General features: G+C 44.9%; 1 protein-coding gene and 6 gene segments (V, D, J or C); 6 read left to right on the top strand and 1 right to left on the bottom strand.

The window, feature by feature from the left end:
• Positions 1-11,159: 11,159 nt before the first annotated feature.
• LOC117058900 lies at positions 11,160-17,816 on the top strand. The segment is given in 5 exon segments: positions 11,160-11,523; positions 12,578-12,913; positions 14,053-14,385; positions 15,171-15,506; positions 17,199-17,816. Coding segments are annotated over 5 exon segments (1,764 nt in total).
• Positions 17,817-33,561: 15,745 nt separating this feature from the next.
• LOC117058898 lies at positions 33,562-39,680 on the top strand. The segment is given in 5 exon segments: positions 33,562-33,571; positions 34,979-35,281; positions 36,415-36,747; positions 37,973-38,236; positions 39,346-39,680. Coding segments are annotated over 5 exon segments (1,245 nt in total).
• An 11,092-nt stretch (positions 39,681-50,772) lies between these two features.
• On the top strand, positions 50,773-62,313 carry LOC117058897. The segment is given in 3 exon segments: positions 50,773-50,887; positions 59,950-60,252; positions 61,970-62,313. Coding segments are annotated over 3 exon segments (762 nt in total).
• A 10,457-nt stretch (positions 62,314-72,770) lies between these two features.
• On the top strand, positions 72,771-91,934 carry LOC117058896. The segment is given in 9 exon segments: positions 72,771-72,803; positions 73,976-74,211; positions 75,069-75,106; positions 82,313-82,615; positions 83,854-84,186; positions 84,532-84,990; positions 85,913-86,242; positions 91,093-91,229; positions 91,857-91,934. Coding segments are annotated over 9 exon segments (1,947 nt in total).
• Positions 91,935-99,825: 7,891 nt separating this feature from the next.
• On the top strand, positions 99,826-103,828 carry LOC117058895. The segment is given in 5 exon segments: positions 99,826-99,874; positions 99,994-100,320; positions 101,394-101,726; positions 102,511-102,828; positions 103,485-103,828. Coding segments are annotated over 5 exon segments (1,365 nt in total).
• A 9,195-nt stretch (positions 103,829-113,023) lies between these two features.
• Positions 113,024-123,555, top strand: LOC117058894. The segment is given in 7 exon segments: positions 113,024-113,032; positions 114,558-114,789; positions 116,247-116,579; positions 117,334-117,657; positions 118,664-118,990; positions 122,220-122,356; positions 123,469-123,555. Coding segments are annotated over 7 exon segments (1,449 nt in total).
• A 15,368-nt stretch (positions 123,556-138,923) lies between these two features.
• On the bottom strand, positions 138,924-142,803 carry LOC117058893 (vomeronasal type-2 receptor 26-like). The gene is made up of 2 exons (XM_033170307.1): positions 142,640-142,803; positions 138,924-139,825 (listed from the first exon to the last, which is right to left on the bottom strand). The coding sequence occupies exons 1-2, from the start codon at positions 142,761-142,763 to the stop codon at positions 138,924-138,926; spliced, it is 1,026 nt and encodes a 341-aa protein (XP_033026198.1). The 5' UTR covers positions 142,764-142,803.
• Between the last annotated feature and the right edge of the window lie 1,376 nt (positions 142,804-144,179).

Below are 144,179 nucleotides of genomic sequence, written 5' to 3'. Positions count from 1 at the left end.
TGGAATGGCACTGGCGGCGGGAGGCCTCATTAGGGAAAGCACGACTCGGTTTAAGAACAGATTTGGTTTAAGAACGGACTTCAGGAACGGATTAAGTTTGTAAACCAAGGTACCACTGTATTTTTTTAAAGTATTTTTTATTAAAGATTTTCTTGATTTACAAAGGTGTGTGCAATGTCTCTCTCGTATTTTTTCCATGTAACATTTTTACAAATCAGTTTTGGTTGTTGAGACATTAGGAAGAGAAGAGGGAAAGGAGGTGGGTGGGATGGGAAGATGGGTGGATTGGGGTGACGATGTTTCTATTTTACTTAATATATGTAGGGTTTGGAGTCAGCGTTGTTTGTGTAGGTAATAATAATAATAATAATAATAATAATAATAATAATAAGGTTCTCTGTTGTTCACTTGTGCTCTTTTGGCGGTGAGAGAGGTCGGGATTGGAGTAGGGTGTGATTGTTCATTTGTGATTGGCTGTGGTGATCTTTGGTTTCCTGTGCGAGTGGGGTGTTTTTTTGCAAAGCGTTAGGGTTACGTATATAAGTCAAAGGACTATTATTCTTAGACAAGCCATATATGTGTATATATCAAGTAAACATGGGACTATTTTTCAGAAATGCAGATTAAACTCTCCCCCTCACTGTGTGGATATTTTATTTCAGCAATTTCATATAGACCCTCTGCAGATCTCACCATCTAACTGTGAGTGAGGTAGATGAGCCCTGCCAGTTCTGATTACCCAATAAAAATATCTCCCCATACTACTGGAATAGAGTTTTATCGCATCACTAAATGGCAGTGGTGAATGGGACAGCAAGTTGTGAAAGAGTGGAGGGCTGTGTGGCTTTATTTTTGTCTGGGCAAACATTAATTACGGCTGTTTTCCAATTCCAGGTGAAATAACAAAGTGAAGGGTCATCTGAAGATGGACAATAAGTTGCCTAAATATAAAGACTGTACATTATTTCAGTTTCTTTCATCAGCAGCATAATCAAGGACTTAATATTTCTCCATTCATTTTTGGGGAAAGGTTGACTGGACAGATGACATTTTTGTCTCGCTTTTTCTCATCATGTATCTGGGAGCAAGTCCTATCCAACTAAATGGGACTCATATATGTCTAGACATGCATGGCCTTTTGCTGCCAGTATTCCATTTGAACTGGACCTTTTGGGCTGGTTGTTTATCCTTCAAACATGTATGCTATCATTTTGCCTTCCTTCAGTGTGTGTGTGTGTGTGTGTGTGTGTGTGTGTGTGTGTGTTTGTGTGTGTGTGTGTGTGTTGTATTCAACTAAGTACTACTTAAAGAAGATCTAATGAAATTTATTAAACTCAATTATCCCTTTTAACTCCAATGGGTCTACTCTGATTTAGGACTAGCATTGCATACCGCTCATCGCTGTGACTCTGTCGTGGTCACATTTCATTTTAGCTATTGTTGCCTACCTAGTCTAAACCCAAAAAGAGGATATTGCAATTTCAACTCTGAATGCAGTAGACAGTGTATTTGTACAACATATATCAAATAGAATGTTTGTATTTACTCTTGTTGTACATTAAGCTTACATTTCTCGTGAACATTTTACATTCCTTCTGGATTGTTACTGTGACTACTTCTCTGTTTTTAAGTGTATCCCAAACTGCATCCAAAGGCAAAAAAGGGTTCAGTTTATTCAAGAAACACCCGTTTTATATTTTAAAAAATCTTCATCTCTTGAAAAGTTATTGTTTATAGAGCTTCCCAAGAACAAATGGGGGGGCACTACCTATCCCCAAGGTGGAGCAGGCAGCAATGCCAACAAAATGCATGGACATGGTTAGCTAGCAGGTGCCAGATACCTTTGTTGTTGTTAGAAAAGGTTAAGAGCGAATGCCATGCTTCTATAAAGTCATCTGAGTCTTGAGGATAGATAGATATCTTTATTCGGCTATAAGCCCACAACAGGAGTAAAATAAATAAAATAAAATAAACTACATTCAGATTACAAAAGCAAACACATTATGAACATCAACACAGCAATTAAAAGACGAATACACCCAGTCTTCTCAATTTTACAGGTAAAATGATGAAAATAATATTACAAGGCCATTTAAGCTGGAATTTTTTTGAATAATATAATATCAATATTCTTGGAGTGTTCCATGGCGTCTTTTATATGAGATAACTGAAATCAAGAATCTAGCAACCTGTGATGTTCTTTGGGGGATCATATCTTGCAACAAGCAAGCCAATTGTGTTTCAGAAGGATTATCAGTAATTTCCAAAATAACTGGTAAGATATATAATGGGCATTTAAATAATATGTGATGGAGCGACTCTATTGATTTGTTGTCGCACGTAACTAGGACTGAAATTTTGCCATTTGAAAACCTATGGCTCATAACATTAGAGTCTTGAGGAACGTTTAATACTTTAACATACTTAGCTAGTTTCTCCATCAGTGCTACCATCCACATGTTCTGTCTCTGTGGAGAGAGTTGAAGATGACCCAGATCTTTCCATTTCTGCACAATATGCTGCCAAGCCACCACAAGGAAGAATGTAATTAGTTCTTTGTGTTGTAGTTCTTTCTCAATGCTCAATAAAGGTGCTCAATAAAGCCAACTGTGGTATGCAATGCACAGTCTGTTGTGTTATGAGATTGATTTCTTTGAAAATATTCATCCCGAATGGTTGAATGTTTGCTACATGGCAACCACTTATCATACACAGTCAGGGACTGATGGAGTGCACCGACTCCATCACAGGGGAGAAGAGGATGGGTCCATGTGGCACAGAATGCCATCTTTGATGGCACCCAAAATCAACTTGCCCAAGAGCAGGACTTCCTCTACATGAGGAGTGACTTTCTAAAAAAAAAAAATCCTCAGAATGGTACAGGAGGTGATGTGCATCGAAGAGTTTGCTCAATTGGAAGTGATTTCTTTGTGTGTGAGCATCTTGATGCCAAAGCAACCTGGGGGAAATCACACCCTCCCAGTTTCATGACATGAAAATTGGAAAGTATTTGGCAGCACTGAAAAGAGATATGGAATTAGTTGATAAAAATAAATTCAAGGCCTCTGGGGGTGAGGCCTAGTCCCGCTTGAGGTATCTGCTTCCAGTGTTTTTAATGCTGTGGAATAGTCACATATCACATATACTTTGCTTATACAACTCATTGCAGCAAGTGATAAATCAGGATTTTATTCATTTCTTATATAAATAATGTTAGAGGGTGGGGTGTGTGAATGTGGAGGGAGGCTGTTTTGCCAGATTTTCCCACCAACCAAATTTTTGAACTTTGAAAACAAGTAAACAAGGCAAGACAAGACAAACGATAACAGGGAAAGAGGAAGTTCTCTCTGAGCCAAACTTTCACGTGGGCACTTGGGGATTCCAATTATAGCCCCTTACCCAGACATCACTCAACCACAACAATGTACTGCATCTGTTTTCAAACCGTCATGTTAGTCCCAAGGACATCACTAGCTACAATTTTCTTTTTGGGTGGCAGTTTCTGTGAACATTAGGGGAAACTCTGAAGGCTTCATACAGCAGAGATGACTTCCCCCAAAGAAACAGACTGTGGTGGCTTGAACCTGGCTGCCTCAACCATTTAATGGCAGCCTTTGATGGGGTAAGTCAAAGGGAACTTTTTTGCAATAGGCTTGAGCACAAATACTAGTGTTTCCATTTGAGTTCTGGTTTGTCGCATTGATTATTGCTTCCTATTTTAAGAGAGACTGGAGAGTAACTGGAGAAACAGCCTTCTGAGCTTGGCACTACTGCAAGAAAAGCAGTTGGAACTTCTCTAGCATCCAGTGCTCAGCTGGGGGTGGAGTATGCAAGATCTGGGTGGCTCCCTGATCCTTTGCAGCTTTGGAAATGTTAGGGGAAGCACCCAGCAACCTTCTAGCTGCTCTGATAGTCACGCTTGGCAGAAACAGCACCAAACCTTTCTAACAGCAGCAGCATCTGTAGGAGAGCAATCAGAGGCTCTCTAAAGCCCAGTGCTAACCTCGGAAAAAGGTGGGCAGTGCTCTCCTTCCCCCTTGGCTGTGGCTTTGGAAATAATGAAGAACATCCTAAAATCCACCTAGCTTCTCTGAATAATACAACCTTGCGATGCACCAAATCTTTTGACCCCATAGCAGCAGGGCTGGGTGGTTTTTTGCTGAGCAGGATGGGAAATTCTCCTGGCATCCCCATAGCTTCTCTGTAACTGGTTTCTGAGCTGGGATAAATGGAAGCTATTTAGACTATTGGAGATAGTACAGAGGTTGAGGGAGAAGCCAGTGTCTTTCTGAAGCTCACTGCTGAGCTCGGGAAGGCTTCAGCCTTTGGGAACAATCATGGGGTAAGCTCCTAGGATCTCCTAGGATCCCAGTGCTCAGCAGAAGGTCATGCAAGCTATTTGGATCTACAGCAGCTATACCCGAGCTATAACAGTCTCTCTGGCTGGTGGTCACCTTGGGAAATGTTGGGCCCACGCTCAGCTGCAAATTTGCAGAGGCTAAGAACTACTGCTGGCATCATACCCTTCTCTTCTCCAAAGCTCTGTGCTCGGCTGGGATGAAAAAGCTTTCAAGCTAAGCACTGGGCTTCAGAGAAGGGCACCATCCAACTCATGTGCTGGTAGGAAGACTGGAGGAGAGCTGGGGTATCCAGCCTCCTTGAAATCAAATACTTAGCTAGGAGAGCTGCATGTCTCCTGGCTTCAGTAAAGGCAGAGATTGCAGAGGGGGCACCTGAACTACATACAGCCTGCAACGGTACTAGCAGGTACGCGAGATCTGAGCTCAGTAGTAACTTTCAGTAATTCTCTAAGGTAGCAACCAGCTTCTTTCCCTCACCACAGTTAATGGAAGCCCAGCCTTCAGCTGGAATATGTGCCGTCCTTTCCATTCAGCCCAGTGAAGAGCGCTAGGTGCTCCTTACCCCTCTCCCCCAAAGCACTGCTTTTGGTTGGGCCTTAAGCTAACTTTGCAAAAGCTGGGAAAGTGCAGAGAGGTTTTCCACACCTCCAATCCCACCATACAGCTGGGATAGTCGCATGCAACTCAGGTTGCTCCAGGTAAAAAAAACAACCTGTTCTTCCTGTATCTTGCCAATGAGACTCAGGAGAGAGTGTCCAGCATTTATTAGTTTGTGCAAACTAACTGATTCAGTGGGATACTTCCCAAAATCTGAACACTGGGTGTTGTCCAGTAAGACTTTTTCTTGGATTTACACACAAAGAATACATACAGAGCCCCCAAACATCTGCAGAGGATAGCTGGCAAAAACCCATTGGATATCACTTTCCCCTCCCTTGGTACGCCCTTTGTTGCTTACTAAAAAATGCTCGCATAGACAAAGTTCTGCATGCCTACTAAAAGGGAGTTGTAGCCTTAATTTAGCTAGCATAGCTGGTTAACTCCCAAATGCTGCCCTTATCCTATATTTTGGTTGTCTCCAGCAACGAAGCAGCAAATTTGGCTGTTTGTGTCTGTCATGAACAAAAGGGAGCTTTTGTGAGCCAAGGGGTTTTAACAGAATCCCAGTGTCTCATTCAAAGGGGCTCTTACAGAGACCCCCAAATCCCCCCCCCAATGCCTCAAGGTGAACTCCACCTGAGATCCCCCAGCTCAGAAACCTATTGCTTTGCACAGAGAGTAATTCAGGGTGTCTGAGGCATACAGGAAGCGGTGTGTTATACTGAGTCAGACCACTTAGTCCATCTAGCTCAGTATTGCCTACACTGACTGGCAGTGGCTTCAGCCCAGGAGTGTATTCCAGTCCTGTCTGGGGATGCTTATCTAGAAGGGAGATGAACGGCATCAGGGAGGCCAAGAGGAGCAACTGGTCATGTCTCAGCCTCTCCAAAGCTTGGCACACTCAGCCAAGAGACACACAAGCCTTCAGCACCAACCCTGAAAAGGTTGTGGGACATCTGAGCTCTGTAACTCACTCAGTAACCCCGGAGATTTAATGCTTAGCTAGGAGGTGAGCAAGCATCACAACCAAGTCCCTTCTTTGGGAAGGTTTCTGCTGGTCCTCTGGGGCCAAAGACAGCAGAGGGAACTTAGTGGCTGCTAAGTGAGCAAGATACTGCTCACCAAAATACTGTAAATCTCAGTAGTACAGCATAAAAAGTTCTAGTTACAGGTAGGTAGCCGTGTTGGTCTGCCATAGTCGAAACAAACAAACAAAAACATCCTTCCAGTAGCACCTTAGAGACCAACCAAGTTTGTTCTTGGTATGAGCTTTCGTGTGCATGCACACTTCTTCAGATACACTGAAACAGACGTCACCAGACCCTTATATATATAGTGAGAGAATTTCAGAAAAAGACTGAATAGAGAAGTTGCTGAATTGCAGCTTATTACCAAACTTAAAACCATGGAGAGACCTAGTCTGAATAGAGACATTGGATTCTTATCTGATTATACATGATATAGCTATTTTTAGCCATCTCACCCCTTGCTTTTTCCTGTAAGACCAATTGCAGTAATTAACGGTCGTCAACAGGTTTACCACACCTATCAGCCATTCCCATTCCCACCACCCTTCTGAGTAATACCCCTCCCCACTCTCTCACTATATATAAGGGTCTGGTGGTTTCTGTTTCAGTGTTTCTGAAGAAGTGTGCATGCACACGAAAGCTCATACCAAGAACAACTTAGTTGGTCTCTAAGGTGCTACTGGAAGGAATTTTTTGTTTGTTTGTTTCAAGCATAATAATAATAATAATAATAATAATAATAATAATAATTTTATTATTTATACCCCCCAGCCACTCTGGGCAGCTTCCAACAAATATTAAAATACATTAAAATGTCACAGATTAAAAACTTCCCTAAACAGGACTGCCTTCAGGTATTTTCTGAAAGTGTTTTGAAATCCCTTCTTACATTGCATGGACAGTTTGGGGAAGAAGAAAGTAGGCCTCTTGGGACACATCTTCAGAACTTTGTTTTAGCAATTCCAATCTGTTTCCTCCGAGGACGTGGACAGGCTGCTTGGACGAGTGAAACCAACCACCTGTCTCCTTGATCCTTGCCCATCCTGGCTTATAAAAGCTAGCCGGGAGGGGCTGGGCGATGGGCTCCGCGGGGTGGTGAATGCTTCCCTCTGTGGAGCTATTTCCCAGACCCGCTGAAAGAGGCGGTCATTAAATCGTTCTTAAAAAAACATCTTTAGACCCGGCCAATATGGCCAACTATCGCCCAGTTTCAAATCTACCATTCTTGGGCAAGGTGATTGAGCGGGTGGTTGCTGAACAACTCCAGGCACGCCTGGAAGAAGCAGACCATTTTGATCCCTTCCAATCGGGATTCAGGCCTCATCATGGGACTGAAACTGCCTTGGTCGCGCTGGTCGATGATCTCCGGCGGGCTAGGGACAAAGGTGAGAGCTGCTTCCTAGTTCTGCTGGATCTCTCAGCGGCCTTTGACACCATCGACCATAACATCCTTCTGGACCGGATAGAGGGGTTGGGAGCTGGGGGCACTGTTATACAGTGGTTCCGCTCTTTCCTCCTGGGCTGTGTTCAGAAAGTGGTGGTGGGGGATGAGTGTTCAGACCCCTGGACTCTCACTTGTGGGGTGCCTCGGGGTTCCGTCCTCTCCCTCATGCTTTTTAATATCTATATGAAGCCGCTGGGAGAGATCATCAGGGGGTTTGGGCTGGGTGTTCATCAGTATGCGGATGATACCCAGCTCTACCTCTCTTTCAACTCAGAACCAGTGAAGGCGGTGAAGGTCCTGTGTGAGTGCCTGGAGGCTGTTGGAGGATGGATGGCGGTTAACAGATTGAGGTTGAATCCAGACAAGTCAGAAGTACTGATTTGGGGGGACAGGAGGTGGGCAGGTGTGGAGGATTCCCTGTTCCTGAATGGGGTAACTGTGCCCCTGAAGGACCAGGTGTGCAGCCTGGGAGTCATTTTGGACTCGCAGCTGTCCATGGAGGCACAGGTTAATTCTGTGTCCAGGGCGGTTGTCCACCAGCTCCATCTAGTACCCTACCTGCCCGCAGACTGTCTCACCAGAGTGGTGCATACTCATTATCTCCTGCTTGGACTACTGCCACACGCTCAGGGCCGGTGCGTCCATTTAGGCGAACTAGGCAATTGCCTAGGGTGCCAAAATGGAGGGGGTGCTGGCCTGGCTTGGGCGGGACGGGCTAGCAGCAGCTTCTCCGCTGTAGCAGAGAGGTGCTGCTTGCCCCCTACACCACCACCCTGGCTCCCGCTAAAGCAGGCTTTGGCGGGGGGCGGGCGGCGGGGCGGGCGAGCAGCAGCTTCTCTGCTACAGTGGAGAAACTGCTGCCTGCCTCTCCACCACCCCCACCTCCCGCTAAAGCAGGCTTTGGGGGGTGGGGGGCGCCAGAAGGTGGTTCGCCTAGGGCGCAAGAAGCCCTAGCACCGGTCCTGAACACGCTCTACGTGGAGATACCTTTGAAGGTGACCCGGAAACTGCAATTAATCCAGAATGCGGCAGCTAGACTGGTGACTGGGAGTGGCCACTAGGAGCACATAACACCGGTCCTGAGAAATCTACATTGGCTCCCAGTACGTTTCCGAGCACAATTGAAAGTGTTGGTGCTGACCTTTAAAGCCCTAAACGGCCTCGGTCCTGTATACCTGAAGGAGCGTCTCCACCCCCCATCGTTCTGCCCGGACACTGAGGCCCAACGCTGAGGGCCTACTGGCGGTTCCCTCACTGCGAGAAGTAAAGCCACAGGGAACCAGGCAGAGGGCCTTCTCGGTAGTGGCCCCTGCCCTGTGGAATGCCCTCCCATCCGAGGTCAAAGAGATTAGCAACTACTTGACATTCAGAAAATACCTGAAGGCAGCCCTGTTTAGGGAAGTTTTTAATCTGTGACATTTTAGTGTATTTTAATATTTGTTGGAAGCCGCCCAGAGTGGCTGGGGGGATCCGGCCAGATGGGCGGGGTATAAATAATAAAATTATTATTATTATTATTATTATTATTATTATTATTATTATTATCCACACAATGTAAAGAAATATTGTCCGTGTATATGTTTTGAAGGAAAATATTTTCTGAGATCTCTGTGACTGTCAAAGCTCAAGGACTTGTATTATTGCTATGCTGCAAGCATGTTTAGCAGTAAATACATGGGGACAGACTCTGAGAAAAGGGAGATTGTATTAGGAGCAGGACTTTTTTTTTCAGCCGGAACTCAGTTCTGGCACCTCTCAGGTGGGTGCCGTTGCCATTCTAAGATAACAAGTTCTGGCACCTCTTTTTCTAGAAAAATAGCACTGATTAGGAGGTGTGTTAGATAAGTTCATTCTGATTTCTCTGGGTGATAGCAGACTCAGATTGGCTGCAGGTTATAAAGTGAGGAGTTAATTTTTGCAGTTGAGCTAGAGGAAAATGAGTTGAAAAGAGAGATGTGAGGAAAAGACCAGAGGAAAGCTGAGGCCTGAATATTAATACTTTTCTGGTGCAGATCAGCAGAAGGGATCAATAGGAAGGGAGTCCAATGCCAATTTTAAATGTGTGTTTTTACAACTGCAGAATAAGTGTAATAGTGCTGGTTCTGTAGGTCAAGCGGGCACATGTGGCGTAAGGGCATCTTGCGAGTTAATAAACCCAAGGATTGTGGGTATAGATGGCTGGGGTGGAGGTTTAGGGGATGTCAGCCACAACATCACTTGAGTTTTTATTCCGTTGAGGCATGTGCAGAGTGCAGTCAGCACACCAGCAAAGTGTGCAATTGAACCCAGGACATTGTTTGCAGAAAAAAATACGCCAGACAGTCCAGTATGGTCAGCCTTCTTTGCCTTGTAATGTTCTTTGGAGTGGATTAACAATGAAGACCAAGAAGCAGTTGAGCAGTTGAGAACTAAAAACAGAAATCAGGTGATACCTCAGGACCCTGAAACATGTCTCTTGTAGTCAAAAAAACAGCATCAGAATAACTCATCTCAGGAATAGCACACATACTTTAATGTTTCTTTCTCTATAAAACAATGGTTCGTTACCTTTCAGATAACCAATCTCAGCTGAAGATTCTACATCGTCCAGAAACACTCTATCCTTTTGTTTTTCTTCTCTCCCACAGTTTCTCCAGTTGCCCCCACCGTTTTCCCACTTATTCCGTCTTCTGAGTGCATTACAAATGATGGAAACATCACCATTGGGTGTTTGGCCAAGGGTTTCCTGCCTGACCCAGTCACTTTTTCCTGGAGCAATGCCAACAGCAGGACCATCGAGATTAAAAAATTTCCTTCAATCAGTTCCAATGGGGCTTTTACCGTAAGCTCCCAGGCGGTTATTTCTGCTCAGGCTTGGAACAATTTCAATCCCTTCTATTGCACAGCTGCTCACTATGCGACAAAAAGGACAGTACGAGTGGTTCGTCAAGGTAAGTGAATTTATTTGTCTTTTTTTTTCTTTCAAAAAGCAACATTACCCAGCAGCCAACAGCAACACAAACCAGGAGATTAGCATTAAATATCTTGCATCCAATTAACTTTCTAGTTCCTAAAGTGCTATACATCATTTTAGCTTCTTGACACAATTGACAATTATGTAAGTCCAGTTCAGAACTAAGACATTCCTGCACTGGATGTTTATTAATTTATTTCAAGGAGAGAAATGGGAGGAGAGGATCTTGCCCTTGATTTGAGATGAGGAATAGTGGTTCTTTCCCCCTTCCCCTTCCCCTTCCCCTTCCCCTTCCCCTTCCCCCATGTCTAGAAAGCATGGGTCCGAGCAATTTCCCTTTCGTCCCACCGCATTCCCAGAGAAAAGCCGCTCTTCACTGCTGAATTGGAGCAAACGTCAATCCAACAAAAACCTGACTCATGTTTCCTCCTATTCAGCAGCAAAGATTGGGTTTTCCTGGGAGAAAGCAGTGGGACAAGCAGAAGTTTGTATGAGCCCTAGCATGGGAAACGAACTCTTTACCTGCTCTGTTTTAACTCTTAAATTTGTTCTGAGGCTGCGCCCTGCCTCTGCAGGCTGAACCAGCCAACTCACATTTGGTTTGCCTCAAATGAAGCCCTGCTCCAGTTGATTTAATGTGAGCAGGCTTCTCTAGAGTGGGCCAGGCACACAATCTGCTAGAAGACAATCTCATGAATTTGGTCTGAAGATCTCTCCACATAGGAATACCTCCAGTTGTATATCTTACCTTTGGGTTGCTGGATTCATCTGCGATGAAACAGTTACTTTGCACTGTTTTCCTTCCTTCTCAAGCACTGAACCCAGCCGCTCCACCTAACATTATCATCAGCGCACCACGCTCAACAGATTTTGTGGGGTCCCCATTAAATGCCACCATCACCTGCAATGCTATTAATCTGTACACTGAGAAAACCACACTCCAGTGGCTGAGGGATGAAACAGTTGTTGAATCTGATGGCCCCACTACCATTTCAACCTCAAAATGCAGTCACAGCCTGAGGAGTGAGCTAACAGTCACCAAGAGCGACTGGGACAATGGCAAGAAGTTTTCCTGCAACGTGTTCAACGAGAAATTCAATGGGATAAGGAACATCAGCAAACCCCTTATTTGTGGCAGTAAGTTGAAAATTAGATCCGGAAACTGGTTTGCCATTCCAACGCAACAGGGGCAGATCTAATTTTGTCCTCAAGAAGAAGCACTCAATATATTTGGTTGCATTCTGGGAATATTTGTTGATAAACACGGCAGAGATTCTAGTTTATTCACTAAAACTCATCTAGGATTTCATCAGAATCTATACATACCTACAGGCTAAACCAGAGGTGGACCTGCTCTAGAATACTGAATTACCTTACTTAAACAGATTCTAGGGCAAGGTCTGAAGACACATACTGCAGCAACAGTATCCTTCAGCATATTCTAGGATAGTGCTGGGGTAGATCCAACCTTGGTTTCAGTGTTACGTGAGATATTATGGTATTCGTTGCCCTCATTCTTTTCTACTGAGCCAATGCTGGCATTATTTTTATAGACAAAAAAGAAACAAAATCTCCATGTATTGTTTTTTTTTTTTTAATATTTCCCCTAATGAAGGCTTTGTGTATTTGGGGTTTTACAAAAGCACAGTGTAGAAACACTAGATCTGGCAGATCAGTGGATCACTAAGGAAACAGACTTGTGCAGCAGCCGACAAGGACTCCCATCTACAAGACCTTCGCCAATCTATATGGTGCGCACAAAGGATGGGGAAATTCTCAATTTTAGTTGGCCATAAAATAGAACTCTTGTGTACATTGGATGTTTGAATCAGATATACAGGTGAAAATTGAAAAATTAGAATATCATGGAAAAGTTTGTTTATGTAAACAATTGTTTTCATTAGCTACTGGAGTTTAATATATGAGATAGATTCATGACATGCAAAGCGAGATATGTCAAGCCTTTATTTGTTATAATTGTGATGATTTTGGCATTCAGCTGGTGAAAAACCCCAAGTCTCATATATTAGTTTCACCTTTTAAGTTGAATTACTGAAAGAAATGAACCTTTCCACGATATTCTAATTTTTCGAGTTTCACCTGTACGTTGGAGATTAAGGGCAAACAGGTTTTGAGGTGCCAGTAGAAGTTGGCTTGCTGTGGAATTGAATGTTATCTTTCTTCTTTTTAGATCTTCCTGTCCCTGTCAAGGTTGAGACCATCCTGCCTTCCTTTGCTGATATTTTCCAAACCAAGACGGCCATTCTGACCTGCAGAATTTCGAACATACCTGATGACCAAGATCTTAAGGAGCTGAATGTCACCTGGACACGAGCAGATGATAGCAAACCCCTAGAGACTATCCTTAAACCGTCGCAAGAACAAGAAAGCAGTGGGCTGCTATTCAAGGATGCTATAGCTACAGTGTGTGCAGATGAGTGGAACAAAGGGGAAACTTTCAAGTGCAAAATTATTCACCCAGCTTTATTTCCCTCAATGGAAGTCAGATCCCTGCGCAAGCCTCAAGGTAGGTGTCGATTTTACATCATCCTACAAAAATGGCTAACAACCCTCAATATAAATAAAATAGGTCTTTGGCTTTCCAGAAGGCTCAGAATAGTTTTGTTCTGCCCTAACAATCATTAAGTATAGATTTTCCCCAACCCTGTTGCCTCCAGCTATTCTGGACTAAAATTTCTATCATCTTTGACTATTGGCCATGCTGACTAGGGCAGATATGCTTCGTAGTCCAAAATATCAGGAGAGTAGCATTTTGGGAATGGCTGATTTGATACCTGAGTCTAAGCCATTGGCACACCTAAAGACGTCTCGATTTCAATTGCTTTAATTCCAGTTAGTACTTCTTTTGCTCATTATATAGTTCCTGTTAATGCACTGGATGTCTAATGAGGTAGACCAAACTGAGTTATAATGGTCTGACTGAGGCCCACCAGTGTGAACTTTAAGAAATTCAAATGTGAGTTTCCAACTTCCAAAGCAAAAATATTTCACCACTTAGCTTCTGTTCACAAATTTCAGGACACACTAATCTGCAGCATAGAAACTGTATTCGTCGCCTTCAGTTTAGGGACAAGCTATGCCCACGAAGGCAAAGGCAACCCACCAGCCATGTATTGTGCGGCATTTCATGTGCCTTTTTCTGACAGGCAACACAAACAGAACAACAATTTAGCCCCTAGTAGGCTCTCAGAAATCCTTGGTCTTGTCCATGTGGCTTAATGGGTCATAAATTATACAAGACTTTCTCTAAGAATAGATGAAGCTCCCATTTTAAGCCCACCTCAGCAATGAAGAGATGACTGTGTCTGTATTTGCTTAGTGGGAATGTGTGAACCATAGTCTCTCTGTCTCTCTTATGCGCTTCCACTCTTTTTATGTACATGCACACACAGAGCAGTGGACCATGTCATCACAGTCTTTAATAAAAATCCAGATTTAGAATGCCAATTCATCTGGTCATGTTTGGTCAATGTCCAGGTCTCCTGCTAGAAGACTTCTGCCATTCATCTTATGTCTTCATCTGACCCTCTCAAACCATACAAATGAGGTCATGGTTAAGAAAGGAAGGAAACAAGATAGTTAGCAATGTACTTTTAAAACCATGCATTTGATATTCTCTTAATCCCCCCTCCTTTAACCTTCCAGATGGCAACCCCTCTGCTCCACATATCTACATGCTTCCTCCTCCTTCGGATCAGCTGGCTTTGCAGGAAACAGCCACCGTCACTTGTTTGGTGAAAAATTTCTCCCCTAGTGACTTCTTTGTCAAATGGCTGCGGAATGATGAGCCCGTGGATGCTTCTGAATACTTCACCAGCCCAGCCACCCAGGAGTCCAAGGCACCCAACCGGTATCACGCTTATAGCATGCTGAACGTCAACGCAGAAGATTGGAATTCTGGAACTCCTTTCACTTGTGTGGTGGGGCATGAGATGTTGCCCCTCCAGACGTCTCAGAAGACCATAGACAAGAATACGGGTAAACCAACCATTGTCAACGTCTCCCTTGTGCTCTCCGACACGGCCAGCACTTGCCAATAACCATTCTTGTCAAGCCTCCCGCACATCTTTCTCAGCTCCCTAATTCTCCCTTCTTGTGTCTCCATTTGTTTAATTATTGGCCTTTTTGTGGAGGAAAAGAGGGGTGATGTACCCGGAATGTTGTAGAATTAACTGGCCACATCTCTTTGAAGTAAAACAATAGTTTGAAATAAAGAAAGTTTATCGAAACTTAAGAAGATAATTCTGTCTTGTGGTTAGAAATGGTGATAAGGGGTCCCGACAGGCTCCATGAGGGAGTGCCGCCGCTGCTGCTGCTGCTGTTGCTGGGCAGAGAGGGCGCCGTTTTAGTTTGGTTGTTTTTTAAAAAAAAATGCTTTAATTTTTTATCTATGTCATTTTAAATTGTGATTGATATTAATGCTGTATTCTTAGTTTTAGATTTTATGATCTATGTGGAAATTGCTCTCCATTTGGTTGTGTACTTTTTGATGTGTTTTATTTATTGTTTATGACTTTTGTTATGTTGGTAATTGTGTCAATCTTGTCATGTTGTAAGCCGCCTTGGGCGTTGTTTTAACTATGGAAAGGCGGCGTACAAAGGATGAGGAAATACTCAATTTTAGTTGGCCATAAAAACAGAACTCTTGTGTACATTGGATGTTTGAATCAGATATATGTTGGGGATTAAGGGCAAACAGGTTTTGAGGTGCTAATAGAAGTCGGCCTGCTGTGGAATTGAATGCTCTTCTTACTTCTTTTTAGATCTTCCTGTCCCTGTCAAGGTTGAGACCATCCCGCCTTCCTTTGCTGATATTTTCCAGACCAAGATGGCCATTCTGACCTGCAGAATTTCGAACATACCTGATGACCAAGATCTTAAGGAGCTGAATGTCGCCTGGACACGAGCAGATGATAGCAAACCCCTAGAGACTATCCTTAAACCGTCGCAAGAACAAGAAAGCAGTGGGCTGCTATTCAAGGATGCCGTAGCTACAGTGTGTGCAGATGAGTGGAACAAAGGGGAAACTTTCAAGTGCAAAATTATTCACCCAGCTTTATTTCCCTCAATGGAAGTCAGATCCCTGCGCAAGCCTCAAGGTAGATGTCTATTTTACTTTATCCTACAAAAATGGCTAACAACCCTCAATTAAAAAAAAAAAAATAGGTCTTTGGCTTTCCAGAAGGCTCAGAATAGTTTTGTTCTGCCCTAACAATCATTAAGTATAGATTTTCCCCAACCGGGTGGCCTCCAGCTATTCTGCACTAAAATTTCTATCATCTTTGACTATTGGTCATGCTGAGCAGGGCAGATATGTTTCGTAGTCCAAAATAGCAAGAAAGTAGCACTTTGGGAGTGGCTGATTTGATACCTGAGTCTAAGCCTTTGGCACACCTAAAGATGTCTCCATTTCAATTGCTTTAATTCCAGTTAGTACTTCTTTTGCTCTTGGGAGGAAAGCAATGACAAACCTAGACAGCATCTTAAAAAGCAGAGACATCACCTTGCCGACAAAGGTCCGTATAGTTAAAGCTATGGTTTTCCCAGTAGTAATGTATGGAAGTGAGAGCTGGACCATAAAGAAAGCTGATCGCCGAAGAATTGATGCTTTTGAATTATGGTGCTGGGGGAGACTCTAGAGAGTCCCATGGACTGCAAAAAGATCAAACTTATCCATGCTTAAAGAAATCAGCCCTGAGTGCTCACTGGAAGGACAGATCCTGACATTGAGGCTCCAGTACTTTGGCCACCTCATGAGAAGAGAAGACTCCCTAGAAAAGACCCTGGTGTTGGGAAAGATGGATGGCACAAGGAGAAGGGGACGACAGAGGATGAGATAGTTGGACAGTGTTCTCAAAGCGACTAGCATGAGTTTGGCCAAACTGCAGGAGGCAGTGAAAGATAGGCGTGCCTGGCGTGCTCTGGTCCATGGTCCATGGGGTCATGAAGAGTCGGACACGACTGAACGACTGAACAACAACAACATTTCTTTTGCTCATTATATAGTTCCTTTTCATGCACTGGATGTCTAATGAGGTAGACCAAACTGAGTTGCAATGGTCTGACTGAGGCCAACCAGTGTGAACCTTAATAAATTCAAATATGGGTTTCCAACTTCCAAAGCAAAAATATTTCACCACTTAGCTTCTGTTCGCGAATTTCAGGACACACTAATCTGCAGCATAGAAACTGTATTCGTGGCCTTCAGTTTAGGGACAAGCTATGCCCACAAAGGCAAAGGCAACCCACCAGCCATGTATTGTGTGGCATTTCATGTGCCTTTTTCTGACAGGCAACACAAACAGAACAACAATTTAGCCCCTAGTAGGCTGTCAGAAATCCTTGGTCTTGTCCATGTGGCTTAATGGGTCATAAATTATACAAGACTTTCTCTAAGAATAGATGAAGCTCCCATTTTAAGCCCACCTCAGCAATGAAGAGATGACTGTGTCTGTATTTGCTTAGTGGGAATGTGTGAACCATAGTCTCTCTGTCTCTCTTATGCGCTTCCACTCTTTTTATGTACATGCACACACAGAGCAGTGGACCATGTCATCACAGTCTTTAATAAAAATCCAGATTTAGAATGCCATTTCATCTGGTCATGTTTGGTCAATGTCCAGGTCTCCTGCTAGAAGACTTCTGCCATTCATCTTATGTCTTAATCTGACTCTCTCAAACCATACAAATGAGGTCATGGTTAAGAAAGGAAGGAAACAAGATAGTTAGCATGTACTTTTAAAAACTATGCATTTGATATTCTCTTCATCCCCCCTCCTTTAACCTTCCAGATGGCAACCCCTCTGCTCCACATATCTACATGCTTCCTCCTCCTTCGGATCAGCTGGCTTTGCAGGAAACAGCCACCGTCACTTGTTTGGTGAAAGATTTCTCCCCTAGTGAGTTCTTTGTCAAATGGCTGCGGAATGATGAGCCCGTGGATGCTTCTGAATACTTCACCAGCACAGCCACCCAGGAGTCCAAGGCACCCAACCGGTATCACGCTTATAGCATGCTGAAGGTCAACGCAGAAGAGTGGAATTCTGGAACTCCTTTCACTTGCGTGGTGGGGCATGAGAGGTTGCCCCTCCAGACGTCTCAGAAGACCATAGACAAGAATACGGGTAAACCAACCACTGTCAACGTCTCCCTCGTGCTCTCCGACACCGCCAGCACTTGCCAATAACCATTCTTCTCAAGCCTCCTGCACATCTTTCTCAGCTTCCTAATTCTGCCAGCATCTGCTTTCCCTTCTTGTGTCTCCATTTGTTTAATTATTGGCCTTTTTGTGGAGGAATAGAGGGGTGATGTACCCTGAATGTTGTAGAATTAACTGGCCACATCTCTTTGAAGTAAAACAATAGTTTGAAATAAAGAAAGTTTATTGAAACGTAAGAAGATAATTCTGTCTTGTGGTTAGAAATGGTGATAAGGGGGTTAATGTTAATCCCCAGTCACACAAACGTGAGATGAGGTCTCTACTCCCCTTTGAACTGGATGGGTGAATTAAGCTTCCACCCACAGCATCTTCTCAAATATGATCTGGAATTTTCAGAGGATGATAGAAGCATTAGACCCTCAATCTTCCACGACTGTGTTTGCAGGGCTTACTGTTTCCAGAAATCACTTTATCCATTAGGTGCATCATGATGGAAGAATCTAGAGCTTCATTAACAAGCAGGGCATATAAACATATAGCACAAAATAAAGGTTATGGTTGCTTTTGATATCATTGACAATGGCTACTACCTACAATGGCCATGTTCCCCAGAGTGGCTGGGGAAACCCAGCCAAATCAGCAGGGTATTATTATTATTATTATTATTCCTCCACCTCCACTATTGGAGGCAATTGGCCTCTGAATACCAATTGCTTGGAACCACCAGAGCCAGTGTGGTGTAGTGGTTAAGAGTGGTAGACTCGTAATCTGGTGAACTGGGTTCGCTTCCCCGCTCCTCCACATGTAGCTGCTGGATGACCTTGGGCTAGTCACACTTCTCTGAAGTCTCTCAGCCCCACTCACCTCACAGAGTGTTTCATAGAATCATAGAGTTGGAAGAGACCACAAGGGCCATCCAGTCCAACCCCCTGCCAAGCAGGAAACACCATCAAAGCATTCTTGACAGATGGCTGTCAAGCCTCTGCTTAAAGACCTCCAAAGAAGAAGACTCCACCACACTCCTTGGCAGCAAATTCTACTGTCGAACAGCTCTTACTGTCAGGAAGTTCTTCCTAATGTTTAGGTGGAATCTTCTTTCTTGTAGTTTGAATCCATTGCCCCGTGTCCGTTTGTTGTGGGGGGGGGAGGGAAAGGAGAATGTTAGCCGCTTTGAGACTCCTTCGGGTAGTGATAAAGCGGGATATCAAATCCAAATCCAAACTCTTCTTCACTGTTGCATTCAAGTCCTGTTCATGGGCTTCCCAAATGTATCCAGTTGACCACTGGGAGAACAGAATGCTAAATGGGCCTTTGGCCTGATCCTGCAGGGGTCTTCTTCTATTATTCTTACTATGTTTAAAACAGAAATATCGACATGAAATAATTTCTTGAAATCATTCAGACACATGCACACAAAACTCCGACCTTCAGAATCCTTCGCCAGGTCAAATCTTCCACTATCCTTACAGAGAGATGTAGTCACTCACAGGAGTACAGAAAATATTAGAGGGACCCAGAGGTGTTGCTGCTCCAGCTCTCTCCCTTAAAATAGAATATATTGTTCCTGCCTTCCCACCATCTGCTCCCCACCCCCACCCCCAAAAAATCCATGGCAGATCTTACAAAGGATTTCCTTTTCCATTGTCACTGTCTCGGGACAGCAAGCGCTGTCCTTTAGGGATAAAAAAGTTTCCAAAAGTTTATTGCAGTTGCCTCTAGTATATCAGGAGCGAGGAAGATAAACAAGGCTGGGGACACATGCCTGTCTGGAGGTATAGGTCACCCATGTGCCATACCTCCTTTCCACTCTTCCAAACAACACTGGGGAAGGCAAGGCTGTGAAAAAACTAGGCAAATTCTTTCATTCACATTCAGCAAAAGTTGTCCTCACTCATAACAGTTTCCCACTTCTTCTTGGTAATGGTAGGCTGTAGAAATCCAAAAAACAATATCAGCAAGCATCTCAGCCACAGCAGAATGTGGAGCCCAGGAGAGCACTTTGATTTCTTCAGTACTGGTTGGTGTTGAGGTGCAGCCCAAAGGAATTTCTTTTGGGAAGATGAGTGCTTTTCATGCTTAGGTTCCTTTCATATATGGAGTCTGGTTAAATTGGATAATGCTCCTGGAGCGGGAACAGCCTTCTCCCCACAGACACCTGCCTCAGGTACCTGGGAGTTGTTTGTTCTGCTGACACCTTTGCTGCACAAAAATCCCCTATTTGCTTCTAATAAACAAAGGTTTAGAATGCCCATGCTTATTACTGGAGATAAAATCTGAAAGGAATCTACAGGGTAAAAGGCTATCATCTGTACACACATACACAAAGGGGGTCACACCAATATGATGGAGCAGGCAGAGTTCCGAATTTATGAACAGAAGACAAAGGTTCAACCTTCTACTCAGTCACATATAGCAGTGTGACTTTGGGCAAGCTCCTTTCTCTCTCATTTTGTCACACATACAGTACTGATGACAGCTGAGATACTCATGTAAAGCCATTTGTAGGTTTCTAAGTGTTACACAGAATGTTAAATGGAATGCTATTTTGGAAAGATTGGCATCCCTGCTCTGTGGCAAATCATTGGTTAGAAAATTCCAAATAATACCAATCTTTGATTCATAACATAAACTCTTATAAATCTGTCTCACGGTTGAAACATCTCCTCCCATATATTTTATCCTTAATGTACTCTCATTACAGGTGGGTAGCCATGTTGGTCTGCCACAGTCAAAACAAAATAAAATAAAAAATTCTTTCCAGTAGCACCTTAGAGACCAACTAAGTTTGTTCTTGGTATGAGCTTTCGTGTGCATGCATTCTTCAGAAACACACTCATTGTTCATTAAAACTGTATTCATACTGTAGGTTCAGTATGACAGGATACGCTTGCAACTTACGGTATAATACAGTTATTGCAAAATTCCTGAGGGCTCTTCGTGGTTAAGAGAGCGTCATGTTGAATAAGGGCTCCTAGACTCCCTTCAGCGAGTAGGCCGTGACATGCAGAACTCCTAAAAGATTTAGGCTCCATCAACATGAGCTCAGCTCTTTGAGTTAATTGCATATTACCGTAGATGTAGGCAAAATTAGCATCATGCTGCCAGCACAACCAAAGGAGGAGACCGTAAACCATTCACAATATTTAATGCCCCTCAGTGCAGCACACTACCATTCCAATCCTTCACTAAATCAGCGCCCCTTGCCTTTTCTTAACACCATCTGTTACCCACCAGCATCAATGTTTGATTGTACCCAGTCCAAAAAAAGAATTCTCTTGTCTCCCTAAGTTCCTCACACTCTTTATGTAACCCAGTTTTGTCCCCTGTGTTGCTTGGCTACACTGAGACCTCCCCATGTTTCTAAACTACAGAAGAATCTGATCTGCATGTATCATCCAAAGCTTACCTAGATGTGATCGTGGATACTGATGATGATGAAGAACTCCAAAACATCTCATCAATCCTTTCCACTTTCATCATCCTTTTCCTCGTGAGCCTTTTCTACGGCGTCACTGTAACTGTCTTCAAGGTAAGATATATGGGGCAGAGGGAGATAGTCTGAAGCAAAATGATCAATAGTAACTCACTTGTAGCAGACAGGATAAGGAAGAAATGAAGGAACGCAAAAGCTACAGTACATGCAGGTACTATGGTCTTCTTGGCGTAAGCCAAGCCAAGATTCTAGAAAAGACAATTATTTTGCAAAGCGTTCAGGTTATACAAATCAAAGGAGTATTTGTCAAAGATGCAGATTAACATTCACAGCTTTCATAAGGCATTTCCCCCTCACTGTATGGGTATACAGTCGTACCTTGGAATTCAAATGCTTTGCGACTCAAACTTTTTGGCTCCCGAATGCCGCAAAACTGGAAGTGAGTGTTCCAGTTTGCAAACGTTCTTTGGAACCCGAATGTCCCGCAGCCAATCAGAAGCCACGCCTTGGTTTCCGAATGTTTTGGAAGTAGAATGGACTTCTGGAATGGATTCCGTTCGACTTCCGAGGTACAGCTGTATTTCAGCAATTTCAAGCAGAACCTGTACAGATCCAGCACTCTAAGAGATGTAGATAACCCTGCTGTCAGTTCCAGTCTTCCAGGAACCCCAAACCATTATTTCCACCCAACAACAAAAAACCTCCCTATGCTGTTCAAAGACAGTTTTATTACATCACTAAATGGCAGTGGTGAATGGGACAGGAGGGTGTGAAACGGTGGAGGGTTGTGTGACATTATTTTCTTCCATGACATTAATTATGGCTGTTTTCCAATTCCAGGTGAAATAACAAAGTGAAGGGTCATCTGAAGAGGGACAACAAGTTGCCTAACATAAATGACTACATTTTTTCAGTTTCTTTCATCACCAACATAATCAAGGATTTATTATTTCTCCATTCACTTTTGGGGAAAGGTTGACTGGACAGATGACATTTTTATCTCGCTTTGTCTCATCATGTATCTGGGAGCAAGTCCTATCAAACTAAATGGGACGAATATATGACTAGACATGCATGGCCTTTTGCTGCCAGTATTCCATTTGAACTGGACTTTTCGGGCTGGTTGTTTATCCTTTAAACATGTATGCTATAATTTTGCCTTCCTTCAGTGTGTGTGTGTGTGTGTGTGTGTGTGTGTGTTGTATTAAAGTAAAGCTTAAAGTAGACCTAATGAAAAAAAATTAACTCAATTATCCCATTTAACTCCAATGGGTCTACTCTGATTTAGGACTAGCATTGCATACCGCTCATCGCTGTGGCTCTGTCGTGGTCATATTTCATTTTAGCTATTGTTGCCTACCTAGTCTAAACCCAAAAAGAGGATATTGCAATTTCAACTCTGAATGCAGTAGACAGAGTATTGTACCACACATATCAAATAGAATGTTTGCCTTTACTCCTGTTGTACATTACGCTTACATTTCTCGTGAACATTTTACATTCCTTCTGAATTGTTACCATGACTTCTCTATTTTTAAGTGTATCCCAAACTGCATCCAGAGGCAAGAAAGGGTTCAGTATATTCAAGAAACACCCTTAAAAAAGTCTTCATCTCTTGAAAAGTTTTTTTCCCAGAGCTTCCCAAAAACAAATAGAAACAAGAACTACTTATCCCCATAGTGGAGCAGGCAGCAATGCCAGCAAAATGCGTTACACAACAACAACAACAACAACAACAACAACAACAACAACAACAACAACAACAACATTTATTAGGTTTGTGAGGTCCATGCCTTTACACAAAACACCATAAAACACCGTTAAAAAGTAAACAATAAAATTATTAAAATAGGTTTAAGATTTTAAAAGCCTGTGCCGCGCTGTCGCAGCAAAGGGGACAAATCCAGACCAAACAAAAAACAAAGAGGCAAAAAATGAAACCCAACACCCCCCCATACAGGAAAATGGATTCAACAGGTTAGGAGAGCGATGGGAGGGCCTTCACTACCTCATTCAGGAACCCCACCCTGGTTTTCATAGCCCTCGCCATGAAAACCGCGACCACGTGGGTAATCCGTGGGTCAGCGTCCACCAGCAGAAACTTTACACCATAGGTGAACATTGGTGTGTGTGTTTTTTGGTTTTGTATTCAACTAATGCGGGTGATGCTGTGGTCTAAACCACAGATCCTAGGGCTTGCCGATCAGAAGGTCGGCGGTTCGAATCCCCGTGACAGGGTGAGCTCCCATTCCTTGGTCCCTGCTCCTGCCAACCTAGCAGTTCAAAAGCACGTCAAGTGCAAGTAGGTACCGCTCCGGCGGGGAAGTAAACAGCGTTTCCGTGCACTGCTCTGGTTTGCCAGAAGCGGTTTAGTCATGCTGGCCACATGACCCGGAAGCTGTCTGTGGACAAACACCGGCTCTCTCAGCCTATAGAGCGAGGTGAGCGCCGCAACCCCAGGGTCATCCACGACTGGACCTAATCGTCAGGGGTACCTTTACCTTTAAGTACTGCTTAGAGTAGACCTATTGAAATCAATTAAGCACAGTTATGTCTTTTAACTTCAATAGGTCTACTCTGATTTAGGAGTAGTTGGGAGCTCCTCAGAGTGCCAAGGATTTGCTCAGGCTCCCAAACACTAGACAGGACACTCAGGAGCGATCGTGTTCACCAGGTGATGGGCTCATATGTTTGTTATTTTTCTCTGTTTGAGAATGCACTTTAACTGTGATACACCCCAAGCATAAGCTGTGCCTCAGTTTTCCATATTGGACATGGGGATATGTCAGCCTCTCTTTAATTCATATAGTGCCTACACAAAATTAAGGAGTGTATTTTTTTTAATTTTTTTGCAAAGGAGGGTTTCCATTACCAACTTGCTTTTCATTTTGGTTTCCCACAGCAAACACATGCCTCATGACATTTTTAGCTGACTCACTGCACATAAGGAAATGAGTTTCTATTGAAAGCCCTACACATCACATCTGCCTGTCTCCATCTGACTTGCCTTGGGTTGAAAGTGGAAACGCATGCCTGGCCACATTTGCTAGCATAAACAGGACACATCTGTTCTGGGGATGACTTATCCAAATGTCAATACCAGCCTTCAGCCATGTTGCTATCAGTGGCAAGCACCATAAGATGAAATGTGTGCTATGGATTTTAGCCTTGATGAAATTAAACTCTTTATTCCTTGCTTGAAAATAAATAAGTAATAAATTAAAGCTCTGTTGAACAAGGTTATCGACTGCTGTGGAGCGTCTTTTTTTAAGAATAAGAATAATAATAAGAACCTTGCTGTCCAAAAAATAGTTAATAGCCACTTCTCACTTAGCAGAATTTCTGGACATTTATGGCACCATCTCAAGACCCAAAACCATACTGTTCAACTTTTTCAGATAAAAAAATGAGACGATCGACTTCCAGGATGTACTCCTGGGCAAGTCATGTGACCCGTGTTGCAATCTCATCCCCCCCCAAAGTGATTTTTGTGGGGTGAGAGCGTGGCAAGAGAGCACGAGAGATCATGGCACCCAAAACGGCCACCACAAACTCACGCAAAAACTAGGCTGTCCCGTTTTTCCCGGGACACCTGGCAGGTATGCAAAACTTTCCTTCCAACCAGACACCTAGGCCTCGAAGGCCAGTACTCAACAATTTGGAACATGAGATTTTGGGAAAGATACATAGTTGCCAATTCATGCCCTACAAACACACCCCCAAGGCACCCAGAGCGTTTTGAGTCGAAAACACTATTTTAAAGGGAAACTGCTGCAGTCTGTTTACTAACCCACCTTGCTGCAGGAACCAGGGCAGGGCAAGCTATTGCAGTGTGAATTAATTTCAAGGTACAGAAGGGGGGGAGCCTGTGACGAGCCTCAGCAAATGGGAGAACAGCATGAATATCTGAAAAGGCTGTGAAGGGGGTCAATACCACAGCTCCCCAGTCCTCTCAGAGGGGTGATTTTTTTTGCAGAATGGAGGAATTGGTTCCAAAAACATGTCTTGCAATATGTTGGAGTGTGGGACAGGGGAGACATTCTGCTGGTTGCCATTTTATGTGTTGTTTGGCTATTCCGTTTCCAAATAATAAATAGATAAATGAAATTCCAAGCTGCTGAGTACATTTTCCCCATAAACTGAGGAGCACGAAGCAAGCAGACACCCACTCACGCAATGGGTCTCCTCTGTCTTCTGCATGGCCCAAAATCTGTTCCATAAGGTTGAGGGACCCTCCAGAGCAGATCTGAGGGGGCATGGAGGGGGCGCTGGGGGAGGAAGAAGCAACAGTGCCAGCTTGAATAAAATATTGGTGGTGCATGCACACCATTAGAACAGCATTGCCCATCAACTTGGGGGGTGTTCCCCAAATATATAATTGGGGGAGCCAAAGCCCCCTAGGCCCCTAGGAGTTGGCTCCTATGGAAAGAAGAGAAACCAGAAAAAGTCCTGTTGTAGAATAGATATATTACCTTCACAATTCAATCAATATGAAGTATTGGGTCGGAAGTAAGAATTTACAACTATCGGAGGGAGCAAAATCTGCTACAAAAAATTGGTTAATATCAATAAATGGGGGGTGAGGCCTAGCACTAAGTGAGGCCTAGCATGGCCCTTGAGCTTGAGTTGGCTTCTTTGACGGCCTTGTCCTTATAACTTGGGTGTAAGTTCCATTCGCAACAAAATCACACTTCACTAAATTCACCAGGTTGGATGGTGCAAGCCTATACATGCATACGCGGAAGAAAACCCCACTGGGGTTTCAATGGGTCTTTGACCTCATCAGTGGTTGAGGTGAACAAGATGAATGACTGTAGGCCTGACTCCCTGCCAAGTCCACATAGGGTTGCAGCCTGAGTTTGTGTGTTCCTCTGGAATCCTTGATATCTTTGCATCACCTAGAGTGCCCCAAAGACCAGGAAAACAAACACCTGTTAAGCTTAACTAACTACCGGCCAAGCCCAGGGAAGCGGCCAAGGTGGCCTGGGAGCTCATGACCAAGACTTCTGCATCTTCTAGCTCTTCAACGTGGTTTTGGGGGGAGTAGGGGCGCTGGTAGCTGGAGGAGGGAAGGAAGGTGCCAGAGGCCTAGTGGGTGCACAGTGGGGAATGGAGCCCAAGGGATGGATCCTGCAAGAGATAAATGTGTATCCATATGCCACTGGTGAATACATTGCTGCTCTGTTTAACTGGCGGGATGAACAGAATTATACCTTGCGCCAATTACGTGATGAAAGATATTTTTTTCCAATTTTTGGGCAGAAGAAAACAGGTTGCGGCGGTTATGTGGTGAAACACGATGACTAATTAGTGTGAACGTGGCTAAATAAAAACAAAACGGTTCGAGTTTTTGCAAGTGAGATTCACCCGAACTGTGTAGTTCATACAGCCTTGTTTTTCTCAGCAATGAAATCTTTGGGTTTTGAAAAGGTGTCAAACTTGTGAGAGGAAAAAGAGGAAGTTATTAGCTCCCTGGACCTCAAGTGTTTGTTTGTTTTCACACCTTTCCTTCACACCTTCATGCCAGTTAGGACGTCACTAACTGGAAATTTTCTTTTTTCTTTTTTAAGGCACTTCATAAGAGAATGGTTAAGGGGAAATTCTGAAGGCCTCATTGCAACAGAAATGAATCCCGAACAGAAACTGACTGTGGGTCATTCGGCAGAGGTCGGGTTGCTTCGATCAACTCCAGCCTTGGGATCGGTGAGGTAATTTTAATCTGTTTAGTATTTAAACGTCTGTATGTTTTAAAGAAGAGTTGTAGATTTATTGTGATTTTACTGATTGAAAACTGCTTTCAGGTTTGTTTGTTTGTTTTTTTACAATAAATAAATAAAATAAAAGAAAGCTTTATTTTAACATTATGGTTCTTGAGAACATAGGATACCCCAAAGGAAAAGGGACTCCTTGGAATGTCCTAGCCTTTCCGGGAAGGAAGTGAAGGATACTATGCCTGAGAAAGTGGAGAAGCATTTTTATCCTTTAGTCAAGGGTCTCCTGTTGATTCTTGGGCTTCCTAGCTGATGCTGAATTGCAAGTCTTCCTTGCTACCATCTTCCAACTGAGCATCTTTATGTAAGGGAGGCTGGGGGGAATAGATGGGGCTTGGAGCAGCTGCATGTGAGGCTTGGAGAAGGCTGCAAGGTAGCCTTGCTGTATCCCACCAGCTTCCCTATAGTCCAGCATTCAGTTGACTCTTGGAGCCGAGAACTTCAAGGATAAAGAGCGAATGGTCAACCTTCCAGAAGCTCCACTTCAGCTCCTGTTATCAGAGCCAAACGGGAACGGCTGAAGCTCAGTGGCAGAACATCTGCTCTGCAAGAGGAAGGTCCCAGCCAGGATCAATACCTGGCATCTCCCGAGAGGGATGGGGGAGAAGCCCGCCTGCAACCTTGGAGAGCCACTGCTGCCAGTTTGTGTAGGCAATACTGGGCTCAATATAAGGCAGCTTCCTATGTTCCGATGCCAGGCCAGAGCAACAGCTGGCAGGGAGCAACATGGGCCTTCGCCAAGCACCCTTTTCAGCCTGAAAGCTTCCCACCACTCAGCCAAGAGAGAGGCTTAAAGAAGGTAAGTGAGAAAAGCCCTTGCTAACTCCTCGCAAGCTTGTTACTCGACTATGTCCCAGAAAGGCTACCTGCCAAGCTGCTTCTTGCCTCCAAGCTACGGATTATGCTAGGAAGCTGGAGGAGGGCAAGGGGCCTACCCGACAGTCTGGCCGAAGCCTCATGCTTTATTGAGAGACTCCAGAGCCCTCAGATGAGTGTTGGGCTTCAAAGAAGTATGGAGGGGAGAAGAAGGCTACCCAAAAGCTTGCTCAAATGCTAGGCTTTTGGCTTCCTGGGAATCGGCTGGGTGGAAGGAGGTAAATGAAAGTCAGGTGCTCAGCTGTGAAATACCTCACCTCACAGTTCGGCAGCAGGTTTTAAAAGTGAGCCAGGAAAGGTTCCTGAAAGCTTACTCCAAGCCTAATGACTCCTGCTCTCTTGAAGGGGTGCAAGGCTTATGGGAAGCTAGTGGTGAGGAAGGGAGCTACCCAAAAGCCTGCTTCAGCCTGATCCTCAGCTGGGAGATGGCAGGGACCCAACTGAGCACTAGGGCTTGCAACAAGCTGGACAGGTGCAAAGGAGTGCTATAAAATCCATGTCAGCTGTAAGATCCCCTTACGCTCAAAGGGTGTAAGGCTTATGGGATGGTGGTGGTGAGGAAGGGAGCTAGGAAAGCATGGGGTCTAGCTGAAAGCCTGGCTGGAGCCTCATGCTCTACTGGGAAACTCCTGACCTCCCTGAGGAGTGTTGAGCTTTTAAGAAGTAGAAGAAGGGCAGAAGAAGGTTACCTAAAAGCTTGCTCAAATGTAATAGTCAGCTAGGATAGGCTTTTGGATAGCTCCCTCCCCAATGAACATTCGGCTTCCAGGGAGTTGGCTGAGGTGACTGAAAGTCTACCCCAGCTAGATGCTCAGCTTAGAAATTTCTGACCCCTCCAGTTCAGTAGCAGGCTTTAAGCTACTGGCAAGTAGGGAGTACCTGAAAACTTGCTCCAAGCCTAGTGATCATTTGGGAGACTCCTGCTCTCTCTAGAAGGAGCGCAAGGCGTTTGAGAAGCTGGTGGGGAAGAAGGGAGCTATCTGAAAGCTTGCCCTAAACCCAGCTAAGCACTAGGCTTAAAACAAACTGGATACAAGGAGTTTCTGTAAAATCCACCTGGTGCTCAGCTGTGAGGTTCCCTGCCTTTATGTAATAGCATCAGGCTTCATGAACTCTGGAAGGGAACAAGGAGGAAAACTGGAGCTCTGCCCCGCCTGATGCTCAGCTGGGAGATCATTCAGTAACTAGCTTAGCGTCAGGATTCAGGGATGCTGACCCTGGAGCAAATAGGAAATCTGAAGCCAGCCCTGAGTGTAAGGTTTTACAGGTGCTGGGGAGCATCTGGAGTGGTGGCGGGGCTGCCTGGAGGCCTGCCCTGATCCTAGTGCTCGATTGGGGGATTCTTGACCACACAGCTGAAGGCTGGGCTATGGGTAAGCTGGTGGGGAGCATCAAGGAGGGGGGCTACCTTCTATTCCTCCTGTGAGCCTGGTTCTCGGCTAGGAGATTCTTGAGCCCCAGCCAGGTGCTAGGAGTCACAAAAGCTGATAGAGAGCAGCTGGGGTGGGGGCTGCAGCATCCAGATCCCTCCCAAAGCCTGATGCTCAGCAAGGAGATTCTTGATCACCTACCTAAGTGTTGGGTTTTACATAAGCTAGGGGGGACAGCTTGGAGGGGGTAGGCTGCCTAGATGCCTACCCACATGCTTGCCACAAGCAGATGCACCGCTGGGAGATACGTGACAACCCACTTGAGTGAAATGCTTCACAAAAGCTAGTGGGGCACCAGCCTGGATGGCTGGCCCAAGGGCCTCATGCTCCACTGGGAGATTCCTGTCTACCCAGCTGATGGTTGGCCATAAGCTTGTGGGAAGCAGCTGAAAAGTGGGGCTACCTGGATTTTTGCTCAAGCTTGAGGCTCACCTGGGGGATAAGCTGGTAGTGAACAGACGAGAGGCTACCTGGATGCTTTCTTTGAGCCTGGGAGATTCTGAACATTAGGATTTACAAAAGCTGTGCGGAAGCTGCCTGGGTGGCTGCTACAAGCCTCATGCTCAGCTGGGGGGGGGGGGGAATTTTGGCCATGCAACTGTGTGTTAGGTTTCATAAAAGCTAGTGGGAAGCAGCCATAAGTTAGGGCATCTTAGATTCCTGCCCCAAGAGATGCCTGCTCAGCCAAGAGATGCAATCAGCAGGCTCCAGGACTGGCTGGGAACAAAGGGACTCCCTGAAAGCTTGCTCTCACTTTATGCCCAGTTGGAGTTCCATCTGTCAGGGAGGAGGGTGGCTGAAAACCTCCCCCAGCCAAATGCTTAGCTGGAAGATTCCTGAAACCACTACCCCCAGATGAGCAGCAGGGTCCAGCCTGGGAGAGAACTACAGGAAATCTTGCCCCAAGCCTAATGCTCAGTTGGGGGACACCCCCCCCCCAACCTCTCAGATGATCAACAGGCTTCAAATAAGCTGCTGTTGGACTCTCTGAAAGCCTGCCCCATGCTCATCTGTGGGGCTTGAGCTTCCCAGATCCACAAGTGGCTTCAGAAAAGCGGCAATGAAGTGAGGAAGCATCTCAAAGCCTGTGCTAAATAAAACCTGTGTTAAACAGTGTCACAACCTTCCTGAGCAACAGCAGGCAGCAGAGAAGCCAACCAGGAGTAGCCAGGGTATGGGGGGAGCTGGCTGAGAGCTGGGAGGTTACAATGATGGGTTCCTCGCCCCTCAGATGTAGGAAGCAGGTAGGTAGCAGGAGGTGCTATCTGAAACTCTGGTTCTAGCCTGGTGCTCAACTGGGAGATTCTTGACTATTCAGATGAGAAACAAGCTTCATGGGGGCTGGGTGAACAAGGAGATTATGGGGGGGGGAATCTCACCCAGGCCTGAAGCTCTGTCTGGAGACCCCCCAATTCCTACCAGAAGGTTAGGCAGCAAGTGTCTTTGAGGGGCCCAAGTTCTACTCCATGCTCAGAAAGTGTTCTTTGGAGCAGAAAGATCTCCAAGCTTTGCTGCACCGCAGTCACTGAAGCCCTGGAATCTCTCTCGAGTGAGCTGCTGTGGATGAGTGGGCTGAGCTGGTTAGGACAGGAGGCTTGTCAAAACTCCTAGTAGCAGGAAAAGTTTCAGGAGACCCACTGAAAGACCACTTTCTGGCTTCTGTACCCAGCCCCAGGAGGGTAGTGTAATCAAGGGGTTTAGCAAAGCAGAAAAATGCGATCTGGTACACCTGAGAAAGGCAGCCCCGAGGGACTGCACACTCCTGGGAGTTGGGAAAGGAGCATAACAGTTTATGCTCCTAGCATGATTCCTAGTGGTTGCAAGCTGAAGTGAGAACAAGCTAGGTTTGATCCTCAGGATAGGGAAGATATGTATTGAACACCAGAACTTTTGAATTCTCTCTAGGAAGGTAAGATTTCCAGGGTTACTGTGTGAGAAGCAGACATAACCAGGACTAGAGCAAGAAGGGCTTGTCCCTAGCTTTGGAAGGGTAGTGAGTTTTAGGACAAAGTCATTTCAGGAAGCTGGAACAGACTGGATAGGTTAGGGAGCTGGGAGCCATAACTCCTAGATTCTGTCTAGGGTTGCTAGCTGGCAGGGGTGGGGTGGGACAACCTCACTGTGCCTTCAAAAGCAGCTTGAAAAGCTATGCCTGCTGAACTTCCACCTGCTTGGGAGATACTAAAGCAGGCTTCCTCAACCTCGGTCCTCCAGATGTTTTGAGACTACAATTCCCATCATACCTGACCACTGGTCCTGCTAGCTAGGGTTCATGGGAGTTGTAGGCCAAAAACATCTGGAGGGCCAAGGTTTAGGAAGCCTGTACTAAAGGCACAGGGAACATGGCAGGAGGAAAGTTCTCCTATGCTGTAGTTTGCTGGATTTTATGTATGGTAGGGTTGCCTTTTTCGATTTCATCATTTTACTGAGTTGTTGCATGGTTGATTTTAATTTTGTCTATGTAATTTACGTACACTGCCTGGAATATGCACTTTTTATTATAAACAACTTATAAGCTAAATAGTTGTACCTCTGCTTTATCGGGTAGAAGAAAGTAGCAGGCCAGTGCATTGTCATTTATGGAGTAGGTGAGGCCCACAAACCACCGTCTTTCAAATTTAGAGCTCAAAAACGGTTGCAACTGACGACACGAACTGACTTGGCTTCATATTGTATCTGGATTTTATCTATTGTGATTTGTGTCTTCCTGATTTAATCATCTTACTGAGTTGTTGCATGGTTGGTTTTAATTTTGTCTATTTTATAACATATGCTACAGGGAGATTATTATTATTTTAAGTTACTCATAAGCTGAATAGTTGAACATCCACTTTATCCAGTAGGAGGAAAGCATCAGGCCAATGTTTTGTCATTTGTGGAGTAGGTTGGGCCCATAAACCACCAGCTGATGATACTCTGTAGACTAGATAATCTTCCACACTTAGAACTCCAAACAAGTTGCAATTGGCTGTACAAACTGATTTGGCTTCACCTTCATATTATTACTGCCAGTTAATGGCGTTCAAATATTTTCCAGTCACAGTTTGCTTGCCTTTCCTTTTTTGACCGCTGCTATTTGATTGTCCCCTTACCCAGTTTCAGTCAAATTTGTACATGAGGGGGCACTAAGAAGGACATCTGCAACCTGCAGCTGGTGCAGAGCGAAGAGGAAGTGAGAGAACTTGCATGACTAAAAGAGGCATGGGATTTTGAGATGTGGGCAATGCCAGCCAAAAACGTCACCCAAGATAGTGAGAAACATGCGCTGACTCAAGACATAAGTCTATCAGTGTTCGAGGAAGCTATGTCTCATTCAAACCATACATTCAAAGCACTCTCGCCCCACTGTTTCATGGCTTCCCCTAAAGAATCCTGAGCTCTGTAGTTTGTTAAGGGTGCTAGGAGCCGTTAGGAGACCCCTCGCAGAGCTACACTTCCCAGCATTCTTGGGGGGAAGCCATGACTTTTAAGGTGATGTAAGAGCACTTTAAGTGGATGGTGTGGGTGTGACTGTGTTCCTAGGCAAGTGCATTCAGGACTGCAGCTATAGATCTTGAGCCAGAATTCAAACCTTGATTGTTTCATCCCACTGGTTTTGGTTAGATGAAAGGGTCTTAAATCTAATGACTTGGTCTCAGATGGGTAGTGAGTCAGCCACCAAAGTGGCTATTACCTTTTCTCCTTCATCTTACTCCAAACCAAGATAACTCAGTAGCTAAAGGCTTTCTCACTGTGGCAGGAAAAGCTCCCCCCCCCTTAACTTTCTGAGGGACACCTGAGTGTGGCCCAAAAGCAGGAAATAAGCTGCCAACCTCAAATGTAAATGTATCTAGTCTAGACACTTGTGATTTGCAATCTGTTGAGCAACCAGAAGCTTTTGTCATGGGGCAGAAGTCCAGCAGCACCCTCTTGGCCTAAGGCTCCACACCTCCTAATGGACACAAATATCTTGTTCTCTTAGAGGTAGTAAACCTAGGTCTCAGAGGTAACACACAGCGGGTGCTCTTTTATAAAAACAAAACAAATCCCCACATTGGGGTTTTTTTTAATGCACTGTTCATTTTCCACTTGTGAGAACACTGGGGAGGTGAGGAACTTCTTGCCAAGGTGCCAAATGTGCCCCCCGTCCGACTTTTAAAACCCTTCCCAGACCTACTGCAGACCTTTCCTTTAGTGTTTTCCCCTGGTCGGAAGAACTTCCTGACAGTGAGAGCTGTTCGGCAGTGGAATTTTCTACCAAGGAGTGTGGTGGAATCTCCTTCTTTGGAGGTCTTTAAGCGGAGGCTTTAAGCGGAGCCATCTGTCAGGAATGCTTTGATGGTGTTTCCTGCTTGGCAGGGGGTTGGACTGGATGGCCCTTGTTGTCTCTTCCAACTCTATGATTCTATGAATATGCCAATGAATTGTGATCATGGCTCTTGCTTATCTGGGTGGGGGAAATAGAGAGGCATGTGTGTGCAGAATTCTGACTTTTCTACAGCTAGGATGTGCCAAGGTAAGAACTGCATGTGTTTCTCTGTTCACCCTTGTTGCCTTTTTGCCTTTGGTCCTGCCTGCCAATGGAATGTGGCCCCTAGAAGCCTGGTTACAATAGATGTGGCCCTTTGCTTTAAATATTCAGCATCCTAGGTTTTTACTGTTCTTAAAGCAGGTTTCTAAATCTCATAGCTGAGAAAATAAGCTTGAAAGTGAACAGATATTTCCTTGCTTCCCCCCCCCTAAAAAATAGCAGTGAGATCAATCATGGAACCTCGTTCATTCCAGGTGAGCTTAGCACTTGTTGACAATGGCAAAAATAAGAATAAACTCGGATGTGCCCAAATGTCTTGAGGTTAATGCGCTACCTCAAATAATGTTTACCAGGCCCCTTATGGGGTTTGAGGCTCTTATTGTTAATGCTGGCTCTAAGAGGAACGGATTTGTCTTGAGGATTAATAAAATCTTAATTGAAATTTAGGCAGGCTCCCTTGCATGGCTGAAAGGAGGCAGATAGGAGGGATGAAGCATACATATCTATGGTGCTCTAGACCAGAAAGTCAGTGTCTCCCTGTATAAGGGAAAACATATAAAGATCAGCCTACAGTACAATTGTCACATATGGAAGATAACATAGCACCAACAGGTTGGCATGCATGTGGTGCTAGAGGCACTTATTACCACTCGCTGTGTTGTGATGAAGGCATAAATGAGACGATGAGATCCTGTGACTCCCGCTCAGCTCATGGAATCATACAGGTGAAACTCGAAAAATTAGAATATCGTGGAAAGGTTTGTTTCTTTCAGTCATTCAACTTAAAAGGTGAAACTAATATACGAGATAGACTCGTGACATGCAAAGCGAGATATGTCAAGCCTTTATTTGTTATAATTGTGATGATTATGGCGTACAGCTGATGAGAACCCCAAATTAACAATCTCAACTTTGGGGTTTTCATCAGCTGTACACCATGTTGTTGTTGTTCAGTCGTTCAGTCGTGTCCGACTCTTCGTGACCCCATGGACCAGAGCACGCCAGGCACGCCTGTCCTTCACTGCCTCTCGCAGTTTGGCCAAACTCATGTTAGTTGCTTCGAGAACACTGTCCAACCATCTCATCCTCTGTCGTCCCCTTCTCCTTGTGCCCTCCATCTTTCCCAACACCATAATCATCACAATTATAACAAACAAAGGCTTGACATATCTCGCTTTGCATGTCATGAGTCTATCTCATATATTAAACTTCAGTAGCTAATGAAAACAATTGCTTACATAAATGGACTTATCCACGATATTCTAATTTTCACCTGTAGAAGAGTAGAATTGGAAGGGACCCCCGAGGAGCATCTATTCTAACCCCCTGCAAAACATCCACATTTGCTGGACAGCATACTCTCAACATGCATTCCTCTCTTTTTTTTTGCAGCAAGAACCACAGCCCCAACGGTCTTCCCATTGCCGCCCTGCAGCCAAGACTCCTCAACTCCCTCCCAGGTCTCCATAGGTTGCCTGATCAAAGGCTACTTTCCTGAACCAGTCACAGTACAGTGGAATTCAGGGGCCATCACACGTGGCATCCGGACCTTCCCTGCACTGTTGGATTCATCCAGGGGCCTCTACACCCTCAGCAGCCAGCTCACCATCCCAACCAGCACCTGGGAATCGGAGAAGTTCCAATGCAATGTTGCCCATGCAGCTTCCAGTTCCAGAATCAGCAAAGACATTGAGCGTGAGTCTGGCTGGGCCTTTGTTATCTGCTTTCTTTTTAACCTACAAATGGATGATCAATCCGGCAAAAGAAAGAAAAGTAAAATACGAGGGTGGGGAGAGACGGGAAATGGATTCAGTATCTTTGGGTAGTATTATTTTCTAGCACCAAGGCATGTTAAGCACAGCAGCAACTCAACGTTGGCTTACAAACGAAATGTGGGAGACAAAGTTCGGAGTTGTCTGCTCAGCACTAAAAGTGATGTTAGGGTTGTGCCATTTCAGATTTCAGTCGTCGGGGGCAATTTAAAAAAATCCAGCGGCATTTAAAAATAATAATTAAACTACACTTTAATGTTAAATTGTTAAATTTGTGGTGATTTATTTTTAAATTTTATTTATTGCTGCTTTATTCTCAGAGCAATGTTACCAGCATGTGTACCACACGCAGTGTGTGCTGCTAATAGTATTCATGACCTGCTCCTTTAAACTGCATGTATTCACTTGCACAACCAGTAGGAGGGAAGTACCTTGATGAGACGGTGAGGCTGTTCAAATCAAAGTGGGTCCCTCAAGGCTTACATTGAGCAGGAGACAGGTCCCAAAATGGAGATCACTAAGATCACATAGAAGTGGTATCAATGCCCCTCACATATGGATCATAGCTGTCAACTTTTCACTTTTTTTAAGGGAAATTCCCTTATTCCGAATAGGATTCCTCTCAAGAAAATTGAAAAGTTGACAGCCATGATATGGATGTGGGGAGAAGATCAATTGGGTTCACATTTAAAGGTGATTCTACATATTTCGCAGCACTTGAACCAAAACATGGCCATCATTTCCAACTTGCACTTCTTTAAATTGTGCAAAGCTGTCCATCAGCCAAGTAACATGCACACACACAAAAATACATATCGTGTGTGTGTATATAATATATAAGAATGTGTTACATTAGGAGAATTGTTTTACAGGAATGTTTATATTAGGCAAAATTTCACTCAGAGGTGTGTATATTAGGAGACGTTTGAATTAAAATGCAGATGATTTTACATGAGGACTGGTTTGCAGATTGGTGTGAAAAAAAACTTGAAAAATAAGCAACTGAGAGAAACCGTAACTGACAGATTCACCCATCCTTGCCTTCCTATAATGTAGGCCAAACTGCAAAATCACCAGTGGCCCCGGAGGTCCGCCTGCTCCATTCTTCCTGCAATCCCAGATCCAGTGATGCCACCATTGAGCTGCTCTGCATTATCTCCAGGTTTTACCCCAAAACGGTGACGGTGGAATGGCTGGTGGGTGGGCAAGCCGGGCAGCTGGCTTCATTCACTGAGGAGCCCAAGAAGGATGCCCAGGGATACACCTTCAGTACCACAAGCACAGTCAATGTTAGCCAAGAAGACTGGCAGGCTGGGAATGTCTACTACTGCCAGGTGTTCCACGAAGCAACACAAACAAAGGTGAAGAGCCAAGCCAAGAAATGTGAAGGTAAGAGCAGCTGACGAAGTTGGCACTTGGGTTTTCCTCTGTTTTGGTGGGCATGGACTCGAATGTGAAGGGGAGGGCTGCTTCCAGATTGCAGCTTCCTCCCACTTCTTTTACAGATATATAGATATGTTGTTGTTCAGTCGTTCAGTTGTGTCCGACTCTTCATGACCCCATGGACCAGAGCACGCCAGGCACGCCTATCTTTCACTGCCTCCCACAGTTTGGCCAAACTCATGCTAGTCGCTTCGAGAACACTGTCCAACCATCTCATCCTCTGTCATCCCCTTCTCCTTGTGCCCTCCATCTTTCCCAACATCAGGGTCTTTTCTAGGGAGTCTTCTCTTCTCATGAGGTGGCCAAAGTACTGGAGCCTCAACTTCAGGATCTGTCCTTCCAATGAGCACTCAGGGCTGATTTCTTTAAGGATGGATAAGTTTGATCTTTTTGCAGTCCATGGGACTCTCAAGAGATACAGCTGCTTTCAATCATGGCCCATTGAATTAAGCCTTGAACACATGACATTAATGGTAGAGTAGTTGTTTTCCATTTCTGCTGGAAGCAGGACTCGGGGAAGACATAGTGCAGTGGACATCAGAGTGCCGCAAATGTCCATGAAAAGTCTTGGCAAATATGCTATCCTCTTCAGGGGAGTAGGGGAGTTTGACTCAGTGGTGTAAACCTTCTCCTGGATAGAACAATGTAGTCTTGATAGCAGAAGCTGATGTTGTAGAGGAGGGTGACAGGGCACTGTTTGTTCCTGCTCATTATTCACAATGGAATATGGAGCTGTTATTAATTTTAGGACAACCAAGGGCAACAAACACCAGCTTCCTTCTTTTAATATTTGTACCAAGTCTGGAGTTTTTGCTCCCTTTTACTCTGCAGCAAGGAATGCCCTTGTTAACAGATTATTATTATTATTATTATTATTATTATTATTATTAATTTATATTTGTACCCCGCCCATCTGACTGGGTTACCCCAGCCACTCTGGGCTGCTTCCAACAAATATAAAAGCATAATAAAGCATCAAACATTAAAAACTTCCCTATACAAGGCTGCCTTCAGGCATATTCCAAAAGTTGTATAGTTATTTATCTCCTTGACATCTGATGGGAAGAAGTGAGAGTCAAATAGAGAACTAACATGAAGTCTGTGCCTCCAGATGCTAACGTCTGCCCTTCCACTGGCATTGATGTGAGAATCATACTCCCAACTCCAAAAGACCTGTACGTAAACAGCGACCCCAAACTCATCTGCATGGTAGAAAACCTGATAGATACAGATGGGCTGAAAATCAGCTGGTCACGGCAAACATCAGGACCTGTGAGCCAAGAACTACTGGAAACTAAAGAAGAGGCTAATGGAAAGTACACCGCTACGAAGGCCCTCTCTGCCACAACGTGGCTACAGGGAGATAAATTCACCTGCAAAGTGGAATATCCAGGCCTGGCTGCTCCCATCATTAGGACCGTTGCCAAGACGGCAGGTAAGGGGGAAACAGGGTTGGTATCCCATCCTGGGGCTGGTGGCTTTGTGTTTCAGCAGGAAAACACAACACAACTTGGCAAATCTGCAGTTTACACTAGAGACACAAGTTACAATTTCAAGCAGTCTGGTTGAGGTCTTGTGCAGGTTTGCACAATCATTCTACCCTTGTCTCTGCTCAAAGGTTTTATGGTGCTAGAAAAACCTGCAATACATTTCTTATCAGAAGGCAACACTGGAACCAAGGAAAGAAAGGCTTGTGTCCACGGCTGGGGCCAAGACCTCTCCCATTACTCTTTCCACTCTCATAAAAACCATTTCATCTCTGGTTATGGATCCTTCAAACCCCTGAATCTGTCTATTGATAATGTTTACCCAGCATTGGTCAAGCTAGATGAAGGATTGAGCCAGTTCTGATGAAGGCAGATCTTTATTTCTTTGCCTTGGTGGCCCACTCCACACAATTAACAAGCCACCAGGGTAACTGCTTCAGGAGCAACTGTGCAGAGCTTGCTCTTTGAAGTTTGCAAGATTTTTGCCTTTCAACCCCAAACCATGCTGCAACTTGAGCATACCAGTACCTTCTCGGGAAAGACTGGGATTCTGTGTGGGCTGGGTGACTTCTGTATATCTGTTGAGAAACTGGGCTGTAGAGATACCTCATATCTCTGCTGTCCCAGTTTTTGCTCTTATTCATTCATCCAGCTCAAAGAAGCCCAACACATGCTATAGATCTTCACATAGATCTGCACACTGATGGTGATTCAGTTGAAGGCACTTCAGCTCGTTGGCAATTGAGTATTTACCCCACTGTGTCTACTGTGCAGACATAAACTGCTCTTAAAGAATCTAGCAGATAATATTTAGAGTCAAGTGACATTAAAAGCCAGGTGGAGCAACTATTGGGAACATACTGCTGTTAGGAAGTGCATATGAACAGGCCAGAGGTGAGACGGGCTCTCTGCAATAACCCTGTCTGGAGTACCTATGTTCAAGAGAACAAAATCACAGGGACTCTCATTGTCAACACTGCATCCACTCATTTGGTCTAAACTTAACTACGGTTGCCTCTCCTTTTCTCTCACATATATTGTCCCTGATCTCAAAAAGGCACGACCCATGCTCCTGAGGTGTACCTTTTCCGGCCCCACCCTGAGGAAGTCCGTACTCGGCCAACTATGCTGACCCTCACCTGCATGATCACTGGGTTCACCCCAGAACCAATTTCTGTCCAGTGGCTGAAGAATCACAACGCTATACCTGAAGATCACCATGTCAACACCCCAGTCATGAAGGACAACAACAACCATTTCATGTACAGCCAACTGAAAATCCCATTAACTGACTGGGACAATGGAAATGCGTACACCTGCATGGTTATCCACGAAGCCCTCCCCATGAAGTTCACCCAGAGGACCGTGGAGAAATCCCAGGGTAAAAAATGAGGACCATCCCTCCTACGGCATTGCAACTTCTTCAGATTCTCCCAGATTTTCCTCTAGCATTGTTAGATAAACCCTGTGTAAATAATTTCCATGCATGCGTGTTTGGCCTATGGCTGAATAAAAAGAGAACCGACTCAGCTATATCCCATGTTGTGGTCATTTGCAGGAGAATTGATGACTAGCGTGGGTTTTGGAAAGTGTGTGTGTGTGTGTATTAATTAAGTGGGTATTCGTGGTATTTGAAAGCAAAATGTATTCGCCATTATCAGAGCTATGCCATGGGGAGTGGGGAGGTTCCAAAGGTCTGATGTCAGTATATGTGTAGTTTTACTGCTCACAACAGGCCCTTGCTATGTGCCAGAAGTGAGATGGATTTGGTCCAAAGACACCCAGTGAGCTTCATCTAGTTAAGTGGTGATTTGAATCTGGGTCACATTCCACCGGGCTCAAGTCCAACACCCCGTCCTCTGCTCCACACTGGCTTCCATCTATACATCTCCATACACAGGAAGCTGCTCTCCTTTTAACGTCTGGTGCTGAAAACATCAAATAAGCTGCTAATACACCACTGAGGAATATTTCTGTACCAGTCTCTGCCTCCTTCAGTCAACTGCCACCAGGCCTCAGTTCCTCAGTGGTTCAAACCAATTGATCATGGCAGAGCTGCAGTGTTCACTGCATTCCAACAACATAATTATAGCTCAGTGCTCTTTATATTTTTGAATCTGCCACGCCCCCCAAAAAATCAAAGCCCAAAGTTCATCAATAAGTTTGCCTTTTTTTGGCACCCATATATATAGAAGAGAGTCCTGCCCATATCAGAGTATTTTGCATTGCCTCTCCTTGCTCTGCCTGTCCCAAATATTGATGTATGGTACATGATGTAAGAAGCTGGCTCATCGGTTTGCCTACTCAGAGTAGCCCCACTGAAATTAATTGATAGGTGCAATTTAGGTTCATTCATTTCAACAGGTCTACGCTGAGTATGGCTAGCATTGGCTGCAAGCTCTGTCGCAGAGCTGGAACCTTGTTCCAATAAGAGGTGCAGCGCTATCTGTATGGAGGTGCAACACAGAGGCCAATGCCATCCTGTGGAAAGTTGGTTCAATGGGGCGCAGCAGCATGAGCAGCACGGACAGAAAGTAGGCAGAAGTCGTCTGGTGCAACATATGTGCACACTCCCCCCTTCGACACATGTAGCTTCCCTTCATATCAACTCACCTGGCCTGGATTACTGTGCATATCAGTGAAAGGGCAGAAGAAACGAGAGAATGCAAAACACCTGCATTGCTTGAAAGCAAAGAATAGTTTCTGAGGGCCAGATATAATGTGATGCCATGGGGGGGGGCATTTTTGTTGGGCAACCCAGAGTTTGCTGGGGCTGCATTTCAGGTCACTGCACAAGGCAGCGGAATGCGTGTGAGCCCATTATGGCCCGTTGCACCCTCTTCCAAGTCAAAACACAGGGAGTGTTTGCACGGCCGCATGTGCCTTGAATGTGCACAAAATGGTTGACGCCTATAAAGGGAGAGGTTTTCTCCCTTACCGCCCCCCATGGTTACAATAGAAGCACAATAGAGAAAGGTTATTTTAATCCAGAACCACATAAAAAATAACCTCCCCTTGCACCAGGATCCTGTCAAAAAAAAAATGGCCTTCAAAGTGACTATTAACTTTTAAAAAGAATCAGAAGAAATTTCATTTGACACCTTTAGCATCACATCAGTAAGACATGGGGGGGGGTTAATAATAAACCTAGTTTGACCCTGAATTTGAGGTGGGTGAGCAAGCTGAGCCAAGTCTGGATAGATGAGTGTGCAAGTCAGATGGAGCCATGAGAAAGAATCCAATTCACAAAATATCCAGGCCATATTAATGGATTGTTCATATATTATTGGGTGGGTTGTGAGAAATAAAAGGCCCAATCAAGACACGTACGTACACAATGCAAAAAGGCAGAGAAAGGGTATGTTTTCCAAAATGATAGTCAGGGATCCCCCTCGGGAACCAGCCCATCAAATACAAAAGAACAAAATCTCTGACGTTTTGCAAAATCAGAGAAGGGAGAAAATGGGACTTTCAAGTACACTTTCCCCCCAGCCACTCCTCTTTTTGGAAACCAAACACAACTTCTCCACTCAATCACTCTTGCCCTAGTTATGCTGCGGCCTCATCCATCACACACCAACTCCCTACCCACACACACCTGCTCCCTGGTTTCTCCTTGTGCCAGTGTTAACAGGTAGCTTGCTTAATGTACTGGTTATGGTTTGTTTTGGTGCTTAGAACTCCAGATTCAAATCCCTCCTCAACCATGAAGCTCACTGCGTGGCCTTTCTAGACATCCCTCAGAAAACAGGTTAATTTAAGACTATGCTAAAACATCCCCAGCTCCTCATTTATTCAGGATTATTCCATCCAGCCATCTTCCGTGACTCACTGAAACTTGTCAAGACTAGGATGTATTTTGTCATGTGGTGAAATGGTTAAGCAACTGTTTTGAACACCTCTGCACATTGCTATTCCTCATTGATATATTACCCGAAAAAATTGAAGGAAAATAGCATTCTGCAAATGAGTTGAAACATTGCACAACAGGTTCATCCTAAACAAACTGATGAGAATTAGATGAAGCGGTGCTTTAGGCAGAGTGCCAGAAAAGGGAGAAGGGGGGAGAGAGAGGGAGGGAGAGAGAGAGGGAGAGAGAGAGTTGTCCCAACAGAGTGAAGTTACTCTGTAGGACAAGGCACAAACATTATGTGGGGTGAACAGAGAGGGTTCCCAAAAAGCCAACACCAAGCCACTATTGCAAAATTTTAAAAGGTAAAGGGACCCCTGACCGTTAGGTCTAGTCGCAGACGACTCGGGGGTTGCAGTGCTAATCTTGCTTTACTGGCCAAGGGAACCAACGTACAGCTTCCGGGTCATGTGGCCAGCATGACTAAGCCGCTTCTGGCGAACCAGAGCAGGGCACAGAAACGCCGTTTACCTTCCTGCCACAGCAGTACCTATTTATCTACTTGCACTTTGATGTGCTTTAGAACTGCTAGGTTGGCAGGAGCAGGGACCAAACAACGGGAGCTCACTCCGTCGCGGGGATTCGAATCACCAACCTTCTGATCGGCAAGCCCTAGGCTCTGTGGTTTAACCCACAGTGCCACCTTCGTCCATATTGCAAAATTTAGATAATATTAATTGTTATATAGGCCATAGGTGATCTTGCAGGTATACAGTTAGTGCATTGTGGATTTTGTAGTCTATGTTAGACTGTATGTAGAAGAAGGAATAATATTAGTAGTAGGAAATCGGCATAATTCTATGTGTACAATTAGATATTAGCGGTGGGTGAAGAGATGGCTGATGTTATGGGATATTTTATGTTGAACACTGGAAATGACGTCTCTCTCTCTCTCCCCCTCACAGAAGTGGCTGTGTCAACAATGGATGATTACAGCGATGAGAAAGAGGATGAAATGGATCGTCTCTGGGTCACCATCTTTGTTTTCTTCATTCTCTTCCTCCTCAGTGTTTCTTACAGTGCCACCATTACCCTGTTCAAAGTGAGTAGAGAGGACGGTCTGTTATATGTCTACATTTGAATCTTACAATGTGGAGTGACAGAGGCAGCATAAATACCGCAGGGATGGGGGGGGGAAGCAAAGGATAAGGCTGAAATATTTGTACTCTTTATTGTAAATTAGTGAATGGTTCTGTGGAGGACTCGGCACATACCTTTACTTATCCTTGATGCTAAATAGTCCATTAGATGTCCCATTAAAATCAGAAGACTGGGATGAAGGAAAATATTTGACTTGTTGGTTTGTAAGAGAAGTTTAGGGATAGGAAGATGCTGGAGATGCAATGAGGTTGAGGGTACGTTCTTTCATATGTGGTGGACCTGTAAAAGGTTAAAAGCGTATTGGGAAATAATCCACAATGAATTGAAAGCCCATGTTTTGTTAGCCCCAAAATGGAAAACGAGCGAGGTCCCAACTATAGAAGAATGGCAACTTAAACTGATGGAATATGCGCAGCTTGCGGACCTAAAATATAGAATAAGAGAACAAGAAGAACATACATTTGAAGAAGATTGGAAAATGTTTATTGAATGTATGGGGGGGACTGTGTACACTTGAAAACGTTGGCAGCATTAAGATAAATTCAACAGTGTAAACAAGTTTTGTTGGATGTAATAATGGAATACTGAATGGTTTAGTTTATGTAAAATATGCAGGGATTTGTGATATGCAAAATGAACCACGGAAAGAGAAGAAGGGAAGTCATTGACATTTTAAGGTTGTTTAAATGAATATTCTAAACTGCAAAACAGAAAATTTAATAAAAATTATATTTTAAAAAGGGATAGGAAGATGCAGAAAGATGGCAAGGAATGGTGTTATTATACAGTGCCAAAAGAAAGTGCTTCTTCACACAGCATAGTTAAGCTATGGAATTTGTTCCTACAAGAGGTAGTGATGACCCCAGACTTGGATGGCTTTAGAAAGGATCACACAAATTCCCGGAGGATAAAGGCTATCAATGGCTACCAACCTCAATGGCTAGGTTCCACCTTCATTGTTCAAAACAGTGTTCCTCTGAGTATCAGTTGCATTCAAATCCTGCCTTTGGGCTTCCCACTACAGCATCTGGTTGGCCACTGTGGGAGCAGGAGGCCAGACTGCATAAACACTCTTTGACCAGATCCAGCAGGGTTCTTTCATGTCCTTACATTTTCTTGTCAGCTGGAGGTTTATAAATAAATAAGTAAATATAGGTAATAAGTACTGGGTAAGTAATAACACATCATAGAGCTTGCAACCTGTGACTGGCAGGAAACAGGGAGGACAAAACCACGAATGACAAATAGAACATGCAGATCTTTCTTCTTCCACACCCACTTCTGTTCTGTGTCTTCCTTTCTCCTCACTCTCGCTCCTTCCCACAGGTAAAATGGCTCTTCTCCACTGTGGTGGTCCTGAAAAAGCAGCCAGAAGGCCCCGACTATAAGAATGTGCACCAATGAGTGGCCTAGAAGCATTTCCCTGGGAGCTCTTGCCCTACACTTTGAGCGGTGCAAAGAAGTCACTGGCTGGAGATAGGACTCCGTTTCCAGCATTAACAACCGAAGCTTCTCTCCGCTGTCTGCTTCTCTTCCCTGGTAGGGGGACAATGAAACCCCATCAAATGAATGACAGAGAAGCAATTTTGTTAGAATTTGGAGCTGGACTCGTCATATGTCATTTGCTGAGACTGCACTCCCAAGACAGGAAGCCTACTGGCCCTATATACATCTGTTTTCCACAGTGACTGTGAAGAGGAGAAACCAGTACTCCCAACCCAAGGTGTGGAGACAGTCACACAGGCCTTGAGAAAGGAGTTTGGCACATCTACTCAGCATAAGTCCTCCTGAGTTCAATGGGACATACATCTAAGTGTGCATATGACTGCAGCCTGGGTATCCACTGGACTCTCCCCATTTCAGAGCTTCAGATCTCCTCTCAACCCCATGTTCTGCCATATGATGTGCCTCCTCATCCAATGTATCCTCATCACTAGCAGGCATCCAGTCTCACCCAGCTATTGTCCTTCTTTAGCCAAATCCACCTAAGCACTCTACATAAATGTCCTATTCTGAATATTGCCCTTCCCTATACTGAATATTCAGATCAATCAGTTCTAAGACCCACCCAACACCAACAATTTGTTCTTCCTCAGCTGGCACTGAGGACTTTTCTGCTCTTTTATATGTTACATGTTTTTGTGGTCACAACCAGTGCTTTTTTCTGGGGGGGCGCAGCGGGACGCATACCCCTAAACATTTTCTTTTGCCCCGACCGATGGATGGACTGACATGCCAGCTGTCTCTGCAGCAGCAGCGCAGACTGGAGCTCCGTCATTCTCCCTGCCGGGCTGCTGCTCCTCCTCTTGCCGGGCTAGAGCCAGCTGGTGAGCACTCGCCCCTCCTCCCTCAAGCCAACCCCACCGCTGCCGCTGCCCTCTCAGCGCCATTGCTATTTTCTAGCTAGTTTCTGCTATTTTTATATATTGCATGTTTTGCGGTCATAACTATATTTACTAGACAATAATAAAAAACATAAATAAATAAAATCATCTTCTGAAGCTTTTTGTTTGTTTTTGCTCATCCTTCACATACTTTCAGGGAGGAGTTTCATCCTCTTTTGAAAATTCCGCCTGTTGTCCTTCATTCCCATAAAAATCAGTGCTGGGGAACCTGCAGACTTGCAGGTGCTGTTGGACTCCAACTCATCAAAGTTGCAGCCAGCATAACAAATAGTCAGCGATGATGGGTCTTGTAGTCCAACAACTTCCGGAGGGCCACAGTTTCCTCACCCTTTACTTACATGCCAAGATCCCGTGACCCCGCAGTTCTCCAGGGAGTAAATTACCAAATAAGACAACAGGATATAGTTTATGGCAGGCATCCCCAACCTGCGGCCCTCCACATGTTTTGGCCTACAACTCCCATGATCCCTAGCTAACAGGACCAGTGGTCAGGGATGATGGGAACTGTAGTCCAAAACCTCTGGAGGGCCAAAGGTTGGGGATGCCTGGTTTATGGTTTCAAATAAGCCACAACTTTTTTGGTTACAGATGTGAACAATTTGGCATAAGCATTTGGTGAAACCAGTTTATTTCACTTCAGCCCATCTGCTGGGAATGCATCTAAGGGTACACCACCTGAGGGGGATATGATCCACATCAAATAGGGGTACCCCCCCCCGAGGGGTCTCGTTGGAGGAGTGCTATGGCTGTAGCCCCCACCTGGGCATTGGACAGAAGCTACTCATCCCACATCAGAACACTCCTTTTTTGCTCCAGAGCTTTCTCTGTGAAAACCTGCTCTTTAAAGCTCATTTGGAGCAAGCAGTACTCCATGGCAACCCAAATGGACTTTTTTTTCCAAATGAGCACTGAAGAGTGGGTTTTGTGGGGAAACCTCTGGAGTGAAAACAAAACAAAAAATAAAAAACTTTGAGCTTTTAAGCGTCTATCTATGCTTGGAAGGAGTGGGGCAAAGGTAACTGTAGATGAACCCCGAGATGTGCCATAGCTGTTCCGCCTTTGCCCGCTGCTTCTGCCACCTCTGCCCAAGGTGGTCATCCAGCAAGGGACCAACCAGATTCCAATGGCTCCTCCTCTGGCAAGAGCCCAGTGCATTCACCTGCTTGTAGTACAAGTGAGGTGAGCAATGCTGCTTTCTATGTCAATCATGGGGGTTTCCCTCTCAGGAATATACTGGATTTACTAAGAGGCAAAGGACTCCTTCATAGTAATCACAGCAGGGGGAGGTCATAAAATCATAGAATTGTAGAGATGAGATGGATCTCAAGGGTCATCTAGTCCAAACCCCACAATGCAGGAATCTCAGCTAAAGCATCCATGACAGATGGCCATCCAACCTCTCCTTGAAAGCCTCCAAGGAAGGAGAGTCCACAACCCCACGAGGGAGACCGTTCCACTGTCAGACAGCTCTTACTAGAAAGAACAGCTCTTCATAGAAAGCCCAGAAGGGAAAGAACGGGCACCATTTAGGAGGCATAAAAGGGGATCTCAAGAATGTTCAGGTTCCTGTGAGGTCCCGTTCCTGCCACCTTCTGCAGCAGATGTTCTCCTGTCATCATGGAGCCAGCTCAGAAATGTGCGGAGAGGGAAGATGGTGCTGCTGAAACTTAGCCTTCAAAGTGAAGATGATGCACTCTGACTCTGGTCTGAGGAAGAAGTGGGGGGTGGTTCAACCTTAACCAAGATTGTTCTTCTGAGGGTTTATTTTAGCCCTTCTAGCAAAAGCACAGAGTGTGTTAATAGCTTACTGTGGATGAAGTTCCACTTCAGGTCTCCAATTTCAAATACGGTTGCATGGAAGAATATGGTTGCTGCAGAGTGCTGCAATTCACTGTTATAACCCCAAATACAGAAGAGGAGTCTGATACTTGTGCAGCTATATCTGTTTGTGAAAGAAAATAAACACTTGTAGTAGTTTCCTGGCAATGCACAAGAACCCTACCTTTACGCACAATAAATCCTTTGTTGATTTCTTAACCTCATTTCATTTGACCTCCAGTCTGCAACCTCTTCCACTCCCACATAGTTCACTCTTTGCATTTTCAGACCCTCCAGGTGTCCCTATTTTCCAGGGACAGTCCTGGATTTACAGAAGCCGTCCCCGTTTCTGATTTGATCCTGGAATGCCCTGCTTTTCCTTAGGATGTCCCTGTTTCCATCTGAGAAATGTTGGAGCGTATGCACTTGGTGTGTCAGATTGTGGTTTTCCGAACAATCACTGTGTTCCCTCTATGTGGAGGTCCCTCCTCCCTCAGAGACCATGGAGGTGCCAGGATTTCAGCATCTAAATGTTTCTCTCTCTCCGGCCCCTCAAGGCTCAGAGGGTCAGAGAAGCATTTCCAAGAAGGCAACAGCCTCTGGAAAGTCACAGACAAATAAGTGTATAATCACCAATTCTCTCAGGAGTTTTTTTCTACGGGGATTTGAGAGGCTCTGACCCCAACCCCACTCCCACATATTTTTCCTTCTAGGGGTAACTTATATATTTCATAAAATTCATATGTGCTTGATAGTAAGAAAAAAATAACTCAAAGCAGGCTTTTACGATGGCAGTTTTAAATAAATAGATGATAGATAGATAGATAGATAGATAGATAGATAGATAGATAGATAGATAGATAGATACCAGTAGATAGATACTGTAGATAGATAGAGTGCTTTTTCTGAAGAAATGTTTAGGGGTACTCTCATTTTGACTCAAGAAAATCACAATTTTATAGTTCAAATCGGGGAAAATAAATACAATAAATGGACAAAAGTACAAAGATTCACAAAATGTTTAGGGGTATGCGTACCCCTAAGAAAAAAGCACTGGATAGATGATATATAGAGAAAGAAAGAAAGAAAGAAAGAAAGAAAGAAAGAAAGAAAGAAAGAAAGAAAGAAAGAAAGAAAGAAAGAAAGAAAGAAAGAAAGAAAGAAAGAAAGAAATTACCTCATGAGGAGTTTTAGGGCTTTCCCTATAGGATGGCTTGGAATTACCCTGCTGCATGAAACTACAGAGTGGGTTTGTCCTTTTTTCTGGTTTTATCAGGCTTCTCCAAGTATAATAATTTCCTCTCTTTTCTCCCGGTTTTCAATTCATAGGTTTAAGGAATCCCCGAAATACTCCCAGTGAAGTTTAGTTTTCTGTGCACAATAAGGCTACAGCTTGCACATGCAACCTCAGATGCCAGTCTGTTGGTTTTGTTTTGTTTTTTTCAATCCCTGGTATCCTGAGAAAGGGCTGAGAGAGTCCCCTACTAGTCAGACCCTGGAGTGCCACTGCCAGTCAGTGTGGGCATTACTGGGCTAAATAAGGCAGCACCATACATTCCCACTGCTGATGCGTGTTTTATGTGTCATTTTGCTATTACGTTTATAAATGGTGATGATGATTTATAAAATACGGCATAATGCCTTGTATATTTTTCTGTCGATTGAAAGGCAGGATGCAAGCAGACACTTGGCCACACAACAGGTCTTCTCCTTCCCACTAAAGCTTTCAATATGCCCCAAAAACTGTTCCTTAAGGTTGAGGGACTCTCCAGAGCAGATTTTAGGGGGCATCTTGGGGCTGGTGGCAGGAGAAGAGGAACCAGAGAGGTCCTGTTGCACAAGTGGTCTTACGTTTCACAAGCAGGCGAACATCACTGAATAGCGACCATAGACCTATTGACCTCACAATTTAATCTATCCCAAGTAAGAATTGGAAACCATCAGCGGGAATGAAGTATGATACAAAAATGGTTACTAAATGAGGGTGAGGCCTAGAATGGCACTCATGCCCGAGTTTGCTGCTTTAACAATGCCATCCTTATAGTTGGAAATAATTCCACTTACAATAACGTCATACCTCACTAAGTTCACCAAAATTGACCATGCAACCCTATACCTGTTTGCTCAGAAGTAATCCTCACTGATTCAATGGGATTTTGAACACACTGGTGAGAGAGAGGAACAAGGCAAGTTACTGGAGGCCTGAGTACCTGCAAAATTGTATTATTATTATTATTATTATTATTATTATTATTATTATACCCCACCCATCTGGCTGGGTTTCCCCAGCCACTCTGGGCAGTTCCCAACAGAATAAAAAAGCGATAAAATAGCAAGCATTAAAAACTTCCCTAAACAGGGCTGCCTTCAGATATCAGATAATTGTTTATTTCCTTAACATCTGATAGGAGGGTGTTCCACAGGGCAGGCGCCACTACCAAGAAGGCTCTGTATGGTGTAGTGGTGTAGCCAGTGTGGTGTAGTGGTTAAGAGCGGTAGACTCATTATCTGGGGAACCGGGTTCACATCTCCACTCCTCCACACGCAGCTGCTGGGTGACCTTGGGCTAGTCACACTTCTTTGAAGTCTCTCAGCCCCACTCACCTCACAGAGTGTTTGCTGTGGGGGAGGAAGGGAAAGGAGAATGTTAGCCGCTTTGAGACTCCTTCGGGTAGTGAAAAGCGGGATATCAAATCCAAAACTCTTCTTCTTCTTCTTCTTCTCTGCCTGGTTCCCTGTAACCTCGCTTCTCGCAGGGAGGGAAACGCCAAAAGCCCCTCAGAGCTGGACCTCAGAGTGCAAGCTGAACGATGGGGGTGGAGACGCTCCTTCAGGTATACTGGGCTGTTTACAGGTATACTGTTTGTTTAATACTTTGGAATCCTGTATATCTTTACCTCACCTTGGTCTTATACATCACCTTGATCACCCCTGGGCAAAAAACAAACTAACCCTGTTAAGTTTAATCAACTAATTAATTAATGTGTGCATAGGTTAAGAAAAAGAAAACAAGTGGTTCGAGTTCTTGCAGGCCAAATTCAGCCCAATTCCGGTACTTCATATAGCCTTGTTTTTCTGAGCAATGGAACTTTTGGGTTTTGAAAAGGTGTTAAACCAGGTGATTAAAAAAGAGGAAGTGATTGGCTCCCAAATATATCCCCTGGACCTCATTTCTGATTATTATTATTTTCACACCTTCACGCCAGCTCTCAGGATGTCAGTGTTCTTTTTAAAGGGACTTCTTAAGAACATGGGGGGGAACTCTGAAGGCCTCATTGCGGCGGAAATGACTCCCCCAACACAAACAGACTTTGGGTCATTCAACAGAGGTCTGGCTGCTTCAATCATCTCCAACCTTGGGATCGGTGAGTTCAAAAATAGGTTTGTTCTTTATGTTAGGGGGCATGGGAATTGTAGTATGGAAGGTTGGGTGGATGCAGGTACATTGACTCTGGACCAATTGAATAAGATGACTTTTATACATATTCTGCGTTAAAAGATACTTACCACTTTCCAGAGGTGGCCTAAAGTATCTGCAATGGCAGCATTTGTTAATAACTTTGTTTGGATCAGCATCAAAGACACCAGAAATATTAGAACAATTGGTTAAATCCTTTGAGACCAAAAAGCTGGTTACTATTTTTTATAGATATTTGGTATCAATAAATCAATTTGATATGCAGACTCTGATAAAAGAATGGAATTAAGAATTAGAGATTCCTATATTACCTAGACAGTAGGAGAGTGTTTTAGCTTCTGTAGCAAAGGTGTCAATGGATTATGAATTAGAAAGTAGAAAGAGCTTGGAGCTGCTGCTCATGAGGCAGGGAGGACTGCCAGGTAGTGTAGGCAATACAGAGCTCAATATAAGGAAGCTTCCTATGTTCCAATGTCAGGCTACAGCAACATGGGCACGTGAACCTTCCCCAAGCGCCACGTTCAGCTCAGAAGCTTCCCACCACTTAGCCAAGAGAGAAGCCTTAAGAAGGTAGGTGAGAAAAGCCCCAGGGCTCCTTGCTAACTTCTCCCAGGCTTGTTACTCAGCTAGATCCCAGCTGGGCTACCTGCCAAGCTGTGTCTTGCATCCAAGCTATGGTTTATGCTAGGAAGCTGGAGGAGGGCAAGGGGGCTACCTGAGAGTCTCGCCGAAGACTCGTGGTCTACTGGGGAACTCCTGAGCTTCAAAGAGATAGGCTGGGCAGAAGAAGGCTAACTGAAAGCTTGCTCAAATGCTAGGAGTTTCCAAACTTCCCAATGAACATTTGGCTTCCAGAGAATTGGCTGGGTGGAAGGAGGAGACAGAAATATCAGCTGTGAAATTCATCACCTCACAGTTCAGCAGCAGGCTTTAAACTAGTGGGCCAGGGAAGGTACCTGAAAGCTTACTCCAAGCCTAATGACTCCTGCTCTCTTGAAGGCTTATGGGAAGCTGATGGGGAGGAAGGGAGCTACCCAAAAGCCTGTCCCAGCCTGATCCTCAGCTGGGAGATGGCAGGGACCCAGCTGAGCACTAGGGCTTGCAACAAGCTGGACAGGTGCAAGGGAGTGCTATAAAATCCATGTCAGCTGTAAGACGCCTGGCTTCCTACATGAGCATTATGCTTCATGAACCCAGGAGGGGAACTGGAGCTATGCCCCACCTGATGCACAGCTGTAAGAGTCAATACCTAGTTCAGTATTAGGATTCAAGGAAGCTAATCCTGGAACAGAGGAAAGCTGGAGCCAGCCCTGAATGTAAGGTGCTTGGGAGCTGCCAGTGGGGCCCAAGCCTGATGCTCAGTTGGGGGATCCTTGACCACCCGAGTGAGAGCTAGGCTTCACAAAAAGCTGAAGGGAGCAGCCGGGTGAGTGGACTGCCAAAATGCTTGCCCCAAGCCCAATGCTCAGCTAGAAGATTCTTGACTACTTAGCTGTGTGCTACAAAAGCTATAGGGAGATGCTTCAGGGCTTTCCTGATGCCTGCCACAAGCTTTATGCACAAGTATTTGACAACCCACCCAAGTGGTATAATTCACAAAAGCTGGTGGGGAGGGGAATGCCTGAATGGCTGTCCCAAGCCACACACTCAGTTGGGAGTTTTTTTTTGTTAGGTTTCTGCTAGGCCACTGTGCAGTTTATTGGAGAGTCACAAAACTCTGTTGACACATTCCAACACTATGCTGTTGGAAGTCGCACGGGAGATGGATGTTATAATTGTTGTTTCCCGTTTCTCTGTACTGTTTTTCCCCCAGACTGTCTCTCACGGAGTGCAGACATGATTTCTTTTCTGTCTTGCATTGTTAGAAAATAAATAGCAATATAGCACATACTTCAGGCTCCTACTGCTGTGTGTTCTCTCTGGAAGAATTGGAGAACGTGCCTATGCCTCATGCAAAGGCTTAGGTCATTAAACAACGTTGGAGGGGAGTCGGAGGTATGGCCATTCATCACACCGACGTTCCGACATTTTAGCCACCTACCTAGCTGTTGGTCTTCCCATAAGCTGGTGAAGGAAGCAGTTGGGAAGCAGAGCTATGTGTAAGGTTTTGCAATTGCTGGGGAGGGGAGGCAGGCGGGTGACTGGAGGCCTGCTCCAAGCCCAGTGCTCAACTAGGGGATTCTTGACCACCCAGATGAATGTCAGGTTTTATGTAAACTGGCGGAGAGCAGTTGGGAGGAGGGCATGCTCTGAGCCTCATGCTCAACAGGAAGGTTCTTGACCACCCAGTTGAGAGTTAGGCTTCACAAAAGCTAGCCAGGTGCTGCCAGGTGGGTGGGCTGCCCAGGTGCCTGCCCCAAGCCTGATACTCAGCTACGAGGTCCTTGACCACCTAGCTGTTCACACAAGCTGGGGGGAAGCAGCTGAGAAGGTGGGGAGGGCTATGTGGATGCATGGCAAAAGCCAGGTGCTCAACTGTGAGGTAGTTGGCTTATCAGACAATCAGCAGACTGATTGGGCTGGTGGGGAACCAGAGGCTGCCTGAGAGCCTGCTTTAACCTAATGCCTAGCTGGGAGTTTCCTGACTTTCAGATTAAGCTTCATCTGGCAAGGAGGAGGGTGGTTGAAGGTCTACACCAGCCAGACGCTTAGTTGGGAGATTTGTGCCACTGCCCCGACTCCTTGATGAGCAGCAGGCTTCAGCCACGCAGGGAGCAGGGGAGCAGGGGAGCTACTTGAAAGCTTGTCCCAAGCCTGATACTCAGCTGGGAGAGATTCCTGGTTTACAGCTGAGCACTAGGCTTAAAACAAGCTGGACAGGTGCAAGGGAGTGCTATAAAATCCACCTGACACTCAACTGAAAAATTCCTGGCGTCATGTTGAAGCAGCAAGCGAGAATAAATGGACCGGGGGTCGATGACAGGAGCTCTGTCCCACCTGATCCTCAGCTGGGAGATTCGTCAATACCTACTTCAAGGAAGCTGATCTTGGCGCACATCGGAAAGCTGAAGCTAGCCCACAGTGTAAAGCTTCTACAGGTGCTGGGGAGCAGCTGGTGCTCAACTGGGAGATTCTTGACCACCCAAGTTTGAGTGGCACTGCAGAAAAGCTGGTGGGAAGCAGCTGGGTGGGCTGACGAAATGCCTGCCCCAAGCATGATGCTCAGCTAGGAGTCAAGAAAGCTGGTAGGAAACAGCCAGTGGAGTTTCCTGATGCCTGGTGCAAAACTGGAAGGTATGTGGCGACTCACCCGAGTGCTATCATTCACAAAAGCTGGTAAGGAGCATCCAGGAGAGAGGACAGCCTAGATGCCTGTCACAAGCTCAGCTGGGAGAGTTTTGACTATCCAGCCGAGCATTGGAATTCACAAAAGCTGGTGGGGAGGAGCTGAGAGGGGGGACTGCCTGGATGGCTGCCCTAAGCCTAGTGACCAACTAGGAGATTTCTGACCACCCAGCTGTATGTTAGGCTTCACACACAAAAACTAGTAGGGAGCAAGGTGGGAGGCTGCCTGGAAGCCTGCCCAAAGCCTAACACACAGCTGGAAGATTCTTGCTAACTCAGATCAATGTAAGACTTCACATAAGCTAGTGGGAAGCAGTCAGCAAGCTCTCTGGATGTCTGTCGTTAGCCTGATGCTCAGCTGGGAGGTACTATCAATCAGCAAAATTCAGGGAGGATGGCAAGTCACAAGGGGGCTGCCTGAAGAGCTTGCTCTAACCTGATGCTAGCTGGGAGCTTCCCAAACTTCCCAGATGAATGTTGGGCTTCCTTTGGCAAGGAAGGTGACTGAAAGTCCACTCAGATGCTTAGCTGGCAGATTTCTGACCACCACCACCCCCCCCCCCAGATGAGCAGGAGGCTCCAGCCTGGCAGGGAGCAGAGGAGCTGCCTGAAAGCCTGTCCCCATGCCTGACGCTAATCTATGGTGTTTTTGGCATCCCATATCCCCAACAGGCTTCAGGAGCAAGGAAGTATCTTAAAGCCTGCCAAGCCCAGTGTTAAACTGAGAGACCCATAACCTTCCAGAGCCACAGCAGGCTGCAAGAAGCCGAAAGGGAGCAACCAGGGGGCAGGGGCTGGCTGAGAGCTAGGAGGTTCCTGACCCTTCAGATGTAGGAAGCTGGTAGACAGCAGGAGAGCCTTATTCTTCTTATTCTTCTTCTTCTTCTTCTTCTGAAAGTCTGGTCCAAGCCTGATGCTCCACTGGGAAATTCCTGACCATTCAAATGAGTAACAGGCTTTATGGGGGCTGGATCTGCTCCAGGCGTGAATCTCAGCCTGGAGATCCCCCAATTCTTACTTGAATAGTAGGCTTCAAGAAAGCTGTCTTGGATCAAGTAGGCTACCTTAGCTTGGCTCCCAGCTCAGGAAGCCATACGAGAAGCTGACGGGGAGCCAGTGGGGCTACTTGAATGCCTGTCCGACGCCTGAGCCATAATGTGTAGCTTTAGGGCTTCATATCTTGAGACCTAAAACTGCGAGCTCAGCCAAGGAACAAGAGGCTTAGGAAGTAAGCGGCTCTGAGGAACCTAAGTTCTACTCCCTGCTCAGAAAGTGTTCTTTGGGGCAAAAAAGACCCCTAAGTTTTGCTAGGCTGCAAGGGCTGAAGTAGACAGGAGCCCTGGGCTCTCTCTGGAGTGGGCTGCAAGAGATGAGTGGGGCTGAGCTGGTTAGGACAGAGGTCTGAACCCAGCCATAGAAGAGTAGGGTAGTTAAGTGGTTTAGAGAACAAGGAATGTGGTATCTGGTGCACCTGAGAATGGCAGCCCTGGGGAATCTCATGCTTCTGGTGGAGGAGAGAGGAGCATGACAGCTTAAAACAAGCATGGACTCCCCACATTAGGAGAGTGGTTTCCAGTGGTTGCAAGCTGGAGTCAGTGTTTTTTTGGGACTCCTAGGTTTGATCATCAGCTCTGACTGAGGAGGGGAAGGTAGAGAAGATATGGGTGACTGGGGAGGGGGCCTGTGCAAGGTCAGAAAGGAAGCTCCATGGGGCTGAAAGGCAGAGAAGCTAGAGAAGGACATGTTTGGCAGTTTGGTCACTATTTATCAGGAATGGTTCCTATTTTCTGGAACTTGTCTCTGGCAAAGCAGGTTCTCCACTTAGGGAGAGCACGGGGTTGCGGAAGGGTTAACAGGAGAACTCCTTGTTGCTGGGCGGGTTAGTTTGGATGGCCACAGTTGGGATTGGGCTCATCGGGTTGCTGGGGAGATGAGCATGTTGCAAGTTAATGATTGACAGGCATAGTTGTTTAAATTCTTGCACGCGACTTTTAGGTTTCACTTTTGCTGCGTGCAACGGATCTCCCGCCCGCCTTCCCTCCCTGTTTTCAGGTCCTTTTCTCTTCTTGCATTTGACCTTGCTATGCCTGTCATGGGGTCGTCCGCTTTGGAGCGCGGGCCTGGTAGGAATTTTGTCCATTTGGCTGATTGGCTGGTGCCATTTGGTTTTTTGCCTACTGCATAGCAAATCGTCATAACTTGTAAGGTTAGGCATTGGTTAAAATTGGTTGGTGTAGGGGTAAGGAATTGGCTGGACCTGCCCCAGCAAAATGCTGCTGCAAGGGTATTCCATTAAAGGAATCCGGGGGCTCATCTTGCTTTTGTCCGTACCCCCCGAGAGGGGCTAGGGCCGTGCAAGAGCCCCTGGAGCATTTGGGGGAGAGCTGAGGGCCTGGCACCCAGCTCCTGATCTCACCCCTATAGGTGTTTACCCTTACTGACTTCGCTGGCTAGCGGATGTCAGTTCTGTCCCAGGGCGGGGGACAGATAGTTGGAACCAATGCCTAAGCAACCACTCACATTGGTTGTATTTAAATAAAGTTGTGGCCAAAATTATGCCAAAAAACCTTAAAACTTAAATGACTGTGTGAAGTGTGAATTATTTGGGGGGGGGGTGTCTTGGAACCTCGACATGCAAAGCACTGTCCCTGCCTTGCCTTTGGGTGGGCCTTGTTGAAACCGTCTTAATTATGAGTTGCTTTTGTTCAGGCAGCATCCCCAAGACTTCTAAGCATCTCTATGTGGACAGTGATTCACACACCTCATCTTTAACACTCACACATACTGATGACGTTCACAATCAGCATTTGTGAACATGTTGTTGGACTCATGGCTTTCTCACAATATTTGCACCTTCTTGGCTTTTAAAGATTGCTGGGCAATCCCATTTTATGCCCGGATTTTATCTACCGCTGGGTTGTCTTTTCTTGATTTAATCATTCTACTGAGTTGTCGCATAGTCTGTTTTATTACGTATGCTGCCCGGTGAGTCAGCCACCAGAGAGACACGGCTGTTTCCTTGGTCTTACTCTGAAACAAGGTATCTAAGCAGTTAAAAGTTTTTTCCCATCATGGCAGGAAAAGCTTCCCCTCCTAACTTTCTGAGTGACACCTGTGCGGGGAAAGGAACTGGCTATGTGCAAGCGTGTCTGCAATTTGCAAGCTGTTGAGAAACGTGAAGTTTTTCTTATGGGACAGACGTTCAGCAGCACCCTCTTGGCTCTGCATCCTCTAACGGACAGCAAGGCCTTGTTCCCACAGAGGTAGTAGACCTAGGTCTCAGAGGTAACACATGGCTGATATGCCTTCATTTTTTCCAACCTGCATTATTTGTAAAAGGTACTGTTGTTGTTCAACTAGTGAACCAGGGGGAAGTGGGGCACCTCATGCTTAGGGGACAAATTTGCCCGTCCATTCTCTCCATCCAGCTTTTACAACCCTCCCCAGATTTACCACATCCCATTCCCTGAGTGTTTTTTGCCTGGTTGGGAAATGTCCTTGAATTGTGATAATGGTTCTTGCTTAACTTGGATGGGGGAATCTATGTGTGCACAGAATCCTCTGAATTTTCTGCAGGTAGAAAGTGCAAAAGTAAGTGTTCCATCTTTTCCTCTGCTCATCTTTGCTGCTTTGACTTTGAACAGACTCCAATTATCATGTGCCCCCCAGAACATTGCTCATGGTGGAATGCGACCCTTGGGTTACAAATGTTCCCCACCCTGCTGCTAGAACTTTTCCTCCCTGACATCGTTTCCTTTAGGCATAGGCCAGACACAGTTTTGCCACCAGTGAAAACTAGGCAAAAACTACACGCTTCCTTCTTAATGCTTTCCATAAACCACAAAGCCCCCTTTTCATGGATGTAAGATTCCCCCCAACAACTTTTTAAAAAAATAAATAAATGTAGAATTCAAAATTAAAAAGTATGTGGTTTGGTTATACATTAAGAACTTGAAGCCCCCCCCCCCCCAAAAAAAGAAATTGATGTGGAATTCACTGAATAACAGTGCAAATACAGCTCAAGGACAGGTGTCAAGCATTTGGCAAATTTGGAGAGAATCAGCCAGTGGGTGGGTGCTAAAGGGGCTGTTTGTATTCTGCAAATAATTCAGCATCCTAAGCTTTCGGTATTTTCAAGAAAGTTTCTAACTTTTGTGGTTAAGAAAGTAGTTTGAAGCTGGTTGCTTTGGTGCAATAGATACCTTCCCTCTCTCAAACAAATGGCCAGGAGATCAATTAAGCAGCGTTCTTCATGCCCAGTAGGTTGAAACTTGTTAGCAATAGCAGAACTATGGATGAACTGAGGGATGCGAGTGGCACTGTGGTCTAAACAACTGAGGCCTCTTGGGCTTGCTGATCAGAAGGTCAGCGGTTTGAATCCCCGCGATGGGGTGATCTCCCGTTGCTCTGCCCCAGCTCCTGCCAACCTAGCAGTTTGAAAGCACACCAGCGCAAGTAGATAAATAGGTACCGCTGCGGCGGGAAGGTAAACGGCGTTTCTGTGCACTCTGGTTTCTGTTATGGTGTTCCATTGCACCAGATGTGGTTTAGTCATGCTTGTCACATGACCCAGAAAGCTGTCCTGTGGACAAATGCCAGCTCCCTCGGCCTGAAAGCAAGATGAGCATCACAACCCCATAATCGCCTTTGACTGGACTTAACCGTCCAGGGGTACTTTACCTTTACCTTTATGGAGGAACTTGAGCATGTCCCAGTGTCTTTCAGGTAAATGTGCTGCCTCAAATAATGTTTGTGATAGGCCCCTTATGGGGTTTAAAGGCTCTTACTGTTAGCACTGGCTCCAGAGCAAAGGATTTGTTTCTAGTATCAATTAGATCTTAATAGAAATTGTGACAGGCCTCCTTACTGAACTGAAAGAGGTCTGGAGATACATATGGGTGAGCAGAATGAGAAGTGAAATATACAAATCTATGGTTTCCCACCAGGAAGTCACTGTCGACTTGCGTAAGGGGAAACACTTAAAAATTAGCCATAAATTGTAGAGAACTCCAGGACAACTTTTGCCTATGGAAACTAATACTCACTCCAGGTCTTGGCAGGTGAAGCTGCCTGGGAGACCTCCCAGGTAACAGCTGCTTTTTTGTTGAGTTCATAACTTAATTCTAAGAAGAATCCCACCCGAGGCATCAGACAAGCTCTGCACAGGCCCAAACATAGCTTCTTCTTCTTTGGCGATCACTCGTAGCCGAGTAAGATGGTCTTTCCATAAACACGGTTTTAACAGTGGGTCCATAAGTGACTGTAGAGGCCAGTTCTGGATCCACACATCCTTCCCAGTGGGGACATAGATTTCCGGGCAGGAAATGATCGTGGTGCGGGTTTGCCAAGCGTGCCTTCCTCTTAGCACATTACTCCCTTTCATCCTGACTTCAAGCATTTTCAAAGCTCATGATACCTTTGGTAAAGTCTGTTCTCCAGTTGGAGCACTCACAGGCCAGTGTTTCCCACATGTCATTGTTTATACGACATTTTTTTAGATTTGCCTTGAGAGAGTCCTTAAATCTCTTTTGTTGACCACCAGCATTACACTTTCCATTTTTAAGTTGGCATGGATGTGGTGCTAGAGACACTTATTACCACTTACTATGTTGTGATGAGGGCAGGAATGAGACAATGATATCGTGTAACCCACACTCAGCCCATGGAACACACATTTGCTGGACAGCATATCTTCAACATGTCTTTTTCTCTCTTTAACTGCAGCAAGTGCCACAGCCCCAACGGTCTTCCCATTGCCTCCCTGTAGCCAAGACTCCTCTACTGCCTCCCAGGTCTCCATAGGTTGTCTGGTCTCTGGTTACTTTCCTGAACCGGTCACAGTACAGTGGAATTCGGGAGCCATCTCCAGCGGCATCCGGACCTTCCCTGCACTATTGGATTCATCCAGTGGCCACTACACCCTCACCAGCCAGCTCACCATCCCAACCAGCACCTGGGAATCAGAGAAGTTCGAATGCAATGTCACACATTCAGCTACTGGCTTCACAGCCAACAAAGACATTGAGCGTGAGTCTTTCTGGGCTTTGGTTTATCTGCCTTCTTTTTTAATTTTCAAATGCGCAATCAATGCAGTGAAAGAAAGTAAAGTAAAATACTTGGGTGGAGAGAGAGGGGCAATAGATGCAATATTCTGGGGTAGTATTATTGTCTCATTCCAAGGCACATTAAACATGCCAGGCACCACCAAAAAGAAAAATGTATCTGCCCAACAAGGCTTATAAATGAAACATAGGGCTTGGGGTGGAGAGAATGAGTTTGGAATCCTCCATTCAGTACCAACAATGGTATAAGAAAAAGTCAGGTTGTACCATTTCAGATTTCAGTTGTCAGCGGCAAGTTGGAGCATCATCCAGCAGCAACTTGTTGGAATAGATTTCAAGGTTAGATTGATTGGGGGATTTGTGGCCATTTATAGATAATTCTTATTTATTTTGGAGCAATGTTACCAAAACACAAAACATACACACACAGTGTTTGCTGCTAAGGGCAGTCATGACCCCTCATTTTAATTCCTTATATGAGTTGTCAACCTGCAGAACCAGTGGAACGAATTAAGTTCTAGGGTGGTTGGGTGTTCCTACGGCCCACTCACTTGTAATGGTGGAAGGAATGGCTAGGATTGATCACCCTGTGCATGATAGCTACAGGGGAGAGGCAAGCTTTGAATAGGGATACGGAGTTGGGGGGGGGGAAGTGCCTTGATGAGAAGGTGAGGCTGTTCATAACTTTGGGATCGGCATGTCAAAAGGTGGGGAGGATGATAACAGGAGAACCAAAAGAGGCGAATTGCAGATGAACTAGTAGCCACTTAGACCAGTGTTTCTCAACCTTGGGTCCCCAGGTGTTTTGGCCTACAACTCCCATCATCCATGACCACTGGTCCTGCTTGCTATGGATGATGGGAGTTGTAGGCCAAAAACATCTGGGGACCCAAGGTGAGAAACACTGACTTAGACCTCAAAGCTTACAAGGAGAGGGAAATAGGTGGCAAAGTGAAGATCACTAAGAAATGGGGAAGGGGCAGATCACAGACAAATTGTATTAATTCCCCTCACATATGGATGGGGAGAATATCAGTTCTGTTAAGATTTAAATATGAATCAGCCTAATTCACAACAACACTTGAAATGAAAACACAGCCATCTTTTCAAATTCACACTTATCCGAATTTTGCAAAGCAGTTCTCCAGGCAAGTAGTGTGTACAAAAAAGCATCTACTAGGGAAAGATGTGCACAAAAATGGATATATTAGTATAAATAACATATAAAAATGCATTATATCAGGAGCACTGCTTAGAAAAAACATTTATACAGTGGCCCCGCTAGACGAATGCCTCGCTAGACGAAAAACTCGCTAGACGAAGGCATTCGTCTAGCAGAAGGCTGCCCCGCAAGACGAATTTGTCAATGGGGCTGCCTCACAAGACGAAAAAAAATTCGTCTAGCGAAAACCGCGGTTTGCATTGGTGCTTCGCTAGACGAAAAAATCGCTAGACGAAAATACTCACAGAACGAATTATTTTCGTCTAGCGAGGCACCACTGTATTAGGCAAGACAGCATGTTAGGAAAAAATTAGATTAAAATGCAGATCAATTTTCATAAGTACTTATTTTAGAAATATTTGCATACAGATCTGGAGAATGTGGAGGAGAGAGAAACTGAGAGAAATCAAAATTGACAGGTTAACCCACCCCTGCCTTCCCATAATTTATACCCCTCCAGACTCGCCTGCGAAACCACCAGTGGTCCCAGAGGTTCGCCTGCTCCATTCCTCCTGCGATCCCAGGCATGCCACCATTGAGCTGCTGTGCATTATCTCCAGCTTCTACCCCAGCAGGGTGACGATAGAGTGGCTAGTGGGTGGGCAACCTGGCTTGCTATCCTCGGTCACAGCACCACCCAGGAAAGATGCCCAGGGATACACCTTCAGCACCACAAGCACTGTCAACGTTAGCAAAGAAGACTGGCAGGCTGGGAATACCTACCACTGCCAGGTGTTCCACGAAGCAACCCAAACCAAAGTGAAAAGCAAAGCAAGATATGTGAAGGTAGGAAATGTTGACTGAGCCGCCACTTGGGTTTTCCTCTGTTTGGGTGGGCATGGACTGGAATGCGGGGGGAGGAGGACAACTGCTTCGAGTTACTGAGGATCCTCTCAAGTGCTAAGCATTTCAAGACAGTGCCCTTCCTAATTCACACACACACACACACACACACACACACACACACATACCTCGGTTTGGGAATTAATCCGTTCCAGAAGTCCGTTCTTAAACCGAAACCATTCTTAAACCAAGGCACGCTTTCCCTAATGAGGCCTCCCGCCGCCGGTGCCCTTCCACTGTTTGGCTTCCATTCTTAGACTGAGGTAAAGCTCTCAAAACAGGACACTACTTCAGGTTTTGCGGAGTTCGTAAACTGAATTGTTTGTAATGACCGCTCCCCACATCAAATTGGGGGGGGGGTTTTTTGCATGATCACGCAAAGCCCACCCCCATCCTACGTGGCTCGCTAAAAATACAACCTGGCTTTGCCCCCTCCCACACTGGATACCTGGAGGTTCCCACCTAACCTCAGACAGTTAACCAGTCCCGCCGGGGGGGGGGGGTTGCCAGGGGAGTTGGACTGGTAGGGTGGGACTGCCCTGCCCACACAATAGGGTGGAACTCTTAAACCAAGGTACCACTCTGTGTGTGTGTGTGTGTGTGTGTGTGTACATATGTACTGCTTTCAATTATGGCCCATTGAAATAAACCTTTTCCCCATTGACTGCAATGTACACATGACCTTAATGGTAGAGTAGTTATTTTCCATTTCTACTGGAAGCAGGACTCGGGGAAGACATAGTGCAGTGGACATCAGAGTACTGCAAATGTCCATGAAAAGTCTTGGCAAATATGCTATCCTCTCCAGGAGGTGGGGGGGACATTTTCCTTCCTCTACAACATGTAGTTTGACTCAGTGGTATACACCTTCTCCTGCATAAAACAATGTAGTCTTGATAGCAGAAGCTGATGATGTAGAGGAGGGTGACAGGGAAATGTTTGCTCCTGCTCATTATTCACAATGGAATATGGAGGGTGACAGGGAATAGAATATGGAGCTTTTATTGATTCTCAGACACCCAAGGGCACCAAATGCTAGCTTCTTTCCTTTAATACATGTACCAGGAGTGGAGTTATTGACTCCTTTTACTCTGCAGCAAGGAATGCCCTTCTTAACAGGATGCATGCAAGCCCCTAAAACAGCAGAGGGGGGAGGAGCGGTTGGAGAAGTAACATGGCGTTTGTATCCCCAGATAATACTGACTGCCCCTCGCTGGCATTAGCGTGCGAATCATGCCCCCAACCCCAAAAGACTTGTACGTAAACAGAGACCCTACGCTCACCTGTGTGGTGGAAAATCTGGAAAATGCAGATAGGCTGAAAGTCACCTGGTCACGGGCAGATTCAGGACCTGTGAGCCCAGGTTTATTGGAAGTGAAAGAAGAGCTTAATGGAAAGTACACGGCCACCAGCTCCCTCCGTGTCACAACGTGGCTGCAGGTGAGGAATTCACCTGCATGGTGGAATATCCAAGCTTGGCTGCTCCCATCAATAGGACCATTGCCAAGACGAAGGTAAAGGGAAACAGGTTGGTCTACTATCCTGGGGCTTGGTGGCCTTGTGTTCTAGCAGGAAAGAGAATACTTAAACACACAGCACCATTGGCTTATCTGCAATTTATACTGCGGACACACTTTGCAATTTCACACAGTCTGGTGGGGGTATTTGTGCAGGTTTGCACAATCATTCTACACTTGTCTCTGCTCACAGGTTTTTATGAGCAGAGCTTGAGAAACCTGCAATGCATGTTATTGTTTTTAATCAAAGGCAACACTGGGACTATTTCCACCTCTAGCTAAGGATCCTTCTGACCCCTGAATCTGTCTATTGATAGGTTGAACTAGATGAAGGATTCAGCCAGTTCCGTTGAGGGCAGTTCATTATCCTTGCCCTGGTGGCCTAATCTGTACATTTAAAGAGCTACCTGGAAAGAACAATGTGGGAATGTGAGCATACCAATACCTTCTCAGGAAAGGCTGGGATTCTGTGTACTATGGGCCCCTCTTTGTATATCTGTTAAGAGAAAGTAGGCTGTGTAAATTTACCTTAAATCTCTGCTATCTTGGTTTGGTATCCTTATGTATTCATCTAGCTCGAAGAAGCCCAACCCATGTTGCACTTCTTCCTACCCAGGTCCATGTGCACAAGGGCTTCAGCTAAATGCATTCTAACAGACATTTAACAGATAATAATCAGCACTCCTGCCCAAACCACAAGCCCCAGGATTCTCTTGGGGAGAAACCGTGACATTCAAACTCCAACAGGAATTGCAATATGGATATATTAATTTTTAAAGCTGTGTTTGCTGCACTATTTATGAATGTGAATGCCACCAGAGAAGGCCGAGCTGTTCCATTATTATTATTATTATTATTATTATTATACATACAAACATACATACATACATACATACATACTATATACATACATACGTACATACATACCCTGCCCATCTGGCTGGGTTTCCCCAGCCACTCTTGGTGGCTCCCAACAGAATATTAAAAACACAATAAAACATCAAACATTAAAAACTTCCCTAAACAGGGCTGCCTTCAGATGTCTTCTAAAAGACAGATAGTTGTTTATTTCTTTAAAACAAAATCGAAAATTCTTTCTAGTAGCACCTTAGAGACCAACTGAGTTTGTTCCTGGTATGAGCTTTCGTGTGCATGCACACTTCTTCAGATACACTGAAACAGAAGTCACCAGATCCTTAAATATAGTGGGGGAGTGGGGAGGGGTATTACTCAGAAGGGTGGTGGGAATGGGTTTATTTCTTTGACATCTGATGGGAGGACGTTCCACAGGGCAGGCACCACCACCGAGAAGGCCCTCTGTCTGGTCCCTTGCAACTTCACTTCTCGCAAAGAGGGAACCAGCAGAAGGCCCTCAAAGCTGGACCTCAGTATCTGGGCTGAACGATGGGGTGGAGATGCTCCTTCAGGTATAATGGGCTGAGGCCATTTAGGGCTTTAAAGGTCAGCACCAACACTTTGAATTGTGCCCTGAAACGGGTGCCTGTGTATATCGTGGAGACAAGCAGTGCTTTTTTTTCTAGAAAAATAAGTGCCAACACTCACCATTAAGTGATTACAGTAAGTGTCACACTTTTTAATGACAAAACAAAAGGTGCTGGTACTGTGTACCCTTGAATACCCCTGGGGGCAGGGAGCACTGTTTCCTGACCAGAAAGAGCACAGGTAGACTCTGGGGAATTCCTCATGCAGTTTCAGACAATGTGATAGGCCTTTGGGATCATTATTGGGAATGTACTGCGGCATCCACTAATTGGTTGTGATCTTAATTACTGCTGGCACATCTTTTCTCTCGTACATTCCCCCACCCCATCCCCAAAAGGCGAGATAAAGTCTCCCAAAGTGTTCCTCTTCTCCCCGCATGACGAGGAAATCAACGCTCGGCCACCTATGCTGACACTCACCTGCCTGGTCACAGGGTTCACCCCAAAAGAAGTTTCTATCCAGTGGCTGAAGAATCACAATGCAATGCCTGAAGATCACCATGTCAACACGCCGGTCATGAAGGACAACAGCAACAACTCCCACTTCATTTACAGCAAGCTGACAATTCCATTCTCTGACTGGAACAATAGAACCCCTTTCACATGCATAGTTTACCATGAAGCCCTCCCTATGAAGTTCACCCAGAGGACCGTGGAGAAATCCCAGGGTAAAAAATGATGGCCATACCTCCTATGGCACTGTAACCTCTTCAGCTTCTCCCAGATTTTCTCTAGCATTGTCAGATAAACCTGTGTAAAGGTCTTCCATGCATGCATGTTTGGCCTATGGCTGAATAAAAGAGAACTAACTCGGATATATCCCATGTTGTGGTCACTTGCAGGAGAATCGATGACTGGCGTGGGGTGGGTGGGTTCTGGAAAGGAGAGAATGGATTTATTAAGTGGGTCTTCGTGATATTGGAAGCAAAATGTATTCACCATTATCAGAGCTATGCCGTGGGTGGGGTGGTTGCAAAGGTCTGGTGTCAGTATATGTGTAGTTTTACTGCAGGCCTCTGATATGTGCCAGAAGTGAGAGGGATTTGGTCCAAAGACACCCAATGAGCTTCATCTAGATAAATTTGATTTGAATCTGGGTCAAATTCCACCAGGCTCAAGTCCAACATCCCGTCATCTGCTCCACACTGGCTTCCCTCTGTACATGTCTGTACACAAGAAGCTGCTCTCTTTTTAATGTCTGGTGCTGAAAACAGCTGCTATAACATTGAAGAGGAATATTTGTATCCTCCTCTCCCACAAAGATTCTGTTGCAGATCCCCCTCAATCTCTCCCATCGCAACCAGCAGCAGTCCATCCTTTGGTCAACTGCGACGAGGCCTCAGTTCCTCAATGGTTCAAACTAGTCAATTGTGGCAGAGCTGTGGAGTTCACTGCAGACCCAGAAACAGTATTATAACTCAGTGTTCCATGCATTAGAAGCTGATAGATAATATTACAGCAGGAAAAGAAGCTGCGAAGGACAGTGTAAACAAGCAAAAATGAAGCAGCAGCAGAGCAAGGGGACCAGAAAGTCAAGAAGGTCCAAGACGCTAACAGGCTCGAGTGGCTCATATAGAAGCAACAGATTTAGAAATGGGAGCATGTTTGGGAACACACACACACACACACCAAGGGAGTAAAAGTAAAAAAAATGCTGGGAAAGGTTGGGGAAATGAGCAAAATGTATTTCTAAATTTCCCACAGTCCCAAAAAATCAAGGCCCAGGCCTCATCTTCTAATTTTGCCTTCTTGATATGAATATGTAATCTGCCCATTGCAGACAATCGGCGGGAAATTATTTTACGTTGCCCTTCTCTTCTTCTGTCTTCCTGTTTGGAATACATCTTATGAGACGTAAGAAGCTGACTTTTATTGATCAGCTTTCCTTCTCACCCTAATGCTGGTCACTCTGACCAGCTCCAGCTCTTCAAACGTAATGTTTTCATGAATCCTTTCAAAAGAAACTGAGACAAAATCATGAACGACAGTTCTAATTACAGATATTGGCTGTATCCAGTGCTAGCCTTACTCACAGCAGACCCACTGGAATTGATGAATAAGACTACCACATGTCATAGAATCATAGAGTTGGAAGAGACCACAAGGGCCATCCAGTCCAACCCCCTGCCAAGCAGGAAACACCATCAAAGCATTCCTGACAGTTGGCTGTCAAGCCTCCGCTTAAAGACCTCCAAAGAAGGAGACTCCACCACACTCCTTGGCAGCAAATTCCATTAATTTCCATAGGTCCATTAATGTCCATTAATGTCCATTAATTTCAATAGGTCTACCCTGAGTAAGGCTAGCATTGGCTACCATCTTTGCAAGGTATGTTCTGTGCTACAGAGCTGAAATGCCATTCCAATAATGAGATACCTGTATGGAGCTGGAAGTCCAGGAGCAGGCAAGACATCCTGTGGAAAGTTAGTTCAACAGAGAGCAGAAGCAAGGGAGTCATAGGGCCAGAAAGTAGGCAGCAGTCATCTGGTGCAACAGACATGCACACTCACCATCAACATTATAAAGCCTTCATATCAACTCACAATGTCCAGATTATTATCTCAGTGAGGCAGCAGAAGAAACAAAGCAAAGAATAGTCTCTAAGGGCCAGACTAAATGGGATAACAGGGGCAGGGAGCAGCCACAGGGGGGGTGATCTTCATCAGGACTACATATAAATTACCTCCCTTTGCTCCAGGGTCCTTATGAAGCTTATTCCTCGAAGTGGCTGTTAACTATTTTTAAAAAAAGTCAGAGGCCATTTCAAGTGACACAGCATCCCATCGGTGTGAAACTGAAATTAATAATGATGATAGCATTTATAAAAAAATAAATAATACTATTTGACCCTAAATCTGATTGGGATGGGTGAGCAAACTGAGCCAAGCCCTGGATAGATTGGCGAATAGGTCAGGTGGATGAGGAGCCATGAGAGAGAATCATATTCACTGAATATTCAGGACATAGTATTGGACTGGCCTTACATTGAGGGTGGGATGTGAGAGATAATATGTTAGAAAAGGCGCTTTGAGCCAATCATGACACACAGGTATACAATGGGGGGTATTTTTCCCCTCACAGAGATAGTTTGGGATCACCTCAGAACCACCCAGTCAAACACATACATACAAGAAGATAAGCTGCCTCAAAATCTCTTGACATTTTGAGCGTGATCTTAAAATTCAGGGTAGGGGGTGGGGAATAGGATTTCTAAGTACGCTTGGGCCCAGAAGCCCAAATCTCCACTCAAACACTCTTGCGCCAGTTACAGATAGATAGCCGTGTTGGTCTACCATAGTCAAAACAAAATAAAATAAAAAATCCTTCCAGTAGCACCTTAGAGACCAACTAATTTTTTTCTTGGTATAAGCTTGTTCTTGGTATCTGAAGAAGTGCGCTGGCTCAGAGATGCTGGACACCCTAATGCACAGCTCTGACTTACTGAGCTTGCAAGCAGAGACATACTCTGCATTTTATCTGCAATAAAGTAGTTTTTAGCCTTAATGGCTTGTGTGTGTTGTTCTTCACGCTGGGGAATAATCGCATATTATCAATGTGCCCCTGGACTTGAGTAGCCAGGAGGGTACGCAGGCTTTGTCCCTACCTGGCGGTCAGTCTCACAACTTGCCCCCGTGGGACGTTTCCTAACAGAAAGCTCATACCAAGAACAAACTTAGTTGGTCTCTAAGGTGCTACTGGAAGGATTTTTTATTTTATTTTGATTCAACTCTTGCCCCAATTATGCAGTAATGCTGTGGCCTCAGCCACCTACACATGAAATGAACACAACTCCCACACCTACTTGCTGGTTACTCCATACTCCGATGTTAAGAGGTGGTCTGCTTTGTGTACTGGCTAGTGTTCAGTTTTGGTGGTTAGAAGACCAGATTCAAAGCCCCCCTCAACCATGATGCTCACTGTGTGGCCTTTGTATATGTCCCTCAGAAGAGAGAGAGAGAGAGAGAGAGAGAGAGAGAGAGAGAGAGAGACTGAAGTTACTCTGAAGAACTAGGCACAAACGTTACCTGGGGTGAACAGGCAGGGTTACCAAAACTCTTACACCAAGCCTCTATTTCAAAATGTAGATGATATTTATTGTTACGTAGGCCATAGATGATCTTGCAGGTGTGCAGTTCATGCGTCATGGGTTTTGTAGTCCATGTTAGACTGTGAGAATAAGAAGAAATATAATAATGGTGCATGAGTACTACTGAGTAGAACCTATGAGTCAGTATAACTAAGTGAAGTGTGCATGCATGCTAATACCTGCCACTTGTATCTATATTACTAAGGACTGGTAGAGTTGGCAGAACAAATGGGAGCAGATACAATCTACTGGGGAAAGTGGATTTTTAAATGACAACCCATAGCCTGGCATTAGGTCAGGAATTGCCTTACCAATGCACTATGATAGAATTCCCACCATGTGGGTTTCATACATTTCTACCGACAATTACAGTCAAATTTCAGAACAGGTAGCTTTGAGATTTCTGTAGCCTGTGTTGATTACAAAGGCTATGGACATTACTGGTGGGTGAAGCTTGGGGGTGTTTTATGGTGAATACAGGGATTGACATCTCTCTCTCTCCCCCTCACAGAGGTGACTGTGTCAACGAAGGATGATTACAGCGACGAGAAAGAGGAGGAACTGGACCGCCTGTGGCGAACCATCTTCATTTTCTTTGTTCTCTTCCTCCTCAGTGTTTGTTACAGTGCCACCATTACAATGTTCAAAGTGAGTAGAGGGGAAGGGATATTATATATCAACATTTGCATTTAAATGGTGGAGGAAGGGAGGCAGCATAAACACAGCAGGGATAGAAAGGTGAGAAAAGACAAAGGGATAATGCTAGATGTTTGTACTGTTAGCTGTAAATTGCTGAATGGTTCTGTAGAAGAACGAGCCTATAACATGACACGTATACTGTGTCAAACAGTCCATTCAATATCCCATTAAAATCAGAACAACGGGATGAGGAAAAAGATTTGACTTGCTGGTTGGCAACGCAAGTTAAGGGTAATGGGATGGGGGAAGATGTTTATAATTGTGCATCGCCCAAAGGACATAGTTCTTCATATGGAATTTGCCCCTGAAAGAGGTAGTGATGGCCATCAACTTGAAGGCTTTAAAAGATAAATTCATGGAAAATAAGGTTATCATTGGCTACTAACTGCAATGGATATGTTTCTGCCTCCATTCTTAAATGCTGTGTGGCTCTGAGTACCAGTTGTTAGGAATCACAAGTAGGTAGAGCACTGTTGGGCTCAAGTCCTGCTTGTGGGGCTCCTATGGAAATCTGGTTGGCCGCTGTGACAATAGGAGGCTTGGCTCCCTTTGCCTTGATGCAGCAGGACTCTTCCTATTATTCTTCTGTCATGTTCTTATGTGTTGGTGTTTTATAAATAAACGCATAAATATACCTTGCAAACAGTGACTTTCAGGAGATAGGAAGGGGAAAGGAAACTAAGAACAAGTATCTTGATATTTTCCTCCTCCTGTACTCATTCCTGCTGTATGTCTTCCTTTATCCCCACTCTCACTACTTCCCACAGGTAAAATGGCTCTTCTCCACTGTGATGCTCCTGAAGAAGCAGCCATTGGGCCCTGACTATAAGAACGTGAACCAATGAGCGGCCTAGAAACATTTTCCTGAGAACTCTTCCCCTACACCTCATGGGGTGCAAAGAAGTAGTCGCTGCTGGATTTAGGACTCCTTCTCCAGTGTGAACGCCCTAATCTTCTCTCTTTCGGCCCCATCTCCTCCTTGGCAGGTGGAGATGAAGCCCTTCTACTGGTCCTTTAAACATGTTTTCCACAGTGACTGTCAAGAAGAGTGTGGTGTTTTCCAGTGTAACTGAACTGTACAGCTTTGTATTTTACGCACTACTTGGTAAATGTTCTGTAGGGGGGATTATTATTATTTTGTACTATATAAGCTAAGATGCGCACAAAGGGAGAGGGAGGGAAGGATGCTGGTATGTTTTGTGCTGATTTGCTGAAAATGGAGTGTGACAGTTAGAACAGGTGTGTGTGTGTGTGTGTGTGTGTGTTTTGGGATTTCGGAGAGGGGTGGTGAAGGGTGGCTGGTTTGGGGGCTGAGAAGCAATGGGTAGAATGGGCAGGATAGGCTGTTATAGAAGTATAAACACATGATATAAAATATCCAGACTCTGTTATTTGCAACATCGTATAAGTACCTGTCACATCCAGCTTTACTGCCTTAATAAAGTTTTGGTTTGTTCACACCACGTCTCATGTTTGGCTAAGCTATCAAGGCTGGGACAAAGGGATATTGGTATTCATAAGGTGGCAGAGGAATACTAGTTTCTGGGAGACTGCCTTAGGCATTGGAAGCCCAGAGCTCATAACCCTATAAGGCACATAGGAACCCAGCAGTTGGTGCGGGTGAGAAATCCTTTACCAGCAAAAGGGGAACAAAACTAAAGTACCCTCTTGCTCCGAAGTGGTGGGCTTGGGCTGGGGAGGGTACAGCCCCCCCCCCCAGCCTGTGATTTATAAAGCTTTGAGGCAGATGCACATGCCTTGACATTTCAACTCGGAAGTCAGTCTGACTGGGTCCAAAGGGTAAAGGTAAAGGGACCCCTGGCCATTAGGTCCAGTCGCAGACGACTCTGGGGTTGCGGCGCTCATCTCGTGCTACTGGCCGAGGGAGCCGGCGTACAGCTTCCCCAGTTGTAACTGAAATACCCATTTCAGTTGGTAAAAGGACACTTCTAGCAACTGAGGCTAACTGAGCTTCCAGCAACAGAGCTGGAGCCAGAACAAACCCCAAACTGGTATGCTGCCTTGTCCATTTTCCTATAATAGACGTTCCCCACATCAAATGGGGTGCGCATTTTGCGCGGTTGCGAGTAGCCCCTTTGAATCACAGAGCAGCTCCTGGTAGTTGGGCCTGGCACTGCCTTCCCAGGTTGGATACCTGTGGACAGGGCTGCTTTCAGATGTCTACTAAAAGTCTGGTAGTTGGTTTTCTCTTTGACATCTTGTGGGAGGGCGTTCCACAGGGAGGGTGCCACTACCGAGAAGACCCTCTGCCTGGTTCCCTGTAACTTGGTTTCTCGCAGCGAGGGAACCACCAGAAGGCCCTCAGCACTGGACCTCAGTGTCCGGGCAGAACGATGGGGGTGGAGACGCTCCTTCAGGTATACTGGGCTGAGGCCATTTACGGCTTTAAAGGTCAGCACCAACACTTTAAATTGTGCTCGGAAACGTACTGGGAGCCAATGGAGATCTTAACTGGTGTTATGTGGTCTCGGTGGCTGCTCCCAGTCACCAGTCTAGCTGCCGCATTCTGGATTAGTTGTAGTTTCCGGGTCACTTTCAAAGGTAGCCCCACATAGAGCACATTGCAGTATCCAAGCGAGAGATAACTAGAGAATGCACTACTCTGGCCAGGCAGTCCGCGGGCAGGTAGGGTCTCAGCCTGCGTACCCGATGGAGCTGGTAGATAGCTGCCCTGGACACAGAATTAACCTGCGCCTCCATGGACAGCTCCTTTAGGGGCACAGTTACCCCATTCTGGACCAGGGAGTCCTCCACACCTGCCCGCCCCCTGTCCCCCCAAAACAGTACTTCTGTATTGTCAGGATTCAACCCAATCTGTTAGCTGCCATCCATCCTCCAACTGCCTCCAGACACTCACACAGGACCTTCACCGCCTTCACTGGTTCTGATTTAAAAGAGAGGTAGAGCTGGGTATCATCCGCATACTGGTGAACACCCAGCCCAAACCCCCTGATGATCTCTCCCAGCGGCTGCATATAGATGTTAAAAAGCATGGGGGAGAGGACAGAACCCTGAGGCACCCCACAAGTGAGAGACCAGGGTTCTGAACACTCATCCCCCAACACCACTTTCTGAACACGGCCCAGGAGGAAGGAGCAGAACCACTGTATAACATGCCACCAGCTCCCAACCCCTCTAGATGGTCCAGAAGGATGTTATGGTCGATGGTGTCAAAAGCTGCTGAGAGATCCATCAGAACTAGGAAACAGCTCTCACCTTTGTCCCTAGCCTGCCAGAGATCATCAACCAGTACGACCAAGGCAGTTTCAGTCCCATGATGAGGCCTGAATCCCAACTGGAAGGGATCCAAATGGTCCGCTTTTCCACCTCTCAAGTTCACACCTCTCAAGAGGTTTGTATACATACAGTACTTAAGTTACATATGTAAGAGGCTCCTTTATAATTGTATTTGGGAATGGTTCATGTTCCTAGTTAGTTGCATAGTTTTATAGCTTTCTGGATGCTCCATGATCATATTATAAAGTAGTTGTGTTCTATGTTATAAATCAAGCACTGCTAGGAGTTGTTTCTTTTTGTTTTCCAGTGTATTACTTACCGGTATCAGTTTTGGGGGAAATTATTTGGCACAAGCCCATTTTTATTCTGAAAGTGGGGCCCAGCAAAAAAAAGTTTGGGAAACCACTGCTCTAGAGCAAATTTGAGGAGGCATGGGGGTTGTTGGAGGGCGAAGAAGAGAAAGTGCAAGTCCTGTTGCACAAATGCACTTCCATTGCACAAGCAAGTGGACTGCACCAGATATTGCCCGCATTGGCCTCACGATTTAATCTGTCCCACAGCTGTATGAAGTGGGAATTCAAATTGACAGGAAATGCTTGGCGCTCAAGTCTGGCGGGATCGCTGCTTTGTTCTCCGGGGGCAGTCGTCTCTTCAGTCCCGTGTCGGAGCCTCACTCACCCGATTTTCCTCCTTACGAGGGTCAATCGGGAGCAGGGACGACACAACGGGGACCCACGAGACCGCGGTCCACGGGACGCTCTTCCCGTGGCTTTAAGGGGCCCGAGGCGCAGGCTCGGTAACCCCTAAAACCCCTCGGGGAACCGGAGCTCTTCAGCTCCCGTCCGCCATTACCCGGCACCAAACCGGAAGTCATGAAGTGGGAATTCAAAACCATTTGCGGGAATGCTATTTGATATGAAAATGGTTAATAGCAATATATGAGGTGAAGGCCTAGTTTGGCACTCAAGCCTGAATGAGCCACTTTGACAGTGCCATTGTCACACTTGGTAGTAAGCTTCACCAGTAACAATGTCATCACCAAAGTTCACTGGGATTGACAGTGCAAGCCTTTATATGTCTACTCAGAAGTAATCTCCACTGAATTCAATGGGACTGTGAAGCCAGTGGTGATTGTGGTGAACAAAGTGAATAACCGTAGACCGAAGTCCCTGCAAAGTCCATATAGGATTACAACTTCAGTTTATTTAACTCTGTAATGCTTTATGTTTTTATATAGTTTTGATTTTATACATCACCCTGGACAAAACAAGCAAACAAACAAGGGCTGTTAAGTTGAATTAACTAATTAATTAGGAGGGAAGTAGGTGAGTATAAACACATGTTTTGAGCTTTGGAAGGCCAGATTCACCCCATTCTGTATTTCATCTAGCCCTGTTTTTCTCAGCAATGGAATTTTGGGGTTATGAGAAGTTCAGAAAAAGAGGGGGGAAGTTCTAGCTGCCCTCATTATATCCCTTGAACTTAAAACTCATGATGTTTTTTCACACCTTCACGCCAACTCTCAGGACGTCACTAATGTGCAATGTTCTTTTTTAAGGCACTTCATAAGAGCATGGTTAGGGGAAAACTCCGAAGGCCTCATTGCAACAGAAAATAGTCCCAAACAGAAACAGACGGTGGGTCATTCAGCAGAGGTCTGGTTGCTTCAATCAACTCCAGCCTTGGGATCGGTAAGTAAAAGAGGGTTTGTTCTTAACGTTATGGGTCTTGAGAAGATGGGAACATAGATACCGCACAGGAAAAGGGACTCCTTGGAATGTCCTAGCCTTTCTGGGAAGGAAGTGAAGGATACTATGCCTGAGAAAGTGGAGAAGCATTTTTGTCCTTTAGTCAAGGGTCTCCTGTTGATTCTTGGGCTTCCTAGCTGATGCTGAATTGCAAGTCTTCCTTGCTACCATCTTCCAACTGAGCATCTTTATGTAAGGGAGGCTGGGGGGAATAGATGGGGCTTGGAGCCGCTGCATGTGAGGCTTGGAGAAGGCTGCAAAGGTAGCCTGGTTGTATCCCACCAGCTTCCCTATAGTCCAGCATTCAGTTGACTCTTGGAGCTGAGAACTTCAAGGATAAAGAGCGACTGGTCAACCTTCCAGAAGCTCCACTTCAGCTCCTGTTATCAAAGCCAAATGGGAAAGGCTGAAGCTCAGTGGCAGAACATCTGCTCTGCAAGAGGAAGGTCCCAGCCAGGATCAATACCTGGCATCTCCCGAGAGGGAATGGGGAGAAGCCCACCTGCAACCTTGGAGAGCCACTGCTGCCAGTTAGTGTAGGCAATACTGAGCTTCCTATGTTCTGATACCAGGACAGAGCAACAGCTAAGAGGGAGGAACATAGGCACATGAACCTTCACCATGCATCATGTTCAGCTTGAAAGCTTCCCACCACTCAGCCAAGAGAGAGGTCTAAAGAAGGTAAGTGAGAAAAGCCACAGGACTCCTTGTTAACTCCTCCCAAGCTTGTTACTCAGCTATGTCCCAGCAGGGCTACCTGCCAAGCTGCTTCTTGCCTCCAAGCTACAGATTATGCTAGGAAGCTGGAGGAGGGCAAGGGATCTACCCGACAGTCTGGCTAAAGCCTGATGCTGAAATGGGAATTCTGGGCTCCCAGAGGAGTGTTGGGCTTCAAGAAAGTAGCTGGGGGAACAAGAGGACAACCTAAAAGCTTGCTCAGATGTGATGGCCAGCTTGCAGTTCCTTGACTTTCTAGATGAAGGTTGTCTTCAAGGAAACTGATAAGGTAGCAGTGGGGGAATGACATCTACCCCAGCCAGATGCTCAGCTGTGAAATTTTTGACTTCACAGATCAGCAGCAGGCTTTAAGCTGGGGAAGGCAGTACTTGAAAGCTTGCTCCAAACCTAAGGCTCCTTTGGTAGACTGGTGCTGTCAAAGCAGGAGAGTTAGCTCACTTCCCACCAGCTTCCCATAAGCCTATCTGAAAGCCTGCCCCATGCCTGATCCTCAACTAGGAGAACCTTGGAACCCAGCTAAGCTAAAACAAGCTATACAAGAGCAAAAGAGTAGTACAGATCCCATCTGATGCTCACCTGTGAGATTCCTGGGTTCCTAGACAAGCAGTGCACTCCGTGAACCCTGGAGGGGAATGTGAGCTCTTTCTCACCTAATGTTCAGCAGGGACATTGTTCCATACCTAGTTCAGAACCAGGATCCAAGGAATCTAACCCTGGAGCTAGTAGCAAAGCTGAAGCCAGCCCACAGTGTTAGGATTCTGGGTCCTGGGGAGCAGCCAGGGAGGCTGCCTCTGCTGTGAGCCTAATGCTCGGCTGAGAGATTGCTGACCTCCTAGCTGCATGCTAAGACCCAGAAAAGCTGGTGGGGAGCAGCCAGGTAGGCAGGCTGCCCAGATGCTTGCCCCCAGCCTGATGCTCAGCTGGGAGATTCTTGACCACCTAACTGAGTGCTAGCTGAGTCACAGAAGCTGATAGGGAGCAGCCAAGGGGCTGCCCAGATGCTTCCCCAAGCCTGATGCACAGTTTGGAGATATCTGAGCATCTAGCTTATTATTCACAAACACTGGTGCGGGCAGCCAGGAGGGAGGCTGCCTGAATGGCAGAAAACCCAAAACCTGATGCTCTGCTGGGAGATACTCTCAGACAATCAGCAGACTTCAAGGAAGATGGCAGGATACAACAGGGCTGCTTCAGAGCTTGCTGTAACCTAATGCCCTCTGGGAGCTTCCAGACTTTCCAGAAGAACGTTAGGCATCCTCTGGCAAGGAAGGTGGCTGAAAGTCCACCCAGGCAGGTACTTCACTGGGAGATTTCTGACACCTCCCTCCCGCAATGAGCAGCAGGATTCAGCCTGCCAAGGGGAAGAGGAGCTACTTGTGAGCTTGCTCCAAGTCTGATGCTCCAATGTGAGGCTCTTGGCCTACCAGATCCACAGCACGTTTCAGATAAGGTGTTATGAAGGAAGGAATTAACTTTAAGCCCATGTCAAGCCCCATGTTAAAGACTCATAACCTTCCTGAGCCTCAATGAGCTCATAGGGAGCAGCCAGGGTAGGGGGAACTGAATGAGTGCTAGCAGCTTAGAATGACAGGTTCCTGAGCCCTAAGATGGAGCAAGGAAGGTGGTATAAGGAAGCTGGTAAGGAAGCTATAAGGAAGCTGGTAAGTAGCTAGAAATGCTGTAAAAGTCTGGACCAAGCCTGATGCTTAATTGGGAGATTCCAGGCTATCCAGGTGAGCAGCAGGCTTCATGGAGGCTGGGTGAAAAAAGAGAGATTATGCGAAAATATCTGCCCCAGACCTGAAGCTCAGGCTGGAGATCCCCCAATTCCTACTGGAGCAGCAAGAAGCTGTATTGTATCAAGGAGGCTTTCTAAACCTGCTCCAAAGAAGATGCTCAGCTGGGAACCTGCTTCCCTTGGGAACCAGCTGAGCATCTGGGTGCAGGGAAGCCATGAGACTGCAAAATTAAGGAAGCTGGGGTGGGGAGCCACAGGGCTACCTGAATGCCTGATGCTGGAGCTATGGTGTGCAGCTTTTGGGGTTCATATCGGAGGCCTGAAACAGCAAGCACAGCAAAGGAACTAGAGGGTTAGTAAGCAAGCGGCTTTGAGGAGCCAAAATTCTGCTCCCTGCTCAGAAAGTGTACTTTGGAGCAAAAAGATCTCTAAGCTTTGCTGGGCTGCAAGGGCTGAAGCAGGCAGGGGCCCTGGCTTCTCTCTGCAGTGGGCTGCTATTGATGAGTGGGCTGAGCTGGTTACGACAGGAGGCTTGGCAAAACTCCTAGCAGGGGAATGTATTGCAATTTTCAGGAAGAGTTTCAGGAGACCCACTGAAAGACAACTTTCTGGGTTCTGTACCCAGCCACAGGAGGGTAGTGTGATTGAGTGGTTCAGAGAAGGAGGAAAGTGGGATCTGGTGTACCTGAGAAATGCAGCCCTGGGGGACCTCATGCCCCTGGGAAATGGGAAAGGAGCACAACAGCTTAAAACAAGCATGGAGTCTCAGCATTAGAAGGAGAGTGGTGTCTAGTGGTTGGAAGCTGGGGTCAGCAAGAGCTAGGACTCCCAGGTTTTGTTCTTAGCTCTGGCTGAGGAAGGGAAAATAGATGTGTAACAAACACCAGAATTTTTCAAATGAAGCTTCCGGGGTTACTAAGTGGGAAGCAGTTGCAGCCAAGATTTGGGGGACTTGTTGCTAGCTTTGGAAGTGTGGTGGATTTTAGAGCAAATGGATTTCAGGAAGCTGGAGTGGATTGTATAGCTAGCCCTAGCCACCATATTCTGTCTAGGGTTCTCTGCGGACCAGGAGGGACAGCCTCACCTTTGCCAGCTCAGTGCAGAAATTATCAGGAATGTGGAAATAAGCATTCTGTATCAAGCTGTTGCCGATGGCTTGGTAGAAAGCAAGAAAAAAACAACTATTGACTATTCTAATTCTATCCCCATTTTGGAAGGAAAGTGCAACATATTGGGGAAGGAGGTAGTGGTGGGAGTTGAGGTTCTATCAGACTGGGTTAGCAGAATGCACTTGCAGGTAAAACAATGGGGCAGACCGTCTGCTTTTTTCTGGCAGAGCTTCTGTGCTTTTAACTGTAGTCTAGCAGGCAGAAAATCAAGTAGTGAAGCTGTCCCCACCACTCCCTCTCCACTCCTGCACCTGCTGAACTTCTGCCTACTAAAGGCCCAAGGGACTTGGCCAGGGAAAGGAACCATACCAGAATGGTTGGGATATAGGGTTGCCACCATCATTTTTCCTGCACGTGCTCCTGTGCCTTTAACAGCAGCTTGACGTGCACGTATTTAGCAGGGGATACTATTCCTGCCATTGGAAAAGAGCAAGAGGAAAACCTTCCTTTGCTGAATGTGTGTGTGTGTGTGTGTCAGGCTGCAGTGATTAATACAAAATGCCCCCAAATATGTGACAGCAACCATAGGAAGTAATACAAAATCGCTTGCGGCTTTGGGTCTCCATCAGGGCAAAATTACTCCACATGCAACAGTCAGAGGCTGACTCAAAGTAAATCCCTAACCTTTAGACTTGTCAGTCTGTCCACACATACCTGAGGTTAAGGGGGAAGGCCTTCTGTCTTGTTTCAGGCAGACTTGGAGCCTCAGCCTCTTCTTCTTACAAAATTCAGCAGAGCATAGCAGTGGTCCAGCTTAAGTGGGGAGGTATCCAGAGATTCTCCAGATCTCTACTGGTCATAATAATGCTGGTCACCATGGCATAAAATCTCCTGATTTCTTCGGGCTACCATACTGTTAAAGGCAGAGGAGCTGGACAGACTGTTTTGCCCTGGTCAGCTGGCATCCCTAGCTAAGGACTAAGATCAGGGAACATTAGCAGGACTATACGAGGAGAACCCAAAAGGCAAGTCCCATTTGAGGACCTTAAAAAAAATGCTAAAGTTGTGGCAACTACAGAGTGCGGCATGGCCCAAAAGACTATGGAATTCTATGGCTGGATTTTATCTATTATGGATTCATCTGTTCTTGCTTTAATCATTTTACTGAGATGCTGCATGGTTGGTTTTAATTTTGTCTATTTTATAACATATGCTACAGGGAGATTATTATTATTTTAAGTTACTCATAAGCTGAATAGTTGAACATCCACTTTATCCAGTAGGAGGAAAGTATCAGGCCAATGTTATGTCATTTGTGGAGTAGGTTGGGCCCATAAACCACCAGCTGCTGATACTCCGTAGACTAGATAATCTTCAACACTTAGAACTCCAAACAAGTTGCAATTGGCTGTACAAACTGATTTGGCTTCACCTTCATATTATTACTGCCAGTTAATGACGTTCAAATATTCTCCAGTCACAGTTTGCTTGCCTTTCCTTTTTTGACCGCTGCTATGTGATTGTCCCCTTACCCAGTTTCAGTCAAATTTGTATGTGAGGGGGCACTAAGAAGGACACCTGCAACCTGCAGCTGGTGCAGAGCGAAGAGGAAGTGAGAGAACTCGCACGACTAAAAGAGGCATGGGATTTTGAGATGTGGGCAATGCCAGCAAAAAATGCCACCCGAGAGAGTAAGAAACATGCGCTGGCTCAAGACATAAGTCTATCAGTGTTCAAGGAAGCAATGTCTCATTCAAACCATACATTCAAAGCACTCTCGCCCCACTGTTTCATGGCTTCCCCTAAAGAATCCTGGGCACTGTAGTTTGTTAAGGGTGCTAGGAGCTATTAGTGCTACACTTCCCAGCATTCTTGGGAGGAAGCCATGACTTTTAAGGTGATCTAAGAGCACTTTAAGTGGATGGTGTGGGTGTGACTGTGTTCCTAGGCAAGTGCATTCAGGACTGCAGCTATAGATTTTGAGCCAGAATTCAAATCTTGATTTGATCCTACTGATTCTGGTTAGATGAAAGGAACTTAAATTTAACAACTTGGTCTCAGATGCGTCAGCCACCAAAGAGAAGTGGGTATTACCTTGGTTCAGGAGTAAAAACCAAGGCAAAAAAGGGGAGTAGCTCCACAGCTAACGCTTTCCCCACTGTGGCAGGAAATCTGCAAGCTGTTGGAAGTTTTTCTCATCAAGCAGAAGTCCAACAGCACCATCGTGGCCTAAGGCTCCACGCCTCCTAATGGGCAGGGAGACCTTGTGTTCACAGCGGTGGTGAACGTATGTCTGAGTGGTAAAACGTAGCAGAAGTTCCTTCATTTAAAAACAACAAGAACCCTGCATTATCTTTAAATAGCACTCTTTTAAAATAGTGAACATGGGGAAGGTGGTGAGTTTCATGTTTAGGTGACAAATGTGCCCCTCCAATCTCCTCTGACTTTTACAACCCACCTCAGACCTACCCTGTACCATTTCTTGAGTGGTGGTTTTTTTTTTTTTTTTTTTTTTTTTTTTTTTTGCCCGGTTAGAATATGAATTGTGATCATGGCTTTTGCTTACTTGGATGGGGGAATGGGGAGATGTGTGCATTGGAATCCTCTGACTTTTCTACAGGTAGAATGTACCGAGGTAAGAGCTACACCTGTTGCTCTGCTCACCTGTGTTGTTTTTGCCTTTGGCTCTGCCTGTCAATGGCATGAGGCCCGAGAAGGTTGGTTGCAACAGAATGTGGCACTCAGGCTACCATGGCTTCCCACCTTTTCCTGACAACTTCCAGTTTCCTTTAGGCATAGGCCAGATGCAGGGACAGCGAGGCCAAAACTGCACCCTTTCTTCTGACTGCTTTTCCCAAACCACACCCGCACTTTCCCACATTCTTTCCCCTTGGCCATGAATTGCTGTTGCCTTCTCACAGCTGTAAGATTTGTTCACATCTCTCTCTCTCTCTCTCTTTTAATCAATGTAGAATGCAAAATGCAAGTGTTCCCTGCATGTTTAGATAACTGATGAACTTAAGGCCAAAAGGTTGAAATTAATTATTCACTGAATAACAGTCCAATTGCAGCTGAATGACATAAATCAAGCATTAGAAATATTCAGAGAGAAATGGTCTGTCAGTGTATGTTAAAACAGGGCTGAATGTATTAGGCAAAGAATTCAGAATCCTAAGCTTATTTTAAAAGAACATTTATAACCCTCGTGGCTGAGAAAATTAGCTTGAAAGTGATACTTCAGCACAGCGTATATCTCCTTGTCCCTCCCTCTAACAAACAGCAGAGATCAATCATGCAGCATTCTTAAATCAGCCAGGACTGGAACTGGTTGACAATGTCAGAACTCTTGGGCACGCCCAAGTATCTTTCAGGATAATGCGCTACCTCAAATGAGACGATAAGATCCTGTAACCCACACTCAGCTGATGGAATCATAGAATAGTAGAATTGGAAGGGACCCCCAAGGGGCATCTATTCCAACCCCCTGCATTGCAGGAACACAAAAACATACACATTGGCTGCACAGCGTATACTCAACTTGTCTTTCTCTCTCTTTTATTGCAGCAAGTGCCACAGCCCCAACGGTTTTCCCATTGCCTCCCTGTAGGCAAGACGACACCACCGCCTCCCAGGTCACTGTGGGTTGTCTGGTCTCTGGTTACTATCCTGAACCAGTCACAGTGCAATGGAATTCGGGAGCCATCTCTAGCGGCATCCGGACCTTCCCTGCACTGTTGGATTCATCCAGTGGCCGCTACACCCTCACCAGCCAGCTCACCATCCCAACCAGCACCTGGGAATCTGAGAAGCTCCAATGCAATGTCGCCCATGCAGCTACCAGCTCTGAAATCACCAAGGAGATTGACCGTGAGTCTGGCTGGGCCTTCGTTATCTGCTTTCTTTTTAACCCTCAAATGGACACTCAATATGGTGAAAGAAAGAAAAGTGAAATACTTTGGTGGAGACAGTTGGGGAATAGATGCAATATTTTTGGGTGGCACTATTGTCTGGTACCAAGGCACATTAAGCAGGCAGCGCAAGAAATGGTCTCTGCCCAACATGGCTTACAATTGAAATGTGGGGGGGTTGGTGGATGGAGAGAAAAAGCTTGGAATTGCCCATTCAGTACCGGACATGGGGTAAGAAAAAAAGCAGGTTCTGTAGTCAGGGGCAAGTTGGAGAAACACCCAGAGGCAACTTTTTTGAATACAATTCAAGGTTTGATTGTTGAATTTACAAGGATTCGTGGCTATTTATTTTTTAAATTCTGTTTATTGCTGCTTTATTCTGGGAACAAAGTTACAAATATTAGTAGTGTACACACAGTGTTTGCTGCCGTGGGCATTCATTTAATATTTTATATGAGTTGTCAAGCTGCAGAAGCAGTGAAGTGAATTAAGAAATGGGGGTGGGGGTGGATATTCCTGAAGCCCAATCACTTGTAATGATGGAAGGAATGGCTAGGATTGATCACCCTGTGCCATCCTTCGTGCTGAATCAGGCAAGGCAAAGCATGATAGCTACAGGGGGGAGGCAAGCTTTGAATAGGGATACAGAGTAGGAAAACAGTGCATTTCTGAGAGAGTGTTCAAAACATTGGGATCATGATATCAAAAGGGGGGAATAATAGTAATAGGAGAACCAAAATATGTCAATGGCAGATGAACTAGTGACCACTCACCCTCCAGTCTTCTAACTAAGCGGATTCCTCCATTTGGGCCTCAAGGCTTACGCTGAGTGGTAGACAAGTGGCGTCCTATCAAATCTGTCCTCCTCTGGATTCTGCAAAGCAGTTCTCCAGCCAAGTAATATGTACAAAAATGCATCTACTAGGGGGAAATGTGCCCAAAAACAGATTTATGATATGAATAACATAAAAATCCATCATATTGGGAGCACTGCTTAGCAAAAATGTTTATATTATGCAGAATTGCATGCAAAGGTGTGCATGTTAGGAGAAATTTGGATTAAAATGCACATGAGTAAGACCTTGTTTTCAAAATAGTTGCAAACTGATGTGGAGAACTGGGAGAATAAGAAACTAAGAGGAAACCGAAACTGACAATTTCACCCATCCCTACCTCTCATAAATTATACCCTTCCAGGCTCTATTGCACTACCTCCAGTGGCCCCAGAAGTCCGCCTTCTCCATTCCTCCTGCAAACCCAGATCCAGAGATGCCACCATTGAGCTGCTGTGCATGATCTCCGGCTTTTACCCCAAAATGGTGACGGTGGAATGGCTGGTAGGTGGGCAAGCCGGTCTGCTGGCTTCATTCACTGAGGAGCCCAGGAAAGATGCTCACGGATACACCTTCAGTACTACAAGCACAGTCAACATCAGCCAAGAAGACTGGCAGGCTGGGAATACCTACTACTGCCAGGTGTTCCACGAAGCAACCCAAACCAAAGTGAAAAGCAAAGCCAAGATATGTGAAGGTAGGAAATGTTGACTGAGCTGGCACTTGGGTTTTCCTCTGTTTTTGGTGGGCATGGACTGGAACACAGGGGGGAGGAGGACAACTGCTTCCAGATTATTGAGAATCCTCTCATGTATGTGATAATAATTTCAAGACAGCCTACTCCCTAATCCGTGTCTATATAGCTGCTTTCAATTAAGGCCCATTGAAATAAGGCTTTGCCCACTGCCTGCCACGTCCACATGGCCTTACTGATAGTGTTGTTGTTTTCCATTTCTACTCTGCCGCAAGGAGTGCGCAAGCCCCTAAAACAGCAGAGAAGTGGGGGTTGGTTAGAGAACTAACATGAAGTTTGCGTCTCCAGACAATGCTGACTGCCCCTCCAGCGGCATTAATGTGCACATCATACCACCAACGCCACAAGACCTGTACGTAAACTACGACCCCAAGCTCACCTGTGTGGTAGAGAATCTGGAAAACGCAGATGGGCTGGAAGTCACCTGGTCACGAGCGGATTCAGGACCCGTGAGCCCAGAACTACTGGGAGTGAAAGAAGAGCTTAATGGAAAGTTCACTGCTACCAGCTCCCTTCCCGTCACAACGTGGCTGCAGGGCGAGAAATTCACCTGCAACGTGGAATATCCAGGCTTGACTGCTCCCATCACTAAGACCATTGCCAAGACGACAGGTAAGGGGGGAAACAAGGTTGGGCTCCCATCCTGGGGCTGGTGGCCTTGTGTTCCAGCAGGAAAGAGAATACTGAAACAACCAGCACCAATTGGTTCACCTGCAATTTACACTGCGGACACTTTCACACAGTCTGGTGGGGGTATTGTGCAGGTTTGCACAATTATTCTACCCTTGTCTCTGCTCACAGGTTTTTATGGTGCTTGAAAACACACAACACCACTTGGCTTATCTGCAAATTCACACTGGAGACACACTTTGCAATGGCAAAGGAGGTTTGCAAAACCATTCTCCTTTACTCACAGGTTTTTTATGGTGCTTGAAAAACCTGCAGTGCATTTCTTTTTATTAGAAGGCAACTCTTGGAGCAAGGAAAGAAAGGGTGTGCCCCCACAGGGGTCAATGCCTCTCCCATAACAATTTCCATCCCCATAAAACTATTGCCATCTCCACTCTATTGATAATGTTTACCCAGCATTGGTTGAACCTAGATGAAAGATTGAGCCAGTTCTGTTGAAGGTAGTTCTCCATGCCCTTTCCCTGGTGGCCCGGTTCACACATTTGAGGAGCTACCTGAGTATCTGCTGTGCAGAGCTTGCTGCATGAACATTGCATATGCTTGCCTTTCGACCCCTGGCCATGCAGGAATTTGAGCATACCAATAACTTCTCAGTAAAGGCTGGGATGGATTCTGTGTGCTGCATGATCTCTCTCTCTCTCTCTCTCTCTCTCTCTCTCTCTCTCTCTCTCTCTGTGTGTGTGTGTGTGTGTGTGGAAGCAGGGCTGTGCAAATATACCTTAAATCTCTGCTATCTCATGTGGTTCAGATAATATAATCGGCCAGTTGGGATGATTATTGGGAACATGCTGCTGCTATGAACTGTGTATGAACAGTCTGCAATGAGCCTGTCAGGAGTACCTATGTTCAAGACAACAAAATCACAGTCTTTCCCTACAAGACCCTCATTCTCAACATTGCATCCACTAATTTGGCTTAACATTAATAATTGTTGTTTCCTCCGTTTCTCTCACACATTCCCCCCCCTCCTCTCAAAAAGGCGCTAGCACCCCTCCTGGGGTGTTCCTCTACCCCCCTCACCACGAGGAAATCAACGCTCGGCCAGCAATGCTGACCCTCACCTGCCTGGTCACAGGATTCACCCCAAAAGAGGTTTCTATCCAGTGGCTGAAGAATCACAATGCCATGCCTGAAGACCATCACGTCAACACGCCGGTCATGAAGGACAACAAGAACGACTCCTACTTTCTCTACAGCCACATGAAAATCCCATTCTCTGACTGGAACAACGGAGTTTCACACACCTGCATGGTTATCCACGAAGCCCTCCCCATGAAGTTCACCCAGAGGACCGTGGAGAAAACCCAGGGTAAAAAATGATGACCATCCCCCCTACGGCATTGCAACCTCTTCAGCCTCTCCCAGATTTTTCCTCTAGCATTGTTAGATAAGCCCTGTGTAAATAATTTCCATGCATGCATGTTTGGCCAATGCTGAATAAAAGAGAACCAACTCAGATATATCCCATGTTGTGGTCATTTGCAGGGGAATCGATGACTGGTGTGGGGTGGGTGGGTTCTAGAATGCAAGGATATTGGAAGCAAAATGTATTCGCCATTATCAGAGCTATGCCATGGGGAGTGGGGAGGTTGCAAAGGTCTGATGTCAGTATATGTGTAGTTTTACTGCTCATAACAGGCCCTTGCTTTTGTGCCAGAAGTAAGATGGATTTTGTCCAAGGACACCCAGTGATCTTCATCTAGTTAAGTGGTGATTTGAATCTGGGTCACATTCCACCAGGCTCAAGTCCAACATCCCATCATCTGCTCCACCCTGGCTTCCAGCTACACACGTCCATACACAGGAAGCTGCTCTCCTTTTAATGTCTGGTGCTGAAAACAGTAAAGAGGCTGTTGTAACATTAAAGAGGAATATTTATGTACCCGTCTCTCCCACAAAGAATCTATTGCAGATCCCCCTCAATCCCACGACCACCAACACCAGTAGCTTTGCCCCAGCCTCAACTGCCCCACCGGGTCTCAGTTCCTCAATGGAATTGTTGTTCAAAGCATCCAATCATGGCAGAGGCTGCAGTGTTCACTGCAGGCCCAGCAACAGTATTATAACTCAAGAGTTCTGTGTATTAGAAGCTGATATATAATATACAGCAGGAAAAGAAGCTGTAAAAGACAGTATAAACAAGCAAAGATGAAGCAGCAACAGAGCAAGGGGACCAGAAAGTCAAGAAGGTCCAAGATGCTAACAAGGCTCAAGTAGCTCATACAGAAGCAACAGATTTAGAAATGGGAGCATGTGTGGGAAAACATACATATAAAACAAGGGAGTGGAAATAAAAAGGCTGGGGAAAGGCTGACATGATTGTAGAGAAACAAGAGCTAAATGCATTTTTATACATATAGTAATAATAATTATAATTTTAAATCTAAAACCTTCACCCAAAATCAAAGCCAAAGCCTCATATTCTAATTTTGCCTTCTTGATATGAATATATATATATATATAATATGGAGAGACCTGCCCATATTAGAAGATCAGTGAGAAATTATTTGCATTGCCCTTCCCTTTCTCCATCTTCACCAAATCAGGAAATATCTTACAAGATGTAAGAAGCTGACTTTTAGTGAGCCTCATGCTGGAAAAACACCCTGGGGGTGAGCCTACAAGCCCCAGGAACTCCGAGCGTCCTCCAGTATGCGCAGCTCTGGAGAAGGCATTCTCCCCTTTTCTCCAGTGCGCTCAGCGACATAAATCAGATGATTTATACACACTAATCTTCTGGCATAACGCAGCAAGAAGAGTGAGACATCATAGATCTAGTCTACTATTTATTTACACACTATGTACAGACAAAGGCATAATGGCATCTGTTCTCTCCAGCTCCAAGAGAACAAACAGACAGAAATAAAAGCGAAAGTACATTGCAATAGTACCCGCAGCAGAAGGGATAAGAGCCCTACTGGATCATAGAAGAGCCCTCTTACCATCTTCCTTTCTCAGACTCATCCCAGACAGGCATGTGATTTACAACAATCTCATCTGCAGCATCAGAAGCATGAAATACTAACACCTGATCTGCCCTCCTTCTCAGTCTAATGCTTGTCACTCTGACAAGCTCTTCGAGCTCTCCTTAAATGTTCTTATAGAAGCAGTTAAGAGAAGCTGAGACAAATGCATAGATCTCATTGCAGTTATTGGCTATGATCACTATTTGAAATCCTCCTTTTCAGAGGCACCGTGCCTCTGAATGCCAGTTGCTGAAGACAAACTGACAGTGGAGGGCGAAGGTCTTCATGTGGCAGCGGACCAGCCACTGTTGGACGTGCTTAGGCAGGCTCTCCAAGATCCTTCATCAAGGTTGCGCCTGTTCACATGCTCAGAGCAGACCCATTGGGTCTGCTCAGGGCCATTAATTAAAACAGGTCTGCTCTGAGTAGGACTTGCATTGAGTACAACTGATGCGAAGTACACTCTCTACCGCAGAGCTAGAACCTTAGTCCAATAGCAGGTACAGAGCTTATCTGGGTGGAGGTGGAAGTACAGGTGTAGGCAAAACATCCTGTGGGAAGTTAGCTCAATGGAGAGCAGCAGCAAAGTAGTCATAGGGCCAGAAAATAGTCAGCCATCGTCTGGTGCAACAGACACGCACACTCACCACTGACACATATACCCTCCCTCCCATCAATTCACATTGTCTGGATTGTTGTCTATTTCAGTGGGAGAGCAGAAGAAACAAGAGAATGCAAAATACCTGCATTGCCTGAAAAACAGTGAATAATTTCTGAAGGCCCAACTAAAAGTGATACCATGGGGAGTGGGGCAGTTTTTTTTGGGGGGGGGCAATGACGACGACTGTGCTGCACAGGAAGAGGTTTCCTCCTTCAAAACCCTCTACCATGGTATCTATAGAAGCTTATGGCAAATTACAGCCACAAGGAATGATTAATTTCATCAGGACTGCATATAAAATTACCTCCCTTTGCACTAGGGTCCTTACAAAACTTGGCCCTCAAAGTGCCTATCAACTACTTAAAAACAGAAATGTGTCAAATTCAAATGACAAATGACACATTTAGCATCACATTGTGTTTTATCGATTTTTATTTTTATTTTTATTTTTTACAATTGTGCAAGCTGCCTTGAGTCCCAGCCTGGGGGAAAGGCAGGATATAAATAAATAAATAAATAAATAAAATAAAATAAAATAAAAGTAACAGTGATAGTGATAATAAACCTAGTTTGACTCTAAATATGACTGAGATGGATGAGCAAACTGAGCCAAGCCCGGATAGATAGGTTCATAGATCAGATGGATGAGGAGCCATGAAAGATTCACAAAATATTCCAGCCACATGAATGGATTAGTCATACAGTGGTACCTTGGTTGTCGAACAGCTTGGATCCCGAACAAATCGGCTCCCGGACGCCGCAAACCCGGAAGTGAGTGTTCCGGTTTGCGAACGTTTTTCGGAAGCCGAACGTCTGGCGTGGCTTCCGCGGCTTCCGATTGACTGCAGGAAGCTCCGACAACCAACGTACCACTGTACTTTGTCAGGTGAGGACGAGAGAGATATATGTTAGGGAAGGAGTTTGCATTGTGTGCATGGCAATGCCCAAAGTTGCAGAGTGGGGATATGTTCCCCCAAGAGGCAGAGATCCCCTCATAACTACCCAATCAAACACAAAAAAATGATGAGCTGACTCAAAGTTTCACATTTTTGGATGATGATCTTGAAAATCAATGACGGAAGAAAATCAAGTACACTTGAACCCAGACATTCCTGCTTTTGGAAACTACAAGTGCCAAGGTCTCCACTCAACTGCTCCTGCTCTAGCCATGCTGCAAGACTCCCATTTTTCTCTCGGCTTGTGTAAGAATTCCCCCCGCTGATAACACTGAAAGGATAGAGACGTGAGCAGGCAGGAGTTCAACAGAACAGGTGGAAGAGGTCACTCCACAGGCAAAGCACAGCAATGAGTGTAGAGACAAACACAAGTCCTCATGCAAAGAAAAATACAAATGTGCCCACACTCGTATCAATGGCTAGAAACATCAGAGCCAGCAAATATTTGACAGACTGGCACTTCTTGATGGCTTTTGAAGATGGTGGATCTAAAATTGTGGCACTGGCAACTTAACTGGAACCCAGTCTCCAGTTAAGTTAACCCAGTATTAGATACAAGTGTTTGGGTCCAATGAAACACAGGAAGAGAGTAACAGACAACATTCCAGAATGTCCTACCTCTCTCATCAGAATTAGAAGAGACCCCATCTTTAAGGGGGAGCAGATATTAGTCCAGTTATCCTGCCACGGTGCGGCCTCAGCCCTCTACATATGAAATGAACACATACCAACTTCCTACCCACACCTACTCCCTGGTTACTCCTTGCTTCAATGTTAGCAGGTGGTCTGCTTAGCGTGCTGGTTCGCGTTCGGTTTGGTGCTTAGAACTCAAGATTCAAATCCCTCCTCAACCATGAAGCTCACTGTGTGGCCTTTCTAAACCACATTGCACGACAAGTTCATCAGAAACAAGCTGATAGGAATTAGGTGAACTGGTACTTTATGCAGAGTGCCGGGAAAGGGAGAAGGAGAGAGAGAGAGAGCTCTCCCAACAGAGTGAAGTTACTCTGTAGGACTAGGCACAAACATTGTATGGGGAGAACAGAGAGGGTTCCCAAAGATCCTACAACAAACCACTATTGTAAAATTTAGTTAATATTGTTATAGAGGCCATAGATGATCTTGCAGGTGTGCAGTTTGTCTATAATGGATTTTGTAGTCTATGTTAGACTGGAATAAAAAGAAGGAATAATAATAATAGTAATAGTAGTAGTACAGAACCCATGATTCAGCATAATTCTATTTATATCATTAAGGGCAGGACAAATGGTAGCAGATAGAATCCATTGGGCAATGTGAATTTTTAAATGGTAACCCATAGCCTGGCTTCTAAGTAAGAAATTGTCATAGTGGAATTGCACCGTGACAGAATTCCCACCATGTGGGTTTCCTACACCCCTACCTGCAATTGCAGTTACTACAATGACAGTCAAATTTAGGAACAGATCCCTTTGGATTCTTGCAGCATGGGTTGATGACAAAGTGTAGAAATATGAGCGGTGGGTGAAGGAAAGGCTGAAGTTATGGTATATTTTATGTTGAACAATGGAAATGACGTCTCTTTCTCCCCTCACAGAGATTACTGTGTCAGCAGATGTTGATTATAGTGATGAGAAAAAGGAGGAAGTGGACCACTTATGGGTGACTCTCTTTGTTTTCTTCATTCTCTTCATCCTCAGCGTTTGCTATAGTGCCACCGTGACACTGTTCAAAGTGAGTAGAGGAGAAGGGATACTACATATCTACACTTGCATCTTACATAAACACTGAAGAGATTGGGGGGAACAAAAGGATAAGGCTGAAATATTTGTACTGTTTATCGTAAATTAGTGAATGGATCTGTAGAGGACTTAGCATATATCTTTACACTGTGTCAAACAGTACATTAAAATCAGAAGAATGGATGAAGAAAAAGATTTGACTTGTTGGTTGGCAAGACAAGTTGAGGAATAAGAGGATGGGGAAAAGATGACAAGGAAAGATTTTATTATACATTGCCAAAAGGATGTACTTCTTCATAGTTAAACGATGGAATTTGCTCCCACAAGAGGCAATGTTGGCCATTCAACTTGGAAAGCTTTAAATGAGGGTTAGACAAATTAATGGATAAGGTTTAAGACCAACCAATACCCGCAAGGACAATGTTCTACTTGCATTGTTGAAGGCAGCATGACTCCTAGAACAACTTGTGAGTGTAGCACCTTCAAGTCCTGCTTTGAGGCTTCCAACGGGGGCATCTGATTGGTCACTAATAACAAATAGAACTTGCATATTTTTATTCTTCCATACTCATGTCGGTTCTACGTCTTTCTTTATCCGCACCCTCACTCCTTTCCACAGGTAAAATGGCTCTTCTCTACAATGCTGCAGCTGAAGAAGCAGCCACCAGGCCCTGTCTATAAGAATGTGATCCAATGAGTGGCCTAGAAGCATTTTCCTGGGATCTTGCCCTACACCTTGGGAGGTGCAAAGAAGAAGTCACTGGCTAGAGACAGGACTCCATCTCCAGTATAAACACCTTAAGTTTCTCTCTAACAGCCCAAGTTCTTCCCTGGCAGGTAGATATAAGCCCTGTCGGCTCAGGGACTTGTCATGTGAGAGAGGCAATTTTGCTAAAACCTAGAGCATGGCTTATCCTATTATGCCATATGCTGAGACTGCGCTCCCTAGATATCTGATTTCCACAGTCAAGGAGAGCAAACAGTTCTCCCACCCAGCCTGCGATTGTAAAGCATGGAGGCAGACACACAGGCCTTGAGAAAGGTGCTTTGGCATGTCGACTTAGAAGTAAGTCCTACTGAATTCATTGGGATGAACTTCTCAGTGTGCATAGGACTTCAGCCTTAGTGTCTTGAGCTATACTGAGTACTCTCAGTCCTTACTTCCACTGCAACCTCCCCATTTCAGAGCTTCAGGCCTCCTCTCCACCCCATGTGAAATCCTATGTTGTTCCTGCCCCTCTTCACTAGCAGGCTTCCAGCATCACGAAGCCATGAGAGTCTCTGACCTATTCTATTATAGTCAGATCCACATGTACAGTAAATAAACATCCTATAACTCTTTCCATATACTCAAACAAACCAATTTTATGACCCACCTGCCACTACTGTGTTCTTCATCAGACCCACGACTAGCACTGAGGACATTTCTGCTATTTTCATATATCGTATGTTTTGTGGTCATAACTATATTTACTAGACAATAATAAAAACACAAATAAAGAAAATCATCTTCTGAAGGTTTGTTTTTGTTCCTCCTTCACATACTTTCAGGAAGGAATTTCATCCTCTTTTGAAAATTCTGCCTGTTGTCCTTCATTCCCATAAAATCAATGGCGGAGGAACCTGAAGACCTCCAGGTGTTGTTGTACTCCAGCTCCCAGTAGCAACAGCCAGAATAACAAATGGTCAAGGATGATGGGTTTTGTACTCCAACAAACTCTGGAGGGCCACGGTTTCCTCTGCCAGTTTGCATTTCTTAGTGCAGAAAGTATAGATCTGATGTGTAGAGATCTTTTCTATTCTAATTAATTCAAGAGTGAAAGAAGCAAGAAGCAAGCAGAAGGTTCGTGATGTTTGGGTTATACCTTCAGAGAATAAGAATAAGAATAAGAATAAGAAATTTTTATTTATATCCTGCCCTCCCCGACCAAAGCCGGGCTCATTATAGCTGAGTATAGCTGGCTTAAACTGGTTCTCTTATCTCTTTCTGTCTTTCTGTCTTTCTGTCAAGGTCCTGCTGACTATAAAAATAGGCTAGAAGGAGCCTAGGTTTCACTTTCCATCTCTTTTCCTCCTAGTATGGGGTTCTGTACATGTGTTTAGTGTTAAGGCTTAGACTTATTATAAGTTATTGTAAGTTTAAGTTAAGTCTGCTGCAACTGGATTTCTTATGGTCAGTGCCAATCCTGAATGTATTGGATTTGTGACCATTTGCCTTCAGTAGCAGTAAAGCTCTGCTGGATGAAATACTCATCGCCTCTGGTCTATTTTTTGGGAATCCTGCAACGTGTTTAAGGTTTTACTCTGCTAACTATACTTTGGAGTTCTGCTCTGGATCCTATTGAGTAGAATTTCAATGACATCCTCACCCTTTACTAACATCTTGGATTGCCTGGACTCTTACACAGAGCCACTTGTCTCTGTTCCTTCAAAGGCTTTCTCAAAGCTCACCTTTTCCCTAAACCCCTTTGGCCCTTCAGGCTCATCCATGACTCAGAGGAAGCCAGATACTTGTGGAGAGAAAGATGTTTTTAAAAGCCTTCACTGCTCTTGTTTTGTAAATTTATGCCACTTTTACTACTGGGACAAAGAAGAAGAAGAAGAAGAAGAAGAAGAAGAAGAAGAAGAAGAAGAAGAAGAAGAAGAAGAAGAAGAAGAAGAAGAAGAAGAAGAAGAAGAAGAAGAAGAAGAAGAAGAAGAAGAAGAAGAAGAGTTTGGGTTTGGGTTTGATATCCTGCTTTATCACTACCCAAAGGAGTCTCAAAGTGGCTAGCATTCTCCTTTCCCTTCCTCCCCGACAACAAACACTCTATGAGGTGAGTGGGGCTGAGAGACTTCAGAGAAGTGTGACTAGCCCAAGGTCACCCATCAGCTGCATGTGGAGGAGCGGGGAAGCGAACCCGGTACCCCAGATTACAAGTCTACCACTCTTAACCACTACACCACACTGGCTCCTGTTGTGCTGCAAAAAGAAAACCCACCCACAATTTGTTTCATCTGCTGGGACATTTCCAATACTCATGCAGCCTGGGATACTTTCTACTTAAAAGGCTTGTTGAAAGAAGGAAGTCCTTGGGTGCCCAAAAGGCAGCAGAGGCAGTGCCTGTCATAATACGTACTGGAAAGAAATTCCAAAAGGGTAGGTACCACCACACAAACGGCCCATTTTTATATTGTACGGAATGAATCTCCAAATAAAATTGTCTCTGCAGGAGGCCCTCACCTGCAGAACACTTGGTGATCATTTGGGAACAATGCAAAGAGGGTAAAACTAAGGAAACCAACTTAGCTTAGGCATTTCTCTGCTATCACTCTTTGCATTTCTCAGTTTCATTGTGCTTTGAGCCCTCAAAAATGCCCCAAAGGAAGACTGTATTCTGCCAAGTGCCGATTAGTTAATATTTAGGGGATACCATTCATTAAATTCACAACCATCAGGAAGTTTCCATACTTTCCACAGATGCCAAAAGCAACTGGAGGGCACCAGGCTAGAGAAAGCTGGTTTTAAAAAAGTTTGTTTGTTTTTTGATCCCATCAGAGACTTCCAAATAAAACCCCACAGCCCTCACTTTACTGACTGGCATTTCCCATCATCCCAAGACAGCATGAGAAGGCAGGAGACTTTCAACACAGAACACCATGAAGCACTTAAAACACATGCAACTCCCATTGGTTGCAAAGCAATAATAGGGAATATTTTTGACCCAGTGGCAAAGCTCTGCATATATGTGTGCGTAATGAACAAATGTTAAACAACCTCTGTGGCAGAGTTGCAGGCCTTGCTTTGTTATGATGCTGCAAGCCTGTGTAGCAGTGGTTCTTGGTGACAGCTACTGAGAAAGAGGCACAAGCCCCATCTGCACATTGAAAGCAGTGTCATGCCTCTTCAAACAGGCATGGCTTCCTGGGAACTGTTGCTTGAGAATTAAAGCCATCATTTGGCTTAGCTGCATTTTGTGCAAACCAACTCACTGCCTTCAGTGCCCTTGGTGAGACAGGTGGTAAATTTAATTAACTGGTAACTAATAAATGATTGGTTTAATTAAGAAGCATGTTAGTAAGTAGAAACAAATGGTTGGAATTCTTTTCCTTGGCCAGGTTAACTCCAAATTCTGCCACTTCATAGCAACTGAAAGTCTGGATTAAGAAAACAAGTCAACACAAACAAATAAGAGCGGGGAGAAAGGGAAGTTGTGTGTAAGCAAAAGTTTCATGTGACCAGTTTTGGATCCCTTTTACAGCCTCTTGACCTCAATCATGTGAGGGAGAGGAATCAGAATTTCAGGCCAGCTCCAAGGTCGTCATAACTGTAATTTTTTGACTACTTTTCTGAGAACATGATGATGGCAAAATTCTCTGAAGTCCCTATTAGAACACAGATGCCTTCCAAAGAGAAACAGACGGCGGCTCAGTGGCAAAGAACAGCTTGCTTCAATCAACTCCAGACTATGGTTGGGTGAGGAAAAAAGGTTTGACTCTCTATCTATCTATCAATCACCCCCAAATTTTGGAACCTCCTCCACACCAAGGTATATCCAGCTCCATCACTGTACACCTCTCACCATTTACAGAAGGTGCAACTCTTTACCCTGGCATTTGACAGGTAAGGTGTTTTGTTTTGAAGGACCCACTTTTGCAGAATATATATTGTTCTGTTCTGCAGTTCCCAGGGCAAATGGGAACAAATGGACATTAACTTGATCTGAGTGCTGTGCAAGAGGCTTCAAGAAAGCGAGTGGCGAGAATAGAATAGTATTCCTACCTCCAGGAATACTGGCTGGAGGACAACATAAAAGGACAATGCCTTGCAGTCTTCTTTTAGCTTGGGGAGGGTGGTTAGTGGTGGTTTAGAGCAGCAAGAGGACATAGAGCTGGTCGCCCTTTCTAGTTCTCATTCTTAAATGGAGATGTCATGTGGTGCATTTAAGAATGGTTCGGATCGGCTCCTGTCCCTATGGATGGGTGGGGAGCAGCAAATTTAAAGGCCCAGCTTTAGAAAGGAAGGTAAGCTGAAGGAAGTGAGAGCCAGGGCTCCTAGGTTCTGACCTCAGCTCTGGGCAAGGGAGCGTAGATACCAAAGGGCTGTGCTTTGCCCCCAAACGCTCAAGTTCCATCCCTAGCTAGGCGAGGGCTCCTGAGTGACAGAAGGGAAAGCAGACACTTCCAGAACTTATCTGTAGCTAACTGTTGTCAGGGGTAGCATGGCTCTGAATGCCAGATGCTAGGCAATCACAAGTGGGGAGAGCACTGTTGCACTTAGGTCCTGTCTGTGGGATTTCCATGAGCATCTGGTTGCCCACTGTGAGAATGGGATGATGCACTAGATTGACCATTGGCCCACTCCAGGAGTATGCTTCCTATATTTTGTTTGAAGGGCCCTAGAAAGCCATAGCAGTGAGGTGTTGAGGCCCAGCAGCTGTGGGCAGATACAGCAGCCTAGAATAAAAAGGGCACAAGTGTTATAAGGTGTGTATTTGTGTGTGCAGGGACCTGGGACTCCACCTAAGCTCTCAGGTGAACATTATACTATACAGGGCTTATCCACACTTATCTTTTGCTCCAGTTTTTCCAGTCACAGGTTTGTGCTTTAATGCTCCATGTCAAAGCACTCTTTTTTGCCCTGGAGCTTTCTCCACAAAAACCTGCTCTTTGGTGCTCAGTTGGAGCAAACAGCAATTCAGCTTTTCCACAGATTGCCCTTTGCTCCAATTCAGCTTTAAAGAGCAGGATTTGCAGAGAAAGCTCTGGAGAAGGAGGGGAAGCTGCTCAAACACAGAGCTTTAAAGCACAGACCATGCCTGGAAAGTGTAGAGGAAATGTAAGTATGGATAAGTGCTAAGTCAGACAATTGATCCATCCAGGTCAGTGTTGTCTATAATGATTAGCCATGGTTCTCTCTCAGTCATATCTGGAGATTCCGGGGATTGAACCTGGGACATTTTTTGTACAAATCATGTGTTCTACCACTGACCCAAAGCCTTTTCCTGAAACAACAAGGTTGAAATGGGTTACAAAGGATTTAAAGATAATTTCTGATTGCCAAGACTCCTGAGTACCATACCTAGCCTTGTGGTTTAGAGCAAGGGCACTCACTTTAGGCAGCTAGCCCCAATGTTCAGATAATTTATTAGTGGGAAGGGAAGATTTAATATCTCAGGGCTTATCCGCACTTACCTTTTGCCCCACTCTTTCCAGGCACAGGTCCATGCTTAAAAGCTGTGTCTGGGCATGGGCTTTTTGCCCCAAGCTCTCCCTGTGAAAACCCGCTTTCCAGCGCTCAATTGGAGCAAACATCAATTTGGTTCTGTCAAAGATTGCCATTTGCTCTGATTGAGCTTTAAAGAGCAGGTTTTCATGGGGAATGCTCTGGAGAAGGGGGGGAAAGACGCTCAGAGACAGAGCTTTAAAGCCTAGAAAGACCAGAAGAAAGCTAAGTGTGGTTAAGCCCTTAGAGTAGTTCTAGGAACTCTACCAACCATTGCAGAAAAAAAGTGAAACTGCTTCAGTTTAGAGGAGGATTCTCTTCCACTCCTCACAAACATCTCCAAGTATAGAGCTCGTTGGTAATAAATGTTACTTGCTTGGGTTCCTGCTATCTGCAGCACTCACAGAGGGAAGGTTACCAACTTCAGTAGGATTGCCTTGTGAAGAGGTTGAGACCTACTGTACAGGTATAGGGCAGTATACAAATTTATTAAATTTAATAAATAATAATAAAGTAATTGATAGGTTGCTTCAGGCACAAGAATCCCCTAGCTTGGGTAAGAGGCATGGGTCTAGCTGGCAGCCCAGAGCAGAGAGCTCTCATAAGAAGAGTTCCTGAATTCTGGAACATGGTGGGAGCTAGAAGGTTAGAATGGGATGGAAGGGTTCAAGTCAGGTTCCTTGGGTCCTAAAGCAAACTGGGAGAGAAGGGGAAGAGAAGAACAGGTGCTGATGGGACATATATGAGCCAGACTGTTTCCTAAACAATACCTCTAAGGTCACAAGTCCCTGTTCCTGTGCTAGGCCAACAAGCAGTCATTTGTGGATTAAGTTGGGCCCACAAAGCTCCAGTTGTCAATAATTTGCAAAGAACCTTCCAAATTTAGAGCTTAATATGGAACAAACCAAAACTGACTGGACAATTTAATTTGTGTTCCCTCCCCCCCCCCCCCAGTACTACTAGTACTGATTGATGAGGTTCAGATGTAATCTACCAAAGTTTGCCTGACTTTTTCCATTTTTCTTCTAAATGCTGCTATTTTGCTCAACCTTTTACTGAATACAAGATGGTGTTAGGCAGGATGCAGGACATCTGGGCAGATACAGATGGTGCTGAATTAAGAGGAAGTGAAACTCAAAACACATCTAAAAAGGGGGCACAAAATGTTGAGACCTGCTTAATGGTAGTGAAAATGCCACCTAGGATAAAGATATGAATCTTAATCTACAAAATGATGTATAGGGCCAAGCAATCCCAGGAAGTGTGCTTTAAGTTTATGGCATGTATGCAGATGGAGTCTAGCAGAAAACCTACAATAAAATACCATTAAAAACTTTTTTTTTTAAATACAGCAACAATTATAATGGTATCAAAATGCACCCAATAAAACACTTTAAAAATCACCCTCTCTCTAACTCACTCACTCACACATGCTTAGCAGCTTATGCTTTTGCTGCAATTTTAGATCCATGCCTGCTAAATTTATTAGTATATGGCACTAGAAAAGAGTCTATTTTAAAGGTGGGAAAGCGAAAAGAAGCCCTAAGTAAAATACTGCACACATTGGTTCATGTATAAGCTTTATCTGTTTATAATTTAGCAGCTATTCACTCATAAAAGGTTCTTCTTCAGAATTAAAATCCTTGGTCTTGTACCCAATAGCGAAGAACCTCCCAGAGGCAACAGAAACACATCCTTTTTCCTGTGACCCACCCTTTGGTGGCTGGAGGCCCTCCCTATTGCCCACAAGTCCACAGGACTCACTCACTTGGCCACACATTATCTACAAAGCAACATGCTCCCAGTATTGCTACATACAGTGTTTGGATTCATGTGATGGATTTCTGGAAAAACATAACTCGAAGCTACAAACCTATGTACAATTACTTAGGGTCAGTGGATGAACTCAGTGGCATATGCTTCTCAGTGAACATTCAAAAGAATGTGCCATAAAGGGATGCCAACTAAATTGCAGTTGAATCCTATGCCTGTTACTCAGAAGTAATTTTCCCTGTGTTCTGTGAGTATTATTCCTTGCGGAAGTGTTTTTTAGGATTGCAGCCTTGGTTCAAGATCAGGTCAAGTGTTCCAGATATGAGAGTATATGAGACGCCTGCTGGATCAGACTAATGGCCCATCTGGGCAGAATCCTGTTCTTACAGTGGCCAAACAGACTCTTATGGGATGCCAGCAGCTGGTATTCAGAGGCCCATGTCCTCATGGCTAGTACCCTTGTCCTTCAGAGCAGACAGGTCTGTCGATGGCTGTTAATCAGGGCTGAGTGTATTCTCCATAGGATTCAGCATCTTAAGATTTTCAGCCATCACAACCATGAACATAAGCTTTAAAGTTGTTAAGTAATGCCTGGAAAGGAACTCAGAATATGTGGTGGAGTGCTGGATGTGCTTCCCAGGAGCTCCTTCTAATTCCAGGTAGGTTTAGGAGCTTCTGACCAGCTCAGAACCCGGAATTAACTTGCACACTGTTTCCTGCTTATAACACTTGGGAAATAGACACATGCTGAACACTAGTTCAGGTAGAAGATTGTAAGTGCACCTCCTTCTTTCTTCTTTTGCAGCATCTCACACAGCCCCAGTCGTCTTCCCGTTGTCCCCCTGTTGCCAAGACCTCTCCAGCACCTCCCAGGTCACCTTGGGTTGTCTGGTCTCTGGCTTCTTTCCCGAAGCAGTCCAAGTCCAATGGAATTCAGGATCCTCCTCTGACATCCGAACCTTCCCTGCACTATTGGATTCATCCAGTGGCCACTACACTCTCAGCAGCCAGCTCACCATCCCTACCAGCACCTGGGAATCAGAAAAATTCCAATGCAGTGTTGTACATCCAGCTACCAGCTCCACAGTCAACAAAGAAATCCAGCGTGAGTTTGCCTGGGCCTTTGTTATCTGCTTTCTCCCTCCTTCAGCGGGTGACACACACTTGTTGAGTGGGGCAGAAAGAAATGAAAAAAGGGGTTTGTGGATGAAAATATGGAGAATAATTATAACATTTTGGTCCTACTATCTGAATTTTGTTTCACACCAAGCACTCCAGAGAACACACACAAATAAATTATACTTAGAGTAGAACCACTTAGATTAATAGGCCTAAATTAACCATGCCCACTCCCACTTCATTTTTCTTATAATATTACCAACATGGGATGGTGTTCACACATCCAATTTTTCAATGGCTTTATCTATTTTGAAGCAAGATACCGGTAGTCCCTTTGCCATGTGTTTTCTCATTTTAATTGTTTGTAACAGGTGACATGAGGAGGTCCTTCGGCCTACTCAGAATGATAATGAAATAAGAGGAGGAAGTTTGATTGTTGTTTTTTTAAAAAAAAATGGGTTTAGCGCAGGGATTCAGAGGAGAAAGAGGAATAAGTTTGATTAACACAGAGAGTGAGGCTGTTCCACTTTCTCTGGAGAAGGTTGGCAAAAAGAGGGAAGAAAGGAAACAGGGAAAACAATGGGGTCTAATGACAAATGAATTATTACAAGCCGCTCACATTTAGGGATGCGGAAGACATTCAGTACAGTTTGCATTTCAGTATGGACCTAACTAATTCGCACCACCTGAAACAATGCACAAACTGAAACGCTGTTCTCCTTCAAAATTCGTGCTTTTCTGAATTCTGTGATTCAGGTGTCCAATCAAAAAAGTGTTCAAATACATACAAAAGTTCATATAGTAGTGAAAATAACACAGAGAAATGATTATATTCAACAAAACTGTGTATGTGTGTACACACACACATATATTACAAAAATATGTATATTAATCCTGACAAATTTTTGTGAGGACTGTAAGAATTTTTTTTAGCAAGCTTATGTGCAGATATGGAGCACTGAATTTAAGATTCTAAAAATGAGACAGGTGGTAAAGTGTACCCTACATCATCAAAATATGGATATTCATAATTCCCCTCTATACTTCCTATCCCTTCAGCATGTGAGAAGAAAGATCCCGTAGCCCCAAAGGTCCGCCTGCTCCATTCCTCCTGCAGACTCAACCCGAGAAATGCTACCATTGAGCTGGTGTGCTTTATCTCTAGCTTCTACCCCAACGATGTGACGGTAGAGTGGCTGGTGGGTGGGCAACCTGGCATGCTATCCTCGGTCACAGCACCACCCAGGGAAGATCCCAGTGGACACACCTTCAGTACCATCAGCACAACTAGCGTTAGGCAAGCAGACTGGCTGCAGAGGAATGACTACGTCTGCCAGGTGTCCCACGCAGCGACCCGAGCCATGGTGAGAAGCAAAGCCAAGGTCTGTGAAGGTAAGAACTCTTGACTCAGTTCTGACTTGGTTAGGTCCATAAGAAGTGAGCGTGGATTGAAAAATGTAAAGGCCAAGAGCACAGGGCTACTTCCCTTTCATGGTGGGTTTCCCAGTGACCCAGAAATACATCCATCATGGTCCTTTGCTATTTGGAGTAGCTTTCTCCAACCTTTGCCCTACTGGTGGTATATCTGAGGTTTTCTCCATTTATCTGGAACTTGAGAGACTGAACCAACTGGAGGTAGGACTCTGTGTCATAGAGGAGGGCACCAACTCAGTTTTCCTTTGATGAATCTTGATAGGTGGCTTTTTCGCACACTCAGGGGCTGACAGATTTCTCCAGATTAAGTATTTGTCAGGAAGATGAGGAAACACGTTTCTCTTCTTCTGCAGGAGGCAGTTTGGCTTGATTACTTGTGACAACAGCTGTAAATCTGCTCTATGGCACACTGGTATAGAGAGTGGTCCATTGGGAAATCTGAGGAATGGGCCAACACCCTGGTTAAAGGGGTGGAAATTCCCCCCAAAAAGCAGAGATCTGGGATTATTCAGCCAGGGTGCGGCTTGGATTGTTGCTAGGTTTGATGGCTAATAGGATCCCCGTATCAAAGGAAATAAAGGTACTAATGGGAAATATGGTATGATCCTGATGGGGGAGCCTGAGCTGCAGAGCTGACTCTGAAAGAGGAGAAGCAAGCAGATCAGGAGAAGATGCGGTGACCAAGTTAAAAGAAAAGATGGGAGCAGACTTGGGGCTTGACATGGGATTTTGCATTCCCCAGGCTCCTCAGATATCAGGATCTTCATCCTACGCCCAACTCCTAATGACCTTTACATAGAAAAGCAGCCCAAACTCACCTGCGTGGTAGTCAACTTAGAGAGTGAAGATGAACGCTTGGCAGTGACCTGGTCAAAGGAGAAAGGAAGAATCCTGAGCTCTGCACCACTAAATGTGAAAGATGAGTTGAATGGCACCTTCACTGCAACCAGCTCTCTGATCATCTCAGACAGAGACTGGTTGTCAGGGGTGACTTTTACCTGCACAGTGAAACACCCAGCCCTGCCTCACACCATGGACACCAAGGTTAACAAGAAGACAGGTAAGCAGGAAACTAGTGTCCTTCGTTTTCCAGCAGCCTCTTCGGTGGGAAACAGAAGAGTACTGAAACCATTCTGAACCATTCCAGAAACGTAGCCCGAACCATGTCTCCCTAAACTAGGGATGGTAAAACTGTGGCTCCCCAGATGTAGTTAGACTCCTGCTCCCATCAACCCTAGCCAGCATGACCAATGGCAGGGGATGGTGGGAGTTGTAAGTCAGCATATGGAGGGCCACATGTTCCCCACATCTGATGCAGAAGACTTCATACATACATCAGCATGCACTGTGTGCAGATGTCCACATTAATGTGCATTCACTGAGGTGGTTGTAAAGGGGTTACATAACACTCGGGGGTATTGTTAGCTGACACTGTGAGTAAACTCTCTTGTGAACAGAGCTTCTGGGAAATCTTCATGTATCTTCATTGAACATCACCCAACCAAGAGGGAGAGGAGATATAGGGAATGTGTGGCTTATGCGCATAAAATGCAGGCCCAGGAGTAACTCTGTGAGGAGTACCTATTGCAGTTGTTCATGAAAACATATACCACAGTTTCCCATCTGCTCTGTTCCCTTGATTCCCAGATCCACACATAGCTTCCACTATTTTGACCTAAATATAATAGTGATTCTCCCTGTTTCTCTGCACATCAGGAAGCAGCATCGGCCCCAGTCTGTACATCTTCCACCCCCACCATGATGAGCTCAACTCTAACAGCCAAGACATCTCCATCACTGCCCTGGTGAGAGGGTTCAAGCCCAGTGACATATCCCTGAAATGGCTCAAGAATGGCAACCCCCTGCCTGAAGCGGACTATCTCATCACCCCAGTCTTCAGTGAAGGCGATGGTTCCTATTTCTTGTTCAGCAAGCTGAAGGTCCTCAAGGCTTACTGGAACAGAGGTGATTCCTACACCTGCATGGTTGTCCATGAAGGTCTGACCCTCAAGTTCATCCAGAAGCACATTGAGAAATATACGGGTAAACAATGAAGACTGCTATCATCCAGGATTGCCGCCCCTTCTTCACCTTACGCCTCCAATCATTCTCTAATATTATTAAACCAAATCCTGTGTAAATAATGTCCATGCAAAAAATGTGCTCAAAAGCTGAATAAAAAGACAACTCATCCAAAGCCTCAGATATCTGTTATTTTGGTTCTTCTGGGGGCATAAGTGACTTGTGTGGGGATGGATTTCATCACTTAAGGGAAACAGGATTAATCTCTCAAAAACAAATGTTTACGGTTGGAAGCAGGTGGGGAATGTGTCTATCACTATCACAGTTGCATCACATTTCTACTAAGGAGTCCAGGTCTTGGTCATACTGTAGGAACACATATGATACATGGTGGCTTTGATGGTGGGAGTCGCAATTCAGCAGCATCTGAAGGGCCACATGTTCCCCACATCTGGCAGAGAAGCCTTCATACACTATGCGCAGATTTCCACATGAACGTGCAGACACCGGGGTGGTTTATACACGTCTTCTCGTTAATCATTCGTGGTTTGCTTTTAAGTGGATTTCTTGTGCTAGGGCAACTGAGCTCATGAGTCCACTGTAATTGCACAGACCTAAATTTCCAATATGCACTGGAGCCCCTCCCAGAAAATAGTGACAGTTTGGAGCCACCCCTTCCTTAAAGGAAGGAAGGAAATGCAGTCGGGGGTTCACACAGCACTCAGGCCAGATTAATGGAATGCTCATGCATTGCGAAGTGGGAGAGATGAGAGAGAAAATATTGCGGGAGGTGTTTTTCACAGGGCTCACCAATGCTTCCATTTTACCCCTGCGCTTTCCCAGTCTGTGCCTGCAAAACAAATCTAAGTGTGTCTGAAACCTGACTGAAACTGGTTTAATGATTGGCATTTTCCCTTAAAGGGGCATTGGGAAGCTCCTTCACAGAACTGCAGTTCAAACAGACTTTAAGAGCAGTTTAGATGTGTGTGGCATAACGTAGCATGGAGTAGACATGCCCTGGGTATGATGAGAAAGTAGCATTCCCCTTGGCTTGAGAATTCTACCTCTAAAATAGCAGGAGTCGAAGATTCAATGGGAAATGTGTGAGAAACGATCGCCAAAGGCAAAGCGTGGCAATAAGGCTATCAATGGCTATGCACCCTGATGGCTATGTTCTACCTCCGTTGTCAGATATAGTGTGCTTCTGAATATTATTTGCTAGAAACTACAAGAGGGAAGAGGGCTGTTGTGCTCAGATCCTGCTTTCATGGGTGACACCAGGCTTGAGAGCAGTACATGTGAAAAGGATCTAGGAGTCTTGGTAGACCACAAACTTGACATGAGTCAACAGTGTGATGCAGCAGCTAAAAAAGCCAATGCAATTCTGGGCTGCATCAATAGGAGTATAGCATCTAGATCAAGGGAAGTAATAGTACCACTGTATTCTGCTCTGGTCAGACCTCACCTGGAATCCTGTGTCCAGTTCTGGGCACCACAGTTCAAGAAGGATACTGACAAGCTGGAACGTGTCCAGAGGAGGGCAACCAAAATGGTCAAAGGCCTGGAAACGATGCCTTATGAGGAACGGCTTAGGGAGCTGGGTATGTTTAGCCTGGAGAAGAGAAGGTTAAAGGGTGATATGACAGCCATGTTCAAATATATCAAAGGATGTCATATAGAGGAGGGTGAAAGGTTGTTTTCTGCTGCTCCAGAGAAGCAGACACGGAGCAATGGATTCAAACTACAAGAAAGAAGATTCCACCTAAACATTAGGAAGAACTTCCTGACAGTGAGAGCTGTTCGGCAGTGGAATTTGCTACCAAGGAGTGTGGTGGAGTCTCCTTCTTTGGAGGTCTTTAAGCAGAGGCTTGACAGCCATTTGTCAGGAATGCTTTGATGGTGTTTCCTGCTTGTCAGGGGGTTGGACTAGATGGCCCTTGTGGTCTCTTCCAACTCTATGATTCTATGAAACCCAGGGACACAGGGACTGGACGCAGAGACACTTGGATTTTATATATATAGGTGGTTAACAAACTGGGCAGGCCCAGTCTCAAGCTTGAGTTAGCTGCTTTAGACAGGCCAGTTTGTTTAATATCTTTATATCTTATAACGCAAGGTGGTTCGCGCATAACATTAAGCCAAACCATGGCCTAGCTCATTGCAGCATAGAGAGAAAGGTGGTTAAGTTTAATTAACTGATAATTAATAGAGCCTTAATTAATTAGCAATTAGATAAGTGAGTGAAAACAAACGGCTGGAGTTTTTCCTTGGCAAGGTTAACTGCAACAATTTTTGCTATTTCACAGCCATATGTATCTCAGGATATAAATGCCTGGATTTTGAAAACAAGTCAACAAGTCAACACAAACAACCGGGGGTGGGGAGGGGAAGTTGTGTGCGGATGAATGTTTCATATGACCAGTTTTGGATCCCAATTATAGCCCCTATGCCTCACTCAACCATGCTAAAAATATATATATTTCAGAACTTCATGTCAGCTCCAAGGACGTCATAACTGTAATTTCTTTTTTTGGCTTCTTTTCTGAGAGCATGATTAGGGGAAAAATCTCTGAAGCCCCCATTAGAACAGAAATGACATCCAAAGGGAAACAGATGGCAGGTCAGTGGCAAAGGACCACTTGCTTCAATCGACTCCAGCCTTTGGTTGGGTGAGTAAGAAAAGGTTCAATTATGTGCATTTTGGAACTCGCTCCGCACAGAAATACATCCAGCAACTTTACACTTAAAGTATTTTGCTTTGAGGGACCCAACTCTGCAATTCTATGATTCTATGACCCACCTTTTTGTGGGATTTATATTGTTCCATTTTGCTTGAAGCAATCTTACCTGTTTTATGATTGTAATGGTTTTATCTGTTTTATAAGTGTGTATCTTTTTGTTTTCATCCGCATTGGGACCTTAAGGTGAAGAGCAGGTAGGTAGCATTATAACTCGATAAATAATACTTTTGGGTTCTGGAAAGATCAAAACATAGATAATCCGGAGGAAAGGACTTTCCGAAATCAGTCCCCGTCTCCAGCCATAGTGTGACTGCAACAAGCCTAGGAATGTGGACTAGCATTTCTCAGTGGGCTTCCAACCTCAGATAAAACGTAAGTAAATATTTGTGTTTTAGGGGTCTTGTATTGATAATCAGACCTCCCAGCTGAGACTGAACTGTAAGGCTTGCTTGCCTCCACCCTCCAGCTGGGCATCTCCAAATCAGGCATCAGTTGGAGCAAGCAGAAAGGGTAGCCTGGATCCATCCCATCAGCTTCCCTGGAGATAAGCAAGGAGTGTCTGGTTTACTTACCAGAAACTTGGCATGTGAATGCTTCAATGGAAGCAGATGCACATGGACCTGATCCAAGTACTGAGGGAAGCTCCCTGCCACTAAGCTGAGCAAGAGGCCTTCTCAGATGAAGTTATTTGCCATCTTGCCCTACCCTAAGTGCTCCCCTCCTCTCCATTACCCATTTAACCTTATGGAAGTTCTTGTGGGGTGGAAAGAGCTTCACCTGAAAGCCTGGACCAAGCCTGGTTCATAGAATCGCAGAACTGTAAAGTTGGAAGGGACCCTGAGGATCATCTAGGAATATGCAGCTGTCCCATACGAGGATCAAACCTGTAACCAACCAAGCTATCCCAGTCAAGAGATCTCCGATTCCCTCACAAAACACTGGCATGCTTCAACAAAGTTAATGTGGAGTAGGTGAGCTTCAATGAACCCGGGGCAGAAAAAGCGGGCTACTTTAAAAGCTTTCCCCAGACTTATCTTCCCACTTGGGAGGTTTTTCACTTCCTGGGTGAGCATAATGTTCCATGTAGCCATCGGAGAGAAAGGTAGCAACCTCTGCAGAAGACTGACAATTATAAAGAAAATTCTTCCCCTGCTAGCTGAGCAGGAGGCATGTAAGAATCTGTTGATGAGCAAATGGACCCTGGAAGTCTTCTTTGAGTTGGGTGTTCAGGTGCACTGTTGCCACCCCATCCTCCCAGGTGAGAACCAGTTTTCAAGGAAGCTGACAGCGAGTACGGAAGATATCTTAAAGTCAGCCCCAAGCCTAACATTCAGCTAGGAGGTCACCGAGCTCCCCTGATAAGCGTTAGGTTTCCAAGAAGCTGCCAGAGAGGAAGGGGTTTGCCTGACCTCCTAGATGAGCACAGCAGGCTTCACTGAGCCTGGACAAGGGCTACACAATAAGTTTTCCTAAACCTGATGCTTAGTTGGGATTTTCTTCAATACCTTTCAGCTTCGAGAAACCTGACCTGGGGCAGGTTAGGTGCCCGAGCTCAGCTGGGACATTCCTGCCCTCCCAGGTGAGCAACTGGCTTCACAAAGCTGTCAGCAAGCCAGGGGGGTACCAGAAAGTCTTTTCCAAGCATGATGTTCAGCTGAAAGATTTCTGACCTCCCAGGAGAGTCCCAGGCTTCAATGAAGTGGGAAGGCAGTGAGGAGGTTACCTGCAAGCTTGCCTGGAGCCTGACACTCAGCTGTGAGAATCCTGGCCACTCACCTTTGCAGTATGCTTCAAGGTAGCTTCCTGGAGGGGAAACCAGGAGGAATATCTGGAAGCCTGATTTTAAACTGAAAGATTCAGGTGGCTCAGCTATAGGCTTCGGGGAATCTGGCTTGGAGAAAAAGGCTCTCTACCTTAGCCAGCTTGATGCTCAGCTAGGCAATTGCTTGCCCCCCAGTGGGAGTATCTGGCTTCAGGGGATTCACCAGGGAGCAATGTTTCCAAAGTTTTTGGGAGCAGCTCTGGGCTAACTCCAAAACAGCAAGCACAAACAAGGAACCAGAAGGTTGAAGAAGGAGGGCTCTGAGGAGCCGAGGCTCCTGGGTCCTGCTCTCTGCTCCAAAAGTCGGGGGGCTGCCCTTTGGAGGAGAAAGACCCCTTCCCAAGCATTGTCAGAGCTGAGGCAGGCAGGACCCCTGGATTCTGGCTGGAGTGAACTGAGGAGTGGGGCAGGGCAACTTAGGGCATGTCTGAAAGCCTAAACTCTCCATAGCTTACTTATTCCTACTCCCAGGAAAACAGATAGGGGAAACAATCTTGTTTTAGCTTGCGGAGGGTAGTGTTGCCAAGTGGTTTAGAGCAACAGCAAGACTGGGGTGCATTTAAGAAGGGGTAGGATTGGCTCCTGTGCCCATGGAGGGGTGTGGAGCAGCAAATTTAAAGCCCCAGCTTCAGAAAGGAAAGGTAAGCTGGAGCAGGTGAGAGCCAGGGCTCCTGGGTTCTGTCCTCAGCTCCGGGCGAGGAAGGGAAGGACTGTGTTTTGGCTCCAAATGCTCAAGTTCCAGCCCTAGCTGAGTGACGTTTCTTGAGTTATAAAGCAGGAAGGGGACATTTCCAGAAGGCTTGTCTGTAGCTTGTCGGAGGTAGCATGGCGCTGAATGCCAGTTGCTGGGCAATAACAAGTGGGGAGAGCACTGTTGCACTTAGCTCCTGTCTGTGGGATTTCCATGAGCATCTGGTTGAGAATGGGATGGTGCACTAGATTGACCATTGGCCCATTCCAGGAGTATGCTTCCTATGTTGTGTTTGAAGGGCCCTAGAAAGCCATAGCAGTGGGGTGTTGAGACCCAGCAGCTGTGGGTTGTATGTCAGAAGGAAAGTTAGCTATGGCTGTCTGGAATAAAAGGAAGCCCAAGCTTTGTAAGGCGCGTGTTTGTGTGTGCAGGGAATTGGGACTCCACCTAAGCTTTTATGTGAACATAGGAAGGTGCCTTATACCGAGTCAGGTAATTGGTCCACCTAGTCCAGAGCTATCTAAACTGACTGGCAGTGGTTCTCCATGGTTTCTTTCCCGGTTATAAGTAGAGATTCCCTGAACCAACTAGGTTGCAATGGGTTACAAAGCCACCAGCGTTGCCTAATGGTTTAGACTGAGCAAGACAGCTTATTGGGAGCAAAGTTCTTGGGAGCTCTGTTTAGGCAGATGGCTCAGATGTTCAGAGCACGTCTTAGTAGGAAGGGGGGAATTTAATGGCTTAGAGGCCTCCTGAGGACTCAACCAACCATTGCACAGAAGGTGAGGGTGCTTCAGCTTAGAGAGGAGTCCCTTCCACTCCTCAAAAACGCACCTTCAAGGGAAATGGAGTACAAAGTTTGCTTGGGTTCCTGCTTTCTATCTGCAACATTCGCAGGGAAGGTTAGCCAACAGAGTAGGTTTGTCTTGGGAAGAGGCCGCTAGGCTGATCCGCACACAAGAAGCCCCCAGCTTCCATGAGGGGCATGGGGTATAGCTGGCAGGTGAGAGCAGAGAGTTCTCATAAGAAGTGTTCCTGAGTTCTTAAAGATGGCTGAGAGCTGGAGGGTTGGAGGAGGGTATGCAAGCAAGGACCCCAGGGTCCTAGTGCAAACTGGTAGAGAAGAGATAAAGTGGAGGACAGCAGATCAGCTGGCTGGGAACAGACAAGCCAGACTGTCTGGCCTCTGCTCCAATGAGTTATTGCCAAGTGAGCTGGGAACCAGGATTTCTGGGTTCTAGGGCCAGCTCTGAAAGCCACACTGAGAAGCCAGAGTCTAAAAATGGAGTTGCGGGTTGATGAGACTCCTCAGTGAGAGGCAGTGTGGTGTAGCGGTTAGGGTGTCTTGCTAGGACCTGGGTGACCAGGGTTCAAATCTGCACTCAGCCATGAAGCTCATTGGGTGACCTAGCCTATTTCACAGGGTTGTTGAGAGGATAAAATGGGGGTCAGAACTATGTACACCACCATGAGCTTGCTGGAGGAAAGATGGGATAGAAATGCAATCAATCAATCAATCCTCAAGTGGCCAGGTGCAAAAGAGGCAGGGCTCTTGCACTGTTTATGATTGCCTAGAAAAGGGGATTTCAGCAGGTGGAATTTTCATTGGCAAGGAGACTTGGCAGGGGCAATGCTGCCAGGGAGTGGGGATATGGCCAGCAGGAGAGCAAGGGACAGGTGGGGATTAGGGTTGCCGCCTGCTTTTCTGACTCTACTTCTGTAACTGTAACAGTAGACTGAGAGGCACAAAAACTCTGCAATGAAAGTGAATCCTGGCATCAACTTTTTCTCCTGCTAAATTCTGCTTTGTGTGTGTGTGTCAGGCATTAGAGACAATAAAAAATGTGCCAACCCCAGGGAGAAAGGAAAGGTGGTTTTCAACTGTGGGGCACAAGCAGTGCAAAGAGGGGGCAGAAAAGGCCTGCTGTCGTTGCTCCGTGGTTCCTGTACATTGAAATGTGGGGAGGGAAAAGCCCAATATTTAGTTTAAGCCAATGCTATTCCCTATTGAGAAGTTCATTTCTAACTTTAGATTGTGTGAGCTAATAATATAAGGCTAATAAGAATATAAAGTTAATACTAACAAGGAGGGGGTTTCCAACCGATTGGGGATGGACGGACTTGGTTTGCTGTTGTTTAACAGCCGCGTAATTTGCAGAAAATCAGTAATGCCTGCAGATTGATCAATTGTTACAAAGACAGGCCCCTGGTTGTTAACCTCCATCTACACACACACACACACACACACACACACATGTATCTGAAGTAGTGTGCATGCACACGAAAGCTCATACTGTACTAAGAACAAACTTAGTTGGTCTCTAAGGTGCTACTGGAAGGAATTTTTTTATTTTTTATTTTGTTTTGACAGACACACACACCCCGCTCACCTTTCCTTTTTAAGCAGACTTAAACTCTTTTGTACAAAGCTCAGCTGAGCCTAATGGGTCAAGTGGGGAGCCATCAGAACAGGGAATGAGAGTTGCAATGAACTGAAAGAGGCATGTGTGAGTATTATGGGGTGGGAGGTATGAGTCAGCAGGAAGACTATGGTCAATTGCCAACTTTTTTTACAGGGCCCTGCAGCTTGGGGGGGGGGGGTGATCGGTTGAGCCTAACAGTTCAAGTGGGGAGTTATCAGGTGGTTCACAGAGCTGCAATGAATTGAATTCAAGTTCCCAGGATTCTTTGGGTGCTGTGGGTTAAACCACAGAGCCTAGGGCTTGCTGATCAGAAGGTTGGCGGTTCGAATCCTCGCAACGGGGTGAGCTCCCATTGCTCGGTCCCTGCTCCTGCCCACCTAGCAGTTTGAAAGCACGTCAAAGTGCAAGTAGATAAATAAGTACCGCTCCGGCAGGAAGGTAAATGGCGTTTCCGTGCGCTGTTCTGGTTCACCAGAAGCGGCTTTGTCATGCTGGCCACATGACCCGGAAGCTGTACGCTGGCTCCCTCGGCCATTAACATTTGTTGAGCGCCGCAACCCCAGAGTCGGACACGACTGGACCTAATGGTCAGGGGTCCCTTTACCTTTAAACAGTTCAAGTGGGGAGTTATCAGGTGGTTCACAGAGCTGCAATGAATTGAATCCAAGTTCCCAGGATTCTTTGGGGGAAGTCATATGCTTTAAATGTATAGCTTGGATGTGACCAAAATGGCAAACAGTAAGAGAAAAGATGGAGCTCCTTTCATTAGTGCAGCTACATCATTGCTGCATCTGCATACTGTGTGGAAAACTTCACCTGCTGAATTTATGCCCTGCTGATGGAAGTTGTTGTCCAAAACATTTGGTGGGAACCAGGCTGGCTAAGACTGCACTAGAAGGAAAATGCTAGGCCAAGAATGGGGTATCTGTGGCCCTACAGATGATGATGACTACATCTCCCATCACCCTTGCCCTTTGGCAATGCTGGCTGGGGCTGATGGGAGTTGGAGTCCAGCAACATCTGGAAGGCCCTGGTCCATGGGCTGCCGAGAAGACCATTATTTCTGGGATATTTGGGGCCCGTAAAACTCCCGTTATTGATCATTTGCATGGAATCTTCAAAATATTGAGCATAATATGGAACAGGTTGAAATTGATTGGACAATTTATTATTAGTAATAGTATTTAGTATCGCCAGCAGCTGGTGCGGTTCAAATGTTCTCTACCACCGTTTGCTTGTTTTTTCCATTTTTCTTCTTTAAAAAAAATCTTCTGAACAGTTTTTCCATTTTTCTTCTAAATGCTTCTGTTTGCTCTACCTTTTACTGAATACAAGAGGGTGGTAAACAGGATGCAGGAAGCCTGTGCAGATACAGATGGTGCTGAAATAAGAGGAAGTGAAACAGAAAACAGAGCTAAAACAGGCCATGAATGTTGAGACCTGGTTGATGGTAGTGAAAATGCTACCTAGGACAAATATTTGGCTCTTAATCTGCAATTTAAATTTATCAGCAGCCCAAATGATCCTAGGAAATTTGCTTTTGAAACCCAAGCACTATGACTGAAGTATGTGTCTGCTCTTCTCCTCCTGCACACTAATTAAAAATATTAAACTACTTTTATCTCCTCAAAAGACTTCAGTGAGAGTATATACACACCATGCATTTAAAGCACACTCTTAACCCAAAGAATTCTGGGAACTCTGGGCTCACAGAACTACAATTCCAGGCACCCCTCACTAACTTATTCCCAAGATCCTTTGGGAGAAATCATGTGCCCTAAATGAATGGTGTTTATGCAGCTGGAGTCTAGCAGTAAACAATAAAATGCAATTAAAAACTTTTTTAAAGGAGCAACAATTACAATAAGAATCAAAATGCACACACACAGCAGCAGCTAATGTCTTTACCACAATTTTAATTCCATGACACCTAAATTTCCTAGTATTTGGCATTGGAACAGGGCCAGTTTTTAAAAGGTGGGGAGCTCTAAGTAAAAATTATATATTTTTGTTCATGTGATGGCTCTAGCTGTTTATAATTTAGAAGCTATTGAGCCATGGAAGGTTCTTCTTCAGAATTTAAGTCACCCTCTGGTCTAGTAGCCACAGAAACACATCCATTTCCTGTAACCCACCCTTCTGGGTCCCACCTGTCCCCTCCCTAATATCCCACCAATCCTTCTGCATTGCCACAGAAACATGTCCTTTTCTCAGATGGGGCCCCACCCACTTGGGCACCCATGAAATACAAAATAAATGTCTCCCGTATTTAATTTCATATGTTAGCTTAGGGGGAGAAATATTACCTTGACACAAAGCTTCAGTCCTATGCACAATCACTTGGTGTCAACTATATAACTCTGTAGGGTATATTTCACAGTGAGCCTTCATAGGATTGCACTGTAAATGGATGCCAAATCAAATTATAGTAGAATCCCGTGCATGTTTCCTCAGAAGTAATACCCACTGTGTTCAGTCAGGATTATTCCTTTGGAAAGCGTGTGTGGCCTTAGACTTTAGTGGTTGTTCAAGGCTGGGTCATGTATTCTACATGTGTGAGAGTCTATGAGTGGCTTTTTAATGGATTAGTTTAGAACATAGGGAGAGTTATGTTGGACGAGGCCAATGGCTCATCTAGTCCAGCATAGCTTTGTCCTCCAAGGCAGATAAATCTGTCAATGGTTGTTAATCAGGTCTGAGTGGTTTCTCCATAGAACACAGCATTGTAAGGTTTTCAAACCTCACAACTGTGAAAATAAGCTTGAAAGTGATTGGGCAGTGCCTGGAAGCATAAGGGTGCTGAATATGCTTCTCAGCAGCTTCCTTGTCCCTGGGATAACAAGAAACGGCAAGACAAATTATGCAATAATTCCAGGTAGCCTTCACAGCTTTTGACCAGGGCTGAACACCTGATTCACTTGGCATGTAAGTGAACAATATCTTGTTTCCCGCTCTTGGCAAGGAGACACAAATGCTTGCCCAAGGAACAGATTTATCATCGTATCTTTTTCCTCATTTGCAGCATCTCCCAGAGCCCCAGTCGTCTTCCCATTGTCCCCCTGTTGCCAAGACCTCGCCACTGCCTCCCAGGTTACCGTGGGCTGTCTGGTCTCTGGCTTCTTTCCCGAACCAGTCAAAGTACAGTGGAATTCAGGATCCTCCTCTGACATCCGGACCTTCCCCGCTCTACTGGATTCATCCAGTGGCCGCTACACCCTCAGCAGCCAGCTCACCATCCCAACCAGCACTTGGGAATCAGAGAAGCTTCAATGCCGTATTGCACATACAGCTACCAGCTCCACAAGCAACAAAGAGATTGGACGTGAGTCTGGTTGAATCTTTGTTATCTGCTTTCTTCCTCCTTCAGTGTTTGTTGGGTGGAGCAGAAAGAAATGAAATATGGATTGTGTGGGTAAAGGGATGGATAATGATTGCAATATTTTTGGTCCTGCCATCTGACTTTTGTATCTTCAGAAGCACATTAAGCACTACAGATAACTCTCACAAATATTGTGGGTTGTATCCAACCAAATTCTAATCAAGAGTAGACCCACACATTGAAATTAAGGAATCTAAATCAGTCGTGCCCATTAATTTCAGTGGGTCTGCTGTAAGTACAGTATGACTACCAATGGATACAACCCAGCGAGATCAGATGTAGGGAATCCTTGGCCCTCCTGTTGCTGAACTACAACTCCCAATTGGCGATTCTTATGAGAGTTATATTTCAGCAACATCTGGAGAGCCAAAGGTTCCCCACTTGTGCTTGAGATAGACAAGACAGTAGTGGGAAGAAAGGATTTAGAATTATCCAGTTAATAGTGATACAAATTTAGGGTTAAGTCAGGTTGCACCATGACAGGTTGCAGTAATAGGTGTCAAAATTCAGCAAAAACACCCTCTTCATTTTTCTTATGAGACCATTAGCAACACAGGATGTTCTGCACACACACACACACAAACTTTCTTAAATTAGTGTTTTTTAAAAAAAACCAAAGGGAACAGTGCATTTAACATATGTGATCTCATTTCAACTGTTTATACAACAGTTTAGCAGCGCTCTTCGTGGTCCTTAGGCCTACTCAGAACTGACAATGAAACAGAAGGAGGAACTGCCCTTCACTGTCCTCCCTGGCACTGGGCGCAGCAAAGTGAAATTTGATGTTTAAGAAAAGAAGTGGGTTTAGTGCAGGGATTCAGAGAAGAAAGAGGAATAAGCTTGATTCACAAAGAGTGAGGCTGTTCTACCTTCTCTGGAAAAGGCTAGCATAAGGAGAGAGGGAAGTGAATACAGGAACCAAAGGGAACTAATGGCAGGTGAATTAGAAGCCACTTACATTTAGGGAATTGGGGGGGGGATTCAGTTCAGTTTGAATTTCAATACAAACTAATTCACACCACCTGGAATAATGCACAAACAGAAAGCCCATTCTCCTCCTAAATTTGTGGTCCTCTGAATTTTGTGATGCAGTTCCCCTGCCCAAAAAGTATACAAAAATATACAAAAAATACACATATTCACCCAAAAAAACAGCACACACAAATACATTATGTTCAGGGAAATTGTTTCCAGACTGTGTATTTATTCAGCAAAATTGTATACAAGACATTAATATTAAGCGCAGTTTGTACTAAAATCCTGACTAATTCTTAACTAAATAATGTAGACATACGGAGAACTGAATTTAAGTTTGGGGAAATGAGACAGGTGGTAAGGTGCACCATGCATCATTAAAATACAGGTATTCATGAGACTCCCTATACTTCCTATTCCTCCAGCCTGTGAAAAGAAAGATCCCGTAGCCCCAAAGATCCGCTTGCTCCATTCCTCCTGCAAGGCCAGCTCCGGAGATGCCACCATTGAGCTAATGTGCGTTATCTCCAGCTTCTACCCCAACAATGTGACGGTAAATTGGCTGGTGAGTGGGAAACCTATGTCGCAACCCTCATTCACTGAGCAGCCCTGGAAAGACACACGTGGGTACACCTTCAGTACCATCAGCACAGTCAACATTAGCCAAGCAGACTGGGAGGATGGGAATGTATACGTCTGCCAGGTGTCCCACACAGCAACCCAAACTTCTGTGAGAAGCAAAGCCAAGATCTGTGAAGGTAAGAACTCTTGACTCAGTTCTGATTTGGTTAGGTTCAGACGAAGTCGGTGTGGGTTGAAAAATGGAAAGACCAAGAGCAAAGGGCTACTTCTCTTTCATGGTGGGTTTCCCCATGACCCAGAAATACATCCATCATGGGTCTTTGGGATTTGGAATGGCTTTCTCCAACCTTTTGCCCTACTGGTATATCTAAGGTTTTACTCCATTTATCTGGAACTCGAGAGACTGAACCAACTGGAGGTAGGACTCTGTATCATAGAGGAGGGCACCAACTCAGTTTTCCTTTGAAAAATCTTGATATGTGGCTTTTTCGCACACTCGGATTTCTCCAGTTTAGATTAAATGTTTGTCAGGGAGTTGAGGGGACACATTTCTCTTCTTCTGCAGGATGCAGTTTGGCTTGATTACTTGTGCCACCAGCTGTAAATTTCTCTATGGCACACTGGTGTTGAAAGTGATCCATCGGGGAATCTGGGGAATGGGCAAACACACTAGTTAAAGGGGTGCAAGTTCCAAAAACAACAGAGAACTGGGATTATTCAGCAAGGGTAGAAGGTGCTGGAGTTGTTCAAAGGAAGGAAGGACACTGACAGGAACTCTCGGGTGAGCCAAATGGGGAGCCTGGACTGACTTAGCTGTAGAGCTGAATCTGAAAGAGAAGCAAGCAGAGCAGGATAAGATTCTGTGAGCAGGCTGGGAGGGAAATGGCGGGAGGAGACTTGGGACTTGACGTGGGTTTTTTACATTCCCAGACTCCTCAGGAACTCCCCTCAAAGTTTTCATCCTACCCCCAAGCCCCAACGACCTTTACATGGATAAGCAACCCAAACTCAGCTGCGTGGTAGTCAACTTAGAGAGCGAAGAGGAAGAACTGGAAGTGACCTGGTCACAGCAGACAGCAGGAAGTCTAAGCCCTGAGCCACTTGCATGGAGAGAGGAGGTTAACAACACCTTCACAGCATCCAGCTCTGTGATCATTCCCGAAAGCGACTGGTTGTCAGGGGCGACTTTTATCTGCACAGTGAAACACCCATCCCTGGCTCAACCGAAAACAAGAGAGATTAGCAAGAAGAAAGGTAAGCGGGAAGCAGACCTGCTCTCCACCCTGCAACTGATGTCCCTAATTTCCCAGCAACCTCCTGAGCAGGAAAGAGATTACTGAAAATATGTGTCAACATAGCACCATTTAGAACAAACACAATATACCAACGTGGGCAGTGAGATCTGGCAACGCAAAAAAAAAACCCAAAACATGTTGCAAGTAGTTTGGTGGGGGCATAGTTGCTTGTGGTCCCCACAACTGTCCCACCATTACCTCAACCCACATGCAGTGCTTAAAAAACCTGTACAGCATGTTTTGACACTTGTGCCAAGGAAAGGTGTGCCACATAGGAAATGATGCCTCTAGCATACTGTCTTCCACCCTCATAAAAATGAAGTCTCTATTCCGTGTGTTAACTTTCCATCTGACTAATAAAAATAGTTGTGCAACATGCCCTGACGTAGATGGACTGTTGTTGCTATTATGTACAAAGCAGTTATAAACATCATTGTAACCAAGGCCCATTTCGCACCTTTAATCTGCCCCACAGGCAGATGCTTGAGTGACAGCTCTGGAGAGGCAGCTTCAGAGAACCAGCCTCCCGATTCTGTCTCAGGGCAGTTTGAGGGGTCCTTGTGTGCTAAGAAATTTCTGTATACACCTGAGAAAAGGGTGGATGTGAATGTTCTCTAAATGGCACATTAGTGGTATGTCTTGTTCATTCACCACAGAGAAGCCCAACATGTCAGGGGGTTTTCTGAACCATTCAAGACATGTAGCCCAAACCATGTTTCCCTATGCCAAGGATGGGAAACTTGTGGTTCTCCAGATGTAGTTGGACCCCTGCTCCCATCAACAAATGGCCAGGGATTATGGGAGTTGTAGTTCAGCAGTATCTGGGAGGCTACAGGTTGCCCGTACCTGGCACAGAAGCCTTTGTATCTCCTCCATTCCCCGGCTCCCCACATGGTTTGCACTAATTTGACCTAAACTGAATAGTCATTTCCTTTTTCTCTTTCTGTTTCCCTATGCTTAACAAGAAACCCAAGAAGCTCCAGGTGTGTATCTCTTCCGCCCCCACGGTGATGAGCTCAGGTCTAATGGCGGTCATGTCTCCATCACTGCCCTGGTGAGAGGGTTCAAGCCCAGTGACATATCCCTGAAATGGCTCAAGAATGGGAACCCTCTGCCTGAAGCTGACTATCTCATCACCCCAGTCTTCAGTGAAGGCGATGGTTTATATTTCTTGTTCAGCAAGCTGAAAGTCCCCAAAGCAGACTGGAACAGAGGTGATGCCTATACCTGCATGGTTGTCCATGAAGGTCTGACCCTCAAGTTCATCCAGAAGACCATTGAGAAATCCCGGGGTAAAAAATGAAAACTGCCCTCAGCCAGCATTGCGATCCCCTCGCCCTATGGCCCCTGATTTTTTTCTCTCTTGAGATTGTTAGACCAACCCTGTGTAAATAATCTCCATGCAAAAATGTACCCAATGCCTGAATAAAAAGAGAAATCATCCAAAGACTGTCATAGATATCAATTATTGTGGCTCTTCCAGGAGTGAAGGTGACTTGTGTGGGGATTAATGGGGAAATGGGATTAATCTATCAAAAACAAATGCCAAATGTTTAAGGTTGGCAGCAGAGGGAAAATGTGTTTATCACTGTCAGAGTTGTATCCTATTTCCAACAAGGAGCCCAGGCCTTCATATATCAGGTAATCCCAAGCTAGCCTCACAACAGCCTTGAGGAAGCATGGTTTCTCCCAGGCCACGCAGTGAATCTTCATTACCAAGTGGTGATTTGACTCTCCAAGCCTCACACACACCTCCCCGCACCAAATCCCAACCCTCTGCTCACTGCTCCACACTGCCTACCCTCTACACATGCTCAGAAGGGCACACTCTCATTTTCCATTTGGGAGAGCAAAACCAGACTAAAGTGTTTCAGTCGGTCATACTGCAAGGACACATATAGATACATGGTGTGGTCTCAAAAGGAACACACAGACACACATGTACACCACGGGATTTTTTTTATATAAAAGAAACCCTAAAAAATAAGAGACAAAATGGCAGAGAAACAGATGTGTTTTACAATTTCCTTTTGTATTCTTAAAAAAAAATTAAAAGCAAGCTTTGGTCAGTATGGTCACTTTCTTGGCATCTATTTACAGAGAGCAGGAGGGCAACAGAAAATTGTGTTTTCTGATGTAATCTCTTCTCACCCGTCCCACTTCCCCCATCAAACAGGTACAAAGCATATGATGTAAAAGCTGGCGTCAGAGGTTGGCCCAAAAACAATTGTATAATGTTTTCTTTGGGAAACATTGGTGGCGGTAAAGGGTAGAAGAAGTAGAATTTGGAAATGGGGTGTGTGTGTAAGGGGGTCTTACAGGGAAAGTGGGGCATCTTCCTCCCCTGACCCCCTGCAAGACAGTGACAGTCTGGAGGCACCTCTTGTAGGAAGCAAGGAAATCCAAATTCACAAAGCATTCAGGCCAGATTAATGGAGCGCTCACACACTGCGGAGTGAAAGAATTGAAAGTAACATTGACTTAAGGAGCTTGTGAACTCTGCCTCAGATACAGCTGGGCCTTAAAAAATGACTCAGAAATAGACACAAGACCTCAAGCACAGAGTGTGCCCTTATTCACCTAACAAGGCTAGAAACATCGTAAGAGACGTAACAGCTTGACACAGGTACCTAGGGATTTTGGCAATTTTTTTGCATTTGAATAAGAGAAAACTATTTAGGGACAACAGAGCAAACAGAGAGATGGAGGGGGGCACAAAACCAACCTAAAATATTCACATGCCCATAGAGAAGAGCATGGATAAATGAACATGTGCACACAAAATTCATTATGCCCTCTTCATGTGGAAAGAAAGTGGCCAGCCCTTATTTGACGCAGCACTTTAGAAGCCACGGTTGTAAGAGACGTGTTTCTTGCATGACAAATGTTAAGCCAGTCATAGGATATTTGTGCCTTATATGTGGCCTCTTGACTTTGTTAGCAAAGTGATTGGAATAAAGCAGAGAGAATCCAGAGAGAAAGGAGACAGATAATACTGTATACTGAGGTAAACAAGGCAAACCCAGTTTATGAAATAAAACAGGGAGATTTGTCTTTCTTAGGTCAGATCTATGCAGCTGTGGGGGGGGGGGAATCCTTCAGAACCACACACCTCTACCTCTCCTCCAGCTGCCAAATCTCAGCTGCCTTCCTCATGGACAGCTAAGTCCCAAATGACAGGAATCTCCAGTCAGTCAGTCTGCTGTCACCAAGACCAATAGCAGAATCAACCCCTTCAAGTCTGAATGTATTTCCAACAGACTCAACACACAGAGACTCGCAAACTTATTCTTTTTTCCTACACTGCCCTCACCAAATCCTTGGTTACTTCTATGCCAAGGTTAACCTCTGTCATGTTTAGTGTACTTGTTGGTGTTGGGTTTGGTGGCTAGGCCTCCAGATTCAAATCCCTGCTCAACCATGAAGCTCACTGCGTGGCCTTTCTAAAGCAAGTCGCTCCCTCATAAAATAAGCTTACTAAGGCTGAATTAAGACATCCCCGCTCTCTCCAAGTATCACAAGTTTTCCACGGGATTATTTCATCCCGTCGTTCCCAATGCCTCGTCGTCACCATCAAGGATTGGATCCACTTTGCCATGTGGCAAACATGTCTAGCAACTGTTTTCAATCCCTCTGCAGATTGATAATACCCAGATGCTCAATAGCATGGCCAAAAGGGCATCACAAGTGGTGCCCTAGAGACATGAGAAATAAACCCAGAAGAACTGGGTGAATCAGTGTTTCGGCAGAGGGACACAATAAACGAAGGGAGGGAGAGCTCTCATGAGAGTGAACCTACTTTGTATGCCTTGGCCTAAATGTCACATGGGCTGAACAGATGTTTTCCCCAAACCACCATTACAAAATTTAGATGATCATAGTTCGTGTTATGTAGAATTTGGAGACAAACCAGCACTTGTGCATTTCATTCATACTCACAGTGCATCATAGGCTTCATAGTTGCAATCAGACTAAAATAATAATACTGAATCCATGATGCAGCATGAGTGTGAATGAAGTGTGGATGAAAAGGATTATCTGACACCTGTATTAAAGATAAGACTAGATGGGAACAAACATTTGCATGACCCTCCATAAGAGTTCAGCACAGCGGTACCTTGGTTTAAGAACAGCTTAGTTTATGAACAACTTGGATTAGGAACGCTGCAAACCTGGAAGGAGGTGTTTAGGTTTGTGAACTTTGCCTTGGAAGCAGAACATGTTCTGGCTTCTTGTTGAGTGTGTTCCATTTGTAAATTGAGTCCCCCACTGCTATGGGAAAGCACGCCTTGGTTTAAGAACGCTTTTGTTCAAGAACTGATTTCCGGAACGGATTAAGTTCATAAACCCAGGTACCACTGTACAATCATATTCTAGGGGAAGGCAGGCTCCATATTTATGCAGAATGGTGGCATTCAGAAATAGATGGATATACTTGCGGGTCAATAGATAAATGGACTGTTCATATTGGGGAATTTTATATTCATGAACACTGAGAATGGCGTTCTTTCTTCCCCGCAGTGATAATAATATCGACAGAGGTTGATCTCAGCGACAAGGTTGAACAGGAACTGGAAAATCTATGGACCGCCATCTTGGTTTTCTTCATTCTCTTCCTCATCAGTGTGTGTTACAGCACCACAATGACATTCTTCAAGGTAAGGGGAAAGGAAAGGGAAAACACATATCAGCATTTGCATTTGGCAGTGAGAGAGCCCAAAGGAGGAAGAAAGCAACAACTAAAACCCAAGAGATAAGTGTTTAAAATATACGTATCATTCACTGCTTGCTGGAGAGGAGACATTTAAAGCCCTTGGCTTCCCCCAGAGAATTCTGGGAACTGTCATTTATTCCTCACAGAGCTACATCTCCCAGCAGCCTTAGCAAACCACAGTTCCCATGATTCTTTGGGGGAAGCCATGTGCTTTAAATGTATGGTGTGTAGGCGGCCTATTTCTTTAACCTCCTAACCTGCTCTCCTTCCCCTTTAACAAACCTCTATAGGGTCCAGAACTTGTGGAAACTTCCAAGGATCTGCTACCGCTCATAAGTGGAGTCTGAAAGGCTCAAGGCACAGGGCTGTAATTAAAAGGAAAAAAAGACTGCATTTGTTTGAGGAAAATGTTCTTTATGTGGCATTTCAAAGTGGAAGAAAAGAAATGTCTTAAAATGGCAAAAGTTTAATAACAGTACATTCAAGATAACTTAGGTAAAAGTCCTTTTTACACTGACTGCCTTTGAACATTCCTTCAGCCATTGGTTGGCAGAAAAAGTTTTGCTTCTAAATAACCTCGCGCTAATGTAGGCAAGATACGACATTTTTGAAGATTCAAAGAACAGCATGGGACTAGATTCAGGCAGGTAGCCGTGTTGGTCTGACGCAGTCAAAATAAATAAATAAAATTGTCCAGAAGCACCTTAGAGACCAACTAAGTATGTTCTTGGTATAAGCTTTTGTGTGCATGCACACTTCTTCAGATACCTGGGGGACTGTTTGCAAAAGGGCTTTCAAAAAGCCCTGTACTGTTCTTTTCTATGTATCTATCTATTTATTTGAATTCCCAACAGTCACTGTTTCAAAATGCAGCACCACCTGATGTACCTAAGACATCAGGTGACTGACACGTGGGAGCCCCCATCTACCTGTTAAATTATGTCCTCTTGGGTGGGCACATAAGGATCTGGTCCACCAGCCAAAAAAGGTTCCCCAGCCCTGTTGAACACTCACCCCTGTCCTATCTCCCCCACTCTTCACCCTCCATCCCAACAGGTAAAATGGATTTTCACCACTGTGGCAGACCTGAAGAAGCAACCTATAGGCCCTGAATACAAGAATGTCATCCCACAGGCATTCTAGGAGCATTTTCCTGGGAATCTCGTCCTCCATCTTCAAAGGTGCAAAGAGGAAGCCACTGCTTGGACCCGCAGCTTCATCTCCAGTGTCAACATCCCGGGCCTTCTCTTGTTTCCTATCTCATTCAGCTCCTACTTCCCTCCTGGCAAGTGACGAGCCCCTTTCAGCACAGCAATTGTCTTAGGGGGAGGCAATTATCCTGAATTGCATGTGTTGGGACAGTGCCTTCAAGAGGAAACACTTTTATGTGGTCCGATATCTTAACTGGCTTCCACCAAGAGTAAGAAACATCCAGCATCTGCTTCTCCCACCCAGTCTATGCTTGTATTAGTAGTGGGTGTGTTTCTGAGAAAAGGGGCCTACCAGCTGCCCCAGAGATGTCCTCTGTCCTTATATCCACCACACCCTTCCCCTTTCAGAACTTCAGCCCTCCCTTTCACCCCCATGTGAGTTGGGGTCCAAAAACATCTGGAGGGCCACAGGTCCCCCACCCCTGGCCAAAGGATGGTCAGGCAGGGAGGGAAATCTGGACCAACCACACTTTGTGTGGTCTTGCATTACGGCTAGATATAATGCCGACATATACAGCAGTCCTGAAACTTGCACACATTTAACTTGTGTACATTCAGCTTTACACAGGTGGCGATTTTTTTTTTTTTTAAGGGGGTAGGGGTTTGGAAAAAAATGACTTTGGCAATCGCGCCAGCCATTAGACACAATGAGTTTTGACGACACGTGATTTTGGCTTACAGCACAGCACAATCCCTGGAAAGTAACCGCAACATAAAGTTGCAGGCCTACTATATGCACACCCACAAAGACACAGATCACTCTCAAGATTTTATATAAAACTAAAGAACTGAAGGACAGTTACCCCCACAAATAAAAAGGTGCCTTTTCAGTGGTGGTGCCCCTGTTGTGGAATGGTCTCCCTAGAGATACACAGGTGAATAAATACTAACAGGAGAATAATACATTCTGCTTCCAGGCTTTTAAGCAGTGGTGGTTTTACTCTAATTGTTGCTTTTACTGCTCTTAGTTTGTGGTATATACATATATATATCTTATTGTGTGCTTTTAAATATTTCATTATTTTGAATCTAGTCTTCATGTCTGAGAGGCATACCATCCTGGCAGCTTTTGCTTTTTTAAACAAATCAATGAATGAATGTCTGGTGTCCCTAGCCCCAACATGCCTGACACTATCTGGCTTCTAACTTCACCTAGAGATGTGAAACTCCACTTTCCAGTATCTTTGCCAGGCCTCTTTAACCATATGAAATAAATATCCTTATGTATCTATGTGCATGCAATATGCTCAAATAAGCCAGCTCTTTTACCCATCTCTTACACACCATTTCCTTACTGCCACGGGATTGTAGTCAGCCAAGTCCTACACAGAGCAGACCAACTTAAACTAAGGTAGGCATGCCCATTAACTTCAACTGGTCTACTCTGAGTAAGACTAGCATGTGATACAGTCTATGGTCTTCAAACTACCAGTGACTACCAATCCCTTAATATATTGCATATAAATTTCTTGGAGGTTGTTAAGCAGAGAATAGCTACCTATCTGGGATCGTATAGCAATAGATTTCTGCACCATTAGGGGGCTAGGCTAGTTGACCTTTGAGGGCCTTTCCAGTTGATGCAGGTTTTGTGATCATTACTGTTTTTAGTGCACAAGCATCCCAGAAACAATACGCAAGAACTGCTGAAGTGCTAATGATGTGAACCTTCCAATTCCTGTATATACATGTAAATAAACCATACATCACAAAACTGGCACAAGCCTCCAGTGACCTTATTCCAATGAAACAGAACTATCAGAGACCTGGAGCGAAAGTCACAATACAGTGTTTCCAAAGAGGATGTCTGGACCTACACCTGTAGCAGAATGAGGTTGGGATGAGGTAGAAGAATGGAGTGCATTACTTCAAGTGGGGGATAACGTTTTCATTGTTCTCTTACAAGAGATGGAAGGGGGAGGGACTCTCTGTAAATAGAAAGCTAGCACAATTGGAAAGAAAAGTTCCAGGTCCAACCTGTTGTGCTAGCTTTTGACTTACAGGTTGGTTGGTTGGTTGGTTGGTTGGACAAAGCAAAGTGTTTAAAAATGGCACCCACCACCTATAATCTGATGAGTAGTCCAAAAGTAGCTAATATGGTGCTCTCTAGCTGCTGTGAACTTCCAACTTCCATCATTCCTGATCCATGACCAGGAGCTGCAGCCCACAAAATATGGAGGGCACCATGGGCAGGGAAGTCCATGCAACCACTTTCAGTACTCTCCCACCCCATAATACTACATGTGCAGACATGGGGGGCAGCCCTTGTGTGAGGGGGGCAGAACCTCATTTTGCTATGTATTTTCATTGATGGGGGGGCAAGTGCACCTCCCTGCCCCCCCCTTGACTACACTCATGTGTGCAGACCAGGCCCATAATAGGAAGCTCATGTGAATGGAATGACTCTGGCCAAGCAGAGGAGGCTGGAAAGAGCAGGCCTTAAAAATGGAAAAAGGAGAGGGCGAGAGGTGAGATACAAGAAACTGCAGCTTCAGGAAACGCCATCTTGCAGGACATTTTTCTGTTGCTATTCTTAGCGCCTCTCGGTTTCAAAACTCACCAAAACGAGGCTATAATTACCCCGCGGTGTGAAACCGCAAAGGGAGGAGCAGGGACTTAGGGGCTGGGTGGGATCCAGCTGGGCCGGGTGTACAGTAAACATCTTCCAAGCATGTGAGCGAGAGACATTTGCATGGCAGAAGCGGCCATGCAAGTGGCGCATGCAGCAGCGGCACCAGCAAAGGATTCTGGGCACTGCTATCAGCCAAAGCTGTCCACTTTTCCCTTTTTTAAAAAGGAAATTCCCTTATTCCGAATAGGATTCCTCGCAAGAAAAGGGAAAAGTTGACAGCTATGCTCTTAGCTAAAGAGGGCACAGTGGCATGGCTGAAAAAGAACTCCTTCAACAAATGTGCCCATCCATGAGGAATGCCCCCAAAAATGCCTTTCACAGATACTGGATAGAAGAAGTTTTGTTTTGCCCGGTATTGATTCATTAAAATGTGTGTAGCCTTTTATCCCTTACTTCACAACAACTGAGAGGTTTGCATGTTCCCCATAACCAACCCAAGCAGGAGATGCGTCACAGGGCCCAGATTCGGGAACGCAGAGGAGCAACTGAAGTCTCAGGCTGATCAGGGTGGGTTTCAAAGCAGCTAATATCATCACATTCGTCGCTGTCCTAACTTCTAGTCACAGGGTCTTCTGCATATGTTTTAAATTGAATTAATGGCAATTGAATAAGAGCTCTTCATCCCAAGGACTGTGTCAGCATAGGTTGTGTGAACAGAGGAAGCTGCCTTATACCAAGGGCTCATCCACACTTCGCTTTTCCTGTGTCTACAAACCATGAGTCCGAGAGGTTCCCCCCTTGTATCATGCTGTCCAGGCAAAGGGTCCAAGGCATTTGCTGTTTGCCCTGCAGAAACAAGACAGTCCCTGCCTGCAGGCATACAATCTAAAACAAAAGGCACAAAAGGGGATAGGGACGGAGTGAGAAGAGGGAAAAAGTCAAACTCAGGAATCTGCTCTGCAACATTTATTCTTATCCTGACCAGCCGGCATAGTTCAGGGGTAAGAGTTGCCTGATGGAGCTGGTGTTTTCGGCTGGTGGAACGAGCTCTGCTTCCCGTATCTCCCCCACTGAGGCAGCCTGGTGAAATTGCTGCCCCCAGTCGAAGGAGACGAGGCCTTTCTGCAAGCAAAGCAGATGCTCTGCTCCTGAGCTCTGACCTTGCTCCCGCACCCAATCTACAGTAAGCGAATAAGGGGCAGACAGCACATCTAGCACGCAATTAGAAAATGTTGCCTGCTTACTTTGTTATAAGCAAAGGTAAACAGCAAGCTAAACTTGGGAATGCCTGAGTGTGAAGGAGAGGCGCTGTCCTAACTCACTCTCTCCCTCATCATCCAATTTAACGCACTACAGTGCCCGGAATTCCTTGAGAGGGGAAAATGTGCTTTGAAAGAGTGGTGTGAATTGCAGGTCTTTGCACCACACACACACGCACCACGCTTTGCACCGCACAATCCTGCTAACAGGATTTCTTGGGCCAGTTGCACCGTATGTGGACTGGGGGGGGGGTCATGCTTTCTCCCCACCGTCCCAACAGGCAGTCTGTGGGAAAGACAATCTAAGCATGGGTACATGTACTAACTCAGTTTTATCTGTCAAGTGAAGATAAAAGGGTGGAAGGAGATGGCGATGTGCGCAGACTTGAGATCCTGGGAAGAAAAGCAAGGCACAAATATATAACGGCATTCACAGATCATGTGAAGAGAAATGAACATGGGCAAAGCCCCCAAAAGAGCAGATTTTCCACAGCCACCCACAATCACCTCAGAATGGGTGTAAGATTTGCTGCTCCAAACTTTACTTTCTAGGAGACAAAGCTCACAGCCATACCTTTAAAGCACTCTTCCACCACTGACAGTCATGGCTTACCCCCCCATCCCCCCAACAATCCTGTGAACTGTAGTTTTTAAGGGTGCTGAGAGCTGTTAGGAGAATCCCCAGTCGCCTTAAAAAACTAGTTTCCAGGATTCTATGGGGAAAGCCATGACTGTCAGAGTGGTAATAGGGGGTGATTTACATAGATGGTATGGATGAACTCTAGCAAAATGGTTACCAAACTCCCGCCCCCCTGCCCCTCTACGCACACACACTGTGCTAGATGCTGTGTGATTTTAAACTGCATTTTTGTAGACATGCCATGGACCATCTAAATGAAGTTCGCAGACCACTGGCGGTCTATGGTCCACAGTTGGGGAATCCTTACCCTAACCGATCAATCTTATGCATGCTTGCTTGGAAGTAAGGGCCATACTGGACAATACATTAGCTACCCTTAAAGTTTAGAGGGTTGTTGTGGTTGTTGTTGTTGTTGTTGTTGTTTACATGATAGCTTGCAGTCTATGGCTTCTTAGCACCATGCACACAGGGAGTGAGCCCCCACCCCGCTCCAAATGCACTGGGGTTTATTTCCAAGTAACCCTGAATAGGAGTCAGCTTCAAGAGTGCAACAACTTTACCTCATTGTGTGCAGACTCCTTACGAGCATTGTAAACTCTCGAAATGACTCCTGTCCTCAGTTTCACTTCCCTGCTTGTGTTTGCCAAAAAAAAGCACCCCTGCAAAAGAACGCTTTGGGTTTCTACTACTGATACTCAGCGGCCTGATTCTTCCAGAATATGTTGTAGTCTGAGAGTGTTGGGAATTGTAGCTCTATGAAAGGGTGAACTACAGTTCCCATGATTATTGCCAGGGTGTGTGTGTCTTTAAGTGTATGGCGTGTACACAGTATAATCTCTAGTCCTTTTTCTTATAGATATATAAGGAGGGAAATGTGCAAACAACATTCTGCCTGGAGTGATTGTAACATCTGATTTGGAGACATCTCTTTGCAAGAGGGATTAGGGTGAGGAGTTTGGAGATGATCCCTGGAGAATGGTGGAAGTGGGTAGAGTCTGTGTGGCTGAGAGGACTCCAGCAGAGAACTGTTGTTTGTTGCAACTACTAGGTCACAAAACCACCATATTAACTATTGCCTCAATAGAGTGAACTCAAACCCAAGTCCTTTGGCCAAGGAGTGCAAAATGACTGAGATTACTGGCCAAAATTACCTTTAAAGCATTGTGGTACAACATTGAACAGTCATGGCTCCCCCAAAAGAATCATGAGAACTGCAGTGGGCTAAGGGCAGGGAGACTTGTTAGGAATACCCCTATTCCCCTCACAAAACTACACTTCCCAGATTTCCCTGGAGATTGATCATCAAACCACTTGGGGACTTGTAAGCAAAGCCAGCCCTGGAGAAACAGTGCCCTGGGCAAGGAGTGCCTCCTACTGTGGTCAGCTTTCCAAAGGGTTTATGGCACCTGGAGCAGGTGTGATATTTGGGGCCCTTCTGCTGCCACACCCCTACAAGGGCCCATGCACGCATGCACAAAAGCTAGGGCCCACATGCAATAATTACTGCATTCATGGACGACAAATTTTCAAATTCTACGGCTGCTCCTCGCCCTGAGTACCTCCTCCAAATCCCAACCCCGTTGTGGCAGAGCTTCTTTCTGCCACAATAGGGCTCAGCCTCATAGGTCTTGCTGGCTGTGGCCTTCTGAAGAAGGAAGGCTGGGCCTCACACCAATAATGCGCCTTTTTTCTGTGGCCACAGAAAAATTTCTCTCCAGTGGCAACTTGCCTGGAAATTTTTGTAGACATGCCATGGACCATCTGAATGAAGTTCGCAGACCACTGGTGGTCTATGGTCCACAGTTGGAGAATCCTTACCCTAACAGATCAATCTTATGCATGCTTGCTTGGAAGTAAGGGCCATACTGGACAATACATTAGCTACCCTTAAAATTTAGTGGGTTGCTGGAAATCTTAGGCGCTCACTCACCATTGGTGGCCAATGGTACGTGCAGGAACCAAGGAACCCCTTGGTTTGTGCAGGCCCCCAAATTGCCCTCTCCAGGCAGGTCTGCAGCTTTGCAGCGTTACCAAGTTGTGTGGCTTGTGCAGAATTGCAAAACAAGCCTGCTTCTCCCAGGCTTTCCACCCCCCTGCAATGTCTATGAGAAGGTCTCCACAAACTGAGCTGCCTCTTCTTTGTGCTGTCCTGCTCCAGTCCCAGGACCCCCAGTTTCAGGATCCCCAGAGAAGCTTTCATCTTGTGGGGTGGCTCTCAAAGGATTACTCTCATGGAGTCAACGGCCAATGTGCTTTATTATGTACAAAATGACTCCTGCAAGTTCTCCTGAGTACCAACACTCCCTTGCTCATTTGCAACAAGTAGGCCCTCTCTTGGAGTGCTATAACTAGTATTCCGTTTATGTGCAGTATATAGAAATATTTTTATTTGTTTAAACAAGACAAGAACCTGTACAGTACTTTAATATCATGCAGGAATAAGTAGTCTTTTGTATCACAAGCATTAAAGGGACAGACTCTCAGGCTGGGGAACTTTTCGCTTCTTTTTTTTAGATCTTATGATTTATGTGGAAATTGTTTCAGTTTGGTTGTATACTTTGTTTTATTTATTGTTATGACTTTTATTATGTTTGTAATTATGTAACTTTTTCCATGTTATATAAGCCACCTTGGGCATGGCTTGAACTATGGAAAAGCGGCATGCAAATAAAATGATCACTATATACTTTTAAAAAAAACTTTTTATTTATACTTTGCAAGTTTACACATTTCATTAATTTTACAATCATTTCAACATTTCAAAGTTTGACTTCTTTCCCCCTCCTTCTGCCCTTCCTTAAATTAATTTTGTTAACATCTTCTGCAGATCCAAATTCATTTAATTTACTCATTTAATGATCCACTTTAAATATATACTCTTATGAAACTGCAGGTTATTACTATAACCCTGCCAATGTTTGCAATTTATCTGTAAATATATATATTTACATGCACAACCTTGAGATTAAGAATCTAATGCTCTACTGAATGAGCTATGTGGGAACTTCAGAGAACAAACTCAAAAAAAATGCAACTTGGCTCCCTCTTCAGCTCAGTGCAGGCATTTGCTTTTTCCACCTTAGCTCACTGCAGACAGTACATGGGGGGAAACCCAGCCGCTGAGCACCTAGCACACCCACCCCCTAACTGTGAGAGGAATAGGGGTCTCCTAACAACTCTCAGCACCCTTAGGAAACTACAGTCCCATGAGTGTATAAAGAGATATCATAGCACTTTAAATGTATACTTCAGATGAGGCCTCAGCCTAAAAACCCTTCTGAGCCTCCAGAGTTAGTTGTTTATATTTCTGTATTAAATGCATATTCCTCCCTGGAGCATGTTGAAGGAAACGGGAAACAAGAAATCTCTTGCAAGGTTATTGTATCCAAAAACAACAATTGAAATTGTTGCATTGGGCAAAAGGCCACTGCTACAAAATGACAAGTTTTTTAATCCTCTGGTGCCTAAATGTCACTATCCCCTTCCCAAGGCCTGACTGGTTGGCACAGTTAGTAGGGTCAGTCAGCATCTAATTCCTCTACCACATGGGGAACATTTGGGTTTTGAGAAAGTGCCATGGGTGCCAGTCACAAAATGGCTGCTGTGGTGTGTGTGTGTGTGTGTGTGTGTGTGTGTGTGGCACAAAACAAAATGGCTGCTGTGGGGGGGGCATAATACAAAATGGCTGCTGTGGTGTATGTGGCACAAAACAAAATGGCTGCTGTGGGGGGGGCATAATACAAAATGGCTGCTGTGGTGTATGTGGCACAAGACAAAATGGCTGCCATAGGTATGCCGCATGACCCAAAATGGCAGCTGCAGGGGTGTGGCATAACACAAGAACAAAAAATGATGGGGGTAGGCCCTCTGACCTCATGCGTCCTGGAGTTTTGAGGGGACATTTACTGAGGATTTTAAGGGACCATGGACGTACTGGTGGGCACACTGGCATCCTGAAGCAGCACATGGGCACCCCCTGTCCTACTATAGCTACTGGCACAGGCACAACCTCAGAATCCATTTTAGAAAATTTGTTTTTAATACAGTATTTTTATTACTGAGCATCTCCATATGATTCCAGTGAAAGCCTTTGCCGCCATTCCTGAGGGGACATTGGCAAGGGGTTAGCCGACGCGAACATTTGTTCTTTCACAGGGGAATTTGGGCTAATTTTTATTTTACAACTGTACGTTTACTCAATAAATCTGGTCACTTTTAATATATCAGACCAAGGGCTTTTAGAGCGTGTCAGGAAGGCCCTATGGGCATGAGATGGTTCAGGCCCTTGTAACACCACCTGCTGATCGACAGATTGAGAGCAGCAGCAATGACAAATATGTGGCGGTTGCAATAGACTGAGCTTGGAACCCTGTTCCTTAAAAACGTTTAGGGGAGCAACCACCAAGGAAAGTGAAATGTGGCAAGGGAGGCACAGCTGTGCCCAGTTTGCAACCCCAGTCCAAGGGGGCACAGCCGTGGATCTGTGAACTCAAAAGGCTTGGTGTGTGAATTAAAATAATATATACCCCAAAACATCGACCTCCCTTATGCCACCTGCAGGTCACTACCAGGCATGCAGCAGAACTGGTTTAAATGATTTGAATCAAAATACCCCACGGTCCCAGTTTCTAAATGCTTGATCCACTTCCACCATTCCTGTATATTACAGGGCATTTACAAAACGTGTTTTGGGTGTTATTGTTCTAATTGTTTTTTACCTGCTAAATTGTTTCTAAACATCTTTAATTGTTTCTAAAAACGTTTCTCTTTCTCGCATTGTTTTATCACCAGTGTGTTGGGAGGAAGGAGGGGAGAATACATTTAAGGCAATAAATAAATAAAATGAAATAGCAGTAGGTTATGTGAGGGATAGCTCCGTCGGTAGAGCGTAAGGCGCTTAATCTCAGCGTCATGAGTTGGAGCCCCACATTGGGTGTAAGATTCCTGCATTTCAGGGGGTTGGACTAGATGATCCTCGCAGTCACTTCCAACGCCACAATTCTGTGTCAAAAGTTGGGTTCCCTTCATTCATTTCTCTGCAAGTTCTCTGCCCCTCCCCACTGAAACCAGAACCTTCTAGGTAGACTCTTTTCTAATACTCTGCTTCCCTCTCCTGGACATGTTGAGTGGCAGTACCTTAAAATCAATAATTTGTTAATACATCAGATGGAATACAAACAGATGACTTGTTTATTCAGCATCCATCCTTATTTGTTTGTTGGGTACTCGGGACATCTTCCCATTAATCATTTGTTCACTTTTCAATGCATTTGCTTTAAAAACAGGTGCTTTAATTAAATATGGGGGGGGGGTTGCTGCAGTAGAGAGTCACACCTGCACTCACAAATAGAAGTCAAAATCAGAATTATTTATTACTTTTATCTCCTTCTTCCACATTCATACTCAGAGTGGCTGACGGCATAATCATAGAATCATACAATTGTATGATTATGAGAGATCCTGAGGGTCTAGTCCAACCCTCTACAATGCAGGAATCTCACTTAAAGCATGCATAACAAATGGATATATATATGGATGTATATCAATAATACACTAAAAATGCAATAACACACTGTTAACATAATAATTTAGGCTTAAAACAGTGGTTTCCATCTCCCCCAATGCATTAGTCTTCACATTTCCTGCCCCTCCCCACTAAACTTGGAACTTGCTATAGAGTTTTTTCTCCTGATCCTCTGCTGCACCCATGTGGACATGTTCAGTACTGCACCCTCTTAAAGTCAAATTTTAATGTGCAGCACACAGACACAAACTTCGATTTCACAGAATCGTAGAATTGGAAAGGATCATTTGTCCCAACCCCCTCCAATTCAGGAATCAGCACACAGTCCCTCACTTAATTTGAAGCCATACTGGACCCTGCTTGGTTCTGCAAGTGTGTAGCGCTGCATAACAGGAGGTGGGGCAGGGGTCACAGAACTAGAAATGTAAATTGTAGTAAATTATTATCACTCTTCTAAATTTCTACTCAAGAGTGGCTTACGGCATCATATGCATAAGATTTGTTTGTGGGACAGTTGTATGACAATGAGCATCCATCTTGATTTGCCTGGTTTGATTTGATTTTCCTTTGATCACTTGCTCATTCCACACTTTTCAATGCATTTCCCCATTACTTTCTAAATGGCAAAAAGTCCAGTTGTTGTTGTTTTTAAGTGGATCTGTTACAAGAGGGCTTTCTGCATAGGGAGGTGCCGGGGCCCAGTTATGTTCACAAGTAGAATTTATTATATTTATTACTTATTACTTATATCTCTTCTACATTCATACTCAAGAGTGACTTACAGCATAATGTAAAAAAAAAACCACTTAAAATGCAGTCACAAACTACTGTTAACAGAATAATTTAAGTTTAAAGCAGAAATTTCCACACCCCATGCATTTGTCTTCACAATTCCTGCCCCTCCCCAATGAATTTGAATTTTAGTAGGGTTTTTTCCCTAATGTTCTGCTGCACTCCTGTGGACATATTGAGTACTGTAGTCCATTGAAGTCAAGAAAGGATTATTTGTAGCACAGCGGAAAAACCTCTATTTCCTTCCATTACTTGCCTTTCTGCATAAGGAGGTGGGGGGAATCACATCTATAATCACAAGTAATAGTGGAAATGATAATATGTTATATAATGTATATCTCACTCTTGTACATTCTAGTCAGATTGACTTACGGCATAATATACTTAAAAATACAGTAACAAAATTCCATTAACTGGCTTACTGAAGCTTAAAACAACAATTTGTCCTTTCCTGTTAATTTCTCTTCAAGAAATTCCCTCCCCACTAAATTTTTCTAATCCTCTGCTGCAGCCATGTGGACATACTGAGTACTGCATCCTCTTAAAGTCAATACTAATTAATTTACAGCGTACAGAGGCAAAGTTCTATCCATTTAGAATTTAATGCCATTGATTCCTTTCACTTCCCCCTTTCTTGCACCTAGGATAGCAAACAGGAGCATTTTATATTCACTTAATTATTATTAATTAAATTTCTATACTGCCCTTCCTCCGAAGATCAAGGGGCACTTTACAACATGAAAACACAAAAAATATATGGCATATTAATAAACAAAAAAAATGCAACAGAGAGAGAGAGAGAGAGAGAGAGTTTAAAAGGCCATAGATTGTTTAATTAACCAAAGGCCAGGTAGAAGAGGAATATTTTTGCCTGGCACCTCATTAAGTTTCTGCAAATGACCAACGCCTTCCCATAAAAGCATCAACTAGCTAGATTCATACCAAATCCTCTGCTGCCCTCATGTGGACATATTCAGAACTCAAGCATTTTACTTCAAGGTAACCCAAATTAAGCTGCAATGCATAACCCCAGTGTTTGGAGACCTCAATTCTTTAGTTATTTCCACATTGCTAGCAATTTCTGCAACCTGCTTTCTTGCTTTTCTGTATACTACCCTCTGTGGATGTTTAAAGAGAACGGGAGGCAAGGATGAATCCTGAGCACTAAGCCCCTAGGCCTGTTCCCTCAGGGAAGATTTTTTTCTCCCCAGGCCACCTTTCCTCAGGTGTGACCAGAACAATCACAATGCCAGACCTCCTGGCCTAAGTTCAAAAGATCTGTATGGCTGGTGGCACTGCATGTCACTGAGAGATCTGTGCCTCTCCCAGCAAAGGTCAAGCAAGGTGATCAGTCCCCAAACCAGTTCTGAAGGGCACAAATTGAAATGCACCCACATCACCAGCTTCATCCAAAAGCATTTGGGGTAAATTGCAAAAATAAAAATTTTTAAAAGGCAAAATTGTGGCCGGCCTCCACGCAGAGCCGGATTTAGGTTTGATGAGGCCATAAGCTACTGAAGGTAATGGGGCCCTTTATATGTCCAGCTGTCCTTTGTCAACAACAAATCGTCGCTGTTTTTTTGTGTTCAATATATGCTATATGGTAATTTATGGACCTCATAGGTATCTAAACCCATTTGCACATAACAAAATATGTATTTTATCAAAGTAATTTTTGAAAAGTCCATGCAGAATGAAAAGTCCATGCAGAATGTAGGCACCCTATATATAGAAATGAGCAAACCAGTGATATTTTAGGGAGCAGGCTAGCAGGCGGGGCCCATTACTTACATCATAGGAGCCTATACAACACAAAACACTGTTACTGTCTGTAGGTTTTATTTTATTTGTTTTTTATCTTATATTTTGGAAATGTACATCCAGGTGTTTTTTCCCCCTTTAAATTTTTTGGGGGCCACCAAGCAAGTGGGGCCCTAAGCTATAGCTTGTTTAGTTTATACGTAAATCCGGCACTGCCTGCACGTAATGTCTGTATTGTTCAAGAATGGTTTGTGAAAGAGGACGCTGACTGCCAGTGGCCCCTCCTTCAAGGTACCAGGATCACTTCCCTCTGACAATGGCGTGTCTCTCTTGCCCAGCTGTTACCAGTCAGGATAGCCAAAAGTCAGGAGGGAAAATTGTGAGATGTATTCACTCCCAATTCCTTGCTGGACCGTTGAGGTTAAATCATCTGAAACTCCTATAAGCCACTGACCAAGGATGCTAAATCTACTGTACTTCCCACTCTACTGCACACTAGCTGAGTGTTACATCCATAGGAAAAAGAAGAAGAGTAGTATGTTCTCTTCACATTAATTTCTCATAAATTACCTGTCCCTCCTGACAGATCTAAAAACCACAGCACCTTTCATAGTTCTCTGCTGCCATCATGTGGCCATTTCTCTCTCTCTCTCTCTTTTGAAATAATTTTTATTTGATTTTACAAATACAGTGGGACCTTGGTTTAAGAACAGCCCTGTTTACGAACTATTCAGTTAACGGACTCCGCAAAACCGGAAGTGGTGTCCCAGTTTGCAAACTTTACTTCGGTTTAAGAACAGAAGCCAAACGGTGAAAGGGCACCGGTGGTGGGAGGCCTCATTAGGGAAACCGCACCTCGATTTAAGAACGGTTTTGGTTTAAGAATGGACTTCCGGAACGGATTAAGTTCGTAAACCAAAGTACCACTGTATAGAATTATAACCAGTGATTTTTCCCCTTTAAAAAAAAAATTTTTTAGAGATACTCACATTTTGACTCAAGAAAATCACCATTTTACAGTTCAGATCGGGGAAAATAAATACTGTACAGTAAATGGACAAAAGTACAATGATTCACAAAATGTTTAGGGGTATGCGTACCCCTGCGCTGCCACTCCCCCCCCCCCCGCCAAAAAAGTACTGATTATAACAGTACAAATAACATATCCATATTTAAAAATTCCCCCAAATCTCTGGACTTCCCTTCTGTGCCGGTGCGCACCCCTCTTGTAGGCCTCCTTGGCCCTCTCCAGTGTTTCTACCGGTTGCTGGTGCACCCACACCATTTCCCCAGCCAGCTCCTGTGCGGCTGGTACCTCCAGGACCTCCTCGTCCCTACCCGGAAATGCTCGGGGATGCCACCCGTTGTTGGCCATAAAAGGGCTCATCCCTGTGGTGACATGCTCTGCGTTGTTATAAGCGAACTCTGCTAGTGGCAACTTGTCCACCCAGTCGCTTTGTCTCTGGTTCACATAACAACGCAGATACTGCTGCAACACCCCATTGGCCCTCTCTGCCTGACGGTTGGTCTGAGGATGTCTGGCCGTGGACAGTGCCACCTCCACCTGCAGCAAGTCCATGAGCTTGCGCCAAAATCGCGAGGTGAACTGCCGCCCACGGTCCGAAATGACCCTCGATGGCAGGCCATGCAGGCGGAAAACGTGCTTGAGGAACAACTTGGCCGTTTCCTCAGCGGTCACCGCCCTCGGGCACGCCACGAAGTGGCACATCTTGGTGAATAAGTCCACCACCACCTGGCTGGGTTTCCTCAGCCACTCTGGGCAACTTGCAGCATATATAAAAACATAGTAAGACATCAAGCATTAAAAACTTCCTGATATAGGGCTGCTTTCAGATGTCTTATAAAAGTTGTGTATTTCTTTATCTCCTTGACATCTGAAGGGAAGGTGTTCCACATGGAGGGCGCCACTCATAGCTGTCAACTTTTCCCTTTTCTTGCGAGGAATCCTATTCAGAATAAGGCAATTTCCCTTTAAAAAAGGGAAAAGTTGACAGCTATGGCGCCACTCCCGAGAAGGCCCTCTGCCTGGTTCCCTGTAACTTCGCTTATCGCAGTACATGTTTCTGATACATAACTGACCTCAGCCTGCTGAGTCTGCATAAACACGTTCTCATTGCCTTTTGGAAATGTATTAGAAATATAGCGACCTCTCTCTTGCTTAAGAGCTTGCTTTGCATTTCACTGTTACACACTAGAGTTGCAATTAATATTTTATTGATTTGATTTACAGACTGCCCTTTATCCAAAGATCCCATCCATCGTGCAAAAGTCAGCTGTTGAAAATACATAATGTACCTTTTCTGGGAAGTTTTTCGAGGCAGGCCCCTCAGCTACTCATCAAATCATAGTTAATGCTTTAGTAATTACCAATGCAGCAATAGTGTCCAGGAATGGTGGAAGTGAATTGAGCATTTAGGAACTGGGAGCGTCTGTTTAAACCATTTCTGCTGCATAGGTGGATGTTTTGGGGTGTATCTTAGTTTAATTCACACATCAAGCTTTTGGGGTTCACAGATCTACGGCTGTGTCCCCTTGGACTGGGGTTGCTAACTGGGCACAGTTGTGCCTCCCTTGCCACATTTCACTATCCTTGGTGGTTGCTCCCCTAAACATTTCTGGGAAGTTTTTCGAAGCAGGCCCCTCACCTCCTCATCAAATCAAAGTTAATGCTTTAGTAATCCCTGTACCTTACCAATGCAGTAATAGTGTAGTAGAAGAAAACAAGGCAGAATCTTTAAAACTTTTGCCTAATTAGTTGTTCTCTGCTGTTCTGCTGTGGCCTAAACACAATGATGTAGCATTTAGGGGCAAAGATGCAGCCCAGTAACCCAGCACTGGAGGACAAGATGGAGAAGATCTCCACAGCCACTATGTATTTCCCTCTTGTGCTCAGGTAGGTTGGAACAAAGGACAACCACACGCTGCAAAAGACCAACATGCTGAATGTAATGAACTTGGCTTCATTAAAACTATCAGGTAACTTGCGGGCTAGGAATGCCACAGTGAAGCTGGAAACGGCCAAGAAGCCCATGTAGCCCAAGACACAGTAAAACATGGTGACTGACCCTTCATTACATTGCACAAGGATTTCTCCAGTTACTGAGTGCATGTCTAAATCAGGGAAAGGGGGAGAGGTTGCCAACCACAAGGTACAAATACTTGCTTGAATGAGGGAACAGGAAAGAACAACAGACTGTCCCTGTCTTCTCCCCATCCACTTCCTCATGCTGGATCCTGGCTTTGTGGCCATGAAAGCTATCACTACAGTGATGGTTTTGGCCAATACACAAGAAACAGCCACTGAAAAGATGATGCCAAACACTGTTTGTCGGAGAAGGCAGGTCACTTTCCCAGGTTTGCCAAGGAAAAACAATGAAGAGAGGAAGCAGAGCAGGAGGGAGATGAGGAGGGTATAGGTGAGGCCTCGGTTGTTGGCTTTGACAATGGGTGTATCCTTGTGCTTAATGAAAATTGTTAACACCAAGGCTGCATGAATGGAAAGAAAAACAGCAACGAAGGCTAAAGTGATTCCTAACGGTTCTTTATAAGAAAGAAAGGTTATAGCTTTAGGCACACATTCATCTTTGTCCTTGCTTGGAAATTGCTCTTCTGGGCACATGAAACAGTCAGCCATATCTAAAAAAAGAGTAAATTTATCATTTCAGCATTAATTACCTTTTGCCTATGGACTGTTCTCCACTCTACCTCTCATACATCAGTTAAGAATGTAGACATCTCTCTCTACCATTGGTGGATCTTTCCATAAGATTGCCCCCGATAGACTGGAAGAAGATTGGAGCAAAATTATCCCCCAGCTTTCAGAGTTCTCCTATTTTTTAAATATTGTTCTTGTCTCAAAAAGTGAATCGGAATATATGAAACACTCATGATTTAGGGATAAAAATTAAGATACAGTACATTTACATTTAAAGGCGAGCTTATATAATTTGCACCTTCCAAACAATGTACAAGCTGAAATACAGCTTACTCCTTTACCTCTTTCTCAGAAACTAAAACCAATCCAGTCACCTGTGGATGAGTACAGGAATAACTGGTCACCTGTTTAGGGACTGAGTAGGAATATTTGGGGTGTTTCACTGAGGGATCGCCTATTTTAGACTACTCCAGGCACCTCTTGTTTGCTAGGCTTTTGTTTCTTTCTTTGGCTTCATTTTTGGTCACAGCTAAATGGCTGTGGCAGTGGGTGCAAGACAGACTATGCCAAAATAATGAGCACCCCGAAGTACCAGCTTGGTAAAGGGGTTCTTCCATATTCACAATTAATCACTAACTGGCATCAAGATGGTTACCGGAGTGCTCCTTAGGCTTCACCCTTTGAAACACGGGGCAGCAGAGGAAGGGTGCAGTAAACGACTGAGCACACCTCTGAATGAGCCTGCAATGTAAAGCATGGATAGATTCATATTCTGCTGTGAAGCTTGGAACCAGGATGGTGTCACCCTTAGAAGATATTTGGATATACATTCCCTTCTCTCTTCTGAAAATGCTATGCTCACATTGATTTAGCTAATCAAATAATAATATGCACCTTGGAGTAAGTTTTCACTTGTATATAGCCATCTGGCACAACTCTTTCAAATTACTCTGTGTGGATCAAAACATTGGGGTACTACAGGACTTCCGGTGAAGCGCCATTCCGTTCAGTCGGGAGCTCTCTCAGCTCCAAGGGGGCTCCGGTGTTTTCGGGCTAGGAGTTGCCGCAACCGCGCTGCGGGCTCCATTAAAACTTCAGGAGGAGCGTCCTGAAGACCTGGGATCCAGCAGGTACCAGACGTGCCATCCTTGCTCTTGAGTAGACCTAGTAAGGTCTGTTCAAGCGAGCGGGGCTCCGGTGTGGTACTGAGGATCTACCACTCTCCCGATAATACGAAGCAGAGGCTGCTGGCGGTTAATGAGCGCTTTGCTTTTCCTCGATTTGGATTTAAAAGAAGGACTCTGTAAGTACGGAGCATAATTGGTTTTCAAAACTTTTAGAAATTTGGCTTATAGAGAGAGATTAAAAGAGGAAGTCCGTCTCTCTCTGACAGTGGCAAGATCAAAGTAACATCTAAGAGCTGCAGCCACGAAAGACTTGCTTTTAAGTGGATCGCTGATTTTGTAGACTGTAGAAAACCCTGTTTGGGGGAAATACTGAGTAATATGATTTATTTCTTCCTGTGGATTACAATTTAAAAGGAGAAGACACCGCTAACCCTCTGGATTAAGGAGCCTGGGTCAGTTATGGCAAACATTTGGTTGGACTGTAATGCGTATTAGGAAAGTTACTGAAGACCCCACCATTTCCTGTTTTTCAAACCCCACGGTGTCCTTGAAGCCGAGAGAATGAGAGACATAACAATGACAGCTTTCCAGCAGATGATGTTAACAAAGTGCAAAGCTCTTCAGCAGAGGTCACAGAAAGGTTTGCCCATATTGGAACTGTTTTTACAAATAATATGCAAATGGCTATGAATTTAGCTGAGGAAAAGGTTGTAGAACCATGCAAAATTATTGAAGGAGAGCAGGACTACAAAGATGAACAATTAGCAAAACAAGAAGGGCTCTTTAAGTGTGAAAGGCTTGGAGCCCAGAAAGTTGAAAGATTAGAGAGCTCTTGGTGTGAGAGACCAAGAGTTCAAGGAAAACAACAAGGAAAAATGCAATAAGCAACAGAGTACAAGGAGAAAAAACTTTATGGCTATTATAGTTTGCTAGCCTACAAAGAGGAAAATAGATACAACCTGGAGAAGGAGAATACACAAATAAGAATGACAAATCCAGAATTGGGCATGATAAAAACAACGAAAGAAGACGCAGGAGCTGGAAAGAGAGGATTTTTTGGGGGGGGACCGGAGGGGGTTGGAAAGAAGAAAGGGAAGGGTTAGAATGGTTAGGAAAGGTATGGGGTGAAGAAAGATTGTTTAAAGGGGAAAAAGAGCTGACCACGACACTCCGAGACCAGAGGGGGGGAAACGGTGTAAAAGGACTGGAAGGAATTTAAAATTATTTGAAATGATGTGAGCAGATAGATATTTGAAATTGGAATCAGAAGATATTTAAGGCTACAGTAATGTCAGAAGTTAGAGTAAGATAGGATATAAGAAGTAGTTAGAAATGTGTTATGCTTTTTTATTAGAATTAAGATTATAGATAAATGATGATTATTGTTTATAAAGATTAAGATTAGATGAAAAGGAGGATTTTATAATGTTATAAAGTTACTAAAGAAGATTAGAAATGAACGCAGAAGAGAGGATGCGAGGAGGTCCCAAAAGAATGTTAGGAACAGGATAAGAATAGATGAATAAGTGTGTGTTTGTTTGTTTGTTTGAGATTTTTGTATTTTTTGTAGTTTGTAGTTTTTTGTATTCTGTATTTTGTTTTATTGGTAAAAACTTAATAAATTCTTATTTTTTTAAAAACAAAACATTGGGGTACTACATGACCTACCCTTCTTGTTGGAAATCTTCCCTTCTGGACATGGAGTACAATCATAGCAGCAGAATTTCTTCCCTTCTTTCCTTTTCTTCTCATTGCCAGGGTGGCAGTAGTCATTACACAAAGAAATAGGCATCACCTATCCAGACATTAAAGGAGTTACAAAAGGGAAGTGGAGATAGATAGAATGATAGACAGACAGATACTTCTGATGTTGATCTTGGCATATCCCCCAGTCCTTTTAAGGACCTAAAAGCATCCCTCTTGGGCAAGCAGGAGAACTGCTCTGGTAAAACCCATAGTTTAGCCAGCAGATAACTCATAAAGACTGAGTCAAACGAGTCTTTGAAGAGAGTGAGTCACCATTAGTTAAGATTCCACATCTACAAACACACAGAGAGAATGTTCAGAGAAGAAGACAAAGATGAGAGGTCAGTGAAAAATCTGGACAGGTAATCAGTAATGGAGATCTATCTCTTGTCAAGAGAGGGACTATGGGAATGATCATGCTGAATGGCCAATAAGAGATCTGGCATTATAGTCAGAAATTAAAGAGGCAGCTGTCTAGCCAGAGAATACTTTTCAGGTTGCTCAGTTAATATGAAGCAGCTAGACTGAGCTCAGGCTGAATAAGCATTCAGAATATAGGAGTACAATCCAGTTTATCTTGGCTCATAATTACATTTCTTTGATTTCAATACAGCTTAATTTAATTAACTTTTTTAATTAACTTTTTTCCTATTACATTTTATTGTAATTTATATTTGGTGTTAGCCGTCCTGAGCATGGCCCTAGCTGGGGAGGGCGGGGTATAAATAAAATTTATTATTATTGTTGTTATTATTATTATTATTTCCAATTAAATAGATAAAATATTTCAACCAAAGCACCAATTCTTCAATGTACCTACATTATTATGGTAGATTTTGTTGCATTTATAGAACAATTTTTAAAATGTTTACACACTCAGAAATAAGTATGTCGGTATGTATGTAAAGAACCAGAAAGTATGTTAACACTTCTCATAGTTGCTGCATTCAATTTGAATGTATATATACTACTACCAATCACAGCTATACTAAAATTCTAGCTTTCGTTCCCCGCTCTCCAACGTCTCGATACTAATCACTAAGGGAAACCAAAAGAAAAATAAACAAAGAACAATTCAAAATAAACCAAGGAATCCCTTATCCAAGTAATGGATGTGTTATCTCTAAAGTTATCTCTGTGACCAGTCATTGTTGTTATGTCAGTCTTTGTCTAAATCCATTAAAGGTGGTATCAGCATTATCTTCATGACAAGACTGGCCAGAATACTGCCTGGACTAGTCAGCAAGGCAACCCTAGGCTATAATGCCATAGACTGCAGCTCCTTCAGCCCATGTATTCATCCAGCCACGCCAGAATCCATACCTGATTGAAACCACTGTGCCAAACAATTAAATCTTCATGAATTATGAGTTCTTCTCTTTTGGGAACATCTAGGTCAATCCTACCAACTTTCACTCTCTGGAAAGAGTTATTTGGAAATATGATCATGTTCATTATGTCA

The sequence above is a fragment of the Lacerta agilis genome, chromosome 14 (assembly GCF_009819535.1).
Source record: "Lacerta agilis isolate rLacAgi1 chromosome 14, rLacAgi1.pri, whole genome shotgun sequence".
NCBI classification, from domain to species: Eukaryota; Metazoa; Chordata; class Lepidosauria; order Squamata; family Lacertidae; genus Lacerta; species Lacerta agilis.
The sequence above is the reverse complement of the archived record's forward strand: the minus strand, read 5'-3'. Positions and strand labels throughout refer to the sequence as shown.

What these genes read in the sequence shown, in the direction of transcription:
- LOC117058893 (XM_033170307.1), bottom strand. Translation starts at nt 142,763, where the DNA reads ATGCCTATTTCTTTGTGTAATGACTACTGCCACCCTGGCAATGAGAAG. An exon ending in GAAGATTTCCAACAAGAAGG is followed by an intron (nt 139,826 to 142,639) that starts GTAGGTCATGTA and finishes CTCTTTTTTTAG; the next exon opens with ATATGGCTGACTGTTTCATG.